The sequence below is a fragment of the Mustela lutreola genome, chromosome 18, assembly GCF_030435805.1.
Source record: "Mustela lutreola isolate mMusLut2 chromosome 18, mMusLut2.pri, whole genome shotgun sequence".
Classification (NCBI taxonomy): Eukaryota; Metazoa; Chordata; class Mammalia; order Carnivora; family Mustelidae; genus Mustela; species Mustela lutreola.
The window spans coordinates 24325769-24469947 of NC_081307.1; the positions used below are offsets into that span (position 1 = coordinate 24325769).

The following is a 144179-nucleotide window of genomic DNA, read 5'->3' on the forward strand; positions in this document are numbered from 1 at the left end:
ACTGTTCCAGAATGTTCACAGCACTAGATGGTACAAGATGTCAAAACTCGGGTGGGTTTACTGACATGGTCCCTCTTAGCATCTACATTCTACAATCCAAACAAAGCAACACGAATCTCTTTTAGATTCCATTTGGGGAGTTTAGCCTCAGAAATGGCTCACATTATAGTCTGTTTCAGCCCATGTTCAAAAACACGGGTTTCAAGCACAGCATTCTACAGACGTCCCCGGGTGTAAATATTACTGATGAAGCCAGATTTGCTGCTTTCCTTTAACTACATTGAATTTTTACAAGACATCACCCTCGCACAGAAAATGTATCACTCCTCCAACCCGTCCACTTAAGAACTTGAACATTTAATTCTTTTCGCTTGAGTTTAAAAATAACACTAGGTTAAAATCCTTGAAGGCCAGTGACCACGTGAGTTGATTCATTAGCTGTTAAGACTCTGCTGCTGAGGAGACATGAGTCCGAGAGGCTGGTTCCTTCAGACCATGTATGGGTAAGAGGAAAAGTGTCACGGCCCCACCAAATCCCATTTCCTTAGGTCTCTGTGTGACCGAGGCAGTTAGTCACAAGGAGAACCAGGCCAGAACCTGTGTGTGGTTCAGGGCAATTAGAAAAATGACCCTGAAGTTGAGGAGTCACCTCCAGTAATTTTGTAGTGGTGGGACAATGGTCTCATGTACTCCCATAGATGTGACTCAAACCATGGAAGGGAACTTGAAGAATTATTGAGTATGCAGATAAGCAATCTTAAGAAGTCAGAGACATGCCCAAGATCCCATGGCTAGTTGGTGGCTCTCTGGGTCTTTAACTAGGTCTTCTGATTGTAAGCTAAGTACCCCGTCCAGTACAACCTTGGCTGCCTCTCTGGCTCACATCCACGAAGTCTTGTCAGTGTCAGAGGAGCTTGGCAGAACGGGTTGAGAGGGAAGCCTGGACTCGTGAGAAGACCTCCCTTATTATTTATGTTGCTGTCACCTGAAAATAGTGGAATTTTCTGGTGCAGCCCCGAAGCTAACAGTCATCCACTTATCCTCATGTGCATTCTCAGGAAGAAATAAAACGCACTTGAGAATTCAGTTCTCTGGCCCCTTATTTATAGCAAACCCCCTCTACGTGAGGGGATAGCTCGAAATCAAGATTCTATTCCGATGAGATGCAAACTGATCTGCAGTGAAACATGTAGTCAGGGGACTGTAATTTCCTGCCCTCGACATCATTAAACCTCAGCAAGGCCATCCCATTAGCTTGTTGTCGTGTAATTGTATAAACACAGGTTTGCCAGTTCAAAGCACTTGGAAGTATTTCATTATGCCTTCTTCATAGCTAGGCAATACTGACCACATGCCCAGGCTAAAAAAAAATAAATAAATAAAATGAAATAAAAAAACTAGCTCGTCCCAGTTAGTGATGATTTGGAGTTGTAGGAAGGCAGCTGCACAAGCCTTAAGATACTCGCCACCATTCTGCAGCCATCGGCTTGGGTGTGGAAGCTGGGAATGAGGGAAGAGTGTGAATGTCCTCCTTGCTTTCCCGGCTCCCTTGTTCCTCTAGGTTGAATTTAATTCAATTGAACCAATTTGCATTGAAGGAATCCTGGGTGGAAGGTTCAATGGTAGGCCCGGGCAGGAGGAGGAATCAGGCCCACTTCCCGTTCTCAAGGAGTTCAAGTTCCTGTAGACGAGGGAGGCATATAAACAAACTCTAACTCAGGACGCCTGGGTGGCTCACTGGGTTAAGCCTCTGCCTTCGGCTCAGGTCATGATCTCAGGGTCCTGGGATCGAGCCCTGCATTGGGCTCTCTGCTCAGCAGGGAGCCTGCTTCCTCCTCTCTCTCTCTGCCTGCTTCTCTGCCTACTTGTGATCTCTGTCTGTCAAATAAATAAATAAAATCTTTAAAACAAAACAACTCTAACTCAAGGCAGAATGGCCGGAGTGTCATGATGGCTATGGAAACGCTACATAGCAGAACAAAGAGGGAAATTAATTTTGCTTGAGAGATTCTGGAAGGCTACATGGAAAGGGGTAGCATTTAGCAGGGGAAGGGAATTCTATGAAGAGGAACCACTGTGAACAGTAGGAGGAGTCAAAGGCACACGGCCCAGGGAGTGCAAGGGCAGGGCATGGGGCTGGGGCTGAAGAATTCAGCGTGAGCGTGAATATTATCATCTCTGACCACAAGATCAGGTCTATGCCGAGGTCCGATGTGCCTCATCTAGTGCTGGATCTCCAGCGGGCCAAACAGCACTGAGCGTGTCACAAGGGTCCAGAAACAAAGTGGGGGAATTCCTGGGAAAGAGGTCCTGCTCCTGCCGGGTATTTTTGGTGCATATACAGAGATCCATTCAAGTTACTTCTAGCAATGGGTGGCTCTTTTTTTTTTTTTTTTTTTTTTTTTTTTTTTTATTTATTTATTTGAGAGAAGACAGTGAGAGAGAGCATGAGAGGCGAGAAGGTCAGAGGGAGAAGCAGACTCCCCATGGAGCTGGGAGCCCGATGTGGGACTCGATCCCGGGACTCCGGGACCGTGACCTGAGCCGAAGGCAGTTGCTTAACCAACTGAGCCACTCAGGCGCCCTGGGTGGCTCATTTTAATAACGTATTTGGACTGCAACAATGGAGACAACTCTAGGGACCCCAGACTGTCTCCAGACCCACTCACAGCAAGTGCGGTCCTTGGAATGCTTTTCGGATTGGTCGGCTCTCCTCTCCTCCAGCCAGTGTCCTCCGTTTCAGCCCAGTCTCAGTGCAGAAGTGGTTCCAGTCTTCGATCTGACCCCTCTTTCCGTGTCATAGCATCGCCTCTGCTCCTACTGTTGGTTGGCTTGGTCTCCTCCATGTAAAGTGCTAAGAGCGGGACACTTGCTGGCCTGGACGATTTTTGAACACCAGCATGCCATACACCCCTGCCTACTTCAATCAGCAATGCCGGGCTGGCAGAGGGCCAGCAAGAGCTGCAGGCAAATGTGCCTCCCTTAGAATTAGGGCATGGTTGCGCTGAGAGTCTTAAGGACACGGGCGGAGGAAATAGAATTGAGTTAGGTTTACCCCAATTGTCCAAGGAATGTGAACTGTGTTTAGTAGGCACACTGTTGTTGAAGGCTTTTATCAGCACAGCCTGCTGACTCCATATCCTTTTGAATCCTCAGACTCTATCATGCTGTGGGCCAGCAGTTTAACAACTCTTTGCTGTATAATATATTCCTTTATTTCAGTACTGTCTTCACTTGAAAACCTTATCACTCCATCCTCAATTTGGCTCCATCACTCCCTTTGTTCTCTGAGTCTTTCTCATATATGTCTGTACCCTCAGCAGATTGCCCACCATGAGTGGGCCTTGTCTAATCAGTTGAAGGCCAGAACAGATCAAAAGCCTGACCCTCCCCTGAGTAAGAGAGAATTCTCCCTCCAGATGGCCTTCAGACTGAGACATTGGCATATTTGGTGCTTGCCAGCCTCCGTAATTGTATTAGCCAATTCTTTATCACGAGTCCCTTTCTAATATATATTATTGTTTCTAATTCTCTGGTGTACCCTGACTACCACACTGCCCTAAAAGAAACCCATTACCCCAGTAGTCGTCATCGCTTATCTCTCCTCTCACAACCTGAGCTAAAATTGAGAGTGGGATGCTGAACGGACTGAGCCATCCGGGTGCCTCTCCGTTATCAGTTATTCATTTGAGAATTTCCTTGTACAGGCCTGTCTATATGCAGATTCCCTTAGCTATGGCCTACAAGTTTTGGTGTGTTGTGTTTTCATTTTCTTCATTTTCTTCTTTAACCCATTGGTTATCAACCCCTGTGTCATTATATTTTTGTTCATGTCCCAAATTTCCTTTCCTTCCTGACAGATTGACTTTTGCACCATGAAATGTCCCTTTTGTCTCTAGTAGTGTCTTGAAATGTGGGTGAGCTTCAATGTCTATTTTGTCTGGTATTGGCAGAGCCAGCTCTTCCTGGCTGTTTTTTGCCTGGTGTATTTTTTTCCATCCTGTTACTTTCCACTTACTTGTATCTTCACATTAAAATCTGCCTCCTGTGCAGAACATAAATTTTTAATCCACATAGGCAGTCTTTGTCTTTTAATTAAGTTGTTTAATCTCATTAGGGTACCTGGGGGGGCTCAGTTTGTGAAGCGGCTGACTCGGAGTCATGGGATGAAGCCCTGCATCAGGCTCTGTGCTCGGCAGGGAGTCTGCTCGAGGATTCTCTGCCTCACCCTCTGCCTCTTCACCCTCCTCACTCAATCTCTTTCTCTCTCTGTAGTAAATAGATCTTAAAAAGAAATAATCTCCTGATATTAATGATATGGTTAGATTCACATCTGTCATATTGATTTTTATCCTCTCTATATCTCACTTTCTTATTCCTCTATTCATCCTTTAGTGCCTACCTTTGCATTAAGTGGGTATTTTCTAGTGTAACATTTTAATTCCATTAACTTCTTGAATATATTTTTAAGTTACTTTCTTAAGGGGTGTTCTTAATCTTACAACATATGTCTTCACTTACCAGAATCTACTTCAGATTCCTATTAGCTTAGTTCCAAGGAAACACAGAAACTTTATTCCTACATAACTCCATTTCTCCCATGCGTTTTTGTGCTGTCATTGTTAATTTATGTGCTCGGCAAGTTTAAAGAACTCTGAGTTTCTTGGTTTAAAAGAAAACCAAAAATACACAACGAGGTTCCCAGATGAGGAGTTATTTCCCTGTACTACTCTCTTCAGCAGAAGGGGCAGCAGTAGGACAGAGGATTCGCTGCCCCCCCCCTCCCCGACCCCCACCCCTACCCCACCCAAGGGCTGTGAGGGCCCAGGGCCAGCTTCCCCAGCCTTTGGAAAATTCTGATGGCCACACCTGGGTATAGCTTTCCAGCGGGGAGAAGGTGCGTCCCGGGCCCCCAGAGGCTCCACCTGCCTTCTCAGGTGGAGGGGCCCAGAGTGGGCTTCTCTGCTCTCAGTCCCTCCCCGGAGGCTGGGCTCCTGTGGGAGCGGACACTTTCCCTTGCCTCGGAGCCAGTACCTGTAGGTCTGGGGACTACAGACCCCTCCCTGCGGCCCCGGCAATGTGCTCAGTGGTGGCAAGGCCTTCTGTTAAGAACTCTCTGGAAAGCAAGGTCTGCAAAGGGAACTTGCAAATGTGTGCTCAATTCCCAAGTTAGACTGAAGAGTACCGCGAGTTGCTGATAAAAGGTCTGATTGAAGAGAGAGCCCATATTCAAGCACTGAATCTGCGCTCTGGAAAGAGGCAGGGTTTTAAACAGGGACCTGTCAGTGTTCCTCGTGGGGGCTTCATCCCCCAGTAGCACGGCCACCATCCATCTCCCATCGGTTCAAAAGCGACTAAAAAAATATAGAAGTTATTCCTAGAACTGAAACAAAAGAAAACAACAACCACCAAAAAAAACCCAAATAACTAAACTCTGCAAATAGAATTGTTTCACCATTTCTTTGTATTTTTATTGAATTTTTTGACTTTTTTTTTTTTTTTTTTAAATTTCTGCCCAGTCAAGACAATTCAAGGAGAAACCACAATTACAATTTACAAACTGTGGTATGAAAAAGAACACACACACACACACACACACCCCATCGGGAATTATACCAAACCCTTTCCTTTTCATTCATTCAAAAGAGCCCAAATGCACAAATGTCAAACATGAGCACTGTCATTTTTTTCTTTCTTTTGGAAGGGGGGAAAAACATTTATCCTGGCAGGACTGTTACAATTCTAGGAAGTGGTTTTGATACCACAGATTGCAGGAATAGAAACTGTAACTAATGTGTAGGGTGTTTGCGAGGCAAGGGACAACTCGATCTGCAAAGTCTCCCCTTGTGCTAGGCCTTGGCTGGCTGTGTCATCCCAGGTACGCAACCACCTGCATCGAGCCTGACCGTTCCAGCAGAGCAGAGCGTTTTCCGTCATCTCCAACCCTCCCCCGACCCTGAAGCAAGGTCTCCGGCTTTTCTGGAGTTGCTTCTGGTCACGTGTGACACCGAGATTTCTCATTATACCGCTTCTCTAAGGTTCAGATGACAGCACAAAACATCACTTGTCCAAAAATAGCAGTTATTAAGAATGTGGGCATTTAAGTTCATAAGAATAACACACATTTTGCAGGGTATGTCACCCAAAGGAACATTTTTTTTTTCCCATTTAAAATGGTCCCCTGGGGAGTTAGCCCAAAGTCACATCCTTCAGAGTCCTTGCAAAAGACTGGTCAAAGTCAGTTCATTTGACAGTTTTGGAACCCTCTCGTGCCAATTACAAAACTCCTTTGCCCAACAACTCGATGGTCCCTAAAGCAATTAAATGTTACCATTTGGCTTACACGCACACACGCGCGTGTGCACACACGCGCGTGTACACACACGCGCACACAGAGGCGCACGCATGCACACGCACACACAAGAACTGTGACCAAGGGATTAAGCAGGTGAACTTGTGACTGTGTTCTAACAGGACATGAGATCTCAAAATCGAGGCGGCATATTCAAGTATCCAAAAATGCAGAAATAGTCTGAGATCCCATTTGATTTTATGACCGTGAGAAATCACACTCGTTTAACCGAGGTTCTGGCATTAGTCAAGTCGACTCCTGGAGCACCCAATCTACGGACGTCAGCTAGGGAACTTTCCCAGGGCAGCTACTTGCTAGCTGGTTATTCTTTTTAAAAATATGTTGAGACCTCGTATACTGGCATTGCAAGAGTCAATACTTTATAGAAGAAGGAAAAGAAAAACATCAGCTGACTCACTTTTCATGCCTTACACTACAGATTAACAGTTTGTTTTACACCTTTTTCCATCCACACGCAGAGGAGACAGCTGCAAACAGAGTCCTCTCCCTTCGTCAAAGAACGTGTTACTACTGTGGCTGATACGTTTGGCCCCGATTTGGAATGGAAGAGAGAGCAATTTGCTCTGCTCTTCATGTTCTACTCTGTGGAGACTGAACAACAAAGGTTTTACTAGTTCCTGGCAGGTGACCATCCTGTTGGAGGCAACTCACTGTCTTAAGGTCTGCCAGCCAGACGTGGAGGGCTATCCGGGCGCTATGCTAAGTTTCACAGACTGTTGCAGAGAGACAGAGAAAAGGACTCGTTAGCAAAGCTCTCTGCACAATTCACAACTCACTCCCGATTACCTTGCGCTATTGAAAGATTAAGGTTTCCCATGGACTGTCCCTGTCCCCTGAAGAACGCCAGCACCGGGCCTCCATCAGCACACCAGCCTGTGACAACTCACTGTCGAGAGGAAACCCAGCCCGGAGCAATGACCACTTGGCCCGGCACTGGCAGATAGGCGGGCAGAGCGACCCCGCAATCCCACCAGGCCCCCCAACAAACTGGCTTACAGGCAGGGGACCCTGATTTAAAACAAGGGGAGGAGACACTGCCTGCCAAGAACCACATTTAAGGTTCTTGCGGATTCCTGGTCACCTCTAGGACCCCCACACTTAATCCGTGGACAGAGAGATATTTTTTTTTTGTAATCTCAGAAGGATTAAAGAATAAAGAATGAACAAAAAGGTCTTATGCTAAAATAAGAAACCAGCCCCATCTTGGCACAGTTCTCATGCAGAATATCGCACCCAGTGTGAACTAACGCTAGAAGCATCAAACTGTATAAATTTAAATGTATTTGCATATTATAAAAATAAAGATAAACATATACATATTTTACACTAGTCACGGAACAGCAATGAACGGTCAGTCGATCCCTCTTTCACATTTAACACAACTGAAATCTGAGTGCTCAAAATACGGCCACCTAAACGAACTATGGCTTTTATGTGGACAGAAAACAAAATCCCTGAGAAGCCATTCGACTTTTTTTTTTCTTTTCTTCAAGTAGCGCTCTCCTCGGAGGATCACAGTTCTGAGGTTCAGGTTGTAAAACATTTGCTCCATGTTCTCCCCTAGCCTCCCCCCTGCCCTCCCCGCTCCCTCTACAGGCCAGGTCTGTGCCCTCCTCTGCAAGCACCCCACGCGTCGACTGGCTGGAGTTCATGGGACACGCGCGCAGGAGCGTGGAGGGTCTGCCAGGTGTGAAAGATGGTCCAGGTGAGTTCGGATGCTGTCTTTTCTTCACGGAAATTCCACAGCCATAGAAGTCACTGGTTTCTGTGCTTTTCACCAACGTTCTTCCTATATGGGTAGATGAGAAGAAGGCAGAGCAATGACAAAAGGTGACAGGAGGAGCGTCTCAATGATAAGAACTGGAAGCAATCATAGGACTTGGGTTTTTTGCAGATTTTAATTTCTACTTCTGGAATTCCTTATAAAAATGTAAAGGTCAGGGGCACCTGGGTGGCTCAGTGGGTTAAGCCTCTGACTTTGGCTCAGGTCATGGTCAGTCTCAAGGTCCTGGGATCGAGCCCCGCATCGGGCTCTCTACTCAGCAGGGAGCCTGCTTCCCCCTCCCCCTCTGCCTGCCTCTCTGCCTACTTGTGATCTCTGTCTCTGTCAAATAAATAAATAAAATCTTTTAAAAAATGTAAATGTCAGGCAACTCATGATTCTTCAAAGGAAAACATTTTTCCTAGAAAGCTAGGCAAAGGCTTCCGTTTATAACCCGAAGTTCAGACATAAAGGCGAACTCTACTAATCAGTAATAATCACCTAATCCATTGTCATTTCACAGCTGAACTAGACTTCTAATCAAGAGGCCCAAACTCTAACCCTGGGTCCTTTCGAGAAACATCTACGGATGGATGGACGGGGACACACACACACACACACACGCATACGTGCGCGCATGTAATAACCGGCTAGGAGTAGGCATCTATCCTGAAAAGGGAGAACTCTTGGTTTAGGATGTCTATCTCACCTAAAAGGCACCCTTAAAGCGTCAGAGGCAAGGCTGTCAAACCAAAAGGCAGAGACAGATGAACAGAAAATGAAGAAATGCCTGCACCGCCACCTAATTAAACCAAGTGGCATTCAATTCAGACCAAATGGTTAGAGGGGAAAATGTCCAAGGCCCCCATCCCTTATATCGGCTTTCCTACAATGACACGCAGACCCTCCATGCTCTCCCTCTCTCAGGGATGCTTGATTTTAAGGAGACTGAGTCCAATATTAGCAACATTACCCAAAGTCTGCACCTTCCGTTTGCGGACTGCTTACCCCATGCTAAGACTCACACCACTCACTGCGGAGCCGTATTTGATGACTCCTCGATCCTGTAACAAGCCCATGAGGTAAACCCCATCCCCTCTGCGTTCACCAAGAAGGAAATTAAGATTCCAAGAGGGTAAAGAACTTGCCTGCGGGGACGTAACAGTGTGCGGCAGGGCAGCCTTTAACGAGGGTTTCTGGACTCCCGAGAGCGCTGGACAGCTCAAAGCAAGGTGGGGATGTTTGGGGCCCTCTGGATAGTTTCCTGTTTCTCTGGCACTTGGCCCTGAGGACTTGTGAAGGCCTATCATTATAGTAAACGTCCCAGTAGGAAAAGTTTTGAAAACGGACGCAAATTCAAGTCATAATACAATAAATCTAATTCTAAAGAGGATGGCAGTGTGGAAACTCATGCCTCCGCCAAGCAGTTTGCCTTTGGTCCTCGGAGCGCTGTGTGTGTGTGTGGGGGGGGGGGGGGGGTGTGTGTGCTGGGCAAACGCTTTCCTGCGGACTCGAATGAGCCTTCAGCAACGCAGACAGCTGTGTCCGGCTGTCTGTTCCCCTGAGCCACACGTAGGACAGAAACACAAGAATGTCTAAGCAAGGGTGCCCAGAGGGAAATAGCCCACTCTTGAGAGGGGGAAAAAAAAAAGGAAGACCAGTTTGAGTGTACTTCCCCACTGATAGCACTTTTCATGCTCGGGCCCTCGAGGAAAGGAAAGAGCCGTCACCTCACCCACCCTCCCCCCCTCACACGGCTTCTCCATCCCAAAAGACCCGCCGCCAACGCTACTTCCCGGAACTTTTCTCAATCCTTCCTGGCAACGTTCTTTGCTCTCGGTGCCCACAGGACTTTGTTGATACGCCCGCTGTGGCAGGGAGCACATTCTGGTTGTAATTAGAGCCTCCTGAGTTTGTCTGGTTATGTCTCTGATTCCCTTTCTCCCCAGAGACGACTGGATTCGTGAGGGCGGGGTCTGGCTGGTTATTTCCGCAGCCTCCGTACCTGGCTCGATGCCTGGAGGGTAAATCCTTAACAAAGTGTTGCTGAATGAATAATGAATAAGATGTGATGAGAAAGTCACGGGTGAGAAACAGCTCAGATACGAGACCATTACTGTCAGGGTGGCACGTAAGATGTGAGGCGAGGTGTCACTGATGCCAGGCAGAAGGGTGAAAGATGGTGTCTCCAAGGAGAAGACACATGACCTTGGCCCTCAGGACGATGGGCCTTCACCAGGTAGGCGAGGAGGGGTGGCAGCCCACCAAGAGCTGAGAGCCAGCCAGGCGTACCCTATGGTGGACCCTTCCCACGGTAAGGGAGTGTCGTGTGTGTCAGCAGGGTCGCTGGGGGCTGTGAGTCGTGCCTGGGGGTTTAAACGGGGGTCTGTAATCACCAGGAGGCCATGTAAGGCTTTTAGACAGAGAAATGGCAGGATCTGACATTGAAAGAGAATATTGGTTTGAAGGAAAGAAAGATGAGAGAGATGGAGGCAAGTTGGGACTCAAACACAGATATCCTGGTAGGGACAGGAGCGTCAGGGCCAAAGAGAAAGTCACCTGGCCTCGTGTCAAGGCACACTGAAGAGAAGGGAGGACAGGCCTCGGCAGACGGCCGCATGGGGGGAAGTGGGAGAGGGAGGCGTTGCAGCCGACCGACCCTTAGTACAGCAGACGGGGGCAAAGCAGCGCCACTCCCGAGGCGGGAAGGACAGGATGATGGAGAACACGGAGGGCGAAGGCCGTAATTCACACCTACAAAGCGTATGGGGCCTCCCAGGGAGCTGCAGGGGCCCGCCGGAAAGAGCGGTCCGCCCGGAGGCTCAGCCCCACACACCTCCCAGGTGATCGAACCAGCTTTCCCTGGAAAACAGCACAATTCTTCAAGGCAGTGAGACGCTTAGGCTGAAACTGCAGCTCTCCCGTGTCATATCAACAGGTCTCTTGTTTTCTGTTTTCAGATGCTTTGACATCTGGGCCCTGGCTGACCCTGGAGGGACTGAGATAGCGAACAACTCCAGGCCAACCCCGCAGAGCCCACACCCTGGGACCACTTCCTTTATCAGGCTGCAGCAGCACAGGCCCCTGTCTATCTGCCTTCCTCACTCTGGGGCCACGTACCAGACACCTAGTGACTACTGCTGTGCCCCACAGCCCATTGAAACGACTCTGCCTGGCCACACCCGGCCAGCACCTTCCCACAGAAAACACAATACAGGCTCCTGCCCAGTTCCTCCAGCTCTGCCTCAGGCCCGACCCCGGCGCTTCCCCAGGGCACTGTCCATCACAAGCTATCTTGTCCATGGCACTCTGTTATGACACTACATTTTCCAACAACCGTGTAAGAACTTGGTGTGAAAACAGCACCGACCTCGGAGCCACGACATGGGTTTTAGGCCCAGCTGCGCCGTTCGGTACCCGTGGCTGTCAGAATGTGGCTCGGTCTGGCGCCCACAGCTTCCCCACCCGATAGAACGTAAAGGGCTGTTGGGAGCATTATGGGTTAGGGGGCTTTGCTCTGAGGGTCCATCGGGCACCGCAGGCATTGATGATGATGATATGAAAGAAATGATACCACTCCCCTCCTCTTTCTCCCATGAAGACGGGGTTAGGACACCGCAGGGGCCCTTAGACACAGACCCTCAAGGGGTGAAGGGGAAGCCAACCTTCTTCCCTACCTCCGCAGCACACAGCTTACCTTCCCGGGCAAGGACTAAGTGCTGCTAGGTAAGTCAGTGAGCACACTTCATTCTAGGATCTAGATCTGCATTTCGAAATTCTGTCTTTTAGGAGTACCTTGATATGCTACCCACAGGGCACACCACCAACATCCCTGGCAGGAAAAGCCGCAGCCGAGTTTACGGAGCGCTGTGCACTCTGTTGGCCGTGCCAACTGCTCCCCTCGCAATGGTCTCTCTCGATGCTCCCAACAGCCCCCCAAGACAACGCTTCTGGACCCTGCAGCTGACAGGGTCTACAGTCACGGCACCAAGAAATCGCGAAGATTCAAACTCGGGCAGCCTTAAGTCCAGAGCCCAAACAGCCTTGAGAAACGAAAAGTGAACACTCCTTTGAAAAAGCTATTTGCAAAAAAAAAAATAAATAAATAAAAATAAAAAGCTATTTGCAGTGTGATCTGCTTGAGATTTTCCTGATGTTACATCCATGCATCATGACTTTTTTTAAATGACTTCTTTTTTCCAGCAAGGAACGAAGATGACTCATGCATGCAATAGCATCGTTTCAGGCAAAAGAATCAAGAAGTTTCTTTATTCGTAATTCCCAGAGGCTTCTTGATTCTGGATAAGCAAAGGGTCGGTCATCTTGAAACGCACCGCTGTACGACATCTCTTCATCCCAAACCCTACCCACCCCTGTTTTCCCCCTAAGTTCTTGAGTCCTCCGGAAGCCCTTATCTATTTAAGAAACCCTCTCTGCTTCCCAGAGACTTACCCTTAAAAACTGGCGCTCTTAAAGTCACAGATTGGATACAGTAAAAATGATGACAAAGGGGAGAGAAGCACTATCTTTTCCACTTAATTTTCCAAGAAAGTATGGAGATACCTAAGCAGAGAGGGAACAAATTCTAGTATCAGTGTGGCTGGCGGGGCACTAAATCACCCGAGAGACACTATTTCTCCTGGCCTGTGAGCACAGCGAGGCAATGAGCTGTCTTACTCCTTACAGAAAACACAGCACATCCGCGTGATACGCTCCCCAGGCCACCTCCACATTTAGCTCCCTTCCTTCCGAAATACCATCCCCACCTGTTGTGTTTTACTGCTCTGTGGTCAGTGAAAGATTCTCCATCGTTATAAAGCCAAAGTCATGTTGCTCTACTGATTTGAAAAAAAAAAAAAAAAAAAAAAGAAAAGAAAGAAAATGATCAAGTCCCTACTAACTAATCTGAGGGCAGTCTAACATTTTTGCCTGTTTATCGGATGAAATAAAGGCCACAGAGTCTTCCTCCTATTTTTTATAAAAGGCTGTTTCCATTGGTCTTAAATATCCTTATGTCATAACAAGGAGAATGCCAAAATTCCTATGCGAGGTCATCACTATATCTTTGGGACTACTTATAAACAGTAAGAAGCTGGAATTTACTGGGATCTTGCTTGAATGGGAACGCTACAGTATGTACGCAATGACCCAAGTTTCAAAAGTGGCCCTGAAAGGCAGGGTCTTGGCCCTGCCTTTCATCCTCGGTCATACTTTTTGGAAAAGGAGAAAGCTTATTAGCTCAACAATCTTCAAGCCAGCCAGTGTTTTCCAATCCGGCCACACACGAACTGCCCCGATCCCGACTGACTTCCATGGTTGTGTCCACCACCCCACACAGATGTGGGATTCCACCAGAGAAATGGCAGCTGGCAGGAGATAAAAATGATCTGGTCCCATTTCTTGTATGTTCAAGGGTAAGTCCATTAAGAAACCACATGGAAGGGATGCCTGGGTGGCTCAGTTGTTAAGCGTCTGCCTTCGGCTCAGGTCCTGATTGGGATCGAGCCCCGCATTGGGCTCTCTGCTCAGTGGGAAGCCTGCTTCTCCCTCTCCCACACCCCCTGCTTGTGTTCCCTCTCTCTCTGTGTCTCCCTCTGGAAAATAAATAAATAAAATCTAAAAAAAAGAAGGAAGGAAGGAAGAAAGAAAGAAACCAACCAACCAACCAACCACATGGAAGAATTAGATTGCATTTTAGGATGCCTTAAGGTAACACGTTTTTATACACTGACCTACTGAATTCTGTCTCTTAAATGAAACTCAGGAGATACTGGGTCATCTGGCCATTTACTGGAGTCTATACTTTACTTGCTAGCGGTGGGCTGGTCTAAATCTCTCTGGAAATGAAAGAGAGGAACATTCTATAGGCACCTAAAAATAAAAAACGAACAGTGAGCTGCCATTCGCCTAAAGAAGTTCACGCGCCCCTTCTGAACTGGAATTTTAATGCGTCTCAACGTGTAGGGCAGGCGGGATAAAGGTACGAATTTCCAAATAAAATTTTTAAACATAAACTTAAATGAACTGACTTTCTCCTTACTTTCCCCACCGAAAGGATATTTTTGCCTCTTGTGAGACGTGTAATGTCCAAGACTCAGTATCCCTTTCGTGTCTCAGCATCGATTAGGCTGACCATTCAGAATTCCTGGAGGACGAGTGTGTGAGGTGTTGGAGGGGCTGACAAATGAGATGGCGAAAAACTGTTCACAACGTACCGTGTATCAAATCACCGCGATGAACGTTTCAAATATCTTACAATTTCACTGACAATTAGACTTCACTAACGCTGAAAAAACCCAAAAGATCAGTGGCTGCCAGCGATTACGGAGGGAGGGAGAGGCATCCTCTGACTTTCAGGGCACTGGAAATAACAGTTTGGGCACGATAATGGAGGCTCCGTAAACCCCCGGGACGGAGAGCACCGAGTGTGGAGCCGGATGTAAACTGTGGTCTCTGGGCGATGACGATGTGTCCGTGCAGGGTCGTTCACTGTCACAAGTGTGCCCCTCTGTCTGCTGGGGGACATCTATGCGGGGGAAGCCGCGGTGTGTGGGGGTAGGGGGACATTGGATCTCTCTGTACCATCTGCTCAGTTTAATTGTGAACCTAAAACTGCTCTACAAAATAAAGTTTGTGTTTTGGAAAAAAAAAAAAATGTCATCTATACTACAAAAAAAGAAAAAGAAAAAACGATCTGAAGAAGGCGGACGTCCCCCACTTCACCGCTGATGTCCAACAAATGGGGGGCTGGAAGCAGGGTGGACGAAAGACTGAACTAGGCCAAGAAGAACACTTTCTAAGAACTGCTTTGAAGCTCATAAATGTGCTTCATACCAACACACCAGGCGGCAAAGCCATTCCTGAAAGTGACACGAGACATTTCTTGACTGCGCGGAACTAGGTGTTGCGGGAGACGGTAGTGGCTGCCAACGGGCACACGTTTCCTTCAGGAGTGATAATAACGTCCTACCTCTAGACCGTGGCGGTGGCTGTGTACCACAAAATAATGTGTCAATAGCCACCACATTATTTAAAAAAACACACCAGACAGAATCCATATAACCTTAGGGAGGACAGAATTTTTCAGCCAATGTGCTACAAGGTGATCTTTCCCCTCATCTCAAGGGCAAATATCCTTGAAAATCAGCCCCGAAGAGCCAAAGTCTGAAGGTGACTCACATTTCTATCAGTAATCGGCGAAGAGCACCAGAAGCCACTGAGCTCCTTGGTTATCCCCCGGGAGGATGAGGGAGAAGAGAGGCATCTCATTCACGGACCTTTTCCCCATGGAAAGCCGGCTCGCCCATCACCAAGGCACAAGGGAAAAGGTCATTAAAAAACCCACTGACCTACTCTTTTATTCTCTGTCTCTTCCCACAGGTAAATAACACACAGAAAAATCTCAAAATGAGAAATAGAAAAGCTTGGAATTTTTAAGAAAGAGCCCATCAAAGAACAGTGGTCGATGATTTTTCTAGCACACGGTAGCCCCATTATTTTATTCATGGTCAGAGGCAGGCTCCAAGTTCGATGGCAAGTCTCTGTTCTGACCGGTAAAGGAGAGGAGTAAGTTGGTTAAAGAGCTTGGACTGTCTTCTCAGAAACCACCATGAGATGGAGATCGAGGGTGCTGGAGGAGAGGGAGAGGATTCTGATGGGATTCTGGAAGACTTTTCGAGCTGAGGCCTGCTGTGCTGGCGGAATTACTAAGAATGCTCCTGTCACCCTCAACCCCTTCCTGATTTGAGCAGTAAAATACTGACCCATGTAGCACGGATCAGCGTTGCCTTGGTGCTGACAACTGGTTACGGACCAGAGAGAGCATCTGTAGCCAAGGATAAAGACCACTGGCGAGGGAGCACCCCCTTTGAGTCAGGGAGGGGACCCCAGCGACCAGAAAGCGCAGCGTGCACATATTTGTGATCAGCAGGGGGATCTACCATTTTTCAGACCCGCGCCTGGCCCTTCCTCCTGGAAGTTCTTATCCATAGGCCTGATTCAGAAAGACAGCTCTCCACCATCCACCTGCGTTTTCTGGGATGACGGAGAAGTAAAAGATCTCTCTGCCACGACTTGCTCAAGTTAACCTGGCTGGAGTTCCAAAGGCAGTGCAGCAACAGCCCAGCCTCCCAAGTTCTCCTGCCTGCTGGTAGCCCCAAGTCTAACTGTCAGGGGTCAGACCCAAGCGGTGATCCCACGATAACTGTCTCCTGTGGCAGCTTTCCTCCTCAGTACCCCCAATCTCCTACTTTCCATGCCCTGTCATCTGTGTGTACATCAGACCTCTGCTGGGCAGGGCCAGGCTTGCCTGTATGTTGGTTTCCATGGATATTCCTTTGTGTAGAACTGAGACTCCATGTCAACCCTGCCGTCCACTGTATGAGACTTTAAAAAAAAAAAAATCCATTTTGAAATAAACTACTCCCATAGCTAGGTCAAAAGTAGCTTGATCCCTATAGGTATTCTCTGCAGCCTCCAGACATTGGAGGCTACATGGCTCTGATGACCCAAGACCTTCAAGCTGCTTAATCATGTAGGTACAACAAAGTGTGCAAGACGGACGGGCCGAGAGCGCTTTCTCCCGGCCAGCCTATGGCCGGCCTAAATGTCTTCCTGCGGCAGAACAGCGAGCAGCCCTGGGGAGAACGTCGATCAGCAGGCTCGGTGCCGCGGCGGTTTTTGTGCAAATGGATGTGTTAACTTCTACCTCTCTCTCTCTCTCTCTCTCTCTCTCTCTCTCTCTCTCGCCTCTTTAATTGCCATGCGGCTATGGCAAAACAAGACTTGGCTGAGCTCAGGAAGATCTCCGCCAGCGCAAAGCATAGTGCAAACTACTGCCCTCCAGGTCAGAGCCGCGATGCCCTTACCCTTTCCCCACGTGTGTCTGACAGAAAGGGGCAATCCCATTGCTATCATTTGATGGGTTCGGGGCAGGGGATGCTCTGGTTCGTATGAAGCTACTGTGTAATCCTAAGAAGTGCCTCGCGATGGCACAGTGTCTCGGGAACCCGTTAGTGACAAAGGAGACCGTAAGCAGCAGGTTCGCTGAAGCAGCGTTCTGCACACCCAGCCTTAGCTAAGCGGCCCCCTTGGGCACTGAGTGATGTTTTCCAGCAAAGACGAATTATGGGTGTTCGAATGAGTCACCCCATTTAGAGAAAGGGGTGCCTCTTCCACAGCTACGATGGAATGAGCGCCCGCTGACCCTTCGCTCTGCAGATGACACACCAGAGTCAGGAAAAGGGACACTTCGGGGCAGAAGCACGAGCCCACCCCACCCAGGGCTCTCTGGAACGCAGCTTCACAGCAAGTTTCTCAAGATGAGGAGGACGGGTCACTGTTTTCAAACGCAAACTTTGGAAGCACCCTATAAAAAGCTTATATATATGCAGAAAAAAAAAATTCTATGTGTCAATTAGAAAGAAAAAAGGAAAGTCTGCTGTCTGACTACTCTGCGGGACAAATCACGTCGCTGCCGGCCCCCAGATAATGAGATCTGCTCCAAGAAGCCTGTGGCTGCCACTTTCTAAGATCTGCGGTGAAAAGGTATTTCACCTCAGTTTAGCAGTACCCTGTTTGCTTCCTAATACTACAAAAAGAGACAAATAAAAGCTGAACCCAGGATGAGTCTGATGTATAATTACTAAGCTAACCCTGTGTCCGAGTTAGCTCATACGTGTACGTTCTCCGTGTTTAAGTCTGTCTGGGGAAAGGTGGAAGCTTCCTTCTGCACAACCCCTGATTATTAAGGACTGAGAATCAGAGACCCACAGAGAAAAATAATTTACGACAGATTTTCTGTAGGCTTTTCTTATTTAATGAGCCCTCACTGTTCTCACTATCCATTAAAAAAAAAAAAACCCAATAACCTCTTTTTGGATTCATATACCTGCAAATATACTAAAAGTCAATTAACTGCATGCTTTAAATGAGTGAACTGTCTTGTATGTGAATGACAGATAGCTCAATAAAGCTGCGAAACACTCTTTTATCAAGCAAAGCAAAAAAACAAAAACAAAAACAAAACCCCACAAACAAGAAAAAAAAACCCCTCCGGGGCGCCGAGGTGGCTCAGTGGGTTAAAGCCTCTGCCTTCGGCTCAGGTCATGATCCCAGGGTCCTGGAATCTAGCCCCGCATCGGGCTCTCTGCTCAGTGCAGAGCCTGCTTCTCTCTCTCTCTCTGCCTGCCTCTCTGCCTACTTGTGTTCTCTGTCAAATAAATAAATAAAATCTTTAAAAAACAAAAACAAACAAACAAAAAACCCTCCTAGTTTGCTAGGAATAAGCAAGCCATAGTATCTCTATCACCTAGAGATCTAGGTCTGCCGGGGGGAGTGGTCAGGGTTTGCCAACACATACTTGAACTTTGGCTTTCTGTTGTCACAACCACTGAGGCAGGATGGGGAGTGAGGGACGGGGGTACCACATCTGGAACTCACTTAGAACAGGGGCTGATCACAGTCGGTGTAGGTGGGTAAACCAAGGCAACATTCACTCGCTCGCTGCCGTTCTTAGGGCAAATGATCTCTGCCACTCCTTCCGGTCTGGGCTGACTCAGAAGCTCCCCTGCAGGAAGAGAGAGAAAATGCATCCGTGAGATGTACCTTAGGAATGGGACCATTTCACCGTTACAGCGCTGGGGGGTGGGGAAGCAGGTACAGAGGAAGCGAAGGGTCCGAGAACAAATATGCCCCTGGGGATCACAAAACTGGCCCCGCTCTCACTCCGCTGCTGCCTAAATTCTCATCTGCGTCACCATGGAGAATGGTCTTGTGGTTGTGGCAAAAGGGCCATCGTTCCAAACAAAGACAGCCTCTGCCACCATTTCCCTCACCTTCTTTTTCACAGACTGGCGCCGGAGATCTTTATCTAGATGTCACGGCCAAGAACGGAGCCAGGATCCCTAGAGCCCCGGCAAGCAAGGTCTGCCAAGGAGCTTCCTGTAATTAGCATTCGGGACAGATGGGACTGGGGCAGACCGCAGCAGCCTTTTGACAAAGACCTGCAGAAATGGTCTCGAAATGCAGCCCACTGGAAATGCTATAAAGGTAAACAGCCCAGCTCCACACCGGCAAGAGGGCAAGAGGATTTCTTCCATAGGTGTGTGTGCGGATTTGAAAGCACCAGCTTAAATACTATGTGATGAGTAAAGGGGTCTAGTAAAAACAGACAATTAACTTAATGGATCACCACAATAGCCCCGGGGCTCTGCATGCCTGGGATATAATCTCTCTCCGACTAGATCATTAAATCCCTAAGACTTCCCTTCCTTAGTTTCCTCTCTCATCCACTTACTGGGCAGCTGCCTGCCCTCTCTCTCTCTTCTTCTGGCTACCCCAGTGCTCTCACTCAGAGAAGATGCAATAACCAGCTCCTAGCTGAGGATGGGAGCTGTTACTGCCTAAATCCCCCTACTTAAACCGGAACGTTAAATAAACCAAACCAAGGACACAAAAATGTATGTCAACTAGGCAAAGATACTACTGAAAATAAGACGTCAATTCTTTGGCAGCCATCACTTATAGAATGGATCTGAGATTCTAGCGATCCCCAAGTTAAGCCAACAAAGGATAATTAAAAAAAAATCCTTTGCCTCAAAATATCCTATTTCTAAAGGCCCCACCTTCAGCAGAACCCACAGTAATAAAAGTATGGCCATGTGCTGACCCTTGAACTTTGAACCTTGAGCTTTAAATGTTATTTATTTATTTTTAAATTTAATTTAATTTTTTTTTTTTTTTAAGATTTTATTTATTTATTTGTCAGAGAGACAGCACAAGCAGGGGAAGTGGTAGGCTGAGGGAGAAGCAGGCTCCCCACTGAGCAAGAAGCCTGATGCGGGGTATGATCCCAGGACCCTGGGATCACGACCTGAGCCAAAGGCAGACACTTAATCCACTGAGCCACCCAGGCTTCCCAAACTGAGAGCTTTAAATGTACATCTCGTTTCATCTGTGTGATGTCTCTATAAGGGTTACCCTCATTTTACAGATAAGGAAGCTAATGGTCAGGACGTTATATGGTGTACCCTGAGTCAAGGGCTAGCAAGCAGGCAGACTCGGGATGTGACCTTGGGAAGTCCTCTCTGGGGAGCTTACTCTTCGCCCTCACCCTCCGAGACAGAGTGGGAACTGCTTCTTCTTGCCAGAGCACGTCTCCTAGAAGAGTACTTTTAAAACAACTATTTTTAAATAATGAACTAAGCATTGACATATTTGTACTTTTATGATAAGGCATTCGTTTCCTGCTTTGAGCATTTTTACATGGTTTTGGATGATATGAACTGAATATAATTCGAAGTTCCTTAACCAAACTACTGTCAACACCCAATTACTGCAAAGTTAATTTAGCATGACTAGCTTATGTCATGGATACATGGATATCAGAGCTAAGCTCTGACACCAACTAGGAAAAGAGTCCAAAATATAAAAATGCAAGTTAAGAATGCAAGCACTAAATGCTATCAAAGCAATAAAACGAACCAAAGTAATAGCACGTTAGAGCTGGATGCAAAGTTGGAAGTCGTCTGGCCCGAACGCTATGTTCTCAGAAACTCTCAGAGAGTCAGAAACTCTCTGAGTTTAACGCATTTGTTCCAAGTCCCACAGTGACCAGCGCGTCTTTGACCCAACCCAGCTGCCATGCAACCAGGACCACAAGAGGGTGCCCCGAACACCGCAGGCCTGGTAACATGCTGGTCCTGGACCGTTCTCCCCGGATCCTTAAGGAATATTTTCATTTTGCACTTTCTGTCCCAAGACTACCGCCAAGGCCAGAAGCTTCTCCTGAAAACACTCCTGCTTGGAAGTTCACGCAGCCTCTCAGTGGCCCAAGAGCGCAGGATCCAGCCCCTCACTCAGGCGCCCACCCCCCTCACAGGGGCTCCCTTGCTGGCTCTGCTGCGGGTTTCCGAGAGCAGACCCGTTTGCCAGAGCTGAAATAATCTGTAGTAGACTTAGTACTAAGCATCCGTTATCAATTTTTATTAAACCAACAGCTTTAGTGCTCCCCTTCCCAGATTTCTAGTATCAGACAGAACCAGGTAAGCGGCTCTGTTTGGGTCCTCCTCCTCCCAGCAGCACCGCCAGCCACAGAGGCAGCATGAAAGTTGGAGGCACCAAGAGGGCTCACGCATACAAAAAATCCATGCAATGCTTCAGAACATGGAGCAGTGGGGCCGCACGGGTCTCCAGCCTGTCTGTGCTCTCCCACAGGCTACCGCATGCTGCCGGCATTCCTAGGATGGGAGATTTGGCTAAGATTGCTGTTGCTAGACTGAGAAAATAAGGCAAGTAGCTTGTTCTTCTCAAAAAATGTACCACAAATACAAAAAGTGGTACATTACTCGTGTTGTCTACTGAAATAGAAGCTCATAGTCTCAAATTGCTTTAAACAAACTTGATTTTCAAACTAAAGGGTGCCATGCCTTGGGCGCAGGTCAGGATCTCTGGGCCCTGGGATCGAGTCCCACATCTGGCTCCTGGCTGGGCAGGGAGTCTGCTTCTCCCTCTCCCTTTGTCTCTCCCCCTACTTATGCTCTCTGTCTCAAATGAATAAATAAAATACTTTTTTCAAAAAACCCTAAAATACTGAAATTACTGAATTAAGATTCACTGAGTATCTAAATAGGGAGATCTTACAGTGTGTGAGGAGACGCAGGGGATACAGGAGTCTAAGTCAAGACCTCTGATACAAAGGGTCCCCCCCCATCCGAGAAAGTCAAACATCCGTACAAAGAACTACAGTCCCTGTGATAGGGACCCCCACGCAAAGTTATGAAATGTTAGAAGAGCAATGAGAAGGACAGACTAACGCTGATTTGCAGGACTAGAAAAAACCTCAAAGACTGGAGGACACCACCTCAGAAGCCCAGTAACGCTCATGACCATGTGTTCTACCTTATCATCATGCTTATATACATCAAGGTGAATGACACCCATTGATCCCAGAAGGAAAAACGATGATCACAGTTGCAGCCAACACTGATTGAGCATTTATTATGTGCTAATGCTATAAATGCATTATGTCACTTAGTTCGGATACAGCCCTACGAAGGTAGGTACAATTTTTATCTTCAGGAGAGAGAGTCTCAGAGGGGTTAACTACTCACCAACATACACAAGGAAGCAGTAGCAGGGCCAACATTTGGACCCAGGACTATCTGACTCCACTCTTAACCACCACACACTACTGTCCTGGGCAGGGATATCGTGATAATTAAATTAGACAACATAAGAAGTACTAAATGTTGTATCTGGCATCTAGTAAGTTCCTGACACTCTTACTATCGTGATGAAATTTTTTTTTTTTTGAAAAGCTCACTTTTCCAACTATATAAAAAATTCATTTACAAATATATGATCAGTAACCAGATTCTCTATAGTAAAGTAATACGCAAGGATCAGACCATAAGTTATCTGCCTGCAAAACACCACGTCCCCAGAGATTTGAAAACTTCAAATGAAAAAGAAAAATTAGATTTATTACACATCTGTCATCACTAGCAAAAGCAAATAAGAAATAAATTCCAAAGTTGGTAGGAGTTGTAAAAAAACAAACAACAAAAAAGCTACATTTATAGAAAATATGCTAGTAAAGTGAGGACAGATATACATGTCACCTGGTATGTTCCCATTTTCAGGATCTTGCTTCAAGCCCTTTCCTCTCTGACAAAAATTATGCAATGATTGCATGGCCACAGTATTTATAAAACAGTGAAAACTTGGTAACCTTCTCAAGTGTCCAACAATGGGGACATGATGAAAAACTATGACACGCTATTAAGAGGGGATCCTTCCTCTGAGGTCATTAAAAATTATGAGACTGACCTTTCTGGGTGACAGTGTCAACTGAAAAGTACCCTCTGATTAGAGTATATGAAACTCACAAACGAGCTTCAAGTGAAACGGGTCATTCAAGATGAAATGGCCTGGAGGTTATTTATTTTTATGTTTGAGTCTGTAGCAAAGCAGGATGGTAAGCATGTTTCACAACTGAAGGGCCAGGCCAGCTGTAAATGCTAATGCTTTCTCTTCTGTCGGAGATCTTCTGTCCGTGGGCAGTAAGCACACAGAGCCATCGAAGGAGCAGAAATTTGGCCTGACGCACAGAACACTGCATTCTCTGAAGCAGTATTAGGCCACTAAGTTATGAAGAACTGTTCTTAATGACTCTGGCTCAAGATTTCTGGCATTAAAAAGCTACCACATCAACTGTTTCCCCTCCCACCCCTGCCATACAAGAACAGAACACTAAGTTTTATTATGATTCTTTAAAAAAAAAAAAAAAAAATCAACAGAAGGTGAGGGGAACGAACTCTTCTCCATCTTTTTCTACTAAGCATCAGGATTCTCAAATGTGGGGCACATTACTCAAAATACTACAAAGTGATCATACTAATGACTCAAATCATAATATTAAACGCCCTGCACATTTCAGTGCAAATGAAACCCACTTCCTGATCCGGGATAAAGATCTAAATTATGAATATCCCTCAAAACAGCCAAAGAAGTCTAGATAGTAAAACAAACAATGATAAAGTTTCTATTAAGGAAGGAATGATCTGGAAGTCTTCGGAGCGTCTTGAGCTCTACTTTCTGAAATTCACACCCCTTGCCCCCAAGTCCACTGCTGTATTGTAATTAAGTGTAACTCTTGAGTAGTGGCTATGAGATACGTGAATGCCTGTTTCCCATATCTCCATAGGGCAAAGGCAGCATCGTCTGAAACCATGAGCAAGAAGGTTCCCCGCTTGGCAAGCCTACTGAGTTGTCAGAGACAGCAAAGACCAGAGAACTCCATGGTCACTTCATATGGAAGAGGAGAGCCAGAGAGGGGTAACCTTGTCTTAAGACGAAATAAAGCCCAGAAAGTATATACACGAGAGAAGTAAACCTTCAACATCCAAACGTTCAGCTTAAAAACATGACATCGTGCACACTTCTGAGTGTGAGAAAAGGCAGAAGAGATCTCCTGGTACCTGCTGGTTCCAACATAACCATCTGTAGACTCAGCTGCATTTGAGAGGAAGGTCCCCCGTGCCTGTACCCCCTCCAACCGGTGCCTCCCTCAGGATCATGGCTGGGTGGCTCCTGACTGGCTGCTGCTCCAAAGAAATAATAGAAATAGACCTGGCTGTGTGTTTTGGTAGTCTTTAAAAGAAATTCCATTTTCTTAAGCAGCTTTGGTCTCAGCCCTTTGATTATGAACTCTTTTTTTTGGGGGGGGGGCGGGGAGAAAGTGACGCACAGGAAGGAGGGTAACGAGTCTTTGTAAAGAGCAGAAATGGAGCTGGGTCTTCTGTTTCGGAGTCCAGAATTGTGTTCATCTTTGGCAGTCATCTTTCTCACCGTCATCTTTTTTAGAACAGGGTAGGATCTACCCTGGAACCACAGGTCAGACGAGTCCACGGTTGGCTGGCGGAAGCCGGTAGGCTGTGGCACCTATCCTCTGGGTTCTGGAAGCTGTCTAGGGGCTGGGGAGCAAGCTGTCAAGCTCACTCAGAAGCTGGGGGGGGGGGGGGGGAGGCACCAGCTGGAGTCCTTGGAAAGCTACCTCCATGGTCTGCTGAATTCATGGGAAAGCCAGCTGGGACAGCCTCAAAACTCCCCAGAAGCTGCCCACTGAGCCTGCTAGGAAAGCGGCTGGGTCCCCGGAGATTCAGCGGGCATCTTCCGGCTGGGTCTCCAGAAGTCAGCAGCGATGCCTGGACACATCGTTCAGCCCTTGGCTACATGAACTTGTAGAGAGTTCTGGGACTCTGAGAAGGCTCCCCAAAACTGCAGGGAAGCTCCACTCTTCCTGGGAGCAGAGTCTGCTTTTGGCTCAATTAGCACCTCTTGGAAATGAGTCAATGGATGATAAGACCACTTAATAACGGGATCCCTCTTGAGGGATGAATTCCAAAGGCAGCCACAGAAACTCACACCATCAGAAACGATGAGCTTCTTGTAAATTGTGTTTCCATTTTCACCAAACAGCCCTGCGATTCTTCAAAATGTGGAAATCTACCGAGTTCTGAGCAATTTAACAAGGTGAAGACATCTCTGTCTCCAGCCATTTGCTGAATTCTCAAGACCAGTTTTGATGCTGAAAGCCGGGATTTCTTATAAAAAAAAAAAAAAAAAAAAAGGAAAGAAAGAAAAAATGCAAATGCCCTTATGTGCCTCGATGCTTCGGGGACAATTTGTAAAGTCTTATCAGTAAGAGAGCACAACCTACGAGCCAAACAGAAGCAGGTCAACTGGGGTTCTTGGACATGCCCTTGAACTAAAGGTGCAAGTCAGATCCCACATTCAGTGGGTTTTCGGGGCCTGCTCATCAGACCGCACTAAACAAAGTGAACTTCAACACTTTTGCTTCCATTTCTGCCCAACATCCTCCAAGGTGGTGGTGGCGGTGACAGAGGCAGAAGGAGAAACAGAGATCACGCTCTTGATGACTTCTGTGACTCACACACACAATGATTCTGACCTGCGGAGTCCTCAGATTGTCCTAATGAGTAACAGAAGCCAAGCCAAGCAGGAGCCCCACACTGGGCACAAACGATTGATACCTTTAATTCTGCCTTTTATGGAAGATGCTCCGTGTGGAGTGAACACGCTCAGCTTTTCCTTGTTTGCCCAATTCCCAAAAGACGAGTGTCCTAAGAATAATGTCTGCTTACTAACTACATAAAGCTTTGTTTGCTTGTTTGTTGAGGGACAGGAGGAGGTGACGAGCATCTCGGGCAGGCTATGCCAAGCGGGGCTGCATTCAGACCCTCCCTGATGGAGAAGGACTCTGGTCTCTTCTGGATCTAAACAGTTGTGACCTAAGATCACAGCACCCCTTCCAAAGCGTCTGACTGGAGTTGAACCAGGAGAAAAGAAAAACAAAAACAAAACCAAAAAAGGTTAACATGATTTCTTTTCAAATCTCTGCCTGAATTTTGTCACTTTCTTCACATTATAAGCTCACACTTCCTTGTCGTCAAGTCTGTTTTCCTTTTTTGTTTTTTTTTACTCACACACATCCAATCCTCAGTACGCTTCTTTCCTACCACTCACTTCCTCATGCTTGGCCCGATGCAGTTGCCTTTCCTTCAGCCCCTGTTTCCATCACCGGCCGTGGAATCCGAGCCCCATCACCCCCTCTGCTCCGGGCTGCTGCTCTGCCTAGACTCCGCACCTGCTGGAAAAGCCTCAGTGTCTCCAAACCTACAGTCTCCTTCCCCCAAGTGTTCACCCCAGCACTGGGACGAGAAGCCAGGTAGAAGCTCCATGAGGATTCCCCTCTCAAGTGAGGTTCCAGAAGACACAAGATAAACATTCCTGGGGCTGGAACAGCAGGCGAACCTGGCCCTGGTGGCCTTTACTACACGGATGAGAAATGACTCCAGCCAAGTTGCGGGGAGCTCGGGAGCCTCCTCCCAAGGGCTCCCGAGCTCCAAAGACTCTGCCTTTGGATCTAGAAGAATGAACATGAGCAAAATAAAAGATTGTATCAAAGTTCTTTACCCTTTCTGGTCTCAGAGCTGTTATCAGTCCCAGATTAGCCCAGAAAACACACAAATTGCAACAACACGAAAACAAGACACCCTATCTTTGGATTATATACAAGATTTCTCTCGAGTGTCTAAAAATAAAGCACCCTGCATCCTGAAAAGGCAGAACCAGAGGCACCCCCTGAAGCTTGGATGAGGCAGGCTTCTGACAGGAAAGCTTTCGGACCATGGCAAGCACAGGGTAAACACTCACTACCCACAGGGAGGGCCAAGGGCTGGTCCAGAAAGCGCCGACAAACTCATGTGAGGAAATCAATCACGGACACACTGTGGGAAGGTGAGGCATCCAGAGCTGAAGCTACAGAGGACAACAAACAACAACAAACATGAAGCGAATGAATCCCCTCCGTGTGCACACACATCCCACCCGAGCTGCGATCTGAAGTTAGCCGGTCGGCTGCTGGCTCAGGCGTGCTGTTCGGCGATGGCCCCACGTCCCTCAGAAAACGCCCATAAGGACTTATGTCCTCACTGACCCTTAGAAGGTCTGCCAGGGTCTGACCCAAATCAAAGCTGGCCCGGGGCTGAGGGCCTGACTGCCCCTGACTCTTCCAACCACAGACTCAACTCGCCTCTCCTCAGACGACACGCCTGCCACTTGGCTCCATTTTCACTGCTAAGGGTTTATATAAATACAAATCCACCCAAGAAAGGAAAAATATTTCCCTTTTTCCTGCTCTGGATAAAGTTCCAAGAGACTTGGCTAAGGATTAGACATGCTTCACAGATCAAAGTGTGTAGGGGGGACGGTGGCGGGGGAGGGGGGCGGGGGGGGGGGGAAGCAGGGCCCAAACCCAACCGGCCTTCCCTCTCTCAAAAGGCAAGCGAGGATTCCAAAAAGCCCACCCTGCTGGACAGAAGTGCTTTCGAAAGGCTATTCTTTATTTGGATAGCCTGTCACCTACTTCTTACTGGAAACGGTTCCAGGCTCAGAGAAGTGATCGCGGACAACACGAAAGCATTCCGACTAGAACTCTCTCTCCAGCCACAGCTTTCCTGTCCGCTGAACATGGAAGGAACTTTTAGGACTGGAACTGAAACAGGAAAGGCCCAACAGCCTTATCAAAACCGACCTGATCTGGAAGGGATGGGATGATCAGAAGCCATAGATTCGCTTGTCTCCTCATAGCGAAGATGACAAGATTCCCACAAATTCATTTTTCTTGGGGGGAAAAGGAGTGAATGTCAGGCTGGGTTGGGGGAGGTGGACGGAGCCAAGGAGGCTGTGCAGGGGCCTGGGAGACCAGAGAAAAGGAGGGCCGCGAGGAGCACTGAGATGGTCCCTCTTGCTTATTGTGCACACGGCTGTTATCTCCCACGCGCATAAACAAACACTACAGGAGAACCTATAGCGCGTGCGCGGGGGCGGGGGGGGGGGACTGCCTCCCCCCAACACGAGAGTCCCTTTACCTACCCCACCCCTGCCCAAGTCTCATTCCCAGAAGATCCAGACTGGACTTGGGGCCATTAGAAGCAAACAACAAGCGTCCGTGATGATCTGAAAAGTATTAAATGGCCCTAATGGTGGAAACCCAGAACTCCTTGGCCACTCTAACCTCTTACAAAGTTGCAGTTATGAACAAGAAAGAATTCTTCATATTTCAATGGCACCTCATCTTGACGTAGATACAGCTGGCTTCCAGACTGAAGGCTAAATACAGATAGAAAGAAGAGAACACAGTGCTCGCTTCGGCAGCACATACACTAAAATTGGAACAATACAGAGATTAGCATGGCCCCTGCGCAAGGATGACACGCAAATTTGTGAAGGGTTCCATATTAAAAAAAAGAAAGAAAGAAAGAAAGAAAGGAAGGAACATAATCATGAAAGCATTAAAGCCAATTAGGAAGTATGGGATGGCCCAAATGGGCTTGGCTTCCCATGGGGAAAGGGTAGCGCCAGGGAGAAGCCAGTTCTCCGAGCAGCTCGGTCTGTGTAGAACCTGCCACTCAACTAGGCCAATTTGCCTTCCCTCGGCCTCCATTTATCTTGTCTTGAGCTTTTCACTGAATATGGGACTAAGATCTGACGACCTCTTAAACACGGTCACTTGGACACTGACACGTCCAAAATCAAACTCTTGATTCCATTAGCCCTACTTCCCCAAAGTTACTCCTTTCCAAGGCGTCCCCATGTCCATAAATGTCCACTGTGTTCTTCCAGTGACTCTGGACAAAAAACACAGAGCCAGCCCTGACCCTCCTTCCCCTAACGTCCCACACCACAGCCCACAGCATCGGCACGTCCTGTTGCTCCAACTCAATCCCAGCCAGCCCATCAGACCACCTGATCAGCTCCCTTGCCCACACCACCATCAACGGGACTATCATGGTGCTCTTCTAGCCCACATCTGGCCTCCCTGGTCCACTTCCCTGCTGAAGCCAGACGGGTTCTTTTAGAACGCAGATCGGGTCATGCCACTCTGCTCAGAACCCTCCAACGCCTCCTGTGTCACTGGGAACAAAGCCCAAGTCCTCACAAAGGTCTCCAAGGTCCCATGTGATCTGCTCCTGTTTACTTCCTGCCCAAGCACCTTCATCCAGCTCCCTGGCCTGACTCTGATCTGCACCCTGCCCTTGTCCCCCATATATATTTCATTCAGGTCTCTTGTACAAAATAGCATCCCCACTCTCCCAGTCCCTCCATATTCCACTTCCTGATTTATTTTTCTTCACAGGACTTGTGTCCACCTGACATTGAAGGGTTGATGGTGTGTCTCTTGTTATAGCTCGTAAGCTCCACAATTACGGAGATTTTTCTTGCTCATATTGGATCTCAAGCTCCCAGAACAGTACCCGGCACACAGTAGGCCCTCAGTAATGGCGGAATCCACAGACGGAGGGCACATACATGGCAGCCTCGCAAGTTCCCCAGGTCTGTGGTTCCAAATCTGACACTGCTCAGTGCACAGTCACGCCCTCAGGGCCCAAGTCTATAGCCTCTTCTTTGGAAGGGTATACAAGTCACCCAGCCAGGGGCCGTTTCCAAACATCCCCCCACATGCGGCCTCCTCCAAGCACCATGGCCAGAGGCAATCACCCGTAGGGCTCCAGGAATTCACCCTGCTTTTCTGTCTTACTTGATCCTGCCATATTTTCAAATTGAAAAAAAAAAAAAAAAAAAAAAAAAGCCAAGACAAAGTTAAAATCCATTTGGGAGGAGTCTAAGGCCAACATCTTAGAGTATTTTCTAAACGATGACATAGTTCAGAGATACATTATGGAAACCTCTAAGTGTAGCATAAAACGTCTTCTTCTGAACTATAGCTGAAAATGGGTTTGTTTGAGAGTAGTAGGGGTGAGCGGGGGAGACAGGAGGGAGCAGAGGTATCACAAGTTAATTTAGTGCTCTGGATGTGGGGTAGGGGAGACTCCAGCGGGAATAAGTTCTTAGAGCCCCTTCCTTTCCCAGTCGCCTCGTTTCCTCTCATGGGCGTATCATGCTGGGCTTTCCGAGGGGATGTTCCCGCGGGTCCCTGGAGTTGCCTCTCTCCCCCTCTCCTCTGTGCTGCTAATTCTACAGCTCTGGTTCCCCTGAGCTGCCAGCAGGCCCTGTGCCCTCCCTGCCCTGCGGCACAGGGCGCTAAGCTGGGGAAGAGACGGGGCTCACGCCCTTTGTTCCCCATCTCTCAAGCTCACGGTCCTCTGCTGCCTGCTGCTCGCTGCTCAGGGTCTTGAAAATCATCATTTTATATGTTGCTGCTTTGTTTGGTTTTTCTCAGGTGCGAGGGTCAATACGACCTCTGTTACTCTGTCCCAGCTGAAGGCGGAAGTGTGGCTACTGGGTTTGAAGTACTTTCTACATCATGAATGAAGTCGTTTCTTTCTAAAGAGGTTAAAAACGCCAATGCTTCTAAAGACACTGAATCGCAAGACAAGTCATGGATGGGGAGAAAGTATTTGCAAAGGATATATCTGATAAAGGATTTGTATCTAGATTATATAAAGAACAGAACTCAAAACTCACTAAGAATATGAACAACCCAATTTTAAAAATGGGCAATAAATAAATCAATTAAATTAAATAGGGGCACCTGGGTGGTTCAGTCGGTTAAGTGACTGCCTTTGGCTCAGGTCATGATCCCAGGGTCCTGGGATCAAGCCCCACATTGGGAGTCTGCTTCTCTCTCTCCCTCTGCCTACCACTCCCCCTGCTTGTGTTCTCTTGCTCTCAAATAAATACATATTTTTTAAAAGAAACAACATACCATCTAATACCTAATAATAATTGGTAGGTGATGCCTCCCACCAATGGCTATAGAATTAGCAGGTCAAAGTAGTTAAAGGGAATTGATGGTTGTCAACTTCTGAGGAACAGCAATAATATGGCAATAACCAATGGCAGCTTCTAGAGGACACACATGCAAGAGCTGACCTACAAGGTAAGTCAGGGGGGTCACACCTTGAATCACACACCTGTAAACACCTAGAGGCATGGAAGCTTGGTTTCTTTCTCCTCTCCTCTTCCACTTCAGAAAATTACTCTCTGCCTATTACAAGGTTAAGAGTATTTATCACACGAAGTGAGACATACACTTTAGTTCATCCAACGCTATTCCAAACTTCTAGAAGACAAGGCTAAGGGTAAAGACACTGGCTCCTTTCAGTCTTGAAGCACAGGAGTAGTCCAGGGGCTGACCCACAAAGTCAACTCAAGAGACCACTACTGTCTCTCCACTTAGACTGGAAAGTACACCAGAAAAAGCGACCATAATAATCTCTAGCATCTATAAGAAAATTTGCCCTGCTTTTTATGGGGGGAAAAATCTCCTTTATTTCTTAAGCTGAGAAAGTATGCCCCATACTGAAGCCAAATTTGCATTTGGGTTTACTAGTCTAATAAAGCCATTTGAGACAAAAAAGTGTGGGCGGCTGCCAACCTATGAATATTGGGACTTTTGAAAATAATTACTGGCCTCATTGCTCTCAGCAGTGATGCTTTTAACAATTCCAAGCAACAAGCCTTCTACTGCCCTGTCTCCTGGGTCCCAGCCCCAGCCTCACTGCAGCCAGCCATGGCCCTGAAGCCCAGCCCAGCCCTCAGATGTGGGAGCTCTGGCCTTTCCGATCTTCATCCTCACTGTGGGCTCTCGCCCGTATCTATCCCTACGTTTTCACATCCTCAGCCACACACTCCACTATGGACTGACAGTGCCAAGACATATGGCCACAAATGTTCTTTTATAACTTTGTAGGTTATATGGGCTTTGTGGTTCGGCCTGGACGCCAAACCAGCATTTAGAACATTGTCCCTACAGAGTTGTGTCTTCCCCTTTAGAGTCGGCAGACGAAAAAGAATTTTTGGAACACAGCCCTTTGTAGGTTGTGGACAATCTACATAAACCAACAATAAACTTTGTCCTTCCATACCACAGACCCATATAAAGGGATTTCTTAGGCACAAGCAATATCACATGTCTAGAGGTCAACCATAGGTGACATTGGTCTTTTATAACTCGCTCATTGCTCTGGTGCACCCCCAGATTTTCTGCAACATAAGAGCTACAGAGATTTTTAATTTTATTCTAAGAGACAGGGGAGAAGGAACAACATGAGCATGAGTGCACTGACAAAGTCTGAAAAGTGGATTTGCCACTTACCACTGTGTGGCCTTGGGGAAATTACCTAGCCTCTCTGAGTCTCACTGTTCTCATGTCTGAAGTGTGGATAAGAAATGTCAAGCATACACCTCACAGGAGTGCCCTAAGAATTAAACTGATCTGACCCCCTCTACCTGGCACACAGTAGCAGCTCACTAAATGTTCATTTCTTCCTCATATCCTTGTTCATCTGAAACCAAGATTCATCCAAAAATAACTTCTGGAAAGAGATGGGCCTATCACAGGAGCAACTGAAAAGGCCTGACTCTCCTATCCCCTTACCCCAGATCCCTGTTGCTACCATTATAGTATACCCTGCCTCTAAGGCAGCACGGGTCCTCTAAAGGACAGCTAGCACTTTTGTACATTTCTGGAGGAAGAGTCAATGTGTACCCCTTCTTTGGAGAGAAATTTTGTATTCCATTTCAAGGTATTTATTCTACAGAGATACCCATAAAGGTCAAAGGATAGAGTCCCAAGTATTTCTTCAGTATGGTTTCCTACTTTAAGGGCTGAAAACAACTTAAATGCTCACTGAGAGAAGCCTGGTTAAATGAAAAGAGCTTAGATAACAGAATATCATGTAACCAATAATAATAATTTAAAAAAGAACCAGATAGCCCTATATGTATTAGTATGCCCTGAGTGTATTTTTAACCTTAAAAAAAAAAAAAAAAAAAAAAAAAGAAGCCCCAAAGCAGTGTTTCTATTCTGCTACCATTTGGCAGGGGCTGAAGGGGTAACCTCCCTCTGTCCCTATTTATACAGGCAAATATATATTTGTAAAAACACAGAGCATCTGAGCAAGGATACCCAGGAATCCTGGCTGTCTCCAGCGGGGGAAATGGATGGCCACGGACAAGAGAGAAGACGTTCTTCTCCCCACAGAGCCTTTTGCGCCTTTTGAAAGGTCCCTACCACTTACACAGACGACCAAGTACACATAAAACTTAAGTCAAGTCTGACTGGCTCAGTCAGGAGGGCGCACTCTATAGGATCTCGGGGTTGTGAGTTTGGGCGCCATGTCAGGCACAGAGATGACTTGAAAAGAAAAGAAATGAAATGAAAAGAGAAGAGGGGAAGAAAAAAAGAAAAAAGACTATTTAAAATAAAAAAATAAAGATAAAACTTAAAATAATCTACCCCAGTATAAGTTTAACTTTTTCCTTTTTTCTCTTTAGAATAGCTTTCTTCCTTTTTTTTTTTTAAAGACTGATTTATATTTATTTCGAGAGACAGAGAGAACATGAGAGAGAGGGAGAGGGAGAGGGGCAGAGGGAGAAGCAGGCTCTCCGCGGAGCAGAGTGTGTGACACAGGACTCGATCCCAGGACCCTGGGATCATGACCCGAGCTGAAGGCAGATGCTTTAATGGACTGAGCCACCCAGGCGCCCTCTATTTATTATCGCAATTATAAATAAGTTAACACTTGCTGGTTTCAACAAGTAATGAACATAAATGTATAAAAGAAAGGTGAGAATCACTTTCCTTCTTACTTACTTACCCGCTTCGCAACTATCCAGTCTCCTTCCTTTCCTCTCTCCTTGCTCAGCTCAGACATACCGAGGGCTTCTCTCTACACACCTGGGATTTTTGTTTGTTTGGCGTCTTTTCCGTCAGGCAGAGGCATACCCTAGCACAATGCAATGTTCTTTTCTTTCCTCTGACTGCATACTACCTGACGGCAGTGTCAGAGCGAGGGCTGTATTTGTTCCCCACTTCTTCATTCGTCTGATATCAATGTCTTTCTCTTCCCTGACCCTCCCCTGCCCACGCTCACACAGTTTTACATAAGCAGACTCATGTCACACGATCATTTCTTAATGGAGCCCTTTGGTTTGGTTGCTTTTTGCCACCACTCCCACCCATTTCCTGAACAGTGTCGCATGCCCTTGGAGGGTGAATTTGCATGCCCAGGTCCCCACCCTGTGGTCCTCCCCAGGGAGCCTCTACCCCCAACACCCCCCACCCTCAAGGCTGGGGCTGGCTCCTGTGCTGGGGGCCTCTCGGAGACAGGGGAGCCCTGGGGCAAAGTGCAGCCAGCTGGCCAGGCAGAGAAGCCGGGGCTCTGGCGAAGTACGGTTTCAGACTCAGCGGTGATGCCCCATGCATCATGGAACAGAGCGATCTAAAAGGAGAAACCCCTGGGAGCTTCTCACAAACCCAGATCACACACCTAAGAAAAAAACAGCACAAGTGCCAGAGAAAAGCTCCTCCAGCAATCAGAGGCTTCTGGTTTCTGTACCCTTCCCTACCCCTCTTCCTTCACAAGGCAGCAGAGATGAGCCAGCGTGTGAGTAGGAAGGGGAAGGTCCAGTCTAGGTGACACAGCTGGCCCCTGGCCGCGTCTCAGGGGCTCCCTGCCTGGCCTTGGGGTGAGAGGGAGCAGCTGCCGGATGGATCGGGAGGAGCCAGGAGGAAAGGCTGGGGGATTAGCGGCTTCTGTGCGGAGTTCACGGTGCCTCTGAGGTCCCTGTGGCAGGAGGTCAAAGAACGAGGCGAGAGTGGAAACAGAGGTTCGCTCACTGATAAGCCCATTTCCACCCTCTGCTTCCCAGTTCTTAGATTTCATGGCAGCAAATTTCACGGCATTCAAGGAAGTACTTAGCAATCCTTGTTCAGCAAGGAGAACAGTGCACAAAGGATCACCTCCCTCCCAAATACGCTTACAGGTCTGTCCATGTAAGATCTTTCCTGATGCCAGGGGCTATGAAAATATAAATCAAGCTCCATTGATTAAAAATTTGATTTCTGCCAGAGCTTTGCGTCTTCCTTAAAAGAGGTGGGGTGGGGCTTTTAAAAACCCCGACAACCCACTTGTCATGTTGAAATCTCAGTTCGGCATTTCTGTAAGGACTTGACCTAGATCCAAGAAAACCTCCTTGGACCCCAAGTGTGTGAAGATGTTAGCAGATATCACGCAGGGTCTCCAGCAAGGTTTTCAGAAAATCCTACTGATCTCAAGTCTACTGACAGCCCAGGGGCTTTAACAATAACTTCTTAAACACATGCAGAAGACAGCTGGGTCTACCTAGCGTCAGGGCACAGAGACTTCTGGGGAGGGCATGGATTTGCTTCCAGAGGAGCCCAGCATGAGGAGGAGGAGGGTGCAGTGCTGACCCCAGGAGCTGGCTCCCATCTGGACCACCTACTGGCCACAGGTCCCTAAGCAAATGGCTTTAAGGACACTAAGCCCAGGTCTCCACATACCACCCCCCCACACACACACACACAGAGGACACTGCACGCCACACAGGCCTGTCGTGAGGCCAGAATGAGGTCATACACACGGGTGTCCAGCTAGAGGCCAGATGCCTTTCCCAGGGCTCCTGAGCCCCCCGACCACAGGCGGCCCCCTCCGAGGAGTGGCAGCAACTTGCAGCCCGGTGAAAAGAGGTGAAGTTGGCAGGTCAGATGGCTCCGTGGGGAACTGGAAATTGGGGTGAGCGACAGATTTAGTGAGTGAAGCAGACAAAGGCTGGGGCGGTCACCTGCCTCTCATGTCAGTTGCAGAGGAAGCTGGTCTGAGGGGAGAAAAAATGGGGGCAAGTCCTGAGGGAGAGGCAGAGGGACAGAAGTTGGAAGGGAAACCAAGCAGGGGACGGAGATGGGGCAGGGGATCAAGTCAGGGGATCAGAGATGGGAGTCCGGTGACTGACAAGCTGAATGACAGGACCTAAGGGCACATCAGACAGCGGATGTGGGAGGGGGACTGAGAGAGACTGGTCCAGAGGGACGGAATGACACAAACCAGTCCCAAGTTCCAAATCAACGTAAGGAAAACTTCGACTTGTTTCCTTTCCTTGGATTCTGAGGATCGCTGTACGCTTGACATAATCCTGCTTTTCTTCCCTTAAATTAACTCGCAAATGCTGACTGGAACATCATAATTAATAAACGGCTCTTATTGAGCATAGCCATTTCTTTCATTAACTACAGGGTATTATTTACAACTAATTACAAAGCTCTCATAAGTTATTATAAAAACCACTTTGAAGACTTGGCTTTATGAGTAACAAGGTATTTCTCTGCATCTAGGAAGGTGCTTCGGGGAAGCCCGGTGAGCGTCGCTGCTGCAAAGGAGACAGAGGAGAGATGACGCTGAGACCTGGGTTCTGCTCCCAGGGCCGTACTGACTTCCTGCAAGTTCCTGACAACCCCGGACTCCTCTGGGCCCCGGTCCATCAGCTGCAAAGGGAAGAAGCTGAACTGGTTTATCTTCAGAGTCTGTTAGGCTTAAAATAGTCCATTCCAGCTTAAAATACTGTGAATATGTATTTTCTACTGAATTTTCTAGGTTTCTCAAGTTACACTCGCAAATTTAGCATGAAGTAGAACAATCTCTTAAAGAGGCCAAATGAACATGGCCCGCCCCCCCCACCCCCGCCAGCCACCCCCCACCCCAACCCCTGCCAGCCACCCTCTCATTGCTTCCCTACTTTATGGCCCTCATGCTTCCAAACAAGAGACAGCATCCCACTGGTACCCAGAAGGAAGCTACCCACGGCTCAGTCTCACGTTCAGCACAGAGAACAGTCAGGGCCCGGAGAAAAGAAATGCTATGGCCAGTAAAGCCTTCTCAGAGATTCATCTGTCTCCCTAGGCTTCAAAGAACTTGGCCACCTCTCTATATAGGAGTTTGAGTGCTCACAGAAAACGTCTGTTACTCTTCTCTAACACGGCAAGTTCCCCAGAGTGAAAAAAACAATCACAAACTGTCCAAAAAGAGCAAGATTTAATTTTCTGTATAAATAAAAGTGCTTTTCATTCCCCACTTAGTAAAAACCAGTAGCTTTCAGGAGCTCACAGCTGTGCGCATCAAGCCAGACCAAAATATGTCCACGTGTTCGGCTCTGTGCTCTAACACCGGCCTGCCTGCAAGGTAGACCAGCTGACCAACGAGGCAGCCAGGTCCTACCCAGGCTACACACTTCCTGCGAAGAGACTGGCGGGCAGACAAGCAGACCCACAGACGAGGCCTCCCTGTCCAGAGGCTTAGCAGGGACCATGAGGCTGACCTCTGCTCACCTTCTGTAAACTGACACCTACTGGATGTCTGGAGAGAGGCCTGGCTCTCTCCAAACACGGTGCAAGGGTAACCCCGCAGTCATTGTCCACTGGGGCAGGGAACATGCCCCCCCCTCCCCAAAATTCAAGTCTCCCTTAAATAAGGACCATTGCAAACCACTTCAGAGTCTTCTGGTCCTGGCAGAGGCCAAGGTCCTGGCTCAGGCAGAGAGCACGAAGCTGGAGGTGTGCAGACCCCAAAACTGAGACTTCAAGGTCAAGAGTTCTCTCTATCTTACACACACACACACACACACACACACACACACACTATCCCCGCTCCATCAGAAGTGGAATATAATTCCTGTCAATATGTACTTTAAGGCGATGCATATAATACGGGATCCCAACCAATCGGGGGCAGATCATCTGTAAGAGACAAAACTGTGTGTGATCAAGATGGATTTAGCCATCAGAGGCCAGAGTGAGGGACAGCATCCACTGGTCCTAAAGTTCAAGGAAAGAAAAGGGATGAGAGACCAGGCAAGCAAGCTGGAGGCAGGGCTCCAAGCAACCCGGGAATGGTGCGCCCACAGCACGGAGGCCCTCTGGTAGGGCCTGTCAGAGATTCTGTCCCAGCACACATTCAGGATTTCCAGGTTCCCAGCCTAGACTCCCTGGGGACCAGCTTTCACCAAGGAAAAGAAGACAGGAGTAGCCGCGCCTAGGGCACTCTTGACTATCCTAAGTTTCTTTCTTTCTTTCTTTTTTAATATTTTATTTATTTATTTGACAGAACGATCACAAGTAGACAGAGAGGCAGGCAGATAGAGAGGGAGGAAGCAGGCTCCCTGCTGAGCAGAGAGCCTGATGCGGGGCTCAATCCCAGGACCCTGGGATCATGACCTGAGCCGAAGGCAGAGGCTTTAACCCACTGAGCCACCCAGGCGCCCCTATCCTACGTTTCTGTAAACCCCGGACCTATTCCCACCAAAGTTTGAAGGGATGAAGAATGTATTCATTTGCTAAGGCTGCCATAAGCAAGTATCACAGACCGGCAGCTTCAAGAACTGAAAGTGGTTTTCTCACAATGCCGGAGGCCAGAAGTCTGAGACGGAAGGGTCAACAGGGTCGGCTTCTCTGGAAGATTCTCTCCTGGGCTCACAGATGGCCATCTTGTCCTCTCCCTGCTCTTCCTGTGGCCTCATGTGGTCTTCCTTCTGTGTCTGGGTCCTAATCTCATCCCCCCTTTTTTTTTTAAAGATTTTATTTATTTATTTGAGAGAGAGAGTGAGCATGAGCGGGGGTCTGGGGGGGTGCGTGCACAAAGGGAGAGGGAGAAGCAGCCCTATTGAGTGGGGAACCTGATGAGGGGCTTAATCTCTGGACCTCCAGATTATGACCTGAGCCGCTTAACTGACTGAGCCACCCAGGGGCCCCTAATCTCGTCTTCTTTTTTTTTTTCTTTAATTGCTTTTTGTTTTTTTTTAAGTTTTTTATTTATTTATCTGACAGACCACAAGTAGGCAGAGAGGCAGGCAGAGAGAGAGAGGAAGAAGCAGGCTCCCCACTGAGCAGAAAGCCTGATGCAGGGCTCGATCCCAGGACCCTGGAGCCGAAAGCAGAGGCTTTAACCCACTGAGCCACCCAGGTGCTCCCTAATCTCATCTTCTTATGAGAACACCAGTCATATTGGGTTAGGGCTCTCCCTTATGACCTCATTTAATTTTAATCTCCTTTTTAAAAAAGGTTTTATTTATTTATTTGATAGAGATCTCAAGTAGGCAGAGAGGCAGGCAGAGAGAGAGAGGAGGAAGCAGGTTCCCCGCTGAGCAGAGAGCCCGATGCGGGGCTCGATCCCAGGACCCTGGGACCATGATCTGAGCCAAAGGCAGAGGCTTTAACCCACTGAGCCACCCAGCCGCCCATTTAATCTCCTTTTTAAAGACCCTATCTCTGGGATGCCTGGATGGCTAGTCAGTTAAGCAACCAACTCTTGATTTCCGCTCAGGTCGTGATCTCAAGGTGGAGAGACTGAGCCCTGCACTGGGCTCCACGTTCAGTTTAAATAAATAAATAAATAAATATCTTAAAAAGAAAAACCCTATCTCCACATATAGTCACATTCTAGGGTACTGGACGCTAGGACTTCAACATATGAATTTTGGGGAGGGGGTCATATTCAGCCCAGAACAAAGACAACTAAATCAGAACATCTTCAAAATGCTAGGTTTCTTTTGCTACTAAAGAGGCCGACTCTTAATCTTCTTCCGTTCCTGGAGAAGCATAAATTATAACTTGAATATTTTGAGGAAGCTCAGACCCAGAAGGAGTCCAAGATACCAACAACTGGCAGGACAGCTGTACCCAAGGGGTTCTGATGATGTACTGATGTCACCTTCCCATCAACTTTCTTCCTTTACATTTAATACCTATTCTTTATTTTTAAAAATGTCCCAGGACTTGACCCCGCAGGCACCTGCTGGGGGCACCACCAGCAGCTCGAGCACCCTAGCACTCCAGCAGGGAAGGAAACTGGAGGCAGCGGAAGTGGGCGGGGCTTGTGATGTCGGGGGCCCGCCACCCCCCAGCCCAGCTGTCGGGGAGCCCGTGGGAGCCCCTGCCGTGCAGTCCATCCCAGCGGCAGGCGAGGAGGACACAGGACTGGAGGACCCTGAGAACCTGCGCACCTACGTGGAGAGGAGACAGGGCAGTGCCTGACCTCTCCTAGCCCAAAAACTCAGTGGGAATTAACAACATAAAGTGAAAAATAAATATCCTTCTTTCTCCTGACTGCTGGTTGGTCCCGCAGTGGAAACTAAAGATAGTCCAGGACTTACAATGGTGCGAAAGCGATATGAATCTGGCGGAAACCATACTTGGAATTTTGAATTTGGATCTTATCCCCAGGATGGCGACCTGTGGTGTGATCCTCTTGCGTGACCATGGCAGTGAGCTGTGGCTCCCGGTGAGCCATGTGATCAGGAGGGTAAGCAAGCCATACGCTTGAGCCGTTCTGCACCCATGCATGCACCTTGATTCCCACTTTTGGTAGTTACATGAGGTATCTAACACTTTCTTATAAAATAGGCATTGTGTTCGAGTCTGCCCAACTGTAAGCTAATGCGAGAGTTCTGAGCTTGCTTCAGGTAGCTGAGCTAAGCTATGATGTTCGGGAGGTTAGGTGTATTGAAAGCATTTCCCACTTACGATATGGCTTATCAGGGCGTATAATGGATTTATCAGGACATAACCCCATTGTAGGTCAAGGAAGATTGTACTGTTATCCATTTCTCTAGTGCCTTCTAGAAATACCGTATGCAAACACAGATATTGTGTGTGTGTGTGTGTGTGAGAGAGAGAGAGAGAAAACAAGAAAGAGAGTGAGACACTTCTAGCTGCCCACCTAATATTCCTTCTCCTCTTCTTCCATAATCACAGAACCCTGGATTACACAAGAGGAAGGAAGAAACATGTGCCTAATTAAAATTCTTACCTTCGCAGATTCCTTTAAAGATCTAGAGAGCCATGGGGTAGTTCTAACCAACAAAATGTAAGCAGAAGTCTGCTGAAATGTTTTGACTTTTGTGATAAAGACGCCTTCCCTTCCTCCTACTTTTCTCCTTCTGTCTTTTTCTCACCTGGAAATCCAGAGATGGGGCTTGGTAGAGTACAGCCATCTTGCTGTGATGAAGGGGAAAAAAATATATGAGGACAGAGGCCCACGCAATTAGGAACGTGGAAATGAAAGATGGAGCATGCGTGAGGCACAGATGGTGGCATACTTGGGTCCCTGTACCAACCGTGCACAGCCATCACAGGCAGATTTCTTGCAGCATAAGATAAATACAGCCACTCGGGCTTTTTATGATTTGTAGTTAATACCTTCCTGACCGATACTCATCTTTTTTTATAAAACACATGACATCAGACTATACACACTGGTTTGCTTTTCCATTTAATATCTTGACTCAGTCAGGATATTGAGAATTGCAAGGTTTAAAATTTAAAACAAATTTTTTTTTTGTATTTTTAAGTAATCTCTACACCCAACATGGGGCTCAAACCTACAACCCTGAGATCAAGTCGCGACGGAGTCAGCCGAGTCGCCCCAGAAAACTGCAACATTGGTTTTTTGATTGTTTGTTTATTTGTTTGTTTGTTTAAATCTAAGATTTTATTTATTTATTTGACAGACAGCGATCACAAGTAGGCAGAGAGGCAGGCAGAGAGAGAGGAAGGGAAGCAGGCTCCCTGCCAAGCAGAGAACCCGATGCGGGAAGCAGAGAACCGATGCGGGGCTCAATCCCAGGACTCTAGGATCATGACCCAAGCTGAAAGCACAGGCTTTAACCCACTGAGCCCGAATTGCAACATTGTAATCATCACACAGCATCCCACCGTGTGCCTAACTGACATGATTTGCTTTCATTTTTTCCTATTACAAACACTGTTACATCAAATATCTCTGTAGCTATTTTTGCATACTTGCTGGAAAATATTTACAGGGTCAGTGAAATTCCTGAGTCTAAGGATAACAACCTTTTAAATTGTGATAGATATTGTACAAATGACCTTCAGAAACACTCATAAGCTAAATACGTCTGCCTCTTTCCTTGTATCCTCAGTAATAATGGATATTACCAAACTTTGTCATGGTCCTCTCATAGGTAGAAAAGTGAGATCTTGTTGTTTTAAACTGAACTTCTAAACAGAGTAAAGATTAGGATGTTTTAATATGCTCATTTCTGTCAACATCAGTTCAACCTCCTCATTGTCCATCTTTGTTCTTACTGATTTTTAAGAATTTCCACATGAAAAGAACTGGCCCTCTGACATACATGCCACAATTGTTTTTCCAAGTACATTCTTTGTCATTTGACTTCATTCATGGAATTTTTGCCAAACAGAACCTTTTAATTTTCATATGAAATGTGGAAAGTTTGTCTTTCCTTTACAGCTTTTGTGTTCTGGGACATGTTTTGGGGGAAAAAACATCTTCTGTCTCCATTGCAGGCTATATTTAAAATTTACTCATGCTTCTTCTAATAGTCTTTATGATTTTGTTATTAAAGTTTAACCCTTAGAACCATCTGTAATTTATTTTTACATATTTTATCTAAAGTATGAGGACAGACTCTAGCTTTCTCTTTTTCCAACAGGTATCCAGCTGTCCCAAACACCTTGCAGTGATGAGTTTGCTTCTCCCACTGATTAGAAATGCCATGTTGTTCACACCGAAAGGCACAGTGCAAAGCAGGCGACATCTGGCAGGACTCAGATTCAGGTCCTATCCTCAAAGGCATCTCAATGATGCTGGTGAAAATATACAAGGGAGCTCATAAATCATTCAGTTAGCTTATAACCAAGACAATGAATTAACAGGATGAAACCAGAGATTAAAAAAACAAAACAAAACTCAAAAGCCTGGAGCAACAGGAAACATGTATTAAGATAATGTTTGATAGAAATATAGTTAGAGCCTACAGATAGATGCAGTGAAATTAACAGCATCAAATTCAGAATGGGAGGTAACATGGAAGCAAAGACATGTCAAGTGTTCTTTGGAATTTTGTGAGTAGCTTTGAATGTACGATTGTTAAAAAGTAAAAGTGATGATACATGATCTTAAAAGAAGCAGGTCCATATCTTAGGCCATTTTAATAGAAAGGAGGTAACAGACTGCTCAGGTAGCCTACATTATCTGAAGCACTTAATTCTGCTCTGGACGCCACCCTCTAATGAGAATATTTATTAGATCCTCTCCACGAAGAAGAAAGCAAATGATAAATTTAAATTGTTTCAGTTAAAACAATTATCACATTAAAAAAAAGTTTTTAAATGACAAAAAAATTAAAAATTAAAACAGTATCACATGAAGAAGGAACAAGTTGAGATGTCCTCCTGCCCCACTAAACAATGAAACTCTGGGGTGGGGGGCAAGGCCCATGCCTTCTTTATTTATATATCCCCCAGCCTGAGTGAAGTCTCTGGAAAGAACTGGCCTGTAATAACTAGGTATTGAACCAACGTGAGGAACGTAGGGAAAAGGATTTTCTCTTTGGTCTTCTGAGGCAGAGCCATCATGGCCCTCAAGGCCAAGCCCTAGCTGCTCACCTCCAATTCGGTCCTCATCATCTTTCCTTCCGACTGTCCACGACAGGTTGAGAGTGTCCCCTGCCTCCAACTCACTGCCCTCAGATTCCTCTCGCATCGCGCAGCTAGCACTTACCTTCCTAAAACACACGTCTAACTCCCCACTGTCCTAGATTAAATAAAGTTAACGCCTTGGGCACTGCACGGATGGGGCCTTTGTGAGGTGCCACTGTCCCCGTCTCTAGTCTCCCTACACAACAGTATCAAACTTCTCCCTGTCCCCCCAGCACCTGACCCCTCTCCATGGCCTCTGCAGAGCCCCGCTCTCTGTCTGAGCCATCCCACATTCGTCTCTCTCCAGAACCCCTTCCCCACACCCAGCACACTCCAACTTAACCCTTCACCTGGAGGCCCCAATTTGGACAGAAATCAGTCCCTGCCTCCTCCGTGCTACCCCAGCACCCGACCCATGAGCTTCACGGAGGTTATACATGGCGCGAATGGACGGTCCTGTTCCTATACTAGATGGAGTTCTTCAAAAAATGGGACTGTGTCTTACTGATCTCTGTGTTCTCCGTGCCTGGCACACAGGCAACACTGGGAACACAGACTACAAATCAATTAAAAAAAAAAAAAGGAACATGAACAGAACTATCCACCCATGGAACAGACCGTCTCTTTGTGGAGTTACCTTCAGAAATGTCTAGAAGCCAGATGGTCTGGTGGGAAGGATAAGGAAGATGATTCTTACTGTCCAACTCGAACTGAGCTTCTCAACCTCTAATACACACACCTGTGAATGTCTATTCGGTAGGTTTGGGATGTGGCCCGAGAATCTGCACTTCTAATGAGTTCCCAGGTGATGCCAAAGCAGCTGGGCCAAAGAACACTTTGTAGAACAGGAGGCTAGCTGGCCTCTGATTTTCTCCAGTTCGGAGATTTATCCACGGACCCTGACATAAGAAGTAGCCGGCCCCGCAGCCTCTGGCCCGGGGAGCCATTAACTGAGTTAATAACTTAAGACTTATGTGTTGAAACACCAAGCTAGCATTTAGGCCAAAGGAAGGAAAAACTATCAAAACTCCTAAAATAAAGAGTCTAGCTGCGCTTTGATATTTCCTGAAGCATTTCAGAAAAGTACCACTAGAAGGATACAAAGTTATGAAGTGCCAGCCACCGTTTCCATGAAACTCTTTGGGTTTTCAGCACTGTTTTTGCTTGGCTATTTTAAAACTAACCACCCCATAGTGTGCAAATTAAAGAGAAAATGGTTTATGATCCATATAAAATTACAAGTCAGTTAGACTCAGATGGGACATGGGTGAGCACTATTCTAGAATCCTCTAAGCTGAGAACCTTCTCATTTCACCGGCAAGGAAACTGAGACCCAGGGTCATCAAAGTTGACACTGAAGCATAAGTATCACTTGTTCCTTATGCTCAGTATACTTTCTCAGCCTTTAAAGGCAGTTTAATATCCAAATCTGAAAAGAAATATGCTAATTTCAGTTTTCACAGGTGCAGTTACTGAATAATACATTTGAAAAAACAGTTGTATAAAAGAAATCAAAGGTAAAAATACATCCTTCTCCATTATACTGCCTGATTGCAAAGATTTTATTTATTTATTTGACAGACAGATCCAAGTAGGCAGAAAGGTAGGCAGAGGGAGAGGGAGAAGAAGGCTCCCTGATGAGCAGAGAGCCCCATGTGGGGCTCGATCCCAGGACCCTGGGATCATGACCTGAGCTGAAGGCAGAGGCTTTAACCCACTGAGCCACCCAGGTGCCCCAGTATACTGCCTGATTTCAAAACTGATCATAAAGCTCCAACGGTCAAGGTAATGTGAACAGACGGATAAACCAATGGAACAGAAGAGACTTCAGAAAGAGACAAACCCCATCCATGGTCAATCGATTCTTGACAAAGGGTCTAGTTAGTTCAGAAGGGAAAGCACAGTTTGTTCAACAAATGGTGCCAAAACCAACTAGTATCCGATGGGAAAAAATCTCAACCCTGATCTCATGCTGTACACAAAAAATAACTTGAAATGGAACCTGTACCTAAGTGTAAAAGTCAACACTGTGACATTAGAACATGGTATTTCCTTCTAGAGGAAAATCTAGGGGAAATTTTTCTTAATCTTGAGAAAGCATAAAGAAACAAATAAAAAGTACTAGCCAGAAAAGAACCTGGTTAGGTAAAATTTTAAACTAGCTCTTCAAAGGACACTAGGTTAAGGAAATGAAAAAGTAAGAGCAACTGGGGAAAAACCTTTTTTTTTTTTTTAAAGATTTATTTATTTGTTTGTTTATTTGACAGACAAAGATCACAAGTAGGCAGAGAGGCGGGCAGAGAGAGAGGAAGGGAAGCAGGCTCTCCACTGAGCAGAAAGCTCAATGTGGGGCTCGATCCCAGGACCCCGAGATCATGATCTGAGCCGAAGGCAGAGGCTTACCCCACTGAGCCACCCAAGCGCCCCAAGGGAAAAACCTTTTCGTACATAACATCTGACAAAAGGCTTGCATTCAAAGTATATAAAAACTCTTATAACTCAATAATAAGATACACAACCCAATTAAAAAATGGACAAAAGATTTGAACAGATACTTCACACACACACACACACACACAGACAGGTAAAATAAGCATATGCAAAGATGTTCAACATTATTCATCAGGGAATCGCAACTTGAAACCATACAAAGATATACAACATACCCAGTAGTAGAATAGCTAAAATTTTAAAAGCTGACAATACCAAGTTCTGACGAGAATTGGAGCAACAAGAATTTACATACACTGTTGGTAGGAGTAATGGTATGAGCACTTCAGAAAAGTCTGGCAGTATCTTATAAAGTCAGACAAGGGTTATTATATGAGCTAATAATTCTAATCTCAGAGAAATGAAAATATATGGCCTACACATGGGGGCTTACACGTGAATGCTTATATGGCCTTGTCATAATAGCCAAAAAATGGGAACAACCCAAATGCCCCCCCACCAAATGAATGGATATACTGTGATATTTCTGAAAATGGAAAAGTACTCAGAGGGGGGCAGAAAAAGGAATGAAATACTAATATATCTAACAACATGAATAAATCCCAGAAACATGATGCTGAGTAAAAGAAGCCAGATCTGGGGGCACCTGGGTGGTTCAGATGATTAAAGTCTGCCTTTAGCTCAGGTCATGATCCCGGGGTCCTGGGATCGAGCCCCATATCGGGCTCCTGGCTCAGTGGGGAGCCTGCTTCACCCTCTGCTCATTCTCTCTCTGGGTGTATCTCTCTCTGAAAATGAGTAAATAAAATCTTTTTAAAAAAGAAGAAGAAGAAGCAGCAGCAGCCAGATCTGTGGTTCCCAAACTGTGGACTAAAGTCAACCCAGGGCATCATAGCGGACTCAGGGGTGTACCACAGAATACCTCAAATTTAGGAGGGAAACATAGCAACAACTGAATACCATGCCAAGTACTTCAACTGAATTCTCTGGACCTAATGGAACTCTTAGGGTATTGCTTTTGACTTACCATGAAAAAAAAAATTATTGATTCTCTAAGGGCACATTATGAACCAAGAAAGTTATTAATCTCTGAGCCAGATACAAGAGAATACACACTGTATGATTCCAGTCATATGAATTTTAGAATGGGCAACCCTAATCTACAGTAATGGAAAGCAGACCAATGGCTGTCTGGGGTTTGGTGAGGGAGACGGCTGACGCACCTTTAGGAAGATGGAGATGCTCCTTCTCTTTATGGAGATGGCGGTGGCACGTCAAAACTCATGGAATCTGTCATACACTTTAAAAAGTTACACTTGTACTGTATGCAAACTATACTTCAAAAAAGTTCATCTTCAAGGAAAATGCCCTTCAAAAGTTAAAAACATACATTCACAAAAATATCCTCTCTCATGGCCCTGATTTTCTTTCCAAGATGGTAAGCACCTCAGAGCAGGAACCGTGTGACAGCCATTCAACATCCTGGTAGCCAGCTCAGCACCCGGTCAAGTATCGCCTCATGCTCAGGAAAACATTTGTTCGTTAATTTCCCAATTGTCTTCACAATGAAGATGTTTCCACAAGGAAATGAATGAAACAGAAATTGAATTCCAAATTTGTTATATAATTATCTTTTTATGAGAACCAATTTTTATTTCAGCAATTTAATTTTTAGCATTTATAAATATTTATAAAGCTTTTTTCCCTTACTCCCCCTGGATTCGAGTCATTGAATAAAGGTTCAAATTAAGATTTTTGCAAAAATCACTTAACCCTCCGAGGGCTTCTGGGATCCCAAAAATACCACGTAGAAGGGTCAACATTTACAGACAGCTCTCATTAACCATGTGTTGAGATTAAATTATGCACGACCCCCTGAGAGAACAGGTATCAGCAAAGTAAGGCCTCCTGTCTGTTCTTATAAATAAAGTTTTATTGTCAGTCCTTTATATATTATCTGTGGCTTCTTTTCAAGATGGTAAAACCCTGCTTTCAACTCTGCTTCAACAGCAGAGTTGGGTAGTTGCCAGAAACTCTATGGCCTGCAAAATTAAAAGTATTCTATCTACCCTTTACATAAAAGTTTGCTGAGCCCTGATCTGGGATATATCTGACTTAAAACCTATGCAAGACAGGAGAAAACCAAACACTGAAATGAAAGATGACATGCACGTTGTGATTGAGGAGAGAAGTTTGTTATTTCAAATGCAAATTTCAGGTTCTAAACTTTTTAGAAAGAGTACCCAGATTTCCATTCTAAACACTTCCTGGGTGATGGATCTGTATGTCCATGAACTCAAGGTCTTCTGTGCAGTATTATTTCAGGAAAGAACAATGACATGGAGATGGCTTTCCTTTGTCCCCCTTCAATTTACATGGGTCTGAAAAATCGGGTTCTTTTTTTCCTCTTTGAATTTCATCATTTTTCTGTAAGTGAACTAAACTTTCTGTTTTCCTCTTTTCTGTCCACAGTAACAGTTCTCTTGTTGTTCATTTAAACTGGTTCTTTACATGGGCACCTGGGTGGCTCAGTGGGTTAAGCCGCTGCCTTCGGCTCAGGTCATAATCTCAGCGTCCTGGGATCGAGTCCCGCATCGGGTTCTTTGCTCAGCACGGAGCCTGCTTGCCTCTCTCTCTCTCTCTCTGCCTGCCTCTCTGTCTACTTGTAATCGCTCTCTGTCAAATAAATAAATAAAATCCTTAAAAAAAAAAAAACTGGCTCTTTACATGTGTATAAAACTCATTTTCTCTCTAAATGTAGGGACTAAAACATAGTTCCATGTGAAAACATTTTATGTTAAAAAAACAAAACAAAACAAACAAACAAAAAACCCTTTAGATATTTTTAGAAAAGTTTAACTATGTTAGGGAAAGGAATGGGGGCATGGTGACCCTGTGACTTTGACAAAACGTAACTGTGTTCCATGTCTAAAAATATTCATTTAGCATTTGAAATATGAACTATTATCATATGTAGTCAGCAACTAGATGTTCATATCACTGTGGTTTTTAAATGAAAGTTTTACAAACTTTCTGCTAAGGTGGACAAGCTCTTCTTAAACAGATGGCCAAACAAGTTATACTGCTGGCCTTTTAGGACAAAGATTTTTAAAAGCAATGAGGCAATGCTTGATTTTCTCCAAAGAAGATATATAAATAGACAATAAACACATGAAAAGACACTCAACATGAGTAATCATTAGAGATATGCAAATCGAAACCACAATGGTTCATACCCACTGGGACGGCTACTATCAACCAAACCAAACCAAACCAAACCAAACTCAGAAAATAGTGTTACAGAGGATGTAGAGAAACTGGAAGCCTTGTGCACTGCTGGTGGAAATGTGTGATAGGGCAGCTGCTGAGAAAAATAGTGTGGCTGTTCCTTAAAAAATGAAAGATTTATATGATCTGAAGAGAAACCAGAGTATTGGCTGCTCCTTAAAAAATTAAAAACAGAATTACTATATGGCCCAGCAATATACTCAAAATGCCCAAAAGAATTGAAAGCAGGGTTGGGTGCCTGGGTGGCTCAGTCAGTTAAGCCTTTGCTTTTGACTCAGGCCATCATCCCAGGATCCTGGGACCAAGTCCCACACTGGGATCCCTGCTCGGCAGGGTGTCTGCTTCTCCCTTTGCCCCTTGTGTGCATGCACATGCATGCTCTCTCTTTTGCAAAAATAAATAAAATCTTAAAAAAAAAAGAAAATAATTGAAAGCAGGGTCTCAAAATGACACTGCTATACCCACATTCATAGCCACATCATTCACATTGGCTGAAACACAGAAGCAACCCAAGTGTCCACTAACAGGGAATGGATAAATCAAATGAGGTGTGTACACACAATGGAATAGTATTCAGCCTTAAAAAGAAAGGAAAATCTGACACATGCTATATTGTGCATGAACCTTGAGGACATTATACTAAGTGAAATAAACCAAGTAAATACTGTATGATTCCCTTTATATGAAAGACCTGGAGAAGTTAAATACATAGAGACAAAAAGCAGAAAGGTGGTTGCCAGGGGCTGGGGAACAGGAAGAATGGGGAGTTGTTATTTCATGGGTACAGAGTTTCAGTTTTGTGAGATGAAGTTCTGGAGATGGATGGTGGTAATTGTTGCACAATAACATGAATGTACTTAATGCCACTGAACTGAACACTTAAAAAAATGGCTACATTTATAAATATTATGTTATGTGTATCTTACCACAACAAAAAAAAGGGGGGGGGGAGAGTAATGCAAGAAAGGTCTTGCATTCATAGTATATAAAGAACCCTTCGAATTCAATAAGAACACAAACTATCCAACAGAAAATATGCTTAAGGTTTTAATGAACACTTCACAGAAGACAACATGTGAGTAGACAATACACATGAAAAGATGCTCAAGACCCTTAGTCAAGAAAATGCAAATTAAAATCACATATCCACTGGAATGGCTTAAGATAAAGATCATGCCCAATGTACCTACACACACTCTACAGTCCTACTGGGAAAATAAAATGATGCAACCCATTTCAAAAAAAGTTTGACAGTTTCTTTTAATCCGTTGAATACATGCTTACTATGTGACCTAGTGATTACACTCCTAGATGTTTACCCAAGAGAAGTGAAAACATACGCCTGACACACACAGACTTGTAACTGAATGCTCATAAAAACTTAACTTATAATAACCTAAATGTCTATCAGCAGATGCATGAACAAACACACTGTAGTAAAATCCCAAATGAAATGTACTCAGCAATGAACAGGACCAGCTACTGATACTGATTCTGGATGAATCCCAGAAACATCACACTAAGTACAAAAGCCAGACAAAAAATAATCTTTTATGATTCCATTTACACGAAACTCGAGAAAATGCAAATCTCGTTTATAGTAACAAAAAACACACTGGTGGTCGGTAAGACTGGAACAAGAAACAACTGACTGGAAAGGGGGAATGTTTAGGAGTCTGTATCATCTTGAGTATAGCAATGATGATACATGTGTATCAATTTGCCACAACTTACTGAATGGTAAATTTAAAATGGTATATTTTATTTTACATAAATTACGCATTACTAATTTTTTTAAGTTATTCTGTTGGGCTTTCGAATCAAAAAAGTTTTAAAAGCAAAGTAAATGGCCTGTCCTTCTTCTCTGAGTACCCTCATCTCTCTAAAAGACCTCACACACAAAATCCATATGATATCCTCAACTTTCTCTTTTCCCTTCCTGAGTACCCATCATGACATTATTTTAGAGGACTCTCTCTTTCTTTGCTCTAACACAACGAAAATTAAGCAAAGGACTACATAGTGATACACACAGGACTTGGCTGATGCTTAACTCTCTGCATGTTAAAGAGAGACTTGAACTTCAGTCACAAGTTGCTACTTTAAAACATAAATGCAATTAAGAAATGAGAATAATATTGACAAACTAGAGCCCTAAATTTTATGAGATCAGTAAGCATTTCCTACAGGAACTATTTGTTCTGGATAGTAGTTCCTGTTATAAGTAGTTCTTCTTATCAAGAAAATCACGCCTGGGGAAGGAATAAAAAGAATAAAAATAAAAATAAATAAGTAAAATGAATAAAAAGAACAAAATAAAGACAATAAGAAATAAGGATTTTAAGTTTAGATTTTATGCAATAATTAACTGAAAAAAGAAAATGAAATAAAACTGGTTCTTCTCAAGACTCAACAGCCATTAAGTCATTTAAAGATAACTTTATCATTCAACTTGTGAAGAAAAGACAGTATTTGTGTGAATGTGAAAGACTTGTCAAACTGTAAAGTGCTACACATTTCAAAGCTACCGTCATGAGCCAGACAGTCTGCCTTTTTTTTTTTTTATGATTTTATTTATTTATTTGACAGACAGAGATCACAAGCAGACAGAGAGGCAGACAGAGAGAGAGAGGGGAAAGCAGGCTCCTTGCTGAGCAGAGCCCAATGTGGGACTCAATACCAGGACCCTGAGATCATGACCTGAGCCAAAGGCAGAGGCTTTAACCCACTGAGCCACCCAGGTGCCCCCCTCCTTTTAAAAAAGTTAATTAATTAATTAATTAATTTAAAGATTTTATTTATTTATTTGACAGATCACAGTAGACAGAGAGGCAGGCAGAGAGAAAGAGGAGGAAGCAGGCTCCCTGCTGAGCAGAGAGCCCAATGCGGGGCTTGATCCCAGGACCCTGAGATCATCACCTGAGGCGAAGGCAGAGGCTTTTACCCATTGAGCCACCCAGGCTCCCTAAGATTTTATTTATTTATTTGGCAGAGAGACAGGCAGAGAGAGAGTTAGGGTTTTTTTTTTTTTTTTAAGATTTTATTTATTTATTTGGATGGTCTGCTTTAATATGATGTAGTCATCAGATTCTCCAGAAAAACAGGACCAATAATGGGAGGGGCGGAAGATTATATACAAAAAATCAATAAGGGGCGCCTGGGTGGCTCCAAGGATGTAACAGGACGGCTCATTACCATCCACACTGCCCTGCCCAAACCTCAAGGGAGGGGCAGCCATGAAATCCCTGGTCGCAAGACTACCTCCGAACATATCGGCCTACACATGAGAGCAAAGTGTCCTCCCCTTGCTGTAAGGCACAGACTTTTGAATGGAGGATCATTTCTTAAACTTTCTTGCAGGGACTATTCCATGAGTGGGATGCTACGGAGACTTAGAATCCCTGCTCCCCAAACCCCACATCACTGCCCCTCTACTGTCATTCTATCTGCCTGGAAGTCTAATTTAGTGACGTGCTTTGTTTTGGGTTGTAAGTGTGCTCCAAAAATGACTGTATGAAAGGGAACACTTAAGAAAAAATTCCTAAAGGAAACTGCTGATAATGCATATGGCACCTATTATAAATCCTTTTGTAAACTCATCCACTTCTTATACAAAAGTATACTCACCCACTGGGTTGGTTTAACATTATGGGTAAAGCTAAGCATTAAAAGCTTATTTGTAGGGCGCCTGGGTGGCTCAGTGGGTTAAGCCGCTGCCTTCGGCTCAGGTCATGATCTCAGGGTCCTGGGATAGAGTCCCGCATCAGGCTCTCTGCTCTGCAGGGAGCCTGCTTCCTCCTCTCCCTCTCTCTGCCTGACTGTCTGCCTGCTTGTGATCTGTCTGTCAAATAAATAAATAGAATCTTAAAAAAAAAAAAAAGTTTATTTGTATGTAATATTTTAAATACCTTCATTTAACCCTAAATAACTAAAGAAAATAATAAAATGCAGGGCAATTATAAAGCAAAGCTCCCTAATAAAAATCAAGCTTCAAATGCAACATCTCCTTAAAGATACTTGCTAAGGGGCATCTGGGTGGCTCAGTCAGTTAAGTGTCTGACTCTTGATGTCGGCTCAGGTCATGATCTCAGGGTCGTTGGATCAAGTCCTGTGTCGGGCTCCGTGCTCAGAGCAGAGTCCGCTTGAGGTTCTCTTTCCTTCTGCCTCTTCCCTCCCACCAGTTGTGTGCACACACATGTGCATGCGCACACACACACACACACACTCTCTCTCAATAAATAAAATCTAAAAAAAAAGGATACTTGCTAAAAATATTGACAGCAGACTGTACAAAGACACTTCTTTTTGTTGTCTTGTGGGAATGAAACCAGCACACACAAAACACTAGCTCCAAATAAGCAAGCACACTTCATGCAAGAGGCAGCAGGAGTTCGCCAAGACTTTTTCAATAACCAAGCAGAGGATCCTTATCTCAGAAATGGCAACACTCAGACCTGTAGGGTCTTAAGGAGCTCAGGCTAGGTTAGAGACGGATCAGCAATTAGGAGGCCGCTCTCCCCTGTCCTTCACTGCTCCACGTCTCCCCGACCCCCACGACACCACACCACTCCGTACTTGTTCTGTGTTGATCATACAAAAACCCTGATCTTACTACTCTAATCCCAGAATATGTCATCCCTTCTGTTGCTGCACGATTTTGGGAAATATGCCATCCTGTTTTGGCAACTTTATGTAAGATTTTCTGAATTTAAGGAAAGAGGGGTATGTGTTCCGTCTTGGTACTAGAAATAAAGAGGCTTCCTCAGTGTCAGCGAGGCATGCAGTTAAAAATAATCAGGGCATGATTCCACAGTAAGAGCAGCAATGAGAGGGAACATATACACAGGCTTTTCCTTTCTTAATAACCTGATCTAAGTCATCGACTTCCTGAAGCAGATTTTAAAGGGAAGCTCAGGAAGAAGCACGTCCAGTCCTCCACACATTTTTGAGAGACCATAATAATTTCCAGTGACTAATTTAGGCACTGTAATGCTCCCTCAGTACACAGTATATCACTCCACTTTTAAATGATTTGCAAGGAACATATAAACACTGCTAAAAAGTCCATACCTCATAGCACACGGACAAGTGTGGTCTGGCCCAGCAGCACCTGGGTGCTGGTGAGGAATGCAGGACCTCGGGCCTTGACCCAGACCTCCTAGATCACTATCATCCATTTGAACGAGGTGCCCAGGTGACTTGTGTGCATGTTCAAGTTTGAGAAGCACTGCCTTATCCTGGTAACCACCTGCATTGCCCCAAAGAAATCCCAGGATGCTACCTTGAATTTCTCCCCAGCTGGCATGTTAAGACATAAGGATGCTCACGACATTCCTTACCATCTCTTAGTTTTTCTCTCTTATGTTCTAGCAATTTTGGTTTGCCAACGGGTCTGGCTCTAGCCAACAGGAAAATAAGAAAGTAGGCATCTGGTTTGCATGCAAGAAAATGAGAGAGAAAGAGAGCGAAAGATAGGCTCAGGGTGGATGGCCGAGGCCATGAAAAGGAAGAGGAGAGGAGGGAGGGGACGAGTGTGATTATTTCCGCCCTGCACTTCACCTTGTGCCCCCTCCCCACAAGCACTAGGAAACTCAGCCGTATCTCACAAACTAGAAACACAAGACTGACATTAATCTTAAATTTAGCCTTTTACCCTAATGTCAGTGATAAGGAACCAAAAACGGAAAGAAAGAAACTGAAGAGTTATCTCTCTTTTTATCATTATCTGGGCCAGAATTACTTGCCTAAAAGGATAAACTATAAATAGTAAACCCATATTTTTATGAATGATTGTAGGATCAGTTTAATAGAGTTAAAAATCTGCTCTTCTCTAGGGCTCTGTTTGGGCGTCATGCTGAAAGACATGGAGACACAAATTCTAATCACTCAGAAGAGCAGGAGGGATGGAGAGCAGGGAGCCTTCTCTGCAGTCTTGGCCCCTCCGCCCACGAGAAGGAGAGCCTCGGACAGACGGTCCATCTGCCATCAGCTTAGTCATTCCAAGGAATGAGAGAAATGAAACCAGACAGTCCCCAAAAGTTCGTCCCTTTCAGCCCCAAACCAGTAAGATTCTAAGTCATATAATCATGGTTCCAACATTACTACATCTTGTAAAAATGGGAAAAACAACCCACAGATGTTCTCACCAGATGCAGGCTTCAAATGTGTTATTCGTTCGCTTTGGAAAACAGTAGAACCTTCTTCAAAATACGACTCTATTCACAATTGAGCAGTTTTCTTTACAAAAATACAAATAAAACATGCATGGGGACATATATCACTCCTGACATTGTTTCAAATTAGCATGACTCTTGTACTGGGTTCTAATCTGAGAAGATCTCAAGCTACACAATTAAGATGCTGGAAGTTTTTGTTTTTGTTATTTTTGTGGTTTTTTTTTTTCTTTAAGATTTTATTTACTTATCTGACAGAGAGAGAGCACAAGCAAGGGAAGGGCAGAGGCAGAGGGAGAAGCAGGCTCCCCTAAGCAAGAAGCCTGATACAGGGCTCGATCCCAGGACCCTGGGATCATGACCTGAACTGAAGGCAGACACTTAACTGACTGAGCCACCCAGGAGCCCCAAGAGCCTCGAGTTTTGCAGAGGCAAGCTGGCTTCCATCCCACAGCTGACCGTAAGCCAGGAGGCCATGCAGGGTCAGATCTTGATTTCAGATGCTCCCTTCTCAGACCATCCCATGCACTGCCATCCCTCACTACACCTGGCTCTCTGTATTTATTCTCCAAATGAAGTCACATATTTGCATACTGGACTAGTACCCACTCCCCACTAGATTTCCAGCTCCTGGGTGCAGGGGTACTGGCTGTCACTGCTGCACCCCCAGCCGTCACACAGTGCCTAGCACACAGGGGTGCTCTGCAAACACTGCTAAATCAGCTAATTTAAGTTCTAATACTTAGAACTTAGTCACTTTATTTATTTATTTTTTTTAAAGAAGGCCCAAGGGGCGCCTGGGTGGCTCAGTTGTTCAGCTTCTGCCTTCAGCTCCGGTCATGATCTCGGGGTCCTGGGATCGAGCCCCGCATCCGGCTCCCTGCTCAATGGGAAGCCTGCTTCTCCCTCTCCCACTCTCCCTGCTTGTGTTCTCTCTCTCTCACTGTCTCTCTCTCTCTCTCTCTCTGTCACATAAATAAATAAAATCTTTTTTAAAAAAAAAAGAAGGTCCAAATATTGTCAGCATCACAAAGCAACTCTTGGATGAAGTTATGAACAACAGCAAAAGATGAAAAGGGAAGAAAATGAGAACTCATTTCAGTTGTAGTAAGAGGAGGAATAAGAGGACATTCAGAATGGACTAAGCTATAACCTCCTTCAGCATTTTAAATGCAGACATAGGGGCGCCTGGGTGGCTCAGTGGTTAAGCGTCTGCCTTCAGCTCAGGTCATCATCCCAAGGTCCTGGGATCAGGCCCGTATGGGGCTCCCTGCTCAGCGGGGAGCCGGCTTCTCCCTCTCCCATTCCCCCTGCTTGTGTTCTCTCTCTCTGTCAAATAAATAAATAAACTCTTAAAAAAAAATAAGTAAATGCAGATATGTTTCTTTTTCCCTTAACTCTAGGGACATAAATGCAGATACTTCTTTTTCCCTTAAAGCTAGGGACAGAGATTTAAACTGGCCTGCTTTCATCCATGTACAAAGACAACAAAGTAGATTAAAAAAAAAAAATACTCTACCTTCAATATTGTGATTCTTTGTCAGCTAAACAAATAATGGAGTTTCCCAGATTAGTTCGCATAAAAATGAGAAACAGTTCTGAAAGGAAGGAAGGGAGGGGGAGGGAGAAAGGAGCGGAGCTATTTTCACAGTGAAAACCAATACTGGCAAGATTGCAATTGATCCATCAATGATGTATCAGAAAATCCATATTCCTTTGTAGTATTAGCCCCATCACACAGCACACTGGGTGGCAAAGTCCAAACCTGCTGCAGACCCAGTTAGAGCCAGACACAGGAACCCTTTGCCTTCTGGAAAAAGATTCTCAATTAGAAGCCCCCGGTTTAATTAAATTGCATTTTAGGAGACTCTCTTGCTGGGGCTCATATCATGCTCCCGAGGGTGCTTTCTCCTAACTGGCCTTTTCTGATCTTTAGCCTAAATTTTTCTTTCCTTGAGTCAGTGTTTACATAGCTTAAGCTTAGCACTGCCTTGAGATTTATGAGTAAAAGTACACTTATGCCTATAGAAAAGCACTGGGAAGATTAAATGAGCCAATAATAGCTTTTAGTAACTACCATAATAAAAAAATAAATAAGTTCCACACTCAACTTTTTATTTTTTCCCCTCAGACTTTCCTCTCCTCCCTGTCTTTCCCGCCTTGATAAATGGCAACTCCATCATTCTAGTCGCTCAGGCCAAAAACCTTTGTCTCTCTCTCTTTTTTTTTTTTTTTTTTAAAGATTTTATTTATTTATTTGACAGAGAGAGATCACAAGTAGGCAGAGAGACAGGCAGAGAGAGAGAAAGGAGGAAGCAGGCTCCCTGCTGAGCAGAGAGCCCGATGCGGGACTCGATCCCAGGACCCTGAGATCATGACCTGAGCGGAAGACAGCGGCTTAAGCCACTGAGCCACCCAGGCACCCACCTTTGTCTCTCTTTGCTGCTTTCTCTCATAACCCAGGGCCAAACCATCAACAAACCCTTTCACTCTATTTTCCAAACAGAGCTAGACTACGACCACGTCTTACCAGCTCGTTGGCTAGTATGTAGACCAAGGTACCACTATCTCTTGCCTGGACTACTGCAAAAGTCCTACCTCACCTCCTTGCATTTACCGTTGCCTATCCCCATACAACCTCTAGGGTCTTTTAAAAATATTTAATTTAAAATAGTCTCAGCTCAAAACCTGCCACTGGCCTCTCAACTCTCATGGAGTTGGTGAGATTACAAAGGTCTTTTATTTTCTCCCTTCCTACTTATGCATGGACAATAAATATATTTTATTGTCCCTGGAAGGGGCAGCCACAGGATTTTCAGTTTCTGTTTCCAATAAACTAGTCTTGAGAGATAAAGATTCTCAGAAGTAGAAAGGATTTACTTAAAATATAGAAATATGAAATAGAACAGAAATTCATTGTTGATAAGCAAGCAGCAGTTACATACTAAGAAATAAAAACCACCCAGGTTTAAAATCATCATGTATTAACTACCTGAATGAAGACATCTCATTGCATGTATATAAGACAACTTTGCTGAAAATTCCCTACACATTCCAGGCCTTCAGAAATCATGAATTGATTCAAATTCTGCCTTATCATAAAGGATGAAAGGAATATTTCCATTCTCAACCACGTCAGATAGCAGTCATCTAAAGGCACATCACTCTGCTTCGTATCACTGATACTTGGTCCACCCCGTATAGCTGCATATCCGCAATTTCCCACCACATTCATGCTTAAGAAAAAAAATCGGCAGCCACTGGGAGGGGGAGTATATTTGGTACAGCGTGAGTAGGCACAAACGGGTACGCAAGCCACCCCCCCACCCCCCGCCCCAGATTTTGGCCTGTCTTCTGCCCTGCTGTGATCAGAGGTGAGAAAAGACAAAGCATCAGCTAGACACCAAGGTAACTGCACCTTGGAAACTCACCCAGGGTCTGTGGTTTCACACACAGGCGGCCCAGCAGGGCAACGGCTAATCCCTCCACTTCTGGGTCTTTCCATGCAGAGGGACACAGAGGGTGTCCCACCCGACGGCAAATGGCCTGGGATGGCCACTTGTGTCCCACTGTACTCTCATCTTTAATGATTTCCAGCACATTTATCCTAATAGCATTCCTCCCCTTCTTCAAAGAAAGGATTATGACCCCAATTTGCACAGCTCAACATGTTAGCCATTTTGAGGGAGTGACTCCCCTGTCATTTTCTAAAGAGCCAGTCAGGCTTAAAAATAAGAGTCATCCAATTTCACTTCCTTCTCGATCTCGAGACACAAATATATCAGCAAACAGAACTCATGGGGAACTCAAAATCCTCCCATTATTAAACTTGAAACTGAAATATTAAAATACTCCATGAGATCAAGGCCAGCGGTCTGACTTGCAGCAGAGCTGGATAATCATTTCTAAACAGCAAGTAAACCATTCAGGAGAAAACTGGAAAAGCTTTTCTGCCCTTACATAAGGATTTTTGTTTTAGGTTAAAAAAACAAACACAACAACAACAAAACCCCAAATGACTGAAAAACACAGCCGACTATAGCAAGCTACTAGCCCACAGGCCACCTAATGCAAAGAATTAAATGTCCACACAGCTCCTTCTAGCAAACACAATGGAATGTTGGCTTCCACACACAAGATTGGTCTGCAAAAAAGTGGTTAAATCAAACAACTTCTCTTTTTTCCCTGAAGGGTGGGAAGGAGGTTTACCTCTGATTCCAAACATCCATTAAACCTACTTTCCTCTTAAATTGCTTATCGCACTTACTACGCCACCCCACACACCGTGGGTAAAAGTACACAGGGAAGTAGAGCTCTCTGAAAACACTGTGAAAGTGGGCAGGTCACAGACTTTCATTCCTTCACCGAGCCAGCCACATACGTATATGCGTAGGTTGTATCTCTACATACACATGCGTAGGTATATTCTAGTTGGTAACATATAGTACCATAATGACAAAGTAATATAGGGGCGCCTGGGTGGCTCAGTCAGTTAAGCGTCTGCCTTCGACTCAGGTCATGATCTCTGGGTCCTGGGATCAAGCCCCGTGTCAGGCTCCCACCTCAGTGGGAGTCTGCTTCTCCTTCTCCTTCTGCTGCTCCCCCTGCTTGTACTCTCTCTCTCTCATTTTTTTCTCTGTCAAATTTATTCATTTGAGAGGGCTCTCAAATGAATAAATAAAGAATCTTTTTTAAAAAATGACAAAATAATATAAAAATAGTAAGATACGGGGCACCTGGGTGGCTCAGTGGTTTAAGCCTCTGCCTTCAGCTCAGGTCACGATCTCAGGGTCCTGGGATCGAGCCCCACATGGGGCTCTCTGCTCAGCAGGGAGCCTGCTTCTCCCCCTCTCTCTGCCTGCCTCTCTGCCTACTTGTAATCTCTGTCAAATAAATAAAATCTTAAAAAAAAAAAAAAGAATAGTAAGATACTTTACTAAATAGCAATATAATATTTAGTAACATAAAACTACATAGTAACATCATATATATTGTGTTATATTAGCAATATACATACGGTGTATATATGTATGTTAGTATGTATATTATATATACACACATACACATATATGTAATACATATACATATGTACACACACTTATCTATGTATATACACACACATACTATGTCAATGAGAAGAATGTGAGGTTATTATAAAGGTGTATACTCAGTTGCACATTTGTATCCTCAGCCTGGGTCTGGCACCAAAAGAGCCTCCTGGGGCCTGAAAATACATTCTGTCTCTTGGACACAAAATGTACAGCCTAAATAGCTGCTTTACTGTGGTCAAGGGACCTATGCTTTTGTATAAATACACTACTCTTTTCTTTAAATCACAAATAGGTAGGGGTAGATAAGCTTTACTTTCCAGCAAGAGCAAAAGTTATCTCCTTTCCCTTTCTCTCAAAGGGAACCAAACCCTGGGAGATAATTTATGGCTCAAAGCCCTAGTTGCCTGGTATGACCCAGGGAAAATTCCATTTTGAGAAAATGTACTTTCCTTAAATACTCTGAGACAGAAAGCAGTCAGGCCACTAGACTTTCTCAGGATTAGGTAGAAACTTTTAGAAAATCAAAGGAATTTAAAATACAGAAACCTAACACTTTGAAATCTTCACCCTGAGCAACAGTGATGGCCAATATTATGCCTGTTCTAATGAAGATAATTTTATAAGAATCATCTACCTTTGATCAGGTTTGAGGCTACAAAAACAAAAAAAATCCAATTGTAAACTTTTCAACCCAGTGGCCATGGCTCACTATTACACGAGTTTGCCCTTATAAACCACCAACCCTCAGCTACAGCCCTTAGTAAATGTTAATAGTCACTTCAAGTTCTCTTTCATTAACTGAAATACAAACAACGTTAACATGGGTGTGACCACACACACTAATAATTTCCAACTTTTTATAAAATGTTAACAGTAAAAGTAAACTTTTATAAAAATGTTAATAGCAAAGTAACTTTTAGAAAATGTTGATAGCAAAAGTAACATTTATAAAAAATGTTAATAGCAAAAGTAACTTTTATAAAAATGTTAAGAGCAAAAGTAACTTTTATAAAATGTTGATAGCAAAAGTAACTCTCACTGAGCTAGAACCTGAAAATACTTCCCGTATTAGAGACTTTGGCACTGACATTTTCCTGATAGTGTGTTTCCATGTGAGAGCAGAATTTTAAACCGGAAGAGACTTGAGAGGTCACTTAATCCAGCATCTTAGATTGAAGATTAACTGGCAGGACCTGAGCGTGGAAATGTCCAAAATCAGAGTTTATATGTAGAAATAATACCTGAGGTCCCTGAATTCCCAGGCCACCACACCATCCATTAACCCACCTAACCCTTCACTGCTAGTGTAATCTCAACAGAACTTTTCTTTTTTTTATTGTGATTTTTTAAAGATTTATTTATTCACTTGAAAGAGCGAACATGAGTGTGGAGCCCTTACTGGGGCTCGATCTCATGACCCTGAGATTATGACCCGAGCTGAAATAAGATCAGGTGATGAACTGACTGCACCAGCCAGGCGCCCCTCAGCAGAGCTGTTCTTTGTTCCACTTCCCACCTAGCAACTCCCTCTTCTAGCAAGTCCTAGATACACTCCAACAGCTCCGTGGATGGTTTTACTGCTCTGGGAACTCGTGGCCTGTTTAGCCCATCAGCTTCTCCTTGGAGAAGCTTCATAATACAGAATCTCACCTAGGGCTATGAACTGAATGAAATCTGCCTCAAGGGCTTAGGAGAAAAATCCAGAGCCAGATGAATTACAAAAATTACACATCCAAAGTGTGTGGGCGCCTGGGTGGCTCAGTGGGTTAAGCCGCTGCCTTCAGCTCAGGTCATGATCTCGGGGTCCTGGGATTGAGTCCTGCATCGGGCTCTCTGCTCAGCAGGGAGTCTGCTTCCCTCTCTCTCTCTCTGCCTGCCTCTCCGTCTACTTGTGATTTCTCTCTGTCAAATAAATAAATAAAATCTTTAAAAACAAACAAACAAACAAACAAAAAAAAACACCAAAGTGTGTTTTCCCAATTAAGCTCTGCTTATTTTAGGGATTCCCAAAGAAGCTGCCCGTTGCATTTGTGCAATGACTGAGATTTGGGTGTGAGGCACAGGAACTCAGTTTATCGTCTGATCCCAAACACTGATGCTTAGTATCCTTAGTATTTCTGGTCCTTAATATTTGCAAAGTTTCTGTCATTGCAATGAAAAGAACCCTGGCAGGTGAGGAGGACACTGGGCCTCAGACAACACACGATGAACAGTTAGCAAAACTCCTGCTCCATGAGTGCACGGATCGCTGCAGACGGCCGCAGGAAGGAAGGTCTGGATGCTGCAAGACAGGCTCTCAAAGTGCCTGTGGAGTTGCAGTCTAGGCTAAACGACTGATTTGCTTGGCTGTTTAACCAAGTTAAATACACCATGTAGTACTATAAAATGCAGTTTCAGTGTCTTGTTCAACAACCAGGGAATAACAAGCTTACAGTACTTATCTGTAGTTGCAGAACAGGAACAGAAACGAGAAACTCTATTCTTCCATATTATACCCCTTCCCTTGCTTTATTTTTCTCCTTCCATTCACGAAGTAACACTTTAACCAAAGAATAGGCTTAAAATAAAAACAAACACGGGAAGTTAATCTGAGCAAAACACTACCAATGATGTTAAACTAAGGCACATGGAAAAGAGGAAGTTTTGATGCCTCCAGTGAACAAGGTTTTCTGGCATGGGTAAGACTTCAAGAACAATCACCGTGCCCTCCATGCTCAGTAAGGCCTTGGAGATGGAGAATAAATATTTTCTCTGGGCACAACTGAAGCTGGAGTGTAAATTCCCCGGCATCGAGTGCATCCCTACAAAGGGCTGTACTGGGGGTGGGATGCCAGCTTCCTCTCAAGGGAGCCAGCCCCCTACCAGGAATCCTCCTCCAGAGAGCTGAGGTGGCCTCACTGCCTGGCACATTACACGTGTGATTAGCCCGACTAGGGATTCTATCCAGTATCTGCTGCTTTCGACAGCTTCAGAACCACTGGTGGCACTTTGTTGCTTTGCAAATTCTGTGTTCTCAGGACACCAGCATGCCCTCTCTTAAGGCTGAGATTCCGACTTCCGTGGCCATTTGCCACTGATGCTCTTAATGCCCATACATTGATTTGGTTCTCAAGTCTAGAGAAAGCTTTCTATTTTTGCTTTCCCTAACAGAGTGCAGCCAACAGAATACACCCCACCCTGCAAAGCTCTAATTTGGCTGACATCTGGACAAAGTCGGCTAAATGGTTTCTTATATTAGGCTGCAATTGTTTTTAGACTTAACTGAGTCAAATTTATATTCTGGGAGAAAGGCATGAGTCCTCACTTCCAAATATTTAAGGTCAGGACTGTTTACATTTCCACAAAAAACCATTAATACCCAGACCTATTTCAGAGTCTTCCTTTGTGGATGGGAAGATGGCCTAAAAAAAAAAGTATTCCCCAAAGGAGGCAGGAGCTCCTGATTCTAGTCTCAGCAGCAACCACATTCGAATCAGCCTGTGTCTCTGCTCTGAAGCCCCTGATTTCACGCCTACCTGCTCCATTTCTCTACCAGGAAAATGAGGAGATTATCATTCACGCATGCTGACATGAAGGCTTATGCACACTCTGTATATACACTGACCCATACACACATACTCACACACGCCGCAAAAATCTGGAGGTTTAAAATACCCAGCACCGTCATACTCTGCTCTGACCTCCTCTAGCTCAAGAGATGACCACCTCCCTTCCTGCCTGTCCCTGCTCACCTCTCAGGAAGGAAGCTGGGTGCTGGAGACCAGCAATGAGAGGAACAGAAAAGCAGAAAGGGAGAAGGGGAACAGTCCCTGACGCAGCCCCGGTTCCATAATCCCAGACAACTACTTCATCTGGCCACAGGCATGATCTCCCAAGATGGCGGCTTGGGAACATAAGAAACTTGGATTGAGAGTGCCTGGCTCACGGAAGGCAAGGAACACGAGCCAATCCTTTAATTCGGGTCCTCGCTACATATTTCTATAATCAAGGCTATCTAGTTGTTGCAGGTGAAATGGTCCATCTGCACTAATACAACTTGTAAAGGGGGTAATTACTCTTATTTGCAATTTCCATCCTACTTTTCATGGACATGACCAGTACCCCTGAACACCTTGATTTGCCTTAGCTGTGGACATTGTAGAATTTTACCGTTTAGATTAAAAAAAAAAAAATAGTTTCTAAGTAATGGACATTATAGAGGGCTGTCAGATGTAGCAAATAAAAATACAGGATTACCAGTTAAATCTGAATATGGCCAGGGACATAGTTATCTTAAAAAATTATTTGTTGTTTATATAAAACTCAAGTTTATTGATATGTGAATATATGGGACATATTCAGAATCAAACTAGCTGTTATTTATCTGAAAATCAAATTCAACTGCCCATCCTTATACTATCTGACAGTCCTACCATCGCACTAGGCTCTGGAGAACAATGATGAGTAAGATATGGTATCTGGGGGCACCTGGGTGGCTCAGTGGGTTAAGCCGCTGCCTTCAGCTCAGGTCATGATCTCAGGGTCCTGGGATCGAGTCCCGCGTTGGGCTCTCCGCTCAGCGGGGAGCCTGCTTCCTCCTCTCTCTCTCCCTCTCTGCCTACTTGTGATCTCTCTGTCAAATAAATAAATAAAATCTTAAAAAAAAAAAAAAAAAGATATGGTATCTGTCCTCCAGGAGCTCACTGTCCGGTGAGAACCAGACCTGAACAAGAACAAGGTTAGGACGAAGGATTACAGGCACTTACCAGGTACTTTGAAAAACACAGGTAAAGGAGCCACTAAATCCTAATGCAGCACACCAATTAATTATCTACCCTTCCTAATAAAAAGAAATACTGAATTGTTTTAGAATTAGAATTAGAATTGTTTTATTCTAGAATTCTCTATATTCTATAGACTCTATCATCCTGATTCAGGAACTTGCTTAAGCGTTCCAAGTGTTCTTCCCCTGCAGTGGGACATCACCCAGCATTCCTCCTTCAGGAGTATTACCTACAGCGTTAAGAAGTAATCCCCAAGCTGGCTGAAATTTCGGAAACTTCCAGGAATTGCTTAAAACTCAGAGAGCTATGTTGGTAACTTCAAAGGAACCCATATGAAAGCATGGGGGAAGGGGCTTGCATACAGCAGGTGCTCAGTAAGGGTCATCTGGATAAGGAAAAGAACTGTACCGATGCCACATCATCTTCATGTGTAAACCAAAAACCTCAACGATTGTGAAGAACATTCGTTAGGCTTTCTGCCATTCCTTGCATCTGAAGCAGGTTAGTGTGGAGCTAATCTAAAAGGACTCAGAGCATACTGGCCATGGTATCTGAGAAAGAAAGATAAACAAATAAACCGAGTTATTTACAATGCCAAATAATCATCATGACTCGTATGCTTTGAGTTAGCACGGTCTGCCTGTTTTAGGTACAATTTAGAGGATGGTCTTCGCCACCTCTGCTGAAATGAGGGACTCCCCCCACACAACTCATGTACACAGCTCTGGAAGTAAGATTGGGGGGCCCATATTGGGAAAATTAACTCTCCCTTTTATATCTTGAGGTCTTTTTTTGGCGCCAGCAGCCAAGGGAGTTGGGCAAGGGAGAGAGTGGAAGGTCAGGTGAGGTCAAGCAAGGACTGTGCTGGAATGGCCTGGCCACGTGATTCTCTCTTAATGGTGCTCTGGCAGGCGGCCCCTGCCCAGCCTGGCACAGACATGCCTCCAGCCTTCAGGCCCCTGAACCTACTTATGAAGGGCTACTTCATTTCCCCTTGAGAAAAAGCAACAAGAAGGTGAAAAGAAAGCATAAAAGCTGAGAAACAGGTGGTGTGTACCTATTTCCTGCTGGAATTGCCTTGGACTACGGAAAAGAGGACATGACGGCTGCCAGATGCATTAGGTAAGGCTTTGGGGTCCACTGGTGGAAAACCTAGAACATATCTAAGACAATAGTTCCAACACAACTGGGTAATTAGCTTAATGCCATGTTACTCACAAGGTCTCATGTCTCGGTGTTAAAAAATACTAACACTTTAAAAAATAAAACTGGCCTTTTGTCCCCAGCCCATTCATCTGTGCATCCCCAGCATGTGGCGTTGTCACGGCGCATAGCAGAGATGCCATGATGTCCAGTAAACTGATGAGCTCCTGGATGAGGCCTTCGAGGTTGCAACCCTAGCGGCCAGGGCCCCTCTTATGGGCACTCCCTGGGTACTGCACGCGGGTGGCTCTGCAGGTTCTGTTGCTACACTTTCCTAACAGCTGGCATCACTCTCTAGGCGGTGAAGAAAAAGAAGTATATTCAAAGTCTCAGCTTTCAAGGTCCAACCTTAGAACTCATTCAAACCACACACATTTACATGATTTCATAATGCATTCCGCACCCCCCCACGCCTCCAAAAAAGTCAACCTGTTTGTAATTTTGTTTTGGAGGCAGTGCAGAAGGAAACATTTTGGAAAGCACTGCCAAATTCTTTTTAAAAAAAAATTTTATTTTTTAAAAGCCAAAAACAAATTAAACAAAGGCCATTAAACAAAGTAGGCATGGTTGGGGGTGGGGGGCGGACTGCATTAAATTCAAATTTAAACAGAAAGTTTGTGAAAGATTTGATTCCAGAGGTGGCCCCACTAATTAACTATTAAAGAGTCAACTTAACGTTCATTGGTTAGGATAGGTTTACTTCTAATTTAATATCCCTTTCAAATCTCTGACTCCATGATGAGATTCCTTGCAAGCCAAAATATGCCAACTTTTGCTGACTTGAATAAACAAGTCAGTTTTCTAGAGTACCTAAGGGTACTTTCTAGTACCTAAGGGTACTTTCTTCTTCCTCTTATTTAGCTACAAATAATCTAGTCATCTCAACCACATTCAATAAGTAATGTTCAAATAAAAACATATATATGTTTGGGGTGCCTGGGTGGCTCAGTGGGTTAAAGCCTCTGCCTTCAGCTCAGGTCATGATCCCAGGGTCCTAGGATGGAGCCCCACATCAGCCTCTCTGCTCAGTGGGGAGCCTGCTTCCTCCTCTCTCTCTCTCTCTCTCTCTCTCTCTGCCTGCCTCTCCCCCAAATTGAGATCTCTGTCAAATAAATAGATAAAATCTTTTAAAAAAGTTTGTATATAACATATATATACATAAGTAGTATATAGATAACACAAGTAACATGCATATAAATTAAAAACAAAAATGAGTACAAATAACTGACAAGTGAAATTAATTAAAATAATGAAATTAATTCTAAGAATAATTTTAATTAAAAATGAATTCAGGGGCCTTGGCTGGCTCAGTCGGTGGAGCATGCTACTCCGGATCTTGGGTTGTAGGTTCAAGTCCCACATCAGGTGTAGAGATTATTTAAAAATAAAATCTCTTAGGGGCACCTGGGTGGCTCAGTCATTAAGCATCTGCTTTTGACTCAGATCGTGATCCCAGGGTCTTGGGATGGAGCCCTGCCCTCGGGCGGGAAGACTGCTTCTACCTCTCCCACTCCCCCTGCTTGTGTTCCCTCTCTCGCTGTCTCTTTCTCTGTCCAATAAATAAATAAAATCTTTAAAAATAATAAAAATTAAAATAAAATCTTTAAAAAAAATGAGTTCAAAATTAATCGGTCTTCTGTTTTGTGACCTTGATAAATATATATGACTTTTAACTCTGTTAACCTAACAAAGTGTGACATTTACAAAGTAATTTTAAAAGCTGCCTAAAACCTAAAGGAAGTGCTGCTCTCTAGTTAGCCAGTACCATCTGCTCCTCTGCTCCACTTACTGATATGTGCACGACGTCACCAATAATCCAGCAACACCAACTTTTGGTAAAACTTTCTTTAAACAAATTGAGAAAAACCAAGATGACCCAGATACTTGAGCTGCACCAAGCAAAATGCCTAACACTGCTCTGGGTCAGTTCCCTCCCTCCAAGCCCGACAACCTTTGATCCAACCTTTGACCCACCTGGACACCAACTGGAAGGGGGACAGGGGGTGACTAAGGAACCAGGAAGGGAAAGAAGGAAATGGTCTAGTGAGTGCCTACAATGGGCCAGGCATGGTGATGCACTTTCACACACATTCTCCTCTTTGCTGTGTACAACAGCTCTATGCAAGAGATTTAGCTCATATACACTGAAGGAAGACTCTGATGTCTCTGTGTCATTTAAACATAAATAAATCAAAGTGCTTTTCTTCACCCCATTTTTTATTACCTTTTGAGATATAAGAAAATTCTAAATGGCCCATCCAGTTTTGGAGATGAAGAAAGATTCAATATTGAACTATTTATTGGGACTAGAGCTACAGACGAGGTCTATTCTACTTAAATTGATGATGTGATACCACAATTACTGTATTAAAATGATTATGCCTTTTGGGGTGATAAGCATGTTCATTATCTTGATTGTGGTGATGGTTTCATGGGTATACACACACATCAAAACTTGTATCGGGGGCAACACTGTTGGGATCCCTCTCACTCTTTTTTCTTTTTAAAGATTATATATATATATATATATATATATATATATATATATATATATTTATTTATTTATTTATTTGAAAGAGAGAAAGAGATCACAAGTAGGCAGAGAGGTAGGCAGGGAGAGGGGGAAGCAGGCTCCCTGCCGAGAAGAGAGTCTGATATGGGGCTCGATCCCAGAACCCTGGGATCATGACCTGAGCCGAAGGCAGAGGCTTAACCCACTGAGCCACCCAGGCACCCCAGGAACCCCCTCACTCTTGCAAGAGTTTTCTGTATCTTCACTTAATAGATTAAAAAAAAAACAAAACTGAAAACCAAAACAAACAAAAAATCCCTTATATCGGGGCCCCTGGCTGGCCCCTTTGGCAGAGCATGCAACTCTTGACCTTGGCATTGTTAGGTTCGAGCCCCACATTGAGTAAAGAGATTAATTTAAAAAAAAAAAGTATCACACCCAAAGAACAAATAATCCAATCAAGAAATGGGCAGAGGACATGAACAGACATTTCTGCAAAGAAGACATCCAGATGGCCAACAGACACATGAAAAAGTGCTCCATATCACTCAGCATCAGGGAAATACAAATCAAACCCACAATGAGATATCACCTCACCCCAGTCAGAATGGCTAAAATCAACAAGTCAGGAAAGGACAGATGCTGGCGAGGATGCGGAGAAAGGGGAACCCTCCTACACTGTTGGTGGGAATGCAAGCTGGTGCAACCACTCTGGAAAACAGCATGGAGGTTCCTCAAAATGTTGAAAATAGAACTGCCCTATGACCCAGCAATTGCACTACTGGGTATTTACCCTAAAGATACAAACGTAGTGATCCAAAGGGGCACGTGCACCCGAATGTTTATAGCAGCAATGTCCACAATAGCCAAACTATGGAAAGAACCTAGATGTCCATCAACAGATGAATGGATCAAGAAGATGTGGTATATATACACAATGGAATACTATGCAGCCATCAAAAGAAATGAAATCTTGCCATTTGCGACAACATGGATGGAACTAGAGGTATCATGCTTAGCGAAATAAGTCAAGCAGAGAAAGACAACTATCATATGATCTCCCTGATATGAGGAAGTGGTGATGCAACATGGGGGCTTAAGTGGGTAGGAGAAGAATCAATGAAACAAGATGGAATTGGGAGGGAGACAAACCATAAGTGACTCTTAATCTCACAAAACAAACTGAGGGTTGCTGGGGGGAGGGGGGTTGGGAGAAGGGAGTGGGATTATGGACATTGGGGAGGGTGTGTGCTTTGGTGAGTGCTGTGAAGTGTGTAAACCTGGTGATTCACAGACCTGTACCCTTGGGGATAAAAATATATGTTTATAAAAAATTAAAAAATTTTTTAAAAAGTATCAAATTGTACACTTGAAATATGTGCAGTTTATTATAGGTCAATTGCACTTCAATAAAACTATAAAAAGAAAGTTTATGCAATGGATCAGAGCTAAGTAGATATAAGGAAAGTGAAAATATCCATAATTGATATTCTGGTATTCATAACTGGTATTCTGAGTCAAAAAAGTTATACAATGAAAAAAAAAAAAGCTATACAATGAATTTAAGCAAGATTTCTCTACCAGCATTGCTCAAAGTATATACCATATAAGACCAGCCCTAAGAAATGTTAGCAAGTGTTACACACACATACATACGTACACGTACACAAACACACAAACACACACACACACACACATACACGTACAGGTTCTGGGGTCACCTAAGTTTGAGAAATGCTTGTCCAGACAAGGCTCACCATGTTTGTTAACTGTGGAACTTCTCAGAGACTTTCTCGCATCCTGAGATACCTGGTGCTTTACAAAAAAACAGCTCTGCAAAAATATAGCTTTTCCGAAACTAATTTGACCAGAAACCTTTTTTTCAGAGGATCTCCTGGGATTGCTAATCCACACAACACACTGTGGGAAATGCTGCTCTCGTTCACAGGCTCCTGGGGTCAGACAGGCTGAGAATTTAGAGAGCAGCAAGGCTGGGCTTCTCTGATCTCAGCCTCAAGTGTAACTGTGGCTCTCACTTGCTCACGAATTCTTGCTTCCTTCCAGCAACAGGGGACAGTAAGCACAGCTCAGAGGCAACAGAGGACAAGGAAGGTGTGAGCCAAGATCCCTAAATCAGGTCCTGCCGCAGAAGTCCTCCTGATCGTGTCTAAATGAGTGTATGAGGGCTGCTGTGACAAAGTACCAGACACTGAAACAGGAATGCACTATCTCGCGGTTCTGGAAGCCAGAAGCCCCAAATCCAAGTGTGTGCAAGGCCAGTTCCCTCTGAGGGCTGTCAGGGCAAACCTTATCCCAACCTCTCTCTCTCCTTGGCTTGTAGATGGCTGTGTTCTCCCTGTGTGCTTGTCTGTCCCCAAGTTCTCACTTTTTCTGAGGACACCAGCCCAGGTGGATTGAGTCCCTCTAATGAATTCATTTGAACTTGATTACCTCTTTCTTTCTTTCTTTTTTTTAAAGATTTTATTTATTTATTTGACAGAGAGAGATCACAAGTAGGCAGAGAGGCAGGCAGAGAGAGAGAGGGAAGCAGGCTTCCCGCTGAGCAGAGAGCCTGACGTGGGACTCAATCCCAGGACCCTGAGATCATGACCTGAGCCAAAGGCAGCGGCTTAACCCACTGAGCCACCCAGGCGCCCCGAATTTAATTACCTCTTTCAAGATGGTCTCCAAATAAGGTCATATTCAGAGTACCAGGACTTAGGACTTCAACACAGGAATCTGAGGGGACACAGGCAACCCAGAACACCCTTCATTATGGTTCTCATTGGGCGGGAGATTGGTGAGACTTCCAGTTCACAAACGCGCCCTACCTGTGGAAGTTGTAACCTGCCAGATGGCGTTCTCTCTCTGAACATCCTTCTGTATTCCCCGATGCACTCACTGATACTCCGGTCTGGTAAGCTATCTTTATTGTTATAGAAATAGACTAGAAAAAAGGTTTCCTTCATCTGATATCAACGTTTTGAGTAGCTTTTACTATGGTTTCTGTTAATGATCTTCCGAGCCAACCCCGTAGGTCAGGCACATTATTTGTCATCCTCATGTTCCATTAAAGTCAGTATTTTTCACATTTAAAGAGAGAGTGGTGGGTCCGGTAACTTTCCCAAGGTCATGCGGCTAGCAAGGAGCTGAAAGTCGGGCTGTGGATCCAAGTCTGGCTCCAGAGTCCCCACTTGTTCTCGCCACCACACTCCAGTTCTAAATCTGGGGCAGCCGCATTCTCCCTACACCGTTACCAAGGTCTAACTCAGTCGGCAGGGAAAGAAGTCGTCTTGAGAAGGGGGGGGAAATCAAGAGCTCTATTTTAGACACAGGATGCCTGGGAGATATTCAAGGGGAGATACGAAATAGGAAGCTAAATATGGTAGCTTCAGACAGAAGGAGTAGAGCTGGAGACCCAAGTTTCTGTCATCAGCACACGTACAGTGTATGAAGACCAAGGAGGGGGTGACCTTGCTCCCTGATACAGGACGCTTGTCCGCAAACCAGTTCAGCCAAACAGGCCAGCTCTTCTTTTGTATGATCTGTGAGCTAAGAGTAGTATCAACATTTTTGAGATGGCTTGAAAAACTAAAAAAAAAAAAATCTGAATTTAAAATATCAAGGTCCCTAATAGTCTTCCTGGGGCACAGCTACACTCACTCAAATGTATGTAATTCCAAGGGCTTTTGTGCTATGGCGCCCGAGTAGAGTAGCTACAGCCGGATGGAACAGTCTGCAAAGCCCGAAAGACTCATTATGTGGCCCTTCACAGACATATCCCCGGTGGCCTGCAACACGGGGACACTGGGGTGAGGAAGCAGCCCCAGCAAAGGTGACTGGGCAAAGCAGGCCATGCGGCAAGAAGACCACCACATGTAGGAATATTCCCCAAAGCAGCAAAGGAACAGGAAGCCAGGGCAAGGCAGTGTCTCCAGAAGGATGGAGGGAACAACAGTGGGAGACAAGGCCACTGACCACACAGGCATCACCAGGGAAGCCCTGGAGAAATGGTGGGGACAGTCTGACTGACAGAGCTTCAGAGAGAGTCACCTGGGTGGCCCAGTCGGTTAAGCAACTGAATTCAGCTCAGGGCATGATCTCAGGGTCCTGGGATCCAGCCCTGCATCGGGCTCTCAGCTCAGCAGGAAACCTGCTTCTCCCTCACCTTCTGCTGCTCCCCCTGCTTGTGCCCTATCGCTTGTGTGTACACTCTCTGTCAAATAAGTAAATAAAATCCTTTAAAGCAAAAGGCTGGGAGGCTTCAGAGAAAGAAGCAAGGAAGTAAATACAGAGGATGAACAATGTTTCTAAGGAAACTGACCATAAACAAGGTGTAGAGAGCAAGAGAGGGCCATCAGGTAAAACATGCTTTGGTTGTTCCAGAAAGATCTTACAGACGGATGGGAATAAGCGGGTGGAGGGGAAAGTGATGCGCAGGAGAGCGGGAAAACACTCCGTGTAAGAACTGAATGCTCCAGAAGACACAAGTGCAGGTGTCTCTGAATAAGTGGCTGGGACAGGGGTGGCTCGTCTAGGGGACAGGCAAGGCGAAGACAGGATATGGGGATGGATACACTCAGCAGACAGAGGCAGTGTCAGGCAGAGGAGGACATTCTCATCCTACTCCTTTTCTCCCAGTAAAATAAAAAACAAAAGACATGTGCAGACAGGGGGACGAAGGCTGCTGCACACTCACAGAGAGGAGAAACTGTCACCCCAGAGAGGGAGAAGGCACACCGCCGAGGGCGGTCTCGCATTCTCAGGGGACACTAGAGAGTGGTGAGGTCGTATGCTGAAGGGGAAACCACACCGCGTGGCTGTTTGCCTTCGGCTACATTCAAATACTGAACACCAAAAAGATCGTGTTGATGAGGGAGCAGGAGGCTGGCTGAGGACAAAGCAAAAGCTGGCACCTTGCACCCCCTCTCCACCCGCTCCCCTCAGTAATATGTGTCACATTCCTCAGGCACCCCTGACTACCCTAGAAGGAAAACAAATAGTTAACTTGCAGAGATCACAATCCTGCAAGGCAGGAGCCTCTCTTGGTTTACAAATGCCCTTGAGATTTACCACAAAGAAGTTACCTTATCAATAGCCCAATTTCCAAAGGCACAGAACTCAATTCCTCAAGCCCTAATGTCACCCTCCCCTCCATAAAAACTGAAGGAGGCTGAGGTAGAAGGAAAAGTAAAGAAAGTTAAATTTCTTCTAAACCTAAATCTCACTGACAAGGACGCTTGATAGCAGGAATGTGACATTCCACCAGGAGACTCCTAATTGTCTTTCTGTTAGTGCCTCATTAGAGGGAAAGTGGCCTTGGCTTGATAGTAACCAGGCCTTCAATATCCTGACAGTCTTCTTTACCCCAATAGCCCTTCTGAACACCCCCTTGTCCTCACCTACCCAACTCCTGTGTATATAACCAGCCACTCCTCACAGGCCCGGGGCAGCAGCATCTCCGTCTGCCCACAGGTCCTGTCCCCGTGCTCTAATAAACCACCTTTTTGCACCAAAGATGTCTTAAGAATTCTTTCTTAGCGGTCGGCTCCGAACCTCACCCCACCGAACCTCACCTAGGTTCAAGAACTTCATCAGTGTGACGAGGAAGCGGGGCTGAGGGAACCGAGGTGAACAGACAGGGTGTGCAAGTGGAAGACGGTGTCATTGTCTCATTTCTGGGGGCTGGAAAGCTGAGACCCAGGGGCTGGCTGGCTGGTCCCACCTCTGAGGGCTGACCCAGGCTCCCCCAAGCTTCTGGTGGCTGCTGGCAATCCCAGGTGTGCCCTGGCTTCCACTGCACCCCCGGTTCCTGTCCACACAGTGTTCTCCCGCGTGCATGTCCGAGTCTACACTGCCCCTTTTTATAAGGACACAAGTCACGCTGGATTAGGACAGATCGTAACGTTTTCATTTTGACTTACTTCCCTCTGTAATGACCCTGTCTCCAGATAAGGTCACATTCTGAGGTCCTGGGGGTTAACGAAAGCATATCTTGGGGGAAGGAGGCACAATTTAAGCTATAACAGACAGCAAGGCTTCTTTATCTTAGTTTGGTCTCCTAAATTAGAACGCAGATAACCTAAGGGCAGAGAGCCGTTTTCAAAGAACTCCGCGTGCCTCTAATGATGGAGGGATTTTATACGCAAAGCACATATTTTACAAATTTGGTAGGGCTAATGCGAAATGTGGCACAAAACACAGTTTTGTTAAATTTCATGTCAATGCATGATTCCATTAAAAAGAATCTCTCAGGGACGCCTGGGTGGCTCAGTTGGTTAAGCAGCTGCCTTCGGCTCAGGTCATGATCCCAGCGTCCTGGGATCGAGTCCCACATCGGGCTCCTTGCTCAGCAGGGAGCCTGCTTCTCCCTCTGCCTCTGCCTGCCATTCTGTCTGCCTGTGTTCGCTCTCTCCCCCTCTCTCTCTCTGATAAATAAATAAAATCTTAAAAAAAAAAAAAAAAAAAAAGAATCTCTCAAAGCAAAGGAAGTAGTTTTGGAATTAGACTTTCTGCAGTTTGGCATCTCCAATGCACAGGAATATGGAAGTAGATCCTGAGAAAGGTGGAAAGGGAGAAGAAAAAAAAGAAAAAAATTCCATATTGCCCCCCCTCCGCCAACCTTCTAGCCATAACCTAGAGAAGTAATTCCTAACAGATAGCTGTATTTTATCATAGCCGAAGATTTTCCTAAATTTGGGGTGATATAAAATAGAAATTAAGCATAATTTGTACCCCAAGACCCTTTTCAGGAAGAAGGCTTTGTGACAGAGGGAGGGTTATAAAGGGGCAGCAGGAGAAGTTTTCTGGGGAGTAATGGAATTTTTCTGTATCTTTTTTTTTTTTTTTTTAAGATTTTATTTATGTATTAGAGAGAGAGAGACCATGAGAGAGGGAACACAAGCATAGGGAGTAGGAGAGGGAGAAGCAGGCTTCCCACAGAGCAGAGGGCTCAATGCGGGGCTCAATCCCAGGACTCTGGGATCATGACCCGAGCCGAAGGCAGACACCCAACAACTGAGCCACCCAGGTGCCCCATTTTTTCTGTATCTTGATGGCGGTGGTGATTATATGAATCTACATAGGAGTTATAGTTCATAGAACTGTATGCCCAGAAGAGTTAATTTTGCTGTATGATAATTTTAAAAAGAATATTTAATGGGGATGCTTGGGTGGTAGAGTGGGTTGTGTGTCCAACTCTTGGTTTCAGCTCAGGTCATGGTCTCAAGTTTGTGAGGTCGAGCCTAGTGTCCGGCTCTGGGCTCAGCATGGAATCTGCTTGAGATTCTCTCTACTCCCTTTTTTTCTCTGCCCCTCCCCCTGCTCAAGAGCTGGCTCTCCTTCTCTCTCAAATAAACAAATAAATCTTTAAAAAAAAAATAAAAGGAATATTTAAAAAAGAATATTAGCACTTGGTGTGTATTTTCCAACAACTTTAAGTGACGTCTGATATTAATCCCATTTTTCCGATAAGGAAAATGGCAACTTGAAATTAAATAACTTGCTCAGAATTAAAACTTCTTACACAGAGGATGTAGGGTTTGAAACCATATTTGTCTGGCTCCAAAGCCTGTACTCTCTTCTACTGTTCCATAATAACCACCAAAAAAACTACCTAAGTGCTTCATTTGGCTATGCCTGCCCCTTTTCATAGCTGCAAATCCTTAATCAAAAGGCTATTGTCCGAGGGAACACACACACAGAGACCTGAGATTCCATAAAGAGAGCACAAGAACAAAACATGGAAACCCATCCCATTTCCATAACATCGTTTCTTGGGTACATTCTCTTCTGTGGCAGATGTCCAAAAACAAGAGCCTATGTGTCAACAATCTAATCCCTAATTGCTAGGATAACTCCATTCCACATCAAAAGAAGAACCACCTGCCCTCCCCATTCTCTACACTCCATTATTAGAAAGAGGAAAAAATAAAACATAGTTAGGAAACACGTTCCCTAACTATGAAGAGCATACACTCTGCTCTTCTTTTCCATTTTGCTTGAATGGGTCTCCACTTAGAAACCTAAGAAAACTGGGCCTCGAGTTGACCAGACACTGATCACTGCTGCACTGAGTTCTCTAGAACATGCCTTTAGGAGTGAGTCTCCCAGGGTTCTCCATGGAGTGTGGGCCCTGTCACCATCTTAGCAAACAATGAAGTTCAATCATAGAATGAAGTGGCAGCTACTTGTCCAACATCTTCTGCACTCCAGATGAAAGACCATGAAGATACCCAGAAGCAAGTCTCAAGCATTCATCATCTCACTCAAGACAATGGCCCAATACACTCAACCAATAACTAATGAGTCAGTAGGAGGTCATGCACCAAGTGAGGGCAAACTATACCGACTCCACTTGAAAACATAAGAGAGGCTTGCTCTTGGCAGAGTGGTCAATTTTCAAGCAAACTGAATTGTTGGTCTTATTTCCACTTTTTCTTCAGGTTCATATATGCATATGTTTATGTACGCAAATCCACAACCCCTTATTTCTTCAGTAAGAAAACCCAAATACCTTCTTATAGTTGCTACAATAGAGACAATGACAATCAAGCACTGTATTTCAGTCTCTTGTCTATGACTATGACAAAGTCCACACCTGACTTTTAATTTCATCACCTAAATTCCTTTGGGCAGGAGTGGTAAACTCATCTGTATATCCATCCACTCTAATTCCAAGCAAAAGGCCCTGAAAATGGCAGAGATCTATAAAGTATCTACTGAGCTGAATTAAAGTACAATGAAGTAAAATAAAACGCATAACTTAGAACGAAAAATGGAGGCTTCTTGTCCTACAAAACCCTTGGAATTTAACTACCGCACATAGTCTTGAGCTGTAACCTGTGCCCAAAGTCTTTCTGATGAATCGGAAAGCAAACAAAATGTCTTCTATTAGTTGAACCATATGAAATTGCTGCTGTTTTGTAGGTCAAAAATTACTGGATATCAACAACTTCCTGTGGTTCAATCTAATAAAGTATTAATCAACCACACAAGCTAAGGTAGAAAATCTGGCTATATCTTCAGTAACATGTTTCACTTACCAAACTTTTCATCTAAAAAGGATATGATCACACACCATATATCTGCGTTCATGTGAAAAGGGGGTATGTTTCTAGAGATCTAAGGAAATCATCTTTCTTTTTTTTTTTATTTGACAGAGAGAGATCAGAAGCAGGCAAAGAGGCAGGCAGAGAGAGAGAAAGAGAAGGAAGCAGGCTCCCGGCTGAGCAGAGAGCCCGATGCGGGGCTCGATCCCAGGACCCTGAGATCATGACCCAAGCCGAAGGCAGCGGCTTAACCCACTGAGCCACCCAGGCGCCCCTAAGGAAATCATTTTTTAAGAAGCTTTAATGAGGTCTAATTTCCATGTAATGAAATTCGTTGATTTTAAGTGTAGAATTTGATGTGTTTTGACAAATCCACCCTCGTGACCTCCACCACAACCATGGTGTGTCATATTTGTATCACCCAACAAAGGTTCCCTTGTAGCACATCTCCTCCCCACATCACTAGCTTCCTGTCAATGTAGTATTCTGCCTTTTCTACAAAAATTTCTTACAAATAGACTCATATAGTAGGTGCTCTTTTTTTTCCTTAAAGATATTTGAGAGAGAAAGTCTCAAGCAGACTCCCTGCTGAGCATGGAGCCCGGGGGCGGGGAGGGGGGGACATGACCCTGAGAGGCCCCCTGACCCTGAGATCGTGCCCCAGTCCAAACCAAGAGTCAGACTCTCAACCAACTGAGCCACCCAGGCCCCCCTAGTGTGTGATCTTTTGTGTCTGTCTCCCTTCACTTAGCACAAAGCTTCTGAGACTCAACTCTCTTGTTTTACTAGTAGTTCATTTCTTTTTATTCCTAAGTAATAACCCACAATTTGTTTACTCATTCAATGTGTTTATTCATTACCCACAAGTTGTTCCCAGTATTTGGCCATAATGAAAAAAAAAAAAGCCGATATGAACATTTGCATTTAAGTCTTTTTTTTAAACATAGATTTTCATCTCCCTTAGAGTGAATACGCAGGTATGTAGTTGCTGTGCTGTATGGGTAAATGGACGTTTAGCTTTTTAAGAAACGACCACAGGTTCACAAAGTGATTATATCATTTTGCCTCCCCAACAGCAATACAGGAGAGCCTGAGCTGTTACACATTCTCACCAATACTTGATATAGTCTGTCTTTTTAATCTTAGCTATTCTAGGTGATATGTAGCAGTATCTCCAAGTGGGTTTTTTTTTTTTTAAGATTTTATTTTTTTTATTTGACAGAGAGAGAGAGATCACAAGTAGGCAGAGAGGCAGGCAGAGAAAGAGGGGGAAGCAGGCTCCCTGCTGAGCAGAAAGCCCAATGTGGGGTTCGATCTCAGGACCCTGGGATCACGACACGAGCTAAAGACAGAGGCTTAACCCAATGAACCACCCAGGTGCCCCAGAATACCTATGTTTAAATAATTTAATAACTTCTGACTGATTCTCCCTAGGACAGTTCACTCCTGATAGACATATCCTAAGACCTCTAACTGATGCTATTGCTCTTCCTATCACCACCCCACCCCCATTTTTGTTTAAATTAACAGTGGTTCCTTCCATTCATATCAGGGGGGCTTCAAAGCCCTTCATCTACTTCCTACTAAGACCGGGCATAAAGAATTCCAACCCCGTCGACCTTACCAAGAATGGGCTCTCCACTATGCTGTTACCGCCAAAGCTCTTTTCTTGTTCTACCACCCAGGACCTCCTCGACTCTTGGTTTCCACTCTTCAGATTTTTTTCAGATCATATTACCAAAAAGTTCTTAACCTCTGTATTGATCATCTGATTCCTACAACTTTGGCCTATCTCAGAGGCTCACGTCCCTGGGTGTTGGACCTAAATCCAGAATGGGAGCTGGTTCACTCTGAATTTGTACTTTGCCCCTAAGCAGCCATAACTTACAGATGAATGAATCAATGAACAAAGTCCTTCCACTTGCATTCCTAACAGGCCTGCTGCTAATGGCCTTGAGGGCTGTGCGTTGCCCAACTCTAGGTACATGGTTTCTACTGACGCAATGGATTTGCGCAACACAACGGCCCTGACCCCACTCCGCCAACTCTGCTCCCCTCCTCACTCACATTAGATACAATGTCTTCATATTAAAAATTGCCAAGTAAAAATACATTTAATGTTCCTCGGGCCAAGTTCATACCCTAAATATTCTCATGTTAACTTTGATATGTTCTGGGCAGGGCAAAAATGCGGAACCATTGAAATAACTGGTTTGGTAAATCACTTCCAAATCCTTTTTTCCTAAAATACTCAGATATATTTTTACCTTACCTCATAAGAACCACGATAAGCATGAAATTAGCTCTTCCCTTCCTGTGATGTATACCAGCTTTTTACCAGATGGTTTTGCAATTTATTTACTTTATTATGTAAAACGAATTTTCCCAGCTGCATCCCAGGATAAAACCTGTAGGATCTGTGAATCATTTTACCTTTAAATTCACCTGTGCACTTTAGGTTCTGCTTAAAAAAAGAAAGGTGGGCAGATAGACGGAATGAAGGAAAGAAGGAAAAGAAAGAGAAAAGTGGGAAGTGAGATATGAAGTTCTATTACAGAGCCCTGAAGTTTCCTCATCCTAAAGATAACTTGATTTCTTTTGGCTTATGTATGAATCACAGATCAGCTACTACAAAAGGATATCTAGTTTCCAAACTAATCAATGAGGGGTCCACCTAAGGTTAAAAAAAAAAAAAAGCTTCATCCTCAAAATGAGAAGATTGGAGGCTGTTCCTAGCTCCATTTGTTTAAGAAACAAAACTCCAAAGGCAAAAAAAAAAAAAAAGCTGGGAGGCTCCTGGGTCCGACGGTTCACAGCCGGAAGGGAGACAGAGAAGGAGATTACGAGTTACCCACAGTCAGGTGCCACACTAGCTCACCAGACCCAACCCAGGTAAGGCTGAGGGTCACGCTGAGAAACAGCACGTGACACATGACCTTCATTCCTCTCTGGATGACTGCTCTTCATTTCAGAACGTGGCTGGCGAGTACAATTTTTTATCACTCAACTGTCAAATCTCAGGCTACTCAGGGTGAGTGGCCTGCAGCTTCTCGGGAATTGCTGGTATATGTTATAGAAATCCACTTGCCAACATTAAACCGACAGTCCCCTAGCCCCACTCCTATTTGTTCCCAAATCTGACTTTCAGGATCTCAGAAGCATGTAACTTTCAGAATCCAAAAAGGTCAGAAGCTCGGGGCGCCTGGGTGGCTCAGTGGGTTAAGCCTCTGCCTTCAGCTCAGGTCATGATCCCAGGGTCCTGGGATCGAGCCCCACATTGGGCTCTCTGCTCAACAGGGAGCCTGCTTCCCTTCCTCTCTCTCTGCCTGCCTCTCTGCCTACTTGTGATCTCTCTCTGTCAAATAAATAAATAAAATCTAAAAAAAAAAGGTCAGAAGCCTGGTTTGTGTAACGGTTGATGTCCTATCATTTTACTCGGGAAGACAGAAGCACGAGGACAGGAATTCTTCCCACGACAGAACAGAGGTCCTCCATCCACACCTGCTCCTCACTCACTTTGCTCCGGATGCTGCCCTGATAATGTGGCACACAAAAGCCCCAAAACAATGTCAAAAGGAGGTGATGGATGGCAAAGAGGCTCCATGCCTGGGTCTCTTAAGACTTGGCTGGGCAATTTGGGGGAAAGATTACACACTGAGTACCAGCCTCTTTACCTGCACTTACCTAGCCACTTTACCTGCCCCAAGCACTCTAACTGAACACTGTTTTTGCAGAAGGTAGAACTCCAGTGTTACAAATGGGGATTTAGAAGAGGAATCTATGTACGGTTACCTAGTAAAGATCACTCTGAGAGGTGGTAGGAAGGATTGGTGATACAAAGGGGCCACTGATTCTCCTCCAATCTCCTACATGGTCTCACACACCATAACTGCTTCATTTGTCTTCTGCGGAGGACAGAACTGCATGAATGTGATGGAAAACGTTCATGTCCCTCTTTGGATGTCTCTGGTCTTGTGAACTGCCCTACGGAACAACTACCTCGAGGAATCCTAAAATAAAATCATGATTGTGAAATTTGATATGAGTTTACTTGCATAATTAGCCTTCTATAGAGAACAGGGAGGTATTTATCTGACACCAGACCATTTTTAAAGTAGAATCCCATCGTCTGCAAAATAACTAAAAATTTAGAAGGTGACACCAAGCCAGAGAGGACTCTTTTCAGTATACAGCTCAGCTACACAACATAGTCACACTGTGTTCATTGCTAAGAAGCATTAGTATAAGAGAGAAAGGGAAACAAAACAGGACTTCAGATTGAAGGAAACATGATAATAAAGCAGATAGATGTAGCTCTTCAAGTCTGTACTGGCAGAGAATACAATTAAACAAAGGCGATGGTTTTATTAAAATCACAATGGTTAATAGTTTAGGTAGACCCAACCGAATTCTTCACCATATAAGCTTTGTTACATTATTATGGCACAAATTAAAAATTAATCTCACACTACTGGAAGTATGCCTTTAGCTGTTCCTAAGATAGCAAAAACAAAAACAAACCAAACTCAAGAGTTTCCTAAAATAGCATAAAAATAAAAGGAGGTACATGTGTACTTTACATGTATCACATAGAAAAAAATGTTTAAATAACCAATGTTTCTGATCCTGCATTATTAATTTATCCCCAGGATTTTAAAAGCAAGGCAAACTATGACTCAATGAGAATGAGCTAACAGTCATTCAAAAATTATGAGTTAAAGCCCAGGAATCTGCTGATCTCTCTAGAAGAAAAAAGACCACGCATAACTTCTTTATTCACAACACACCACTAAGTGGAATTCTAGTTTCTCCATGACCTGATCAGCTGGAAAGAGTCTCTTCCTCCTCTGGATTCCTAGGGCCCTTTGTCTAGATTCACTCTAGAGTCTACCTGAGTTATACACGAGCCTCATCTCCCTTTCCAGAGCAAGGTCCTGAAGGACATCTCTAAGCGGGCTTCCTACTAGATCCTCCCGGTGCCTGTACAATGCGGGAAGGCCACAGTGAATTCCTCCTGAGTGAATGCAGGATTAAGCGAACGAACATCCTGACAAATGTCTACCTACATGTTAACAGTAGGTGTTATCTCATTTCTCTATATTGCGTGAACACAGCGTTGTAGCTTTGGGTTAATAATGTTGATGAACAGAGTTAAATGATTTTTCTTGGAGGGGCGCCTGGGTAGCTCAGTGGGCTAAGCGTCTGTCTTCAGCTCAGGTCATGATCGCAGGGTCCTGGGATCGAGTCCCACATTGCGTTCCTGCTCAGCAGGAAGCTGCCTCTCCCTCTCCTTCTGCCTGCTGCTCCCCCTGCTTGTGCGCTCGCTCTCGCTCTCTGCCAAAGAAATACACAAAACCTTAAAAAAAAAAAATGATTTTCCTTGGAAAGATTTTTTTTAATTTAGTATGAGCTAGAACCATAATTAATCACGGAGATGACCAGCCGCAACATTTTTCAACTGACAGTAAACTAAACGGACTAGTACAGCACAATCAGTCCTCAGTAGACGTGTACAGCAGAATCCGTCCTCAGTAGACGCAGAATCCGTCCTCAGTAGACGTGAACTTCGAGGCGTGGCCAGGGGCCTTGAGCTTGCTTCAATGTGGAGCCTCTCCCAAGGATTCAGATGTTTGCCTTGGATCATCCCCACGAGGGATCATCTTAGGGAAGGGGAGACAGCTCACCCACCCACCATGAAATACAAGGGCAGGCCCTTTCTAATTAGCTCCAGGTGGGGAAGGTCTGGGAGGCTCCCCCTCGTAAAGTAGGGAGCGGCTTTCACTACAGAAAGAAGTTGTGAATGACTAAAATAAGCAATGTTATAACAGGCTTCTGCTTTTAGTCATCATTACTTCATGCGTGAAATTTAAACAGTACCTTTGATACCTTTCTCAGATCCCAAAGAAATCTTTGCTGGGGGGAGGGGCGGGAGGCGAGAACAGGCACAGCCTAACTCTCTGCTGTGTTTTCGTGGTTTTAAATCCTCTCTACTTGCAAAAGTCTAGAGCAAATTCATGGGAGAACAGATCCTGGGTGTGTTCTTCATAATTTATTCCACTTTATTTTATTTATTATTGGGTTATTTATTATTTATTATTATTTATTTATTATTAGTTAAGGTCCAACCTGCTCTTACACAGAGCATGAAGATCTTGGTGGGACTCACTGTCCTGACAAACTGGAAGAGGGCACAGCAAGGAGGAAGGGGAGGCCGGGGAGAGACGAGATCCACTTTAGAAGCCCAGGGAGCCCAGAAGAGGTGTGCCCGCGCTGAGCTCTGCCATGAGCCGACCTACAGCTCTCACCACCCGGGGGTGGGAGGCTTCCTCTCCTGCTCTCCCACATCCCACCCTACTGCAGACCCAGTCCATAGAGAATAAGCAAAGCACAAACAAAAGCAACTAACAGAAGAGGACGGCAAAAGGCAATCACCCAGCACCAAACAGAGCTCCATAATGCATCTGCGTTGACCTCTTCATTTGCAAGCACCACCACTGGAAATAAGCTAGAACAAAAGATGATTCGCCCTGCACAGCCATCAAGAACTCCAGGGCTCGCTGCATACATAATTCATGATGCAGAGGAAGCGGCCGTCAGCGTCATTTATCCTCGCCATCGTTTAAAGTGGTGAAAGGTTACTAGATATTCAGAAAGTCTCTGATTTCTACAAGACCCCTCCAAAGTCACGAACAAATGGGGAACTTTATTTTTCTGCAAATGTCGTTACTGACCAACCGAAGACTGTAAGTTCTTCTAGGACTCACGAGGTATCCATCGCAGGAGGGTGGGTTAGCAACCCTCATAAACCAATTCAGTGAGCAAGCAACATGCATGGGTCCTGTTGAAGCTCACCTACTCCGATCACTTTGGCTCTGTGTTTCACAAGCAGACGCCCCAGTGTGGTTCCAGTTCACCCCACCCCATCCCCTCAGATCAATGAGAGAGGCTGTGCACCTCACAGACAGGAAACGGAAGCCCAGGAAGGTTACTTGACCTACCTGAGCCCTCAAGCCGGGCAGAGAGGGTTAGGACTCTAGTCGTTAACATCCTGGACAGTTTCCTGCATCCCCTGCCCTCACTCCCAAGACCCGCAACATTTACTGTGTGGGATTGACCTCAGAGCACCTCTCCCCAACCCACTCCTTCCTTACTTCCTCCACCCAAGCGATCTTCCGATCTTCAGTGCTGCCCTGACCCGTCTTAGAAAAGGGCCACTTGGCCCTTCAGGATTTCCCTCTCACCCTGGGGGGAGGGGAGGGGAATAATCAAATCAAATCAAATCAAAATATTTCAGCTTTATATTGATCTGCCAAGAATTGTGCCAAGAATCTTAGCTAATTGGGTAGACAGGCATTGGCACTGTGCAGTGGACAGAGCGGACTCCTGATAATCTGTCCCACCTTCTCCCCCCAACCCCGGCTGCAGTGTCTGTGACACTTCGGTGGCCCTGGTGGTGGCAGCAAGTCCCCAGGCACCACCTCTGCTGGGCGGAGATCTGTCCTCAGGCATCCAACCCCACCCACCTGCCTCCAGACAGGTCCCCGCCTCAGCCCCCTCCCGGCCCCCAGAGACAGGCTCATCTCGGCCCTTACAGCACAGGCACCACCCGCCGGCACTGCTGCTTCCTGGGATCAGAGCCTTCTTCACCGCTGACTCCCCGTCGCCGGCCCGAGGTGTCACTGCAGACGGCCAGCTTATGCTTTCGGGCCAACACGACAGGTGGAACGCTCGTGATTTCCCCACATGTTACTCTGTGTTTCATTCAACCAACCACCCATGTCTGAGCGGGGGAAGCTAGCATTCTCCTGAAAGGCAGTATGGGCGGGGTGACAGAGGCCATATGCTCCGGACGAGGGGAGCCCGGGCCCTGGGACGTAGTCTGTCACCTGGCTGTTACTCAGCCAACCTACACCTCAGTGTTCCTCGCCCACAAACAGGGCTCATGAGCCAACATGTATTAAGCGCTTACTGTATGGATTAATGGATACCGGGCACCCATTAATTCGTTTAATCCCCACAACATCAAGGGAGGCTGTGAGAGCAAGAACAAGTGCTAGATAAAGGTTACAATGATTTCTCCTCAGGTTCCCATGGAGAAACTGAGGCTCAGGGCAATCTCCCCAGAGGTGCGGGCTTCTCTGCTCCTTAATCCACTGGCTTTGAAAAATAAAAGATGTAAGGCCTCTCTCTCTTTCTCTCTGATGCGGCCTTAGCATAGGGCAAGAAAGCGGGAAGGCCATGCTCATCTCCACCTGGAGTTAACGAGACATTTGTCCTAGGTCACCCTCCCCAGGACACTATGCAGACTCCTTGGGGTGAAGACCTGTCCATTCCGGAAACAGGATGCGCTGGAGGAGAAGGGGGGAGTGAAAGGAGTGAGAAGCTGTTCTGACTTTCAGTAGCTCACCCCGAGATTCCAAGCACCGTACTATTATCTGCCTGATGCGTGCGCCTGCCCCCTTGCAGGGAGAGGGAGCGCGGGGGTTTCTGCCTGGGTGTGAACAAAGCCACCTACACACCACCAGATTCTTCAAAAGCAAATATTTGTCTGCAACCGAAGAACCAGCGTTCTTTTCTAACAAAGGACAACGCGTGTCATTCTAATTCCTGATTCCTGCCCCGGGTTCACAGTGGGCTCTGATTTCAATGGAAATCCCCCCATGAATAACCGTGTCTTGAATCACAAAGGGCACAATAAAGCAGAAGATCTACAGACGGTGAATAGGGATGGCCTGAGTATTCCAGTCTGTCTCGGGACTACCTGGGGCCAGGTATCCAGCAGTTTCTCTGGACTGGCAACAGGCATCCTGTTGTTGTTTGGTTTTCTGTTTGTCCCTTTGGCTCGGTGGGAGAATTTGAATTGCCCTGGTAATCAGTGAGCTGCAGCCCTCCCTGCTCTTTGGGTAAGCTTGTAATGCTGCCCTAAGCCAAACGGACAAGACTCCGAGGCCAGAACGGGTTTCAAGAAATAGCAGCAGGCTAACAGATCTGATAAACTCTGTCTGCCTGCAGCAAAGCCTGGCCCCACAGCCTCCAAGGCAAATTCCTGAAATGACCAAGCAGAAAACAAGCAAATTTTCCCTTTCTCTATGCCAAGGAAAAAAAGAGATGGAAACAATGTAGTAATCAGGGAGAATGCAAGTTAGGTTACATAGTAACCAGACGGCATGCATATGTTTTTCTCCACAAAGGGAAAAGGCGAACATAGTCACAGAGGCTTAATGAAAGAAATAACCTCAAAAGAACACCTGCCCTAATCTGGAGAGGGCTGGGCTGCAAACCCGCCAGCTGGGGTTAGCAATATCAGAAACAGGGACAGATGCATCCATACACGGGCTTTGCATCCCATTTTTTTTTTCTTGTTACTGTGCCCTGGGCACAAAATGGCCCAGCTCTCAGCAGACCTGTGAGCTGTTGGAGCATTACAGTGATCTTCTATCTCTATCTCTCTTTTTAGTTCTTCCCTATGCAATTCATGAGCAACGAGTCCCCCTAATGAAGAGCACCACGGCAATGCCAGGCCAATGTGCAGCCAAGGTAGGACAAGAGCATTCCAACGAATATATAGAGAGATATATATGTATATATATCTATACATATATATATTTAATAACATAGTCAGAAAATGTGGCATACTCTTTTCCTCATACTGCCTGCGTTGATTCGGACATTTAATATGAGATGGCAAATTTTAAAGACCAAACCTTTCAAGGAGCCCTGTTAAAAAATCTTTCTCTAGGGGTGCCTGGGTGGCTCAGTTGGTGAAGCGTCTGCCTTCAGTTCAGGTTATGATTCCAGGGTCCAGGGATCAAGTCCTGAACCAGGCTCCCTGCTTAGCGGGGAGTCTGTTTCTCCCTTTCCCTCTGCCTACCGCTCACCCTGCTTTGCACTCTGTCTCCCTCTGTCACATAAATAAATAAAATCTTTTTTAAAAAAATCTTCCTCTAAGAAAATGGAAATTTTGTTAGCATTAAACAAAATACACAATTAAGTATCTTTTCAATTTTTTAAAGATTTTATTTACTTATTTGACAGAGAGAGATCACAGGCAAGAGAAGCAGGCAGAGGTGGGGGTGGAGGGGTGGGCGGAAAGCAGGCTCCCCACTGAGCAGAGAGCCCAATGCTGGCCTCGATCCCACAACCCTGAGATCATGACCTAAGCCCTAAGCCAAAGGCAGAGGCTTAACACAATGAACCACCCAGGTGCTCCATCAATTAAGTATCTTCTCAACACACCAGATACCTTGATGAATCAGTTGGTTAAGCCTCCGACTCTTGATTTTGGCTCAGATCGTGATCTCAGGGTCTTGAGATCAGAGCCCAGCATCCAGTTCTGTGCTCAGTGGGGAGCCTGCGGGAGATTCTTTCCCTCTGATGAAGTTCTAGAACCTAGGTGAGGTTTGGTGGGCTGAGGTCCGGAGCCGATGACCAAGAAAGAATTCTTGAGACATCTTTGGTGCAAAATGGTGGTTTATTAAAGCACGGGGACAGGACCTGTGGGCAGGAAGAGCTGCTGCCCCGGGTTGTGAGGGATGGCAGGTTATGTACCCTGCTGTTGGGGGAAGGTGAGGGGAAGGGAGGTGTCAGTGGAGTTTTCATATGCTAAAGAGGGCCTACAAGGTGCCAGGATGTTCCAGGCCTGCCGGAGGCCTTGCCCTTGCTGCTGGATCAATGTTGTCTTTAGACCAGCCATTAACATTAAGATCTTTGGGAGACTTTTTGGTGGGGTCTCACAATCCTGCTATCAATCGTCTTTGTTAGTGAGATTTAGGACATTTGTAAGCCAAGGGAGACTCCTGTCTAGCAGGATTGTGAGCTCTGCAAGTTAACTATTTGCTTATTGTTCATGGCAGTCAGGGCTGCCTGAGGGATGCTACACTTATGGAGGGGAAAGGGTGAAGAGGGGGTGCAAGGTGCCAGCTCTTGCTTTGTCCTCAGCCAGCCTCCTGCTCCCTCATCACCTCTGCCTCTGCCCTTCCCCCTCCAAAATAAAAAAACCAAATCTTTAAAAATAATAATAATAAACACAAAAGCAACAGGATTGAATTCTTTACTATTTTTACAGGTCAGACATTTTAGTGTGCTGGGCTGGACCCATCCTTTATTCTACACACACAGAAGAGCCAACAGCTCAGATTATCTCTTAATTTCTGAACCCTTACTGGTACCAGAATAAAACACCCAGGGCACATCTCCTGTGCATTACAACCAAGCTGAGGTCTAGAAAATACATTATGGAATGCTAGGACAAGGTTATGGGACAGAAATGAAGATTGTCCCACTAGCACAGACAGATTTTTCTTTAGGTGACAGCTGGGGTAAAAGGAGGAGCAATGTTTTGGATTAATGAGATTATTAATCATGATCAATTCTTTTTTAATTGCACACGGGGCACAGCATTATTCTTGTCACTGTCTTATTCTGACCTGTGGCATATTTATTTGCAGATACGCAAGGTTTGTTGGTATGGCTGTCTAAACATGACATCACGTTAAAATGCATGAATGGGGGGCACCTGGCTGGCCCAGGTGGTAGATCACGTGACTCTAGATCTTGCAGGTGTAAGTTCGAGCAATGTTATGTGGAGAGATGACTTAAAAAAATAAAATCTAAAAAAAATAGTAACAAAATGGGTGTGAAATGCATAATCACCCTGAAAACAATGGTATTCCAATAGGCATCACAAAAGCCAATTTAAAAGACTGCCCTTATTTTAAATCACAAAGTTAAACTTTCAGAACTCCCAGGCCCCTTTTTAAATCCCTCCATCTTGACTCATATTTGCCTTTTTCTAATTGTATCTCTACACTGTTCTAAGCATGAAACTGGGTTACCAACCCCAAAGGAAATAAAATTGAGTATTTCTCTAGGCACCCGCGTGGCTCCCTCTGTCACATAATAAATGTGAGTCCAGCGTTGGACTCATGGTTTCAGCTCAGGTCATGATCTCAAGGTCCTGGGATAGGGGCCCGCAATGGCCTCTGCGGTATGAGCACAATGGCGCTGAGGGGTGAGTCTGCTTGAGGATTCTCTCTCTCTCCCCCTGCCCCTCCCCCTGCTCTCACTCTTAAATAAGTAAACAAATAAATAAATCTTTTTAAAAAGTTGAGTATTTCTCAAAATTCTGGAAACTGGAGAATTTACTTACTGTAAAGTTTATAAAACAACCTTGAGAGAATCAAAGGTTTTTCAGTATATGACCAACCAAACAGGACTGCCATTGGTAGAATATAGCTGAAATACGAACATAGGTCTGTAACTACTTACGTGAGAGCATCTCCTATATATATATATATATATCTCATATATATATATATATATATATATATATACCTCATATGAGGTATGCTTGTGATCTCTCTCTCTGTGTCAAATAAATAAATAGATTCTTAAAAAAAAAAAAATATATATATATATATATATACCTCATATATATATATATATATATATATATATATATTTTTTTTTTTTTTAAGAATCTATTTATTTATTTGACACAGAGAGAGAGATCACAAGCACCCAGAGAGACAGGCAGAAAGAGGAGGGGAAGTAGACTCCCCACTGAGCAGAGAACCCGATGCAGGGTTCGAGCCCAGGACCCTAAGATCATGACTTGAGCCAAAAGCAGAGGCCCAACCTACTGAGCCACCCAGGCATGTCTCCAAAATATATTTTTAAGTGGCCACATGTAAGGTGCAAAACTGTTAGAGTAGCATTATCTCTTTCAGTTTAAAATATAGGCAAATACATGCTTTCTTGGAAGAAATCAAAAGAAACGTTTTACAGAGCAGAAAGAAAACTCAGGGTGAGGGTTATGAGAGATGGGATTTTTGCTTTTGAATATACCATCCACATACAAATGTTAGTTTTTTTTTATTATAAGTAGAGGTTGTATGGGTGGAGAGATTATGAGTCCTTCTGTTACTTCTCTGAATTTAGAAAAATAACAATGGTATTTCATTTGATCATGAGGAAATGATCAATGTTTTATATTGAATAAAATTCAAGACATCAAAACTTTTTTAACCTTGAAAGGGGAAGCACACTAGAAAATAAACACCTTATATGTAAGACACAAAAGGTTATTATCTTGAATACTGGCAAAGAGTTAATATAAATTGAAGTCTGTGGTTTTAAGAGGTAAGAAATCACTGTGATTAAAAACAGAAAAAAGAAAAGTACCATGAAGATGATGCCAAAAGATATCAGGCAATTCACAAAAGCAATAAAACCGGGCAACACTCATAGAGGAAAACACTCACATTCATTAATTAAAAGTTTTAATCATCAGTGAAATATTGTTTTCCATCAAATGTTAGTGGATTTTTGAAATGATACCCAATACTGAGGAAGTACAGTGAAACCAATCTAGTGTCCTCAACAGATAAGAATATGAATTGGGATCCATCATGGAGAGCAATGGAGACATGACCCTATTGGACCGTAGACATCCTTGCCTTTGACCCAATGATTCCACTTTGGGGATTAGTGCAAATAATACTTTAGGGATTAATAACAAATAAGAAAGAGCTTTTGTAAAGAAATACAGCCATCAGAGAATTACGCATAACAACGAAAACCTGAAACAACTTAAGAGTCCTATGGTAAAATAAGTAAAGGTAAAAATCCCCTTGATGTATTGTTATGTGAATATCTATAATTATGTGTAGATACCAATAACAGGAAACTGTATTCATGATAGCCCACTTAAGTTAAAAAAACTATTTAAATTATTTATACGGTGGAATCACAGCTACTTATTTTAATAAATTTAAGATTAAAGGGGGAAAAGCTGAAAAATTTTGAGTAATCTGTGTTAATTTATGACATTAGATAACAGTCATGAGTAATTTTTTTCCCTTTACCCTTCAAATTTATGTATGTTTTAATAAAGGGGGAAAAAGGCACTTTTAAAAGAGCCTAAGGTGTTAATGACTAGAGATCACACTGTACTTACACTCCTTCCACAAAATAAGAGTTTTACCCATAAGCTTATTAGATTTTCAAGTGTTATGTTTAGACTTGTGCTTTCTGAAATCTTCCTAACATCTACTGAGCTCCTGCAATATGTCAAGCATTGTTCAAAGCATTTCACACATACAAACCCAGGCCTTGGGACCACCCTGTGACACAGAAACGATTATGATGCCCCAAGTCACACCGCTAACAAGCAGGGGGAACAGGGAACCCAGCCCAGCCCTCCACTCCGGAGCCCCTGCAGCTGACCACCATATTGTACTGCTTCCGTTTTAAAATGCCCCACGAAATTCCACGTGTTTCAAGCAACTCAAAATAGAAAGGAAATCTGAACAAAATAGAAAATAAACAGTTAAAACATCGTGCACTTCCTAGGATTTCAGTGACAATGTAACTTTGATCAATGAAGGGGCGAGGAAAGAGGAAGTAGAACACTGTAACTAACAATGTGCGCAAGCCTGTCAGAGTGTGGGCAGCAGCATCAGAACACATGAGACGCTTGAAATACAGCTTCCCATTACTGCAGAATTAATTTAAAAAAAAAAAAAAAAAAGCTTTTTCGGTCAGTGCCACTAAAAGCACAAAAATAAGACGCTGAGATTTAGTCCACAATCAAATGCTAATTGTGTTACGTCCAAACTCAGCTCTATTTGCAAGATCTGTTATGGTAAGATTTAGAGGAAGGAAAATCGATGTTCTCGGATACATTCGCAGGGATTACGGAGGCATGCAGCCATCCAGCTGTTAGAATAACCAACTCGCCTTTCTCCCCGCTCTCAGACATGGAGAAAGTGGCCGGTGGCAGGTTTAGACATGGATCTGGGGGGCAGGTGTTCTGTCTGCCCAGCAACAACTTGATTATAAGTCTGAGCAAATCACTGGAAACTGCCCTTCCGTTCTCAGAGCCATAAATCTCTTCTGCGGTCTCAACACAGCACTGCTGGATGGAACAGGAATGGACCAGGATGCTGCTTCCAACTCTAGGGTATGGGCCGGCAGTGATCCCTGGCAAACTTTTACCAGGTCATAAGGGTAACGTAAATGAAGAAGCCTTTTTCTTAATATGATTGCTTAATGCTTTCATGCACACGCCCACCCCCAGGCACAGCCCACTGAACCAGCTGTATCACTCTCCAACCCTAACTTTTTAAATCCCACTTTAATTTGAAATATCCTTTCCACCTCCTTCAGGTGGTTAACTGGAAATCACCCTTTAATGCTCAGCTGCATTGTGGTCCTTCCAGGAACCTCTCTGAGACCCCATTCCCCCCCAGCACCTGACTGGGACCTTGCTGATCTCCAAGTGGGTGGGTCCCCGGCATTAACAGACCACCCCCGCCCCCAGGCCCAGCATTCAGTGCTACAAAATGAACATGGAGGGAGTCGCACACGTAGGAAGCAGGGACAGAGCAGGGCAGTGGGTAGGAGCAGAAGGTCAGGGCTGCAATCTCAGCGCTGTCACTCAGGGACAGTCCCTTAACTTCCTAAAACTCAGTTTCTCCACCTGCACACGAGGACAGTGATAATACCTCCCCAGCATTGCTGGGAGGATTAAACGAGATCATCCCTAAGAAGCACTTAGCACTGTCTCTCCACCACGGTGAGAACTCAACAGAGTTCCTGACTCCCAGAGTCTTCCCAAGCCTACACCCTTAGAAAGCCTGGCGTGATGATTAATACAATCACAGCCTTTATGGCATGAAAAATAAAAATCATACTGAAACTACAACAAAGTTGCTAAGTCCAACAACAGATTGTGGGAAAATACCTTTTTTTCCCTGATTTTATTATTTTCTCTCCCTATTATTTTTTTTTAAAACTCTCTTTTCAAAAAAAAAAAAAAAAGGAAGGAAAAAAAAAGAAAGTCAAGAAAGAGGCTTGTTCTGGGACACTCAAATTCACGACTAACTCCTCATTTCCAGGGTGGGGAGGATCTAAGAAAATTAACTCTTTCATTCTCTCAACGTTTAACATGCTAAGAACAGAACGCCACCTCCGCAACACTTCCTTCAACAAAGAAACCTATAAGCAGCAGCCATATATTTTTTATTACAACAGCATCCAATTTAATTTGTACTGTCTTTGGACGTGGTGTTCATAAATCTTTGGTGTCAGAAATGACTGATCACTTCAATCCTTCTCAGGAGGAAGCAAACACATAAAGGGTTCTAAGAAACGTAAAGTCTCCTGAGCAGAAGGCACTTTCCTCCTCAGAAAAACAGATTTGTTTTCAAAGTTTTTAGAAAGCCTCACCTCCAGTGCATTTTCTTCAAGATTTCTCTCCAAGATCTGCCTGAGATTTCTTGCAAACAAATGATCCAGACTGAAAATCAACGGAAGAGAATGGCTTGGGCACCACTTTGCACCTACTACTCTATATCAAGCAAATTCGAAGTGGTAGCTGACTTTTCTCAGTACAATCACATTTTTTTTTTCCAGGAAAAATCAAAAGCCAGGTTTTCTTTTTGAGTAATGATTCAAACCTGCAAATGAATTTCTCCATATGTATCAGATTCCCTATATATAAAAATCAAAAATTAAATCAACCCAAATCCCAATTCAGCTCCCTAGACCATGTATCTTTTTTTATTTTATTCTCTTCCAACTCCTAGTTCAGTACAGACTTCTGCATACAGCAGGCATTCCAGTGATTAATGACAGAATCCAGCTAATAAACTTATGGTACACTTGTCTGTCTAATCTGGTAATAACCTAATTTTGTTTCAATGCAAGTTCATCCCCTTAACTCTCCTGCCTATGGTCTTGTCAATCATTCCAGAGCTCTACTCAACATTTTTGTAGAAAAACAGCACAGCGGGGCACCTGGGTGGCTCAGTTGGTTAAGTGTCTGCCTTTGGCTCAGGTCATGATCCCAGGACCCTGGGATTGATCCCTGCATCAGGCTCCCAGCTCAGCAGGGAGTCTGCTTCCCCCTTTCCCTCTGCCCTTTCCCTCTACCCATGTCTCTCTGCTCTTTCAAATAAATTAATTTAATTTAATTTAATTTAAAAAGGAGGGGCGCCTGGGTGGCGCCTCTGCCTTCGGCTCAGATCATGATCCCACGGTCCTGGGATAGAGCCCCATGTCAGGCTCTCTGCTCAGCGGGGAGCCTGCTTCCCTTCCTCTCTCTGCCTGCCTCTCTGCCTACTTGTGATCTCTGTCTGTCAAATAAATAAAAATAAAATCTTAAAAAAAAAAAAAAGAAAGAGTAGAAAAACAGCACTGCACAGAAGACAAGTGATTACACAATACTTATACGTGCTTCTCTTCTATGTGTCTTCACAGTCAGCCCTCCCCCCCCATTAAATCACAAATGCCACAGAACAGACCGGAAGGCCCACGAGCTTCTCTCTATCCTCTCATCGACACCAAGTAAGAGGATGGTCACTGCAGCCATATTAAAAGATGTTCAACAACATGGTATCTCAAGGCCCAGCATAAAAAGCCCTACTCTTCTCAAGTCATGCTTCCGAAGGAAAGTTTGCCACAAAGAGCCTGGTGAGAGACTTTTCCAGTCCTTTTGCCCCAGAAAGGAAGCCAGCAGCCTCCCCTGCTCGACTCAAGATGCTCTTGACTTGAGGTGTCGGGGCCCTGACAATGAGTGACAATGACTAAATGCCATGGAATCTTTTACTTAGGGGCGTCTGGGCAGCTCAGTGGGTTACGCATCTGCCTTCGGCTCTGGTCATGATCCCAGAGTCCTGGGATCGAGTCCCACATCACATCATAGGGCTCCCTGCTCAGTGGGGAGCCTGGTTCTCCCTCAGCCTGCCGCTCCCCCTGTTTGTGGGCTCTCTCCCTCTGTTACAAAAAAAATTGATAAAAATCTTGGGGAAAAAAGGAATTGTTTATTTAAAAAGTTAATTTCCTGTTATATGGATATTGATTTAAAAAAGGAGGAGGGTTGGGATGTCTGGGTGGCTCAGGTGGTCGAGCAGCTGCCTTCAGCTCGGGTCGGGATCTTGGGGTCCTGGGATCGAGTCCTACATCGGGCTCCTTGCTCAGCAGGGAATCTACTTCTCCTTCTGTCTGGCTTTTCACTAATTCACTCCTTAAGAAACCAAGCGCCAGCATGGTCAGCTAAGAGATCGTGCTGAGAAAGGAAAAATGAGAAAATGTCTTCAAGCCTCCAGTGCCAAAAATAAAAATAACTAAAAAATGTTCCTCCTGCCTCTCCTCAAAGAAGTCAGGCTGGCTGGCCGTGGTGTCTGGGGGCTGTTCTCTGTCACCTAGGGCACAGGCAGGACACACGTCTGCATTCGCGACAGCCTGTAACTCCTCCCGGCTTCCATGAACTCCAACCTGCAACCCCAACTCCGTGCGGAGCTTCTGGAAAGCGACAGCATGGGGGAGCAGGAGAACAGCTGGTACAAACCAGGGAGAGCCTCTCCCCGAGACCACCACCAGCGCCCCGTCACTCTCCTCACCTACACTCGGTCTCTCTGGGGGACAGAGACAAGGAGGGGTGGGGAGAAAGCTGTGGAGCAGTGGGGGACTGCAGTGGGGGGCTGCAGGGCGGTGGCAGAGCTCACTGACTGACTCCTGGAGGAGAGCAAATGTGAGATCAGGAGAAGAGGGCTTTTCGACAGCAGCTCCTGCCCCTTCATTCACCTTGACCTCCCAGCCAGCTGCTCCTTTGCCCACCCCTCTGCCCTGTCTTTCAGAGCTAGGAGACCCATAGAGGAGGCAGGAATGGAGGTACCAGGAAAATCACATGAGCAACTTACATACGTTTACCTTAAAATACACACTTTTAAGGTAAAGAACCTTATAAACAACCCAAAAAAGCTCTTTGCCGAGGAACCAATTAAGAAACACTAGAATTTCTTGAGTTCTTTAAAAATAACCAATCTCTACTGAACCCACCCACTTCCCCCATCCAAGCTTCTGAGCCCTGTGCCACGCACTGTCCAGGAGTACTGGGACATCACAGGGAACGTCCGGACTCGGAGGAAGGATGTAATCACAGAATCATACCGCCATACCTTACGTGGGACAGTCTTTGTGGAAAATGTCACTACGCGTGCTCTGCGGTGGTCTGAGATGCCTGTGGATGGCTCTGGGTGCTACAGTTGTGCAGACATCAGAAGCCAACCGGGGATCAGAGGGCAGCTTCTTTAATGCTAGAACAGAACTGGGGAATGTGGGTCAGAATGGGGCCCCGTCCTGCTAACCCACTAATGCAAAGGTAGCCAGCCCCCAGAGGACTGTAAGTCTAATGGCCCAGCCCCTGGTTTTGTAATCAGAGCTGCTGAACCAGGGAGAGCAGAGAGCTGGTGGGGCCTGCCCCAAGCAGACCCGACCCAGTGCCCTTTCCACGGAGCCTGGAAACACAAAGAACTCTTCTCTCCACCCCAAGGCACAGGAGTGCAGGGCTGCAGGAGAGTGAGCCCAAGAGAGGAGGTCCACACCTGTCCTGGCCTTTTTTTTTTTTTTTAAAGGACTGTCCATGATGGATGACCATGTCCTTCATCTAAAGAAGCACCCCTCCCCCCCCAAAAAAAACAGGCTCCCATGGAGAGAAGGAAGTTCATGGGTGAATGGAGAAAGCATCCAGAAATGTTCACCCCAATAGCAGCCTTGCACCCCTCTCCTATATTGTAGAGCAGAAGGCCCAGGCCCCGCCCCACTTCTTCCAAGACACAGAAAACCACTTTTCCTCAACACATTTTCTCACCTAATCCCCCAAACAGCATTTTAGGTGGTAAAGTGAAGTATGTGATTAAGAACAAAAACAAGTGAGGTTTACGGGAGGTAAGGTGAGCGCGGATCAGAACAGGACCTGAAACACGGGCTGACGAATAGGAACTACTTTCTTGAAGTTAATTCTAAACTCCTTGTGCAGAGATGGGCTTGGGATTCTATTCGAGAGTTTAAAGAAGAGGCACCTAATACTTAAAATAATTTAAATACTCCAAAGGCTTTTCAAGTCTTTGAATTCTATTTTGCCCCATAGTTCTTTCTCCCAGAGCATGATGAAGGTTTTGATTTTTATATGAAACAAAGCCCACGAGAGTTCAAAGAGCACTGCTCACAAAATAAAAGCCAAGAGGCATCCGTGTAAACAAAGCTAAACCAAAAAAGATACTTAATAACCTTTGTGAAATTAAAAACAATGACTAATTCAAACCAAACAACTAGGTCATGCTCAAATTCCAGGAACTCTAAAACTGAGCTATAATAAGGCAAGAATTCTCCTTTGCTTCAGTGGTCAAAATGAAGGGCCCATTCAAGGGAAAGGCCAGTAATACACACACAATGGGCACACCAGAGGGACACTTGCGGGGTGGAAGAGGGAAGTTGGGACACAGGACAAAGCGAGATGATCATTCCTGGGCCACCTGGGAATTTGACAGAGAATGTGAATAACAAAGGAAAAAAAAAGGTATTTCTCATAAAAGACCAAACAATCATTCAGCAAACATCTGAGCTCTTACAAAAGCCACAAAGCCTCAGGCAGGCCTCCTGCTCTGAGGAAGCCAGCGAACAACCTAATCAAAGAGATAGTGTGACATCCAGAAACCCCCAACAGAGCAAGGCAAGGATGCTGAATGCCTCAGAGGTATACACAGTGCACAAGAAATGGAACAAGGGCGAAAGGCACTCAGGAGACGAAAGGCTCCGAGTCACTGAGTGAAGGAAAGAGACCAAATATAACAGCAACTGTATGCTACTTATCTGTCTACTGTTTTGGGCGGCTTTTCCTAATTGTTCCTAAAAATGACCTTTAAAGATTCGGAGAGTAGGATATTTAGTGAAAAATCACCTGCAAGCCAAGTTCAACTCATTAAGACCCACTCTTCCGATTGAAAAATACACTTCCTTGGGGCGCCTGGGTGGCTCAGTGGGTTAAAGCCTCTGCCTTCAGCTCAGGTCATGATCCCAGGGTCCTGGGATTGAGCCCCGCATCGGGCTCTCTGCTCAGTGGGAAGCCTGCTTCCTCCTCTCTCTCTGTCTGCCTCTCTGCCTACTTGTGATCTCTGTCTGTCAAATAAACAAATAAAATCTTAAACACACACACACATACACACACACAACACACACACACACACCCTCCTCCATTCCACCCCTTGAATGGAATCTTCGAAAGACAGGCATCTTGCTAGGACCTATATCCTAGCTTCCGCATCGGACTCAGTATGCCACACATCATGCAACCTCAGGGGTATTCAGCTCTCCTGCTCTAGATGCCCTATTGGCAGAAAAGAACAAAAGCATAAATAAATACACCACCGAAAGAAATGTACCCTACCAAGTACAGAGGAGGACACCTGGTTGGCAGATGCTAACAGGAGGTCCGTACCTGGAGAAAGCAGGCAAACACACACCGACACTCTAATCTCTTCCGAGTTTCCAAAAGCATCTCTGTTGCACAACCCTTCCGGCTTAAACCAGATTAAGGAGGTCATCTCTCTAACAACATGAAGAGATCTTTTTTCACTAGAACTTTTTTTTTTTTAAGATTATTTATTTATTTATTTACTTACCTATTTATTTGAGAGACAAGAGAGAGCAAGAGCGGGGCGGGAGGGGCAGAGGGAGAGGGAGAAGCAGACTCCTCGCTGAGCAGGGAGCCTGACTCAGGGGCTCGATCCCAGGACCCTGGGATCGTGATCTGAGCCGAAAGCGCCTCTCACTAGAACTTTTAAAACCAAGTGGTCGTTGGCTGAGGAGTTTTTAAAACATCACATTGTAAACTGAAATCAGGAAAGAGAAATCCAGCATTATGTCTCTCTAGGCCAAATGCATGAGCGCAGCTCAGGCCAGAAAGGATAGTGTCAACTATCCTTCTGTTTCCTTTTAGTTTCAACACTGAACAGGACCAACCAGGTCCTTTACCCTCCCACCCCCTAAAACACCTTTAAAAGATAGTAATGCAATTTTCCATTTCTTCTGTATAAAATCAAGGGAGACAGTAATTTGCTATTGATTCTTATTTTAATGTCTTAAAGGTGAAAAAATTAAAAATCCACTTTTTCACCACTGGGAAAAAATAAATGAATTTTTCCGCCAGTAAACTTTATTTTAATGGATCTCAAATTTCTCTGACAGTTGTCTGCTCAAGTCATTTCTATGAAAAAGCACCTATTTTAAAAACTAATAACTTAAAATTGCCACACATACACAAAATAAATGGTCCACAAAACATTCTCCTTCGATTTTATGTCATCATATCTAAAATTATTGAGTTTACAGGGGTGGCTCAGTCAGTTCAGCACTGGACTTCAGCTCAGGTCATGACCTCCGGGTCCTGGGATTGAGTCCCACATTGGGAACTCTGCTCATCAGCGAGTCTGCTTGTCCCTTTCCCTCTGTCCCTCCCCTTGTGGCCATTTGCTCTCTCTCTTTCAAACAAATAAATAAAATCCTTAAAAAAAGAGTTTACAAAGGATCTTGATACTTTAATTGAATGTAAAACTAAGTAACAAATTGTTTCAATGTCTCTAAAATACAAAATGACCTCTTAAAAAGACAAAAAGTCTACCAATAGATTCAAAGGTTTCTGCTGACTGAAAATCTATTTTAGTGACCCTGGGACTCAAACGTATTTTTACATGGATGCCCTAACGGAACACTCAACATTATAATTGTTTGTACATTGCCTTCTAGTTTATTATTTTAGCTCTTCCCAAGTTGTTCAGAATTGTGATAAATACTATCAAATGATGGCTGCTACAGAACAATCTGAAAGAGGAAAATGTGTTTTTTTCCCATCTTCTGTTACTCATTTTTTTAAATTGAAGTGTTTTTAACATATAATATTAGTTTCAGATAAATAACATAAGGATCTGTGTCTATCGCAAAATGATTGCGATGCTAAGTCTAGTTAACATCTGTCACCATACAGCTACTTCCCTGTCTTCTTAATGTCATGAATGTACCATAATGTACCATATCATCTTTTTCCCACTATTCTGTGCCCTTTGCTACTTTTCAAAGAAATATAATCCTAAAAAAAGCAAAAAAAAAAAAAAAAAAAAAGATAACTTGGTCCTCCGACCACAAATAAGACAGAAATGCACAATCTTTGTTACCAAAACACCTAATGATTTATTCTTACTCAATAGACAAGATAATTCAATAATTTTCAACCATTTATGGTTTGTTTTTTTTTTACATTGAGAAAAATCATCCTTTCCTTATAGCCTAGATTGCAAACCAGGTGTGCCTCCTTTGAAAGGCAAACAGGCAAAACAATAGCAAGATAATGGACTCTCAGGGTCCATAGCATGGCACATGCTTGTTGGTGGAACTCATGACTGTTAAAAATAAAAAATAAAGAGATGAGTTTAGAGGGGAAAAAAAATCCGGCCCCATGATTAACTCCTCAAAGTTCCTGGAATTCCCCTACACAGATCTTCACTTGTCCAATAATCTGGGTCTTTCCCTTTGTTGATAATAGCAGATTTATTAATGCTCCATCTTTAGATTAGGAATCAGCTTTAGGTAGCTCCTTCACTAAGCAACTCTGTGACTATGTAACTCTTCACCACTTTATTCAATCTAGTAACACAATAAAGAAGTATTTGCTTCTGTGAGAAAGATACAAAGGCAAATATAAGACAGACTAAAGAGTCTACCGTGTCAGGGACAATGACAAGACACCAGATAATCACTCACAAAGGACAGCTCAATGGACTGGTAACTGAATAAGGTGGTTTTTTTCAAGCTGGAGAATTAAACCCCGTCTAGATCTAGGGCAACAGGAAGATGTTACCCTTGGAAATACAGGTGTCCAGTTGCTTCCTGATACTATTATGAGTTGCATTCAGACTAGGACAAAGATCTGAATGGCCTGCAGTCTTGCATTTCAGCACCGCTCTGCTCCCTGAGGGTGGGAACCGAGGGAAGAAACTGGCTATGATGCTATCATGCGGGTTTGTCCTCAGGTCACTTGGAATGTTGTTAACGATGCCTACACCCACAAAATCAGAGTTGTTTAAAGAATGCTCCAGTGTGAAAAATGGACACATTCCCAACTAAAGACTCAGGATATCAATTAACCAAGCTCCGAAAATCCCAGACCACAAGTCCTGGAGTTCTTCCACTCACCTATAATGGTTTAAGAAAGTAAAACAGAAAAAAAGTCTGTGGCAAAACATTCCCCAAAAGAGAAAAAGGAAAACACACACACACACACACACACACCTCTCTTGTCAGCTTTTTGTCCCTTCCATCTCCAACCAAATATTACCAAAGAGCTCCACTCTCTACGACTCAGCAAAAAAGCAAACCTTTAGACCTCTATAAAGCACGAAATTGGCAGGAAATACCCAGAAAACTCCCCTCAGAGATTTCAGTAATCCGTCCTCCCTGCCTGCCAGTGTGCTGGGTAACAGTGATCTTAGCACTTAGTCACGCATTTCAGACTGAAATTCTGGTCCTTCCTAATCCATCATTCACCCTGATTACAAAGCATTCTTCTCTAGAATTTCCTAAGAAAAATGAGCAATAATCTTTACGTTACGATTACACGGAATCCAAACAAAAGATGGTGAAAATGACATCTCCAGCCGAAAGCCCCCCTTGGAGACGTGTCTAAGAGGCACAGTACCTCAGGGCTCGGCATGAGGCTCATGTCAGACACGGCCCATCTTCTGTTCAACCAGCTGAAATTCCTTCCATGAAAGGTTGGCTCACTGGGGAAAAAGAGATCCAAAATCCAAAAGTGGGACCGGAAACCACTTTTGAAGTCTGGGTTTTTATTAGGAGAGTGTGATCCTGGGGACAATTTAATCTCGCTCATGTATGTACTGTCTTTTGCTTATCCCCTCAGCTACCTTGAATTTACCCTTAAGAACTTTCCCAGGGAACCTGTGAGGTTAAACAAATAATCAATTAAATGAACCACAAGAACCTTAAAAAACAAAAAAAAAAAAACAAAAAAAAACAGAACACACCTTAAACCACTGCCACAGAAGAGCCACGTCCCTCCCTCCACTTACCTGGGAAAGCGTGTGGATTGGGCGACCCTCTCTTAAGGCACTTAGAACAGAGAATGTGCACGGTATAGTGCAGTCCAGGCCATTCCTGAAGCAGGACATTCAGTTCCTCTACCAAGGGGGTTATGGCTTGCCATGCCGTCCATATGTTTGGTAACGACGCGTGGCTGGCAATGGACAGAGTGTCTGGCTGCAGGAGCCCCTTGGCCGGTCTGTAACTGACCACCACCGGAACCTTCCCCCGATACGCAAAGATCTGAAGTTTCCCGTCCGATCTGTGCACCACGTGGCTGTTGATCTGGACGCTGTAGCGCGCGAACAGGCCGGGTGGAAAGGTGAAGGGGAAACTGTATTCAATCTGCAACTGCTCGGCCACGAAAGACTGCCCGGCCAGGTTGGTCCCGTTAATCCAGGCCTCTGCATGGGGTACCTCGTTCTGCACATAGCACGGGAACTTGTACCAAGCCGTGGATCCATTCAGAGGCTTGCCTTTGGGCTTATTGAGGCAGTAACAGAGTCCCATCTTCTCCAGCAGCTCCAACAGCAGCTGCAAGTCCTGCTGGGCCTGGACGTGAGGCTTCAGCAGCAACCGGATGACATGGGCTGGCAAGAGCCCGTGAAGCAGAAAGCCCTCCACGTAATGATGGAGCTGGGTGGCCCGCAAAAGTTCCTGGCCTGGGGTGGGTGTCACCATCAGCGGGGAGCTGTCGCCCTCACCCTCGCCCTCGCCGCTGGTGCCCAGGAGCAGCTTGTGCAGCAGCAGGGAAGGATCCCTCTGGAAAAAGACATTGAGGATGTCGATGAGGCGGGTGAGGTTGTGGAAGACGTGCTCCTTGAGGGCTGGGCTGTCCTCGAAGTAGAGCAGCTTGCCGCTCTCGTGCAGGTACGAAAGAGCACTCTGTAGCCGGTCCTCGGTCAGACCAGCCTGCAGGCCCAGGCGGGCCGAGTCCCACCAGCTGAGCCACAGCCTCTGTGCCTGGGGCGGCTGGAAATGCAGCTCCTCCAGCACCTGCCAGGATCGAGGCAGTACTCTATGTAAATTGGGGAAGATCTCCCGGTGCTCAGCTACGGAGAGCAGCTTGTCCCGAAGGCGCTGTAACTGGCGAGGGTCTCTGCAGCTGACGGGCAACACCGGAGACAGGATCTGCAGCCGGTGGTTGAGCAGGTACTGAAAATGGGCCTTGCGCCGCCGGAGGTTCTTGTCTGAAACCCCGTAGTAGGCAGCGTGGGGGCTGGCGGAGCGCAGCTCAAAGTCCCGGGTCAGGGCCTCGTCCACCACCTGGGCCAACCGGCTCAGTCCCTCCGCGTCGTGCTTCTCCTGCAGGGCGATCTGGCGGTGAATGTCCAGGCACTTCTCCTCCAGCTCCCGCTCCCCACACAAGTCTGCATGCGTGCCCACAATGCACACCACGGCATGGGGAACCCGGGCCCCGACCCGATGCAAGAAGGAACCTACGGTGGCGGGAAAGCGACGGGGCTCATAGGTGGCCAGGTTCACCACCAGCACGTAGAGGGCTCCCGGGGAGAGGAAGAAGGGCTGGATCACCTCGTAGCTTTCATCGCCCGCTAAGTCATACACAATGAACCGCAGCCCCCGGGAAGCGTCCGCCGTCCAGCTGGTCACCTCGATGCCTTTGCTCACAGAAGGAGCTGCAGCGGGGCAGCTCTTTTCCTTGTCCCCTCCTCCCTGGTTTCCCTCCACTCTGTCCTCAGTGAGACAGTGACGGAGCAAGGTCTTCCCCGCGGCCTTGTGGCCCATCAGGAGCAGCTTGAGGCGGGGCTGCACAGCGGGCTGGGAGTGCGCTAGCTCCTTCTGGTAGGCTGCGATGTAGGGGATCCCCTTCATGCAGACCTCGTAGGGGGGCTGGATCAGCGGGTTGTCCTTGATCTTCCACAGGCCCACCCTGGAGAGCTGGCCGAAGTTGTCGGGCAGCACGGCGATCTGGTTCCCTTGCAGCACGAGCTCCTCCAGACCCGTCAGTTCCACAATGGAGTCGGGCAGGTAGCGGATCCGGTTATGATCCAGCCAGAGGGTGAGAAGCCGGCCCAGGCCCGAGATGAGCGGCGGCACGCAGGTGAGCTGGTTGCGGCTCAGGTAGAGCTCCTCCAGCCCAGCCAGGGGCAGCAGCGCGGCAGGGAACTCCTCGAAGAGGTTGGAGGAGAGGTTGAGCATTTTGAGCCGCTGCAGGCGGCTGAACTGGGCGGGCAGAGCGTGCAGCCCGTTGTTGTCGAGCATGAGGCTCTCGAGGCCGGCCAGCTCGCAGACGCCGCTGGGCAGGGTGCCAAGCTCGGCCCCACTCAGCCAGAGGATCTTGAGGGCGCGCAGGGCACTGATATCCTCAGGTAGGCCCCGCAGCCGGTTGCTGGACACGTCCAGCTCCTCCAGGGCCGCCAGCTGCAGCAGCTGCCGGGGGAAAGCCGTGAGCTGGTTGTGGTCCACGTCGAGGGTGCGCAGGCGCAAGAGGCAGGAGAGGGAGTCGGGCAGGTGTGCCAGCCGGTTGAAGCTGACATCCAGCTCCTCCAGGTGGGCCAGGGTCCCCAGCTGGGCGGGCAGGGCGGGCAGCTGGTTGTGGCTGAGGTTGAGCTTGCGCAGCTCCCGCAGGGCGCTCACCACCTCCGCGCCCAGGGTGGTCAGCCGGTTGTGGCTCACGTCCAGCTCGGTGAGGTGGTGGCCGAGCTCGGCCACGGCCGGGGGCAGCCGGGCGAAGCGGTTTCTGCGCAGCACCAGGACGCGCAGGCTGCCCAGCGCCGAGCCCAGCCCGTCGGGCACCTCCTCCAGGCCGTTGTTGCCCAGGTTCAGCACCTCAATGTCCCCGATGTTGGCCGGCAGCACGAGCTGGGGGGCGTCGGGGGAGTCGAGCTGCTCGGCGCCCGCCCCCGGGCAGCCCCCGGCCGCGCTGAGGGTGAGCTGGCGCAGGTTGCTCCGCAGCTTCCTGGCGCGCAGGGCGGCGTCCCGCCACAGCCTCACCGTCTTCAGGTTCCCGCTGTCCTTCGCAGCCATGACAGGGGCCCCGGGCCGGCAGCCTCACGCGGACGCCCGCAGCTACATGCCGCGCTGCGCCCGGCCGGGCGCCAGGCTCCCGGGCCCTCTCGCTCCTCTCTCCGCACCGGCCCTCGGCGAGCGGCGGCCGGGGGTCCTAGCGCAGCCAGCGGCCGGGCGCCCGCAGCTGGGGGGCGGCGGCGGCGGCGACGCGAGCAGCTCCGGGGGGCGCCGGGCGCGCGGCGCGGGGGGAGGCGGCGGCGGCGGCGGCGGCGGCCGGCGGGCAGTGCAGCTCGCATTCTCCTTGCTCCCGGGCCATGGGCGCGCCGGGGCAGCAGCAGGGCCGCCGCCCGCCGCGCCGCGGAGGATGCCTGCGGCTCCTCCTCCCGCTCTCCCCGCCTCGCGGCGGCGCCTCGGTGCCCACTCCGGCCCCGCTACCCTCGCCGCCGCGGCCCCGCGGTCGGCAGCCTCGTCGCCTCCGTGAGCCCCGGGAGGAGGGCGGCGCTCGGCTCGGCGGCCGGCATGCTGCGGGCGCAGGGCCGGGGCGCAGCCGGGGAGGAGGGGGCGGCGGCGCCTCCTTGTCTCCGCTTCCCCGGGCTCGGGCGGGAGCGCGGGCGCCGCGTCCCCGGCGCTGGGAGGGCGCGATCGGGAAGCGGCAGCGCCGCCCGGCGGAGCGGCCCCCACGTGACCGGCGGAGGCGCCGCGTGTTCCCGGCACCGCCCCGGGGGCGGGAGCGGCGGGCGAGCGCCGGCTGCGGGGCGGAGTGCGCCCGGGGCGGGGGCGGGCGCGGGACCTTGGACCGCGGCGGGCTGGACGCGCGCGGGGAGCGGGGGCGGGCTGCTGCGCGAAGCTTCGGCGTGGTCCCGGTGGGGCTCGCCTGCATCGGGCTCTTTGTCGGCCCCCTGCCTCTGAGCATTTCTTTCTCTTCCCTCCCGTGTCGGATCCGGGGGCTTCCCTTCCTCATCCTCACAGTCCTTCTCCTCGGTCCACTTTCCCTGCGTCCACACCGAAATGGAAAGGGCAGAACTGAGGGGCCTGGGTTCCACTGGAGGAGCTTAGATCCAGAGTGTGACCAAACAAAAGGACTAAAGCAGGCAACCATTCATTCATCTGGTAAATATTTATTGAGGCCCTATTTTGTGCCAGACCGGCTGAGACAGACGTTCTCAACTCCCTTGGGGAAGGCTTTGAGCAGGTTTCTTGCTGGCTTCACTGTGGGGGATAGGGGTGGGGGGCCAGGCCCTGCAAAGCCTTTCCGATGTGGGCTAGCCCATTTATCTTCACAACACCGCCCTGAAACAAATCCCATACCCCCATTGCACAGTTCCGTTACTGTTCGTTCTAGGAAAGGGTGCTCAATTTTAAGGTTTATTTTTTCTCTGTGAGGACGTTTCCTTCAGCTCACATCCGCACTAAATAAATAATGTCTTCAGAACTTACTGGAACCTGGAAGCCTACTAGGTGTCTGGATGTCACCTCCATCACTGATTCTAAGTTGGTTAATAATGAAGAGAGCTTTCCGAGACATGAGCGTAGATGTGATTTGTTGAATGCACCACCAAGCACTGTTGCTCTCCCTTCACATGAGGTTGTTGTCCTCCCAGGACCCATATTTGGTCCAGTTATTTCAGTAGAAATAGTTTGTCTCTTCAAAGAGCGCTACTGGACGTCTTGGTCTGGAAATCTGCCCCAGGGATGGTTAGCCAGCCTTGGTCCTACACCTTGTAACTGGAGAATGCTCCTGGGGCTAAGCTGGTCCCAGAAGCTACCATACCACAGGTGAAATGTGGGTGGTTGATGGGAAGAGTTGAGCTGTGTCCTGAAGGAGATCACATTGCTCAAGGATTCCCCCAGGCTCCCACCCCAACAAAAGTTCTAGATTACCCATGCTGAACTTTTAATTTTGCAGAGTAAACAGGCCCCACGTAAGTGACTTCTCAATCGGCCAGCCAGGTAAAGGGCAGACCCAGGTGTGCTAACTCCCCATGTGGCTTATTTCTTTGAGTACCTCACCTTCGTAGTGTGCTTAAGTCAGACCCTAAATTCTCTACCTTTAGCTCCTTCCAACCCAAATGTGACCCTCAACCTGAGGAAAGAGATTGGAGAAGGCATCAGCTCCCTACCCCACTTTCAGTGTCTAAACTGAAGTCCTAAAGTGGTTTGGATTAGATCTAAATGACTATGCTGAACTGGTCCTCTTTAGAAGCTATCAGAAGGGGTCCCTGGGTGGCTCAGTCATTAAGCATCTGCCTTCTGCTCAGGTAATGATCCCAGGGTCCTGGGATCAAGCCCTGCATCCGGTTCCCTGCTCAGTGGGAAGCCTGCTTCTCCCTCTCTCACTCCCCCTGTTTTTGTTCCCTCTCTCACTGGGTCTCTCTGTTAAATAGATAGATAGAAGCTATCAGAAAATTATCCTTCCAGGGGCGTCTTGGTGGTTCAGTCAGTTGAGCATCCAATAACCAGTTCTTGATTTTCAGCTCCAGTTATGATCACAGGGTCTTCAGAAAGAGCTCTGTGTGAGGCTCTCGAAAGTCAAATCAGGAGATCAAATAAAACTCCAGGAAAATAAATTGTGTCCAGTATGGCTCTAAAATCCAGGCAGGAAAATTCCTGCCCTGGGCATCCAACCTTGCTATATCTTGTCTTCCTCTTGCCACCCCCACCCACGCCTTGTGGAAAAGTTCCTGATGGGCCAAGGAGAATGATGGACATGCCCCCGCAACCTTCTAGAATACACTTGGTATGAAGGACCCTAAATTCCTTGTACAAACAGCCTCATGCCCGTTGCGGGAAGCGGGGGCAGTCTTTCACAGTCATTCAAGAATTGCTGATGTGTATGTACATCCCAAGCCAACCCCGCATGCCACAGTCTCTCCCCTGTGCTGGAGGGGACCCAGGTTAGGATGAGAGGGGGCGTGGGTGGGCCACCCTTGTGAGCCCAATGTAACATATTTAGATATTTAGGCATATATTAATGGACCTCCATTTATTCTCTTGCTCCAGGTCCTGCAAAAGTTAGGGATGGCCCTACACGTTAGCGTTTTCCTAAAAGCAAAAAGTAATCATCTCAGTTTGGAAAAGAGGTGTCCTGATTTTTCGAAATTTTTTGCCTTCAATATTTAATGTCATAGACCTAATCTATAAAATTTGCAGATCTTCTCATTGACCCTATTTTTCTTACTCTGAGGTTGTTTTCATTTTAAGGTCTGTCATGATTGTAATAACATTCCATGTAGGTGGGCTTACGTGCAGACCCAGTCATTTCAATCACCTGGGGGAATGGGAAGGCACACTTGAGGAGGCTTCGTCTTAAGCCAGGCCTGAAAGAGGTGGTTGGCTAGAGGAGAGAATCCTGGGCACTCAAGCAAGAGTCTTCCACTTAAATATCTGCCAATAATGGCCTAAGTGGCCCTGGGGACAGTGGTACCCTACTCCTGCTAAGCCTAGAAACAAACTCCAGGTAAGCTCTGGTTTCTTTCACTGTGTCTTCAACATACTCAACTTTCCTCCATCTTGACAGATTTTTCCCTTACCTTGCTAACCCCCTAGAGATTGTCTCATTGCTTTACTTCTTTGCCATGTCATATATCTTATATAGGTGGTCTGGAGCCAGTGGTCAGGCTCCTCTCCACTGGTTCCTTCCTTGGGCCCCATAATCTGGCTTCCATCCCCTCTACACCAGCAACATTGCTCCATAAAGTTGAACTCACCCTTTCTCCTTCCTTGACCTCCCATTGTGAAACACGGTGTGCAACTCCCTTTGGAAACTTTGTCCCTTGGGATATTTGGTGTCATGTTAAGTTTGGGGTATTCAAAAAGAGCCTTCTAAAGGCTGATTATTTCCTGTAGGAATTAAGTTTGCAGTTAGAGTAAGTGCTATGAAATGAACCACTACAGCAACTACAAGGACAAGACTGCTAGGACTTACGGAGCTACGGACAACTTCTTATGAAAATATTTAGTCATTATGCTTTTCCTGTTTATGTTTATACTATCCTATTTATATTAAAAATGCTTAATTTGGGAAGTCACATAAGCTCTTTCACTGAATTTTAATTTTATCGACCACAGCTTAGTCGAGTCTTTATTTTAGGGTGACCAAATGTTCCAGTGTGCCCAAGACTGAGGGGTTTCCCAGGGTGGGAGACATTCCCCACCTAGATCCAGGCCAATCCCAGGAAGCTAGCACAATTAGTTAACCTACTGGATCTTTCAAGAGAGCCCATTTTCCTGCTTTCTCTTGACCCTTCCGGAGTTCAAAAAGCACAGCTTTCCAGAAATGCAGCATTCTACTTGCTTTCACTGCTTCAGACTTTCAAAATAGTTCTGATTTACTTAGTAAATAAATGCTCACTAACTTATCAGCGAGGACAGTCACAAGCTTGAGGTTCTAACTGCCTTTGGAGTATGGAAACTATCTGTCTAGTCTTAAAAGGAACTTTGGCTATCCCTTAAGCCTTCAGTGCAAATGAGACCTAGAGAAGTGGGTTACAACATTTGCTTAGTTCTCTCCTTGAAGTCTGGAGAGGGTGGTATTTGCAGCCCTTATCATAAAAAGAGGGAAGGGCTTCCCACACTGCCCTTCCTCATAATTTTAGATCCAGCTCATGTTTTGCTTTAAAAAACCAGTAACAACAAAATGCTCCTTGGTGCATGGATAAAGGTAAGTAAGAGAAAATGTCACCTCCATGATTTTAATCGAGCTGTCTTCTTTGTTGGAGACAGAAGTGGAGGAAATCAAGGGAAAAACAAAGAGGCAAAGAACATTTTAGGCTCATCCTGAAGAAGAGGATTAGAAATAAAGCCAGGAGAATTGGCATAGGACAGTCTAGCCACAGAGAAGCTTGGAAGTCATGTCATGTCTTCACTACTGGGCATGACTAACCAAGATTGAAGATGAATCACCCATATCAGTAGCTAATGTGCATTAAAGGTTGTCTGTGTGCTCAGGCACTGTGCCGTAACTTTTTGTGCAGGATTTCATTTGATCTTCACAATAGCCTTGAAGAGCAGGCTCCATTTTTCTCTTAATTTTAGAGATGGAGAAAAATGAAGACAGAACCCTTGAGTGGTACAATCCAGACTCCAAAGGAGGCAGAGTCCAAAGCTCATGTTTTAATCACTGTGCTATTTCTTGGGAGGGGAATGGGTCTTGTTCACTGTCAGCAGACTGTGTATTTTTAGCTATAGAGAAGTGGTACCAGCTGGAGAAATTGAACTTTGTTCTTACAATATTGAAGAATGTCATACTGGACAACAGAAAGCTCGAAACAAACAGTATCTCCAAACTACAAGAAATGGGTTTAACATCTGTTCTTAAATGTTCCAGCGAGAAAGAGAACTTTTCTGCCATTTGTAGATAAGTTGTGTTTGATTTGTTTGTCTATTTGGAGAGAAAGGATTTAATACAAGTGTCCATAAAACCTATACTTCAAATAGAAGACATTTCAGAATCTGTCTTTTAGGAAAAGCATTAAACTTTTTTTTTTTAAAACGAAAATGGTAAAAAACTAAATTATCAAGCTAAGGTTAGATACAAAGAATCTGACATCTTTTGTTTACATTAAGAAAAATTGAAGTTTTACCCATCTTTGGACTCACCATCTTATTTGAATGCAAGCCGGTTTATATCAGCATTGGCTAAGAAGGCTGAGTGGTCACTTAACTACCAACAGAGCGTTAAAAAAAATGTGTTCAAGATGACTCCCCCAGAGAGCAAAGACAAAATTGCACCAATATGTCTGTTGTTTTTTCTTTCCCCTGAGCTACAGAAAACAAATTTATCTTGGAATGGGCAACATTCAATTTAACATTGGCTCTTTTTGTGTTTCCAGGTCAAGTGGGAACACATATGCTCCCTACCGAGGAAAATAAACTGCCGTGTATTTTTAGCACCCGTTGGAAGTACTTTCAGCCCAAGATATTCTGCAGGATCCAGACAATTTAACCGAAGGCCAAAGGATTGATCACAATGTCACCCAGAATTCTAGAACTTGCCCTGGGGGTCTCTATAGGGAGCAGTGCCCCTAAACCCCTCACCCTACCACCCATCATTCTCAATGCCAATCCTGTTGTAAACATCCTCTTTCAGGGAGAAAGAAGGAATGTCATTCCAGAAAAAGAGAAATGAAAAACATCTGTGAACTAGTCATGACAAATGGCCCTAACTCGAGCACACTTGGCACTTGGAGATGAAGCATGTCGGGGAGGAGGCGCATGTGGAGCAGAGAGGAGGTCCCCCACCCCTTCTGTGTCCAATGCTGAAAATTAAGCCATGAACAGGGAGCCACTATACACTATATACACTATCTAGTGTGTTTATATAGTTTTACACTATAATCTGGGTGCCTTTGTGAATGGTAGAACAAGGCACCACTCCCGCCGACCTAGCAGCTCCCTAGCGTGGTGAGTGACAGATGGTTTCAGCTTCCGGGCCCTCCCTCCAAGGGTGGTGTGCCTAGCTCTGGCCGTGGAGTTTCAGTTACTAGTCTGAAAGAAGTTTCTTCATGGGATCTGGCGACAGTGAGACAAATGGTTTGAGACTTCACCTTTGTCTCCATAGTTCTGAAAAATATTCTTCGTTTTTAAATCAGATGCAGTTAACTGCTAGCTTTTCAATAAATGACATGGGACTCTTGCAACCTCCTTGCAAAACATTCTATTTCTAAAAAAATACAGTCCAGTGTCATCTACGACGACACAGTAGAACACGTCTCATACAGCACAGCGCACCATCAAAAATGGGAAGTCTTCCCAGAGAACTAGAGTTTTGATGATTATTGTAATAAAGCCATGTATTTATTAAAAAACAGGGAAGCCAAAGTTACCATTTATGTTCTTCCTGATATTTTATTACTCCTGTAGCAAAAAGGAGTTTCTGTTTCCTCTTCCAAAATATAGAACAATGAAAGTCGATTCCCTACTTACCGTACCTCATCCCACGCAATGGTGATGGTGAAAGGTCTTGGAATGGGGCCATGTAAATATAAGGAACTATGGTGTGTCCAAACATAAGCCATTAGCTGTGGCTTCATTATTCACCCAACAAACATTTCCATAAGGCTCCATGCAGAGTGCCTGAGTACAGGATCACTTAAGAAGGCTTTGGTCTCTCTTGTCTTCATCAGGGTGGAAAAAATCAAGTATTGTCTACTGTTGATCAAGACCCTTCAAAAGTGTGGTCCTCTGAGAAATTAAAAAGCTAGTGTCTTTTCAAAATTCTCAGAGCAGATTTGAGGGAAGTCTCCTAAGTTTTTGTTCCTTTGTTCCCAAACAGCAGTGGGTCTTCAGAGGTTAAAGAACAATTTGAGGAAGCTTTTCCCTTCCTCTGTAAGGTAATACTGTTCCCTGGTCTTTGTGGTTCTTGAGTACAAGGATACTGACATCTAATTTACGTTTTCAAAACTAAGAATATGAAGTTTATATGTTAGGAGTTTGGGGTTTGTTCTAGAACAGAATATTAAATTTACTGTTTGTTTTTTTTTTTACATTGACTTTCTTAAAAAGCCCTTTAAAAACAAGTTTAACATGATGTACAAATTAAATAATAATACATGCTCAAGATTAACTGGAAAAGTTAGAGGAGCTTTATCCTAGGGGTTTAGGTTTGTAAGGGAGGAAAATAATTTTCCTTGTAACCTTCTGAGGTATTGGCTGAGGTCTCTGTAGTAAAAGACAGATTGAGGGGGTGCCTGGGTGGGCTCAGTCATTAAGTGTCTGCCTTCCACTCAGGTCATGATCCCAGGGTCCTGGGATTGAGCTCCGCCTCGGGCTCCCTGCTCTGCGGGAGGCCTGCTTCTCCCTCTCCCTCTGCCTGTGCTTGTGTTCTCTCTCTCTCTTTCTCTAGCTGTCTCTCTCTGTGTCAAATAAATAAATAAATTCTTAAAAAAAAAAAAAAAAGACTGATTGACAAGAGAAAACTAACGGAAGTTTATTAACATGTGTACCTCATGTATAAATGGGAGATACCCAGGGGGAAATGAGTGACTCAAAGGGGTGACTTAGAATTATGGTTTAGATCGCATCTTCAGCTGAAGACAAAGAAAGAGGTGGGGGAAGGCCAGTGAGGGGCAGTGGGATTGGATATGCACATTTAAATCAGTGAGCCTTCTCTATTGGCGAAGGTCTAAAGTTGTCCCTGGGGAGTAACAATTACGTCTGGTAGAGTGGGATACCTTTGTAAATTCAAGTCCTGCTTTTTAGGCAAACGGGAGAAGATACAAGCTTTTCTTCTATCTGCCTCTTAGTTGCCTTCAACTCAAAATAAACCTTGTGCTTGAGTGAAATATTCAAGACCGAAAGGAAGAAAGTCAGTCTTTTCATGGACCCCTGTCGTAAACTGGAAACCACGAGCAGCTATCCCTAGACTATTGGAGGGACTTGAGAGAAGAAGAAAGCCAGTCTAGAAAAAAAAGCCAGTCAAGAAAGAACAAGGCAGACACGAAATGATAGCAGATACAAGAGAGAAGATAAAATTTCTTGAATTTCCAACAACAGTTTGGTTTCTTGCTTGGTATTCATGAGTCTTAGCTATCCTTCCTACCTTAAAGGCTTATTTATAATAAATCCCCAGCTTGTGCTAGAGCACCTTGAATTGCTTTCTCGTCTCACCCTAGAAATTTGTATCTGGAGGTGAGTGGGCCAGTTACAGACCATTGAAGAAAATAGTCATGTCAAAGCTGAAGGAGTAAGAAGTGAATAGTCTGGAAACAAGGAGAATATGTTAAAGTGTGTTTAGTTCTTGCAGCTTTTCAAGGAAGTACAATGAGAGCAAGGAGATAGGCTTTGGGCCAGGACGTCTGGAACAAAGCAGAGTAAGAATACCATTATGAACCAGAAGGCCTTCTGACTGCAGCCAGCCACCTAGCCTGCTCAACGTCAGCCTGAACAGCACTTACACAGACAATGTATGGATCAATACAACCAGATTCTGTGTTATGATTGCTTTTGAAACTATAATTTGTGAGTTGATCCAGAAAAAGGTATAATCTCAGCAATTAGTATGGAAATAGCCATGGGAAACCAGAGGTGCTGAAGAATTCCAAACCCTCACCTTTAACTCCTCAAACCCTCCGTGTGTCCCCTCCATTCGTCCTCTCAGATAAATACAATGAGGGCCGCCCCCACTGTAAAGTAGTTTAGCTCGAACAAATCTGGAGTTACGGGTGCCATTTCATGATGCATTAGAGGAAAAAAGCGCCATCATAAGCTAAAGAAAATGAAAAATGGGAAATATTTTCAATACATAAAACATAGGGTTTATACTCAAGATAAATAGGGAATTCCTACAAATTTACAAATCAGTTTGCAAATGACAAATGTCATAATTAAAAGTACAAACAGCTTGCATTAGAGAAAACACAAATAGATAACAAATATAGGAAAAATTGTTTAATTTTGATTGCAATCAAAATAATATTAAAATAGAAGGCCATATTTAGCCTATCAAGCTGCCATACATTTTTTTAATATATATACTGAACTTTATTTTTTCCCAATATTTTAGAGATATAATTTACATACATCACTGTGTAAGCCTAAAGTATACTACATAATGGCTTGACTTACATGTATTATAAAGTGATTATTGCTGTAGGTTTAGTTAATATCTGTCATCTCATACAAATAAAATAAAAAGAAAAAATTTAACAAACAATATAAATAGAAGAATAAGGGAAGAGAGACTTCTCAGGTTGACTTACAGCTGGGAGTGTATTGGTACAACTTTTTGTAGGGTATGTAATAATATGCAGCAAAATCCCAAAGAAATATTCTATGCCTGGGATTTGTTCTAAAAGAGATATACCCAAAGATCCGCATAAAATAATATTCAGTGAGGAAAATTGAAAACACCCTGGATTTCCAATAATAGAGTAAATGATTAAGTAAATGCTGGTATGCCTATTTCATAAAAATCCATGTAGCCATTAGAAATTGTTTTCCAGGGACGCCTGGGTGGCTCAGTTGGTTAAGCAGCTGCCTTCGGCTCAGGTCATAATCCCAGCGTCCTGGGGTCGAGTCCCACATCGGGCTCCTTGCTCAGCAGGGAGCCTGCTTCTCCCTCTGCCTCTGCCTGCCATTCTGTCTGCCTGTGCTCGCTCTCTCCCCCTCTCTCTCTCTGATAAATAAATTAAAATAAAATCTTAAAAAATAAAAAAGAAAAAAAGAAATTGTTTTCCAAGGGGTGCCTGCGTGGCTCAGTTGGTTAAGCAACTGACTCTTTAATTTGACTCAGGTCATGATCTCTCAAGGTCTTCGATCAAGGTGGTATGGGACTCTGCCCTGGGCACGGAGCCTGCTTAAGATTCTCTCCCTCTACCCCATCCTTTTCACTCACCCCAGGCGCTCTCTAAATAAAGAAATAAGAAATAAATTGTCCTCTAAGAAAATGTAACAACTTTAAAAATCTTACATTGTTACATTTGTTGAAAATACCAAGATATAGGGCGCCTGGGTGGCTCAGTTGGTTAAGGGTCTGCCTTCAGCTCAGCTCCCCATCCTAGTGTCCTGGGATGGAGTCGCCAATCAATCCTGGCTCCCTGCTCAGCCAGGAGCCTGCTTCTCCAGCTTCTCGCTCTCAGCTCCGCCCTTCCCCACTGCTCCTGTTCTCCCTCTCTCCAGCACACTTTCTCTCTCTCAAATAAATGAATAAAACCTTCAAAAGAAAAGAAAAGAATGATATAAAGTTTTTCATCTAAAGCATGACCTGACTTTGATGTAAACAGATGTACATATATGTATGAATATGTACATGTGTGTGTAAATACATGTTAATAGAAAAAGGCCTAAAATATATGTAGCAAATTCTCAGTAGCTGTTATCTCCGCCTGCTGGATTACAACTTTATTTTCTTCCTTTTTCTGTTTTCTAAATTTCCTATAACAGGTATTACCTGAAGCATTAGATTAAGTTATATTTTAAAAGAAAATCATGCAGAGGCGCCTGGGGGACTCAGTCTGTTAGGCATCTGACTTTGGCTCAGGCCATGATCTCATGTTCCCGGGATCAGCCTGGCAGACTCGGTTCAGTGGGGAGTCTGCTTGTCCCTCTGCCTCTGTTCCTCCCTCCCCCTCCCCCTCCCCCCTGCTCTCTCTCTCTCTCAAATAAAGTTTTCTAAAAAAATTAAACAAAAAATAAAAATAAAAGAAAGTCATGCAAAAAAGTATATGTTTTGCTCAAGCAATCAGAAAAAGCACTTGTTGGGTTTATGTTATATTTCTAGATTTCATTTTATATTTGAGAGCAAATATGTTCACAAGGAAATTCCCCTCTGACCTGGAATATCAATCCAGGCTTCCTTCTTGGCCTTAACACAACTGTTAGGCAACATGTGGAGTTTCTCCAAGTTAATTGTGTGCGACTCTTAAAACTGGGCATTTTAAAATACCTTTCAATAGCATTGGGAATATGGTTGCCCACTATTACAATATAAAACATGTCCAGAACTCTCACTTCTAGCTACAAAAAAATATCTGGAGCACAGGAAGCTTTTGAAAATGTTGCCCTTGCTTAACTTTAATCTGGGTAAAGAGAGTTTTCTTTTTCTTTTTCTTTTGATTTCATCTATTCATTTGACAGAAATCACAAGTAGGCAGAGAAGCAGGCAGAGAGAGGGGAGGAAGCAGGCTCCCTGCTGAGCAGAGAGCCCGATGCGGGGCTCGATCCCAGAACCCTGGGATCATGACCTGAGCCGAAGGCAGAGGCTTTAACCCACTGAGCCACCCAGGCTCCCCAAAAGAGTTTTCTGCCTCCCCCAACAGGTACATTCTCCAGCGCCTCCTCCTTGTTCCACAGACAAAGTAGGCAAATATGTCAAGACGCAAGGTCAGGAGCCTGTAAGGAAGCCAAGAGTCTCAAAGCATGAATTCAGCATGAGAGAAAGAGAGTCTGGGCTAGTGATCCTTATCAGATTTGCCTTCAGCCATTTGAACTGAGGACAGTGCCCGATGTCCATGGTAATGCAAACACACGACTTGAAGACCCCACATGTGAGAATTTGAGGCCCTGTCAGAGGCGAGGTCAGGACATGTAGGCCAATGGGGCCACTCCTGTCAATTGCTTAAGTTTAGATGAACTCTTGCTTAGACATTTCATAACCAAGTAATAGCAAAATTCGCTTTGTAGGGGCGCCTGGGTGGCGCAGTGGGTTGAAGCCTCTGCCTTCAGCTCAGGTCATGGTCTCAGGGTCCTGGGATAGAGTCCCACATCGGGCTCCTTGCTCAGCAGGGAGCCTGCTTCTCCCTCCATCTCTGCCTGTTTGTGTGCTGTCTCTCCGTCTCTTCCTCTCTGACAAATAAATAAATAAACAAAATCTTTAAAAAAAATTTTTTTAATAAATAAATAAAAATCTTAAAAAAAAAAACTAAAAAAAAATCACTTTTTAACTAGAGTGAGTTCTCTACCCTACCTTACTCTGTAGCTGTGAGTGAGACACATAGCCGCAACTAGTCTCAGATCCATTAACCATAAAGGGAAGGAATTGAATTACTCAGATGCTTAATTAGGGCATCAGACAGTCCAGGAACATATGAAATTTTAAGCAAAACTATATGCATTTTTTGAGAGAAAAGATGCATACTTTTTCAGATTCTCATTTCATGAATCCAAAGTGATTATGGCCCCCTGAGTTATATAATCTTAAAATTCCATTCAATGTTTATATTTGATGATTCTCCATTTATGCATATTTTGGATAGCACTTTTATTTAGTGGCATTAGAGAACTAACTAGTGATTAAAGAACTGTATTTTATACTATGTTCAGTTTACTGACACTTCAAGTTGGTGAATATTATCGTGTGTTCCAACTATAATATTGGAATATAAGGTAAATATTATTCTTTCCTCTCTCATGTACATGGAGTTTTGCTACAGGAGAGATTTGTTTAGGTACACAGAGCTACAAAATGTTAAAAACTTATTAAAGTAGTTAACCAATTATATTTCACATCACTTGACGGAAACTCTGCAATTACGTGGAATTGGACACAATTTGCTAATGTAGTTTAATTAATTAAAATATTTTAAAATTAATAGATCTTAAGAGCGATTTTATATTGTATTATCTCTATAGAATCCTGATGCTAATCTTAATATAACATTTTTAAGGGCTCCTGGGTGGCTCAGTGGGTTAAAGCCTCTGCCTTCAGCTCAGGTCATGATCCCAGGGTCCTGGGATCGAGCCCCGCATTGGGCTCTCTGCTCAGCAGGGAGCCTGCTTCCTCCTCTTTCTCTGCCTGCCTCTTTCCCTACTTGTGATATCTGTCTATCAAATAAATAGATAAAATCTTTAAAATATATATATATATATATATAACATTTTTAAGGAATAGGTTGGAAAAAAGTTGGGAGAAGTCATAGAACTGTATTTCTAAGTCCCGAAGCCCATCAATATGTAGTTAACGTTAATGAATTCAGATCTCTAGGTTTCAATTTCCTGCTTGACATCAATAATGCAAAATACCTATTCACATCGGCTTCCCTGATGCTCTCTATTCTTTCAGGAGCCCACAGTGAAAGTGTCTTGGTGGTGGTACAGACACATGGCATCTCCTTGCTCAGCAAGCTGACTCGCAGATGTATTGGGAAATTCTGTCTAGGATTGAACACAGGCTGTATCTTTGCCAGGGGAGCTGAATCAACATGCCAGAGCCTGGTTCTTTTTCTCGACCCACCAAACTGGGCAGGAAAAGCCAGCCTTGCTGGTTGCGGAGTCTCAGCAATGATGTCTCATCATGTGACAGATATCATACCCACTAAACAAAAAAGTAGCCAGCTTCACAAACTGTAGAGTTTTATTTTCAAAGTAGGTTTTTTTTTTTTTTTAAGATCGTATTTATTTGACAGACAGAGATCACAAGTAGGCAGAGAGGCAGGCAGAGAGAGAGGGGGAAGCAGGCTCCCTGCTGAGCAGAATGCCTGATGTGGGGCTCAATCCCAGGACCCTGGGATCATAACTTGAGCTGAAGGCAGAGGCTTTAACCCACTGAGCCACCCAGGTGCCCCTATTTTCAAAGTAGTTTTATTTTCAAAGTAGTTAACTTTGAAATTGCATGAACTCCTATGAAGTTCTTTTTATTTTTAAAGATTTTATTTATTTATTTGACAGAGAGAGAGAGAAAAGAGAGCCCAAGCAGGGCGAGTGACAGGCAGAGGGAGAGGGAGAAGCACACTCCCCACCAAGCGGAGATCTTGATGCGGGGCTGGATCCCAGGACTCCATGACCATGACCTGAGCCGACGGCAGATGCCCAACCAACAGAGCCACCCAAGCTCGCCTCCTTTGAAGGTGTTATAAAGGTTTAAATTCTGTCATTTGATTCTTAGATTTCTTGTCTCTTTGGGTTTCGAAAAATATCACTGCCACGTTTTATGTGAAGCTCATGACTTGAGCTTCACATAAAAATTCAGTGAATTTGCAAATGAAGACTGAAATCAACCAGTTAAGAATTATGAGACAATTGAATACACAAATGTGGCATACACATACAATGAAATATCGTTCAGCCTTCAAAAGGAAGGAGATTCTGACACATGCTAAGGCATGGATGAAGCTTGAAGACATGCTAAGTGAAAGAAGCCAGTCACAAAAGACAGATATTGCATGGGTCTTCTTCTAGGAGGGGTCCAGAGTAGTCACATTCGTAGAGGCAGGAAGTAGAATGGGGGTTGTCATATTCCTGGGGAAGAACAGGGGGAATAATTGGGGGTTATTGTTTAATGAGTATAAAATTTCCATTTAGGAAAATGAGAAAGTTCTGGAAATGGTTGCACTGCAGTGTGAATGTGCCACTGAGCTGTCTACTTGAAAATGATTAAAATGGTATTAAAATTAAAACTTTTATGTTTTATGTATCTGAACTCTGACTGCGTAAAGGAAGTATTCGGGTTTTTTTTAAAGACAAACTTTTTTTTTAAAGATTTTATTTATTTGAAGTAGGCAGAGAGGCAGGCGGGGGGGGGGGGGGAAGCAGGCTCCCCGCTGAGCAGAGAGCCCAATATGGGGCTCGATCCCAGGACCCTGAGATCATGACCCAAGTTGAAGGCAGAGGCTTAACCCACTAAGCCAACCAGGTGCCCCTAAGGATAACCTTTTAAAGATACATAATAAAATATTTACAGATAAAATGGTGGGTCACCTGTCATTTGGACATAGATGAAACAATTTTGGCCATGTGTTGATTAAATTTAAAAAGAAAGAGGAAGAAAAGAGCAAAACTATAAGCAGGCATTGCTGTTAATCTGCTAAATGAGATAAAAATGTAGATTATATTTTTTTATCAAAGTGCATTGTCCACTATACTATTTTCTGTACTTTTTGGTTTACCTTCCATATTGAATACTTTTAAAAATTTTCCTTCCTAGTTTGATTGTAAATATCATAATATGTTTTCTTTTTTCAGTATGATAGTTTGTAAGATTTAAGCTTCTAGAAAGAATTCAGTGTTATTTTGAATGATCTTTCAGCTTAATCAATAAATGTAGTGACGTGTTTGAGAGCATATAGAAAATAAAAATTATTTCTTTAGAGTCTCATTGCAGTGTCATTACTTTTTAGGAGTCATTTTTCCTTTGCAACTTTGCTAGTTTAAAAATAAATGATGTAGCATCACCATAGATTTGCCTAAATCCAAATGCAATTTTAATATTAACGTGGTTGAGTTTGCTCATCCAAACTGAGGGTGAAATTATACATATATTCTCAAAAGTATATACTTTTCAGAGAACAACATTTGCAGGTTTTTAAAATCTAGAATATAATGGAAACTATTAAATATTTGATTAGGAATGCTCAAGGCTCCCTTTTTGGAATTGCTGTGCTGACCTAGAAACCATCACCCTCTACTTGGAACAGTAGGTCCTTTGATCTAGGTATTTTGGTCTTAGACAGGTTAATACTAATATTAATTGAAAATAATCCACCTCACTCCTCACCTAGATACAGTAGCCTTTGTATTCTTCTTGAAGATCCTAAACACATTCCACTTATGGTTCCCTCTGTTTAGAAATCTCTCTTCTAAGAGAGAAAGAATGTAAAGAAGGAAAGAAAGAGGGCATGAGAGAGAAAGAAAGAAAGGGAAACAGAGAAGGGAAAAAGAAATCTTTCTTCTAAAATGTTTGTATGAGGGGTGCCTGGATGGCTCAGTTGTTAAGCATCTGCCTTCGGCTTGGGTCATGGTCCCAGGATCCTGGAATCGAGCCCCAAATAGGGCATCAGACTCTCAATGCAGGAAGACTCCTTCTCCCTCTCCCCCTGCTTGTGTTCCCTCTCTTGCTATGCCTTTCTCTGTCAAATAAATAGATAAAATCTATAAAATAAAATGTTTGCATGAACAACTTCTCCCCTTTTTCTTGTAGTCTCTCCTAGAGACCCTCTATAACCACCCCCATTCAACTGGATCCCCTCTACCACTCTGCTTAACTCTCTATCCCTCTGCCTATCCCCTCCTATCTGTTCCCTAAGCGCTTATCACTACCTGGTATATGTTTGTGTGTGTGTTTGTTTGTGTGTGTGTTTGTTGTCTCTTTCCCATACAAGACTACAATTTCATGAGGACAAGAAATTTTTATTTTTTAATCATCTAGCGGTGATACATATTGGGTCACAAGTGACTACTTGTTGAATCAATGAATGGACAAAGAGTTGAAAATGAACATATGCTTACGGAGAATAACTTGCAGCTAGAACAATGCATTTCAGTCATATCTTCAGCAACCTCCATAGAAACTCTTACGGAATTTCATTACATGTATTTTTCACTTTCCTTGCACCTTATAAAGAATTAATCCTTTTAATTCTTCCATGAAATAGATGCAAGTACTCTGTTTTATAGATGGGAAGATTAAATCCCTGAAGATCAATGCATGATTTAGAGAATTTGGGGGCTTGATTTAGAGAATTTTGGATATTTGGTCTTGAACAACTGATTCCCAAAGTCATTTAACTTGATTTAGAGAATTTTGGATATTTGGTCTTGAACAACTGATTCCCAAAGTCATTTAACTATAGCTTGTGCTTGCTATAATTCATTTAAAAGCGTTTACTATTCCTGAATTTGAAAGTCTCTCAGGTAAGAAACTGATTTGTTGTGACAGCAAATGACTCAGTTACTGTAAATGTTCTTTCAAAAACTTGTTCCTTAATCCCTATCAAGTAATTCACAAAGTAAGGTGCTGTCTTAGCAGAAACATATGGTTTGTAAGTAATTAACCAATTAGTTTCATTGTGCTTGTCTCCCATTTAATTTTAAATGAATTCTACCACTCCAAATCTATTGCAAACATTAGGGAAACTCTTTATGTGGTATCAGTAAAAGATTGTCTCAAGTCTAATTTTACTTTTGATTCCTCAAACATTACTGCAGGTGATTTGACCCCAAAATTCAGTATACCAGAGGATCACACAACTTTGTTTTTTGGTTTTTTTTTTATTCAGAAGTCCCTTTTTAAATAGGGACAGTGGTTCCCAAATTTGGTTGCATTTTGAAATTATCTGAAAAATTTACCAATACTGATATCTGGATTCCACCCCCTGAGATACTGATTTACTTGATCTGGGCATTATGATTCTTAAAAGCTTCTGAAGTATAGCCAAGATGGAGACTTTTGTGGATTTCCTGACATGACCCAAGAATGAAATCCAGGAAAGAAGCAAAGCTAGAGGACTGTGAATATAACGCTTTCTAGATTTGTCTATAATTCCAGATATTTTAAACTATTGTATTATCTTTAGTATCTTATTGCATTCTTCACTCTGAGGTTATTTCTTGGATCTGGTTTTACTAAGATATATGTTTTTTTAAAGATTTAGGTATTTTTACAGAGAGAGAGAGCATAAGTGGGAGGTGCTGAGGGAGAGGGAGAGAGAATTTCAAGCAGGCTCCACGCTGACTGTGGAGCCCCATGACAGCCTCAGTCACACAATGCTGAGATCATGACCTGAGCCAAAATCAAGAGTTGGCTGCGTAACTGACTGCACCAACCCTATTCCCCAACTATCTAAGACTTAAGTTAAATTGGGTTAAGATGAAAAGGATTTTATGACAACAACTGGAATAATGTATATTAAAAATACTCCTTGAAATATTAAAATATTTAGAAATATATAATAAGGGGCGCCTGGGTGGCTCAGTGGTTTAAGCTGCTGCCTTCCGCTCAGGTCATGATCTCAGGGTCCTGGGATCGGGTCCCGCATCGGGCTCTCTGCTCGGCAGAGAGCCTGCTTCCCTCTCTCTCTCTCTGCCTGCCTCTCTGCCTACCTGTGATCTCTCTCTGTCAAATAAATAAATAAAATCTTAAAAAAAAAAGAAAAGAAATATATAATAAAATATATAATATATAATAAAATAATTTAAAATATTAAAATATAGCAAGCTATACAAATGTTTGATACAATTAATGTTCTTCCAACTGCTGACACACTACATAAGCCATACAGAACCAAAGGCCATTTATATATTATAAATGTGTCTATTATAAAATGCCTTCAAAATAGTTCTTAGTAATAAACAAAATTCATTCAAAATATGTTCAACCATGTTTATTTGGGAGACTTTGTGCCTTCATCATCAATTACTTGCACTTGGAAGATAGTGAATTTAGTATTTTATGCCTGTCTGGAAGTTTTACCAACTCTAAAACCTATAGCGTAAAGGAAATCAGAACCCTGTTGTAACCCACTACTTTCCCGTAACCACAGCAAAACCATTATGAAGAGTCAGACCCATAGATGGTTTTCATTTGTTTTCCATCAAGTTCTTACCCTTGGAACTTCTGTGGTTTGCTTGCTTGCTTAGTTGTGATTGGTAGCAAAGGTGACATAGAAAAAATAGCAACAAATGAGGAAAGAATTACTGAAAAAGAATTTATTTATTTATTTATTTATTTTAAATCAGCAAGAGGGGTGACTGGACAGGTCAGCGAGTTAAGCATCTGACTTGGTCTCAGCTCAGGTCTTGATCTTAGGGTCATGAGTTCAAGCACCACATAGAGCTCCATGATGGGTTTGGAGCCTACTTTAAAAAAAAAAAATGGGGAAGAATCAGCAGGAAAAAGCTCAGGAACTCAGCTATGTAAGAGCAAGAAGTAGAAACCTTCCTTGATCAGGGGCTTGTCGGTTGGCCTCTTATTGGGCACTCCTGGAACCTTGTTCCCCTGCCTGCCTCCCTCACAGGCTGTGGGGTTTTGACGATCTGTCACTTCATTAGTTAAGCCCTTTAAAGAGTTGTTTTTCCCTCCTTTGCTCCAGGCTGTCTGGCTTTCCCGTTTGGTGTAGGTTCTCTGAAGCAATGTCATCGTTCAGCACTCCCAGTATAATCACACACCTAATTCCTCCTGTTTAGTCTGGCTCATTGGGTGTTGCCCATAAAAAGTTTGGCTTTTGTAATCACAATTAAAGCAGGGCGGTGTGACTAATTAGTCAGCTCACTGCATCTCTATCTTCTGTGAAGTGAGTCAGTTTCAACATGAGCTTTGTGCTCCCATGTCACTCCCTACCCTCTGATGTTCAAGTCTATATTTGTTCCAGACTCTAGATGTTTAAAAAAAAAAAAAAGTCTGTTTGTTTTCATTCTTAAAACATGTTCTATACTCCCTCGCGGGAGTGGAACTAACTCCACAGGAATTTGGAGAAATTCCCAGAGTGCTAGCTCACTATGCAGAATTGCCAGGGCAGGGAAGCCATTTGCTCCCTCATTTGGGGAAATTGTACTGATAATACAACTAGTTCAGGTGAACGCACTCATAATGAATATTACCATGCAGAGCCCTTTTTACATATCGTTGTTCTAAAATAAGGTTTATTTTAGGGTTCTTAAAAAATGGCAGTTTACAGAAAAATTACAGACAGTAGAATTTCCATATATCCCATACCTAGTCTTCCCTATTATTAGCATCTTATATAAGTGTGATATATTTGTTACATTAATATAATAATATATTGATGATAATAAATCAATGATTCATCAACTGATACATTATTAACTAATATTTCTGCTTTATTTTTATTTCCTTAGTTTTTACCTATTGCCCTTTTTCCGTTCCAAGATCCTAACCCTAATGCAACATTACATTTAATGATCATATATCTTCTCAGGCTCTTCATGACTATGACAGACTCTCAGCCTTTTTTTTTTTTTTCCCCTAATAAACTTAACAGTTTTGAGGAGTACTGGACAGATATTTTGCTGAACATCCCTTAACTGTGATTTGTCTAATCTTCTTCTCATCAGATTGGGGTTAAATGTGTTTGAGAGGAAGACCATAGAGATAGAATGACATTTGCAAAACATGATGTCAAGGGTGTATGCTATCTACATGATTTATATTGTTGATGTTAACTTTGATCACCTGGTCAAGGTAGTATTAGTCAGATTTCTCCACCACACCTTTCAAGTAACTTTCAAGTAACTCCTCTTCTTCCCCCTTTTATTCTATATTCTTTGGAAGGAAGTCACTAAGCGTGGCTTATACTTAAAGAGTAGAAAGTTATGGTCCACCTGTTTGAGGGCAGAGTATCTGCACAAATTATTTGAACTTCCTATTAATTCAGTCGTTTATTTATATCAGAATGGACTCAAGGCTTTTTAAAATACTACTTTGAGTTATAGTGCCCCAAATCCTTGTTTATTTATTTTCTTGATCAAATTTTTCCAGCTTTGCCCACGGGGAGCTCTTTTATTTGGTTTCTCATCCCTTTAACATGCTCCTTCACTGTGGGGTGTGTATGTGCGTGTGCGTGTGTGTGTGTTTGTGTTTTTTGAAGCATTTCCTTAATTTCTGGGTCTATAAGATGTTCCCGGTTCATCTTGTATATTTCATATCCCAGTCCTAGAACCAATTATTTCCTTATGGAACCCTGGTTCCTTTTACTAGAGAATGGTATTAGACATCAGGATCCGGATGCTAGGTATGCTCATTGTTATTGCAGTTTCTTTGTTTCTCCAGTGAAAGGGAAAGGGACTATATGTGCATATACTAAACCAGAGATTTGCACATATACATGACTTTCTTTTTTTTTTTTTTAAGATTTTATTTATTTGACAGAGAGAGATCACAAATAGGCAGAGAGGCAGGCAGAGAGAGAGGAAGAAGCAGGCTCCCCTCCGAGCAGAGAGCCTGATGTGGGGCTTGATCCCAGGACCCTGAGATCATGACTTGAGCCGAAGGCAGAGGCTTAACCCACTGAGTCACCCAGGCGCCCCTGCATGACTATTTCTATATGTAACTATTTGTATCTATATTAAGCCAAACATGAGTTCATAAAGCGGTCTCCAACTTCAATCTATTACCACATAGATCACTCTAGTCACCTCCCTTTGGTCCAACAGGGAGACACTGGACTCCTACCATCCCCCATCCATTTATTTAATTATTCAATTTCAGTACACATGTACAGCAGTACCCAAATTGTTAACATGTATCTTTATCAACAAGTTTTCCAGAGAGTCTGGAAGGCAACTTTATCATACAAGTGATATTATACAAGTTTTCCAGAGAGTCTGGAAGACATTTTTCTGGATGGCCATAGGCCTGGTATCATACAGCAGTTCTGTTACTAGGAGAGAACAGGAGAATCAATAAGGGAACACAATGGTCTCCACCATACAATGCATTGAAGTGACAGGTCACAAAAGAGAAAAATACAGCAGGCTTATGTTGAATTTTGGCTGAGTTTGTATGACAAAATCGATTGTTTTCTTCTACAGACTGCAACCTTTTGACCCAACGCTCATTTCCTTCCTTGGCCACAACACCAGTTCCATCTTCTTTCGGCTTCCACGGCCATCAGCCATCGCTAACAGATGTAAGAAGAGCAACCCTATTGAGCACATTATAAAGGGAGATGTAAAAGGGCACAGCAGGGACAATGGGATGGTGAGGGATGGATACATGGAAGTATCCCCTGGTTGCCCGGTGGCAAAGGCAGCAGAGTTTGCAAATGGGTGCTGACTGACCCTATGACAAGGAGAAAGAAATACAGGTGATGGAATGGCTTTTCCAAATGACGGTTAGTGAGGCCCCATCCACAACTTTGACTAAGCTGTGCCCCTTCACTGATCTATTATCAAGTCAGTTGTGGGGCACCTGGGTGGCTCAGCCCTTAAGCAACTGCTTTTGACTCAGATCGTGATCCTGGTGTCCTGAGATCAAGTCCCATGTTGGGCTCCCTGCTCTGCTAGGAGTCTGCTTCTTCCTCTCCCACTCCCCCTGCTTGTGTGCCCTCTCTCTCGTTGACTCTCTCTTGTCAAATAAATAAATAAAATATTTTTTAAAAAATCAGTTGTTAATGTGCTATTTTCATCCAGTGGCAGTTGGCAGAGAACAAACCCTTCCATACCCACTCTCCAAACGTGACTTGATATCTAGGCACTGTTATGCCAACATATGGGAAAGAACAAGCAACTCTACACAAGGAAATCTGAAGTTTTCCCTATCACATGTGAAGATTCAGAGAATAAGATTCTTGAAAAAAGAAAATGACGCATAGGAATGGGGCTTTGGAGGTTTGATCATCTGGGTTTGAATCCTAGCTCTGCCACAGAGTAGCTGTGCAACCCTAAGTAAATCATTTGCTGCCGTTTATATTAAAATGATAATAAAATATTAAATATAATTCCTTAAAATGATATCAAAATGGTGTATTTTAATAATATTTAAAATGATGTGTGACAAACCCTGTAGAATTTTTTAGCACAAAGAGAGAAACTTAATGCATGCAAATTTACAAATCCTTTAGGAAGTCGAGGGATCCCAGGATGGAATGCAGAATGAGACAAAACCGTCTCACACTTGTATGAAACAACCTCACACCCAGGGTGGGAGGTGAGGGGAAAAAGCATCAACCTAAGTAACTCTGGAAATGTATGGAGTGTGGCAGGCTACAGGCAAAAGAAAGTGTATGTTCACACTCTGCTCTAGATGGAAGCGAAATGCGAAACTTCCTGTAGTGCCCTTCTCCTCTCTTTTTTCCTTTCCTACTGGGTAGAATAGTCCTCGTGGCCCAGGGGGAACATCCGTCTTGGACATGAGTGGAAGACAAGCGTTGAGGAGGGACAAGAAGATAGAAGAAGCGTATCTTTTTTTCATGATTATGGAGTCACCATGCCAGCTGAATTTATGTAGAATGAAAAAGAAACTTCCGCCTTGTTTAACACACTCTTTTTTTTTTTTTTTTAAGATCTTTTTTATTTATTTGAGAGACAGAGAGCATGAGCAGCGGGATGCCAGGGAGAGAGGGAGAAACAGGCTCCCCAGTGAGCAAGGAGCCTGACGCAGGGCTTGATTCCAGAACCCTGGGATCATGACCTCAGCCAAATACAGACACTTAACCGACTGAGCCACCCAGGCGCTCCTGTCCAACTCATTCTTAATTTGAATTTTCTGTCACAGATGAATCTAATCCCAACTAATATAGATTTTACTTGTACTTTTTCCTCCCTGCCTTTTAACATTTCACCAATTCCTGGATCCCTAAAAAAAAATGAGGATGGGTAACTTTTCAGGGTATAACTCCCTTGTAAGCCATTCTGCAGTATCAGTAAGCGCCTATCCCAGCCAACGAAAGGGATGCCTAAAGTGGACTCTTGCTCCCAAAAAGTCTGTGCCCTTGCATGGAATAATAACAATCGTCAGAAGCATAATTTGTATTAACTCATCATCCTCACAAAAGAGTTATTTAAATGGCCAAACAGTATACATTGAGCTCTTGTTTCCTTTATATCAAATGTACATACTTCCTGAATTGGGGGAGAAATGCCAAGAAATGTCACCTTTAAAAAAGAAAGGTTAGGCAGTAAGAGTCTAAGATCTCTCTCTCCCCTCTTTCCCTTGGACTTTGATGTTCCACTGGATTTGGGAACTATAAGCCTGTTCAAAGAATGATGGATCAGAAAAGGAAGATGGCAGTTAGCAGTTTGCTCGGTGTCCATTTCAGAATGGTTACCTAGCAACAGCTAGAGCCAGTGCTAAAAGGAGTAGTGCCAGTGACTTAGAGTGGAAAACTTCGCTGAGTTACAGACTTGCTCCACTAAACATTGTGTCTACATGGTTTTCAAAACAAGAAACAGCTTTTGGGGTAACATGGGCTGGTGCACAACGGACCATCTCACCTTCTGACAGGGTGAATGTGCTTTCTGTGTTTATAGGAAACCACTCATGGTGTGAATAACATCTGACAGCATTTGAAGCCAAAACAAAATCTCTTTAAAGTTCCTAGATGCCAGGAATGGCAGCTCTGTGAAGACATAGATTAAAAATAAATCAATAAAATTTTAAAAGTCCACTTTTAAGTAAGAAAATTGGGTTTCCTTAAGCTTATAGAATAAGGTTGAAGAGTTTAAACAGTATTAAATTAGAAGTTTTTTGTTACATATTCTAAGAACACTGTAACCTAGCCTCTCAAGTTTTCACCTATTTATGTTCAGTTCCAGGAAACTAAGACAAATACCTATAAAAAGAGAAATGCAGGCTATAGGTCAGGGCTGGTGGTATTTGATAATTATATTCTATCATTAAGCTGCACCTTTATTTCCTTTGTGTTAAGCCCCTCTCCTTGTTTATACCTATTTTCTATCTATATTTCAAAAATCATAAAAATAATTCATCTGTATGATTACTCTGTGGCATCTTTGGGGTTCTAACCTCTCAAAAGGAAAGCCTTTCAATAGAGTTTAAATACACATCACACATGTATATGGGCTAGAAATGAAATTTCTATTAAAAATAAAATTTGGGGGTTACCTGGGTGGCTCAGTGGGTTAAAGCCTCTGCCTTCGGCTTAGGTCATGATCCCAGGGTTCTGGGAATAAACCCCGCATTGGGCTCTCTGCTCAGCGGGGAGCCTGCTTCCTCCTCTCTCTCTGCCTGCCTCTCTGCCTACTTGTGATCTCTGTCAAATAAATAAATCTTAAAAAATAAAATAAAATAAAATTTGGGGTACCTGTGTAGCATAGTTTGTTAAGAGTCTGACTCTTGGTTTTGGCTCAGGTCATGATCTCAAGATCGTGGGATCAAGCCTCACACAGGGTTCCATGCTCAGCGTGGAAGCCTGTTTAAGATTCTTTCTCCTTGGGGCACCTGGGTGGCTCAGTCGCTAAACATCTGTCTTCGGCCCAGGGTCCTAGGATCCAGCCCCGCATCGGGCTCCCTGCTCAGTGGGAAGCCTGCTTCTCCCTCTCCCACTCCCTCTGCTTGTGTTCCCTCTCTCGCTGTCTCTCTCTGTCAAATTAATAAATAAAATCTTAAAAAAAAAAAAAAAGATTCTTTCCCTCCCACTCCCTCTGCTCCTCCCCCGGCTCACACATGCTCATTCCCTCCCTCCCTCTCTCTCTCAAATAAATAAATCAATAAAATCTTTTAAAATATTTAAAATAATTCACAGGGACTCAGATATTTGTACACCAATGTTCATAGCAGCATTATTCATAATAACCAAAAGCTGGAACAACTGAAGTGTCCATTAGAAGATGATGGCCAAACAAATGTGCTATATATAAAAAATAGAATAGCATTCAGCCTTAAAGAGGGATGAAATTCTGATGCATGCTCCAACAGGGATAAACCTTAAAGACCTTATACTAAGTAAAATAAACCACAAACACAGAAGGACAAATATTGTATGATTTCACTTATGTGAAATACCTTGTACTGTGTCATCTCGGTTCCCTGACTACTGAGTATGTTCAGCCAATGGAAAGACTAGTGACCCCACATCTCCAGAATCCCAAAGAGATAACTACTTCCCAGAAGAAATATGGTGTCTTTTTCTGGGTTCTTCCAAAAGCACATCTTGAAAAAGGACTTGAATGCAAGTAATTTATTTGGAAGGTGATCCCAAGAAATAGTGGCATGGAAGAGAGAGGGAGAAACATGGAAGAGAAGAAAACAGACAGAAGGGTGTACCATCAAGCAAGTCACCCTTACGGACAATTGAGGTTTAATCTGTTGGGAGAACTCTTAGCAACGGTGAAGTGTATGCACTTGAGCAGTCCCACTTGAGATGTGGGGAGTTAGTCTTTATCACCAATTCCTAGCTGTCATTGACAGAAGACTGGTCCAGGGACACTGTACGTGAGGATGCAAAGGCGTGCGGCTTTAGTAGGAACACTATCTATTAGGTCAGGAAGACTAGAGAGGAGCAAGGAAAGGTCAAAAGAGTCGAAAAGAGGCACAGCGTTGCTGTAGGTACTGAACCCCGCCCCGCTGATTTCTCCCAAGATGTTGCTGGAAGGACTGCTGGTCTTCATGGAGGGCTAGGGGTTGAAACCAGAAAGCTTCAGAGAAAGAAGGGAAGACAATACATGTGGACAATTCTTTCAAAAAGGTTGATTCTGAAGGGGAGGAGAAAAAGAAGGCCCCAACCAAAAAGTTATGGAGTTAGAGCAATGCTTTTCAAACTGGGATTGCTGGGAGTACTCTTGGTCCCTAAGATCTGAGAGTATTAACCCCCACACACCATATCCGCTGGATGCCCGATTATAAATGAAAACTGTTTAAGGATTTCAGTTCCTCTGGTGATACCTGCGTTCACAACCAAGTTGCAGCCAGTCAGGAACCCTTCAAAGATACGTTTTGAACAGAAAGTATTCGTGCCTGATGAGAGAAGGGATGATGTCCGTGGCAGTGAACATCTGTTTCTGTGTGGACAAGGAGGGTCATGATCCAGTCTTTTTTTTTTTTTTTTTTTTAAAGATGTTTATTTATTTATTTATTTATTTGACCGCAGAGATCACAAGTAGGCAGAGAGGCAGGCAGAGAGAGAGGAGAAAGCAGGCTCCCTGCTGAGCAGGAAGCCCGAAGCAGGGCTCGATCCCAGGACGCCGGGATCATGACCCGAGCCAAAGGCAGTGGCCTTAACCCACTGAGCCACCCAGGCGCCCCATGATCCAGCCTTAGGCTGCTTATTCCAGCTTTGGAGATGTTTGAATCAGAATGAATGTTCCCAATGGAGAATGCTTATATTCTAGAAAAGACTGTGAGGACAAAGAGAAACAGTGCGAACAAAATATTGGGGATGAGATACTTGTCATATTAAAGAAGCAGCACAGACTGAAAGCTTAGCACATATTATCTATCAAATCGCTCTGGCTGCTACAGGGCACCTCTCTTCAAAAGCACCTCTGAGAACTTTGAAACATGAAGGACTTGAGGCCTTAATTTTCAGAGAGGAATCCCTTTAGTGGGTATATAAGTAAATGCTTCAAGCCAGACTGAGTGGGGAAAGGCTCCCATGAGGCCACAGCAGTGTTGAAATAGTGGGCTTATGGGACTCCTGGGTGACTGTTCTCGAAGTGTCTGACTCCTGATCTCAGCTCAGGTCTTGATCGTGGGGTTATGAGTTCAAGTCCCGTGTGGGGCTCCATGCTGGGTTTGGAGCCTACTTAAAATGAGAAAGAAAGAAAGAAAGAAAGAAAGAAAGAAAGAAAGAAATAGAAGGAATAATAGGCAAGCAGATGTGAAAGAGAATTTTCCTGTCTGCACATGGGAATGTGGGACATAAATATGGTTTGTGTATATTTGCAAAAAGCAGAGACCCTATGTCAGAGGTAATCTCAAAATTTTGATGTTTCATAAAGAAGCTGAAGAACATAGCTTCAATGATTAGGATAAATAATCCTGGAAATATTCAGTGTTTAAAGAGAACAACTATTGGCAACTTGTTAAAGTCTTTCCAGTCTTGATCTATGTACGTATAGTTTTTAAGCCATTGTGCTCGTTGGGTTGAATATTTCATGAGTGACCTCAGACAAACCACTTCAGTTTCATTCAGCAAATGGAGGGGATCGCTTCTATTTCACAAGGTTATTGTGAAGAATAAATGAGGTAATGTAACAGTAACACAATTTGTAAACTTTGAAGTATAAAGTTATGGGATATAATGCTCACATGTGATTGCCTCTTATATGCTTTCCCGGGTATCAGTTTTAATGACCACATACTATTCTCATTGAATTACTGTCATAGTTTATTTAACCGTTGTCCAGTTGTTACTCATTCTTGCTTCCTCGCCGTCATAAATAAAGTTGATTATAAACTTATCTGCATGATTAACATTTTTCCCTTCTGAAATATTTCCTTAGGATGAATTCCTGGAAGCAGAATAACTGGATCCAAGTAGTTGGAACATTCTTCTTTAAATGATGTACATCTTCTTAGTCCAGAAAAAAACAAAACAAAACTTCAAAACCGAAAAACAAGTTAATTATGATGCACCGTAATTCAGATGAATTAAAAAACTAAATCTAATCCTGGCGACGATAACAACTCAGCACATATAAAACCACATCAGCATAATTTTCAAATAATTAAATTTCCTCCGATCCTGGAACATGACTTCCAGTCGCTACAAATCCTTTGTGGAATGTGGCAGGATAAGAATGAAATGCCAAGACCGTGACCTGGGAACCTTCTTGTCCAGTTTTAGCAGCCTCTGTTTACAAGAGACCTCATTTTTTGAGGATAAATTTCTTCCCATCAAGAATTCAGGCACCTTTTTTTTTTTAATTCCAGTTCTACTTTTTTTTTTTTTTTCCAGATTCAGAGCAAAATAATTTTGGTAAAGGATAATTTGCTACACAGATTTTAGGTTAAAGTTAGGGAGCTGAATTCTGTGCCGTAAATATATAAAATATGAAAATATATACTTCAGGTTCTGTTCCAATTTTCTGGAAATATTATCTTAATATTTATAAAGTATATGCAGATTCCTAGACTCCTGAATATAAATGCTTTTACTCTCTATTATCCAATGCCATTTTTGGAGGCTTAAATGCTTAGATTGGCAAGAGTTCTCTCTGCCTAAAAGACTCTTTTTTGAATTGAAATTCTGCTTTCCTCTGGGCCCTTTCTTTAGGGAGGGCTGTAAGAGTCATAGGAGAAATAAATATCTATGAAACTAATATAGTTCAGTAAAAACTTTCCCTATGAGATGTTGCAAGGGAATACTACATCATTAATTAAGGGGCCAATGTGATTGATCATTAAATGGTTAGCTCTCCGGGGCTCATTTTGTTTCTCTAGATATTTCTTTTTTTTTTTTTTTTTTTTTTTTTTTTTTAAATGACTTGAGAGGGACTTGTCTGCTATCAGACAAGTACTGGCCAAGAGTTAGAATTGATTTATGGTTTCAGATTTGCCACTAACTACCTGTATGACCAGATCTAAGTTACTTACCCTGTTTGAGCTTTAGTTTCTTCAATTCAGAAGTTCAATCTAACGAACATTTTGTGGCTCTGTATGGAGCAAAGGCCTTTCCTCACCGGACACAGTAATCTTTTGGGGGCCAACTGACCAAGAAAAGGCTTCTAAATCTTGTGTTACTTCTAGGGCACTGCATTTGTGTGTGGGTGGGTATGGGTGGAGGGGTGGGTGAGAAGAGAGATTTCCACTTCTCTCCCCATCAGCAGTTGAAAACAGATTGAAAAAAAAAAAAAAAAACACAACGCTCTCCTGTGTTTGGGCAAACAGGAATCAGGCCACCCTGACCTCGTGGTCCCACAGAGACTGCCAGGAAGCCTGCAAAGTCCGTCCAGGGCTGCTGAGACAGCACATTTGGCAGAGCAGAGAGGAAGCTGCCAGGAGGAGGGCAGCTGTAAAGGGGCGAGGTAAAGCTGTAAAGGGGCGAGGGGGTGCCGAGTTAACACCTGCCTTATGGTCAGTATTAGCGCTTTCAGAAATCCCTTGATGAGCCAGTAGAATGACTCAGGGAGGGGAAGAATCCCATTAACTTAAGTGAACTTCGCTTCCCCTTCATTGAGACTTAAAAACAATTAACTGCAATACTTCCACTTGTTAAGGCATTAAGATTCCTTTCAGATTCCAGCAGTTACTTAGGTCTTCCTTCGGTATTTCTCCAGACTGGCTGTTGAATCTGAGACCCAGGCTGGTGCATCAACTCCTACCAAGCACTGCTGTGAGAGCTGCGTGAGTGAAAGCCAGCGTCAGGTCTCCCCAGCCTCAGAGCCACCGGGCCTTCCCTTCCACCCCTCCTCCTCTGCCACTCACCGACCCAGCCCCAGCCTGGGGGCCCAGTCAACCCTCCAAGCAGCTTGGCTAGTCTGGTCAGCACACCTCCACTAAAGTCCCTCGTGCTTTCGTCCATCCCTAAAACCTCTCTGACCCTGCCTGCTGCTCTCAGTGTATATCCTGCTGCTTTTCCCCACTACCCTTAGCTCCTGGAAGATGATTTGCTGTGGGCGGCAGTTACGCTTCCCTGGCTCTCTCTGTCTAGAAGGTTCTTGCCCTGTCTGTCGTCATGGTAAACGCGTGCACCTGCCATCCTTCAAGAATCAGCTACAATGTCTCTTCCGGGCTCTGTACTTCTTCCTCCTCAGAGCTGCCTAGCACTCAAGAAAATAATATACCCAGGACACTGGGTTCCTTGGGGTCATGCATTTTATTTATATTTATTTATTTCAAGCCCAAAATCTGGCAAAGGAGTGTTCAATAAATCCTGAACACATACTTAGACCTGTGTTTCAATAACCTCATATTCAGTTCCTGTTTAGAACATGGTGGGGGAAGAGGGCTTTAAATGAAAAAGAAAAAAAAAAACAAAAAAAACAAAAAACCCAACAAACAAAAAAAGTGTTGTAAACTGACAGGGAGGAATTTATAGTAAACCATGTTTGTAAAATGGGACCAGATGATCCAGAATTCCTTTCAGTCTCAAAATCTTATCTAAGGAAATTCCCTCAACATCCCACCCAACACCCTATTCCATGAATTTCTCTTGTACTTTCTATCAACTGTGGACCCATTTAGGTTAACAAGTTATTGTTTAAAATCTTTGACTTGCTAGGGAGGCTAAGTGCCATTTACTCTAAATAAAAATCCTCTTACAGAGAGCAGTGGAGAAGCGCACTTTGAATGGGAAGGCTCCTGTCTGGTAACCGAGCCACAGCTCCAATGCTAATTAGTGCTCCTTGAGCATTAAACCACTCTTGGCCCCAATTCCTGGCCCAGGCAAAGCCAGCCTCTGTAGTGTAAAGAGCCTGGGCATCCTTGCCAGACAAAGCTAGTTTTCAATCCTGGCTCTGTCACATCCTGGCTTTATGATTTGGGATAAGTTGTTAAACTACCCAAGCTTCTATTTTCTCACTCATAAAATAGTGATAACAGCAGTAGAGTCCTCAGGAATTGGTAAGAGGATTAAATGAAATGATGGGGTGAAGGCTGTTGGACAGCAGGTACACAGAAGTAGTAACTATTCTATGTGTGCGCATGCCTCCTGGGCCCCTTCCACTTCATGGGAGTGGGCGTGGATTGGAGGGTTACTGGTTCTGGCTCTGAACTGGAGATGGTGTGGGCTGGGTGGGGGATTGTGGGCATGGGACAGGAGCTGGGGGAATCCTTGGTCAGGTATGGCACAACACGGAATCCTGAGCTGTGATTGGCGAGGTCTGCCATTTTCCAAGAGCTCCAGGACAACCATGATCCACAGCCTGCCAAAGGGGATGCTGGCTGATATGATTCGGGAGGCTCCACTCCCTCTTCCAATGGAAGAGGAAACTCTTTTCCATTCCCAGCTCACTGAACTAGGAAAGGCCGCTGCATTTTATAGAGCTGTAAAACACAGAAACTTTTGTTTCGGACCTGAAATAAAATGCCAGAATCAGTTTTGTACCTGTACATTATCTTTCTTCGTTTTGGAGGTGAAGCCCATGGAGGGTTATCTCTACATTATCTCTTAACGTGGGGAATTCTAACAGCTACCCCTGAGCCCCATCTCAGACACATTGAATCAAGATCTCTGAAATGGGCATGGAGAAGCGACATTAAATCAAGTTCTCCAGGTGATCCTGATGCTCTTTGAACCCTTGCTTCTTTGGAAGCAGGCCCTGGGAAGCACCATTGGCATTACTCGGAAACTTTTAAGAAATGCAGAACTTCAGGCCCTGCCAGACCTACTGAATCTACATTTAAAAAAAAGGGGGGGGGTGCTAAAATACTCATAGCACAAAATTTACCATCTTCACTTTTTTTTTTTTAACCATCTTCACTATTTTTAACTGTGCCTTTCAGTAGTGTTAAATGCCTTCAAGTTGTTATGCAACCTATCTCCAAAACTCTTTTTTCTTCTTGCAAAACTAAAACACTACACCTATTAAAACAACATCTCCCTGTTTCCCTCTGGCAACCACCCAGAATCTGCATTTTCACAGGATCCCCACATGATTCATATGCCCATTAAAGTCTGAGCAGCACAGCCCTACATAGGAGAAGCATAGGTAATAAAATCAGGAGCCACAGTGAGTTTACTGAAACAACCAGGCCCCTTACTTGGGCCCCTTACTTGGGCAAGGCAATGGGAAGCAGCCTGCAGAGCCACGACCAATCCTGCTAGACAATTCTGGTGCGTGCTTAAGCTTGAGGACCACCGCTCTAGAGAAACGAGATGTGCCCCCACCCCCATACAAGAAACATCTGAGAGCTTTAAAAAACCATGACTGAGACCCAGCCCAAATCCATTCACTCTAGTCCTTAGAGGCAGGGGCTAGGCATGTGCATTCTTAAAATCTAGTGATCCTGATAACGTGGTTTCAGAGCCACTGATCTGGAGGGATGAGAGAAATGACTAGATGAAAGTGGACTCTGTGTGTGGCCATTAGAGGGGAATAATGGTGTCAGGGAAGGCATCATGACTATGCCTCCATTTTCTATCTGCCCAGCTACCCTGATGTGAGTGATTGCTCTGGGGAGCTTAAAAAAAGAAAAGAAAACCAAAAGCTGTTTTCGTGAAAAGAAATAGCTATCTTATTAGAAGTTCTAACACTTGAATGCAAAAATCCCAGCCACCTCCTTTCCCATTACCTGTCATTATTTCCTATCACCGTGCTCGGTTTAATTTTCTTAATAGCATTTGCCGCAATTAGCAATTATCATGCTTATTGTCTGCCTCCTCTCACTAAACCAACAGCGCCTTCTCTGTAAGAGCCAGGTTCATAGCTCATGCTCCCTTCTCCTTCTTACAGAGGCCCTTGATAAATACTCGAGCTAATGAAACACATATACCAACCAACCCTGCTAGGTCACCAGATCACTTCCAAATCTGTGGCCCTAGACCAACGGAGCATGATCTAGAAAGAGGGGAGCCGTCTTCGGACAGTGAAGGAGGCTGCTGAACTGTCAGGACTAAGGGGATCATGGTGGAGGAGGGAGATGAGTCTGTCTAGCGCTGTCAAGGTCAGCAGTGTTGAGTTTTCCCCAGTGGAAAAGGCCAGGGAAGGCAGCAGTGCAGACTGATTCACAGGGTAGAATGTTTAGATGGGTAGTAGGGACTTAGAGCTAGTGAAAGCCGAATATATCAATGGGACCTCGTCCAGAAGCTCCCAGCTGGTGAGGCTGGGATTGCAATGCAGTAGTCACACCACCCTTCATGGACAATTCTGTACTGAAACGGGCATAGATTTTGGGACAGACCTGCATTCAAATTCTGCTCCCCGCTCCTGGCTGCCTGTTCAACCCTGGGAAGGTATTTATCAGAATTTCACCTTCCTTATCTGAAAATGGGATAGCAGGATTTATCCTGTAGTTTATAGGAAGCACTTGGTAACGCGCCTGACCCATAGCAGCATTCAATAAATGTTAGCTCCCCAAACTGCCATCTGGATTTCCTTACCCACTCTTCTTGAAACCCTTTCTTCCTTTAGTTACACGCTTACTGCCCATCACTAAAACCATAGGCAGTCAGTTATAACACTTCTGTTCTGTGCCACTGGTTGTGAAAAAAAAAAAATCACACACTGACTTGTGGATGGTCTTCTTTCATTATATCGAGAATTCTTGTATATAGTGAATACATGAAAATTTGAAGGATCTATTTAACTTATTCCCAAGGCCAAATGGAAATGACTTTGGGGGGCAAGAACCTTCTGTTCTCTCTATCCCCCAGCACTGAATTCTGCAGTCAGACACACAGAGCTGATATGCATTTTTCAGATATCAGTACACAAAATGGTTCAGACAGGGAAGAGTGGTTGCTTCTTGAAGATTCTGCATCCTTCTTCCAAGCACCCTCTCCATAAATATAGCCCATCTGTGCACTGCTGATACTATGAATCCATTTAAGCTCTTATGGTATGCTATACTGATCGAAACAGGTTTTACTCTTTTCTTCATCAGATTTTTATGTGCTTTAACTTTAAATAGAATTCAAAATATCATGAAAAGAGAGTGCATCCTTGCATCATCATGATGTTATTTCTATTAACAAATGGCAGAGAATATAAATTTCTTCCTCCAGTCGAATCTCTCCTTTCTCTTCAGTAACAGTTGGTACATTGAAGTCCAGTTAAAAAAAATGATAATTTCTAGTCTCATTTGTAGTTGACTGTGTCAGGTGACTGATAGTTACCATAGAGATGTACTTCTGAGGGAATCTCCTTATAAATAAAGTGTTAATGTGTTTATTTGTCCTCATCTGTTGCCAGCCTGGAATGCAGATGAGATGGCTGGAGCAGCAGTTACTTTTTTAGACCATTAGTACAGGGGCCACACCTTAGAGACAGTAGACCTGACAGCCAGAAGGAGACTAAGTCCTTCATGAATTTGGAGCACTTTGCTACACCAACCCCAAACTGCCTACTTATAAAATCCCTTTGCAAGAGAAAGTGGCCATTGTTATATGCTAGATATAAACTGTTACATTAGCTGAACCTAATTTTTTAAAACATTTTTAGGGGGAGGGGCAGAGGAAGAGGGAGAAAATCTTAAGCAGGCCCCATGTTTAGCATGTGGGCCTGACGCAAGGCTTGATTTCACAAACCTGAGATCATGACCTGAGCTGAAATCAAGGGTCAGATGCTAAACCAACTGAGTCACCCAGGTGCCCATAACTGAACCCAATTTGAACTGATATAAGATATAATTAAATTATACTCACTCCTTCCTTCTTTCCTTCCTTTTTTTTCTTTCTTTTTTTCTTTCTCTCTTTCGAGATTTATTTATTTTAAAGAGAGAGAGAGCATGAGTGGAGGGGCAGAGGGACAGGGAGAGAGAATCTCAAGCAGACGCCATACTGAGCCCAGAGCCCCATGCAGGCTCGATGTCAGGACATTGAAACCAAGCTTGATGCTTGACCATCTACACCACCCAGGTGCCCCAAATTATGTTTCTCTCATATTCAATTCACATGCATGAGATTTAATCACAGATAAGTAATGCACTGATTCCATTATTATCAAATAATTTATTGCCTACTAATTATACTGGACTGCTGACTAAATGTTGTATTTTGATTTATAGTGAAGAATAAAAGAAAGGTTAAGATGCTTAAGAAAGAGTAGCTGAGGGGCACCTAGGGGGCTCAGTGGGTTAAAGCCTTCACATTCGACTCAGGTCAAGATCTCAGGGTCCTGGGATCGAGCCCTGCATTGGGCTCTCTGCTCGGTGGGAGCCTACTTCCTCCTCTCTCTGTGCCTGCCTCTGTACCTACTTGTGATCTCTGTCAAATAAGTAAATAAAACCTTTAAAAAAAAATAGCTGATCGAAAGTCAATTTTAGATAGTAGTCAATAGCCCTAAGCTTCTCTGGGCACCAAAGATTACTCCTAAGGAAAAGCTAGGCAAAAAAGCACCATAATCTATTTAAGATAAAAGCATCACTATTGGTTTTATAGATTTTATGAGCTATTTTTATTTGTCTTAAGTTTTAAACAGCACATTTATTGTGCTAGACAATTTTCATCACTAGTAAGAAATAAAGTCTCGTCCTAGAAACACATTTTTTCGTCTTTGCTTATTGTTGGAAAATTAGCAGAGTAGGAGAGAAACAGAGCATGGTAACTAAGGGAATATAACGTAAAGGGAAAGAACTGAAAGATCATGACCCTAGTCAGTAGGAAGAGTGGGAAGAGTAGAACTTGGAGGAAGATAATGGTAGAGTGTGTCCTATCGGCTGGCTGGCATAAAAGTCTACTACTTGAATAATGGATTTCTGTTTACAAAGCCCATGAACTATCTCAGTCAGAGAAAATGTGTAGAAATGCAGGAGTTAAAGGATGGCTATAAAGGACTAGTAGGTTCTCTTGGATAATAGCAAATTATAGAGTCTCCGCCCTCCAACAGTCCAAAACAACCATGGTTGGCCATATTTGTCTTATATAAATATTAGGGAATTATTCAGGTTTTGCACCTCATGCTTATGTTGTTTTGGAGAACATGTTTACAAAAAATACAAAATTAATTTCAGGGTCTTGAAAGAGATTTGTGTAAGCGAGAGCTCCTGAGCCATAAACTTTGTTAGCTTCACTGTAAATCTAACTCTGGTCATTATTTATATTTTTAAAAACAATATAAACAGGGACTGTAATTTACAGACTCTTCTGTAAACTTGTTTCCACTCAACTGCGTAACTTGGGTACCCTTCCCTGTCAATATATATGATCCTAGTTCACCTTGTAAAATAACTTTGTGGTTGTCCCAATATCCATTATATTCTTACTGAAAGATATTTAAATCATTTCCACACTTTGAATGGGGGACGCTTTACAGAGCAGAGCCCAGAGTATGATAAGCCCTAAAGGAATGTTTGTCGAATTGGTGCATTGTTCTGAGCTGTATAGTCTCCCAATTTGACAGAGTTAAAAGATGGTGATCTCTACTTTGAAGATAGCCCTGGCTGGAGTTGTGCCAGAGAGAACAAAGCCTCACTCTTTGGTTCCTCACCGGTCCTTCTCCTGTAGAGTCTTCTTCCCTCCCACTTCCCCCAGCTGTCAACACCCGGCCTAGCTCTTAGTGAAGGATGGCAAACCTCACTAAACAGGTTTGGCCAGAGCACAAGTTGGTCTTTCAGGAATGTGCTCTAGGTTTTAAAGCACTTTTTAACTTAGGGGGAAGTTTCCTGGACATTCATTCTCTGAATCAAGGACGGCAAAGTCCCAAACCTAAAACTTGAAAGACGGCTGGCAATCTGAAGGTCTTGAGTACACTAAGCTGTGGTGAATTTGAAAAACAAAGAATATTAAAAGTGAATAGAAATTTCACAAGATCAAGGAGCATGGGGCTCTAGAAATAAGGTTCTGTTTCTATCCGTACGTGGTAGAATGGATAGTGAATATGTTGCGTTTAGAGGGGTTCAAATGCATAATTAGTTCATTTGTTTTTAGAGACGTTCTCTAGAAATAATAAGCAGACTGAAAGTACCAGCAGAAGAAAACACAGGTTTAAAAATCTATCAACCCCAAATAATGTGTAGAGTTTTGGTGGTGTTAGTGCAAAAAAATTGGTAAGCCCATTTCCTTGAATAAATCCCTATGCGATTCATGAAAGATAGTGGCATGGCATATTTTCCACCATCGCTTTCTCTTATTTCCAGCCATGTGGGAATCACCCTTCCCTATGGAGTCACACAGATTTCTTTTTTTTTTTTTTTTTTAAGACTTTATTCATTTGACCAACAGAGATCACAATTAGGCAGAGGCAGGCAGAGAGGAGGGGGAAGCAGGCTCCCTGCTGAGCAGAGAGCCTGATGTGGGGCTCAATACCAGGACCCTGGGATCATGACCTGAGTCGAAGGCAGAGGCTTTAACCCACTGAGCCACCCAGGTGCCCCCCAAGCACAGATTTGGTCCTCAGGTCACACATCTCTCCCATAGCTTTCTCTAGATCCTTGAACTCTCTGGGCATCTCCTTTTGATATTCCCAGTTTTCCTGGAGCTAGGACCCTTGGTGGGCATTGGTGGAAGCACCAACTTATTCTCATTTCCTAATAGTACTTACATTGTCTTTCTGATATTTCCTACTTCCTGTGAAGTCCTGAAATTTCAGGAAAGTGGACCTGACTCACAGCTCAAGAGGTGGGCTCAGGTGGGCTGAAGGCCACCAGCCCGTGGCAATCCTTAGGTCAGTTCATCTGCTCAGGGATGTGCCTGTGACTCAGCAAGCCAAGCAAGGTGAATCTCAGTCTTCTGCTTGTAAGACAGGGGCTGAGCTGCTCTGTTTCTCATTGGATACGAACTACAGAACATTTAGCTCCCACTGCAGCCGGCAAGAACTAGTTAAACATTCACCATTTTTTCTGGCCATACAGCGCAATAACATTTCCTAGCTCCCTTCCAGTCATGTGTGGCCACATGACGGAGTTCTAGCCAATGGAATGTGGCCAAGTTGACATCTCATTTTTCAAGCCTGATCTTCCATTTTCTTTTCCAAAGTTCTCACTGAGTGGAGAACCATAAGGGAAGGCGCCTGCGTAAGCGCTTGGAGGACAGCTTCTCAGGACGATTGCTTGCTGAGGAACCCTGGACTGAACACTTGCACGGAGAAATGAATTTATACTGAGTTAAGTCACCAGAATTCTGAAGTTATAAAAGACAGTGTTGACCTTCCTTGATTGGTTCACCTCCTTACTTCTATTC

General features: G+C 44.5%; 1 protein-coding gene, 1 long non-coding RNA gene and 1 other non-coding gene across 6 annotated transcripts in view; 2 read left to right on the forward strand and 1 right to left on the reverse strand.

Annotated features, from left to right (window-relative positions):
* Positions 1 to 7634: 7634 nt before the first annotated feature.
* MFHAS1 (multifunctional ROCO family signaling regulator 1) lies at positions 7635 to 105860 on the reverse strand. Of its 2 annotated transcripts, XR_009349582.1 has the most exons (4): positions 102852 to 105860; positions 18576 to 18702; positions 12588 to 12698; positions 7635 to 8162 (listed from the first exon to the last, which is right to left on the reverse strand). XR_009349582.1 is itself a non-coding variant. In XM_059155864.1 (3 exons), the coding sequence occupies exons 1-3, from the start codon at positions 105847 to 105849 to the stop codon at positions 8129 to 8131; spliced, it is 3159 nt and encodes a 1052-aa protein (XP_059011847.1). In that variant the 5' UTR covers positions 105850 to 105860; the 3' UTR covers positions 7635 to 8128. The 2 variants fall into 2 exon arrangements, 1 of the variants encoding a protein (XP_059011847.1); XM_059155864.1 differs by lacking the exon at positions 12588 to 12698.
* Positions 28361 to 28464, forward strand: LOC131820711 (U6 spliceosomal RNA). Its single transcript, XR_009349747.1, has one exon. It is a non-coding gene; the product is annotated as a U6 spliceosomal RNA (small nuclear RNA).
* Positions 105861 to 143993: 38133 nt separating the features above from the next.
* LOC131820476 (uncharacterized) overlaps positions 143994 to 144179 on the forward strand; it is a 22299-nt gene continuing 22113 nt past the window's right edge. For all 3 annotated transcript variants that reach the window (XR_009349656.1, XR_009349655.1, XR_009349657.1), the window contains exon 1: positions 143994 to 144102. This is a non-coding gene — a long non-coding RNA (uncharacterized LOC131820476). The remainder of the gene's footprint in view (positions 144103 to 144179) is intronic.

Excerpts from the sequence above, each read along its gene's own strand:
- MFHAS1 (XM_059155864.1), bottom strand. The coding sequence starts at position 105,849 with ATGGCTGCGAAGGACAGCGGGAACCTGAAGACGGTGAGGCTGTGGCGG. Across the intron at positions 18,703-102,851 it reads CAATCCACACGCTTTCCCAG|GGGAGCTTCTGAGTCAGCCC; the intron begins GTAAGTGGAGGG and ends CTCTTCCTGCAG. Across the intron at positions 8,163-18,575 it reads GTGATCAGCCCCTGTTCTAA|GAAGAACGTTGGTGAAAAGC; the intron begins GTGAGTTCCAGA and ends CTACCCATATAG.